Below are 141,098 nucleotides of genomic sequence, written 5' to 3'. Positions count from 1 at the left end.
ATCTGAATGTGATTGCATCCATAACAGAAGAGTATGTTTCCTCATAATCAATCCCCGGTTTCTGCAGGAAACCTTGTGCAACAAGTCGTGCTTTATATCGCACAATTTCATTGTTTTCATTACGTTTACGTATAAATACCCATTTATATCCAACGGGCATTACACTCTTTGGTGTTTGTATAATTGGTCCAAAGACCTCTCGCTTTGCTAGCGAGTTTAATTCAGTTTCAATAGCTGATTTCCATTTTGGCCAGTCATCTCTACGTCGAGATTCTTCGATAGTTCTTGGCTCAATTTCTTCATTACTTCTGGTAATGTCAAGAGCCATTTTATATGAAAATATGTTGTCGACAACAGTTTTATTTCTATTCAAAATTTCTCCTGTACTCATGAAATGTATCGAGATCTCGTTATTTTCAGGTACCTGTCCCTCTTCAGGGGAAGACATTTTCATGAAATACCTCTTCAGGAAGTTCTTTCTCAGGAGATTTACTCTCTTCAAGAGCATCAATTACTCTTATGGCCTGTGTTGGTATGGACTCTTCAGGAGTACCAAATTCATTTTGTATTTTCCTCTTCCGAGGAATTTTGTCCTTAGCACCAATAGGTCGTCCACGCTTCAGGCGTATCTTAGATTCGCCTATTGCTATTTTGGCAACTTGTCCTTCAGGGACTGCAATCCTTGCTGGAACATTAACAGCAGGAATATATGATTTTACCACACTTTTATTGTCAGTAAATACATCCGGTAATTGGTTTGCAACACTTTGCAAATGAATAATCTTTTGAACCTCTAGATTACATTCTTTTGTGCGAGGATCAAATTGGGAAAGAGCTTTATTTTTCCAAGTAATTTCCTATCGTGCTTCAGGCACCGACTTCTCATTACCCAATGTTGGAAAAATGGATTCGTCAAAATGACAATCCTCAAAACATGCCTTAAACATATCCCTTTAAGAGGCTCAAGGTATCTAATAATAGATGGTGAATCAAACCCAACATATATCCCAAATCTACGTTGAGGGCCCATCTTTGTACGTTGTGGAGGTGCAATTGGAACATATACAGTACATCCAAAAATACGAAGATGAGAAATATTTGGTTGCTGACCAAATGCAAGCTGTAATGGTGAATATTTGTGATATGCTGATGGCCTAACTCGAATTAATGATGCTGCATGAATTATAGCATGTCCCCAAGCAGAAATAGGAAGATTTGATTTCATGAGTAAAGGTCTAGCGATTAGCTGAAGCCTTTTAATCAATGATTCAGCTAAACCATTTTGAGTGTGTGTGTGGGCAACTGGATGTTCAACATCTATTCCTATTGACATGCAATAATTATCAAAAGCTTGAGATGTAAATTCTCCTGCATTATCCAATCGAATAGTTTTAATTGGATAGTCAGGGAATTGTGCTCGTAGCTTAATTATTTGTGCAAGAAGTTTAGCAAATGCAGCATTTCTAATGGAAAGTAGACAAACATGTGACCATCGACTTGATGCATCAATTAAAACCATAAAATATCTGAACGGTCCACTTGATGGTTGAATAGGCCCACATATATCTCCATGAATCCTTTGTAAAAAAAATGGAGATTCAAAAACAACCTTTGAGATAGATGGTTTGATAATCAATTTACCTTGAGAACATGCAGAGCATGGATATTCATTGGGTAAGATAATCTTCTGATTCTTTAGGGGATGCCCATACGAATTATCAATTATTCGTCTCATCATTATTGATCCCAGATGTCCAAGGCGATCATGCCAAGTCATAAATATTTTAGGATCAATGCACTTCTGGTGCATTACAACATGTGATTCAATTGTTCTCATTTTTGTATAATACAATCCAGATGAGAGGGCAGGCAGTTTTTCTAATATGAGCTTCTGGCTCGAAATTATTTTAGTAATGAGAAGATGCCCTTTATCGTCTTCGTTAATGGTTTCAATATGACAACCATTACGACGTATATCTTTAAAACTTAATAAATTTCTTCTGGATTGTGAAGAAAATAGAGCATCATTAATACAAAATTTGGTGCCATTAGGCAACACAATATAAGCTCTTCCGGAGCCTTCAATTAAATTTGATGAACCGGAAATGGTATGAACATAGGCTTTACTCAATGTTACATTTTGAAAATATTTTTTATCCTTAAGAATTGTGTGAGTTGTAGCACTGTCAGCCAGACATACATCTTTATTATTCATCTCGGAGATAGAAAGTTCATCAATAAGATTCATGATTCTACAAAATATATAAAACTTTCATTACTAAAAAAAACATTGCAGAATAAAAATATTTTACAATAATATAAAGGAAATACATTAATTAAAAAGGAACACTTCCATGATCAACTCTACCACTAGAATCCTCAAAGAAATCAGAAACATTAAGGCTTGTAATATCTTCTCCATCTATAGAATTTAAAGCATATGATGGTTTAGCAAAATTTGTTTCAAATTTCTTTGTTTTTTCTTTTATAGAAGATTGGTATAAGTCAACCAAGTGCTTAGCTGTACGACAGGTACGAGACCAATGTCTAGTCATACCACATCTATGGCATTCATCTTCATATTTCTTTACAAATTTATTTTGAGGACCTTTGCCCTTTTCTGAGTTGAACCACTTCTGGTGGTACAATGTATATCTATTATTTTCCCTTTTAGTGTGGTCACTTCTAGGACCTCCACTTCTATAGTTTTTCTTACCACGTCCACGCCCTCTTTTTCTTTGAAAAGATGCACCATTCGCTTCTGGGAATGATGTAAATCTAGTACCATTCACTTCAGGGAATGATATAGAACCAGTAGGACGTGACTGGTGATTTCTTAATAAAAGCTCATTATTTTGCTCAGCTAATAGAAGACAAGATATAAGTTCAAAATATTTTTTAAACTTTCGCTCTCGATACTGCTGCTGCAGGAGCACATTCGAGGCATGAAAAGTAATATATGTCTTCTCTAACAAGTCATTATCAGTGACTTTTTCACCACATAATTTCAATAGCGAGCTAATTTTAAAGAGTGCAGAGTTATACTCACTAACACTCTTGAAGTCTTGCAACGTCAGGTGCATCCAATCATGACAAGCTTTTGGGAGGATTACAGTTTTCTGGTGTTCATATCTCTCCCTTAAATCATTCCACAAAATAAGTGGATCTTTCACCGTTAGATACTCAGTTTTTAATTCTTCATGAAGATGGTGCCGAAAGAAAATCATTGCCTTAGCACGGTCCTGCAGGGACCCTTGATTTCCTTCTTTAATTATATCTCCCAGGTTTATTGCATCCAGATGGATCTCAGCATCAAGGATCCAAGATAAATAATTTTTCCCAGAAATGTCAAGAGCAACGAATTCCAATTTTGTAAGATTTGACATTTTCTACATATATAAATCAGGAACATAAGTATGTTTAATATTTCATATTCATTTTGAAAACTATAAAAATATATTGAAAGACTTACTTGAAGTAGAGGACTATTAATTTCAAGATCGTCAGAACTTTCGTGCTGATAACGTGTTATAAAACTATCGAAAAAAGAAAGAGAGAGATAGATTTATTATAAAACTTTATACAAGGAGAGAGAGAGATAGAGCTCAGATAAGTTATGAAACTTATAAATTTCTTAAAGAATTCAACAATATATATAGGCGTACAAAAGAGACTATGTTAGTTTACTATGCAATACTATGCTAGCACTATGCACTGTGCATATATCGGCCATTCATTATGCTAGTTACTATGCAGTACTATGCTAGTACTATACACTGTGCATATGTCGGTTAGTTCAAGGTGGTCATATAATTTATTTTATAATAATATTATTTTACAATATTTTTAATGTTGTATGGTTGAAGGACCTTCTTCTGTCTAGTTAATCAGTGGCTGTGCTTGGTGGAGGATGCTTTAAATTTTCATCAATAGCTTAATACTTTAATCGTCAGATCGTTTCTTTTCTTCTTCTTCAATTATTGCATAGCAAACTATATTTTTATATATACTTTTTGATTTACGTAACACTTACGTTAGTTTCACCTCATAAAATTTGGACGAACACGTGAAAACAAACGAGTCCTTATTTTATTATTAATTTTGTTTAATTTATGAAAAGGAAAATGATATTCTTATCAATAATTTTTACTGTTGGTTTCTACTGCTTTGGCTTTTTTATTTTTATTATTATTATTTTTACTTAATGATTACATAAATATTTTTTAATAATATTCTAAATTTTTTTACTTTTTAAAAAATATTTAAATTTGTTTAAAAAATATATATAAAAAATACAAAACAAATTATCAAAAAAACATAAATGAGAGTCCAGCACGAGCTCCGGCGATGGGAGTACCACCGTCCTAATTTTGAAAAGGGTAATGATACACTTACTATTCTTTTACTATTATTTTATTACTTGTAGTGTATTTATTTTTTTATTATTTTCTTTTAACTATTTTTTTAACATCCTTAGCCATTAAGAAAAAATTTTAAAAATATATAATTTTAGTGATAATCACTTGTTTAATTATTAAGTAAAAGAAATTTTAAAAAAAATTAAAAAATTAAAAAAAAAGTAAAAAAATAATAAAATAGTGATAAGGTTATCGTTATTCTTTTGAAAAATAGTCGATGCTATCAGGCTGCGGATAATATCACTGATCCGCAGGTCCCACTGATAGATGTCGCCAAAGAATTGAAGTAGCTACCCCATCCATCGGTGCTACTATTTATAAACAAATATGCATGTGGATGCACATGTCTGTTTTATTTCAATTACAATTCAGAAACGTCTTTCGAGAACGAAAAAAATTCAAAAAAAAAAAAGTAGTGTTTTATTAAAGAAAAAATATAGTTACAAGCATAATTATATACTAATCTGTACATTAATTTAATATGATTGATCAAAAAGTAAATTTTATTAAAAATAATATTAATTTAAATTTTAAGTATAAATAAATCAGTATTAGTATGTAGATTAGTATGTAATTTTACTTGTATATAATAAAACTCTTTATTAAATATGTTATATTTGTTTAGGATAATGATACACTAACAATCTATTCACAATTTATATACAACTTTAAATATAATAATATTTTTTTATTATATTTAAACCCATCAAATTAAAAGTCAAAGTAAAATTTAAAATAATATTATTTTATTACATAATTATATACCAATTGTTAATTAGAAGTAAGTTTATCATTTTTCTTATTAATAATATACAGATACGAAAAGGCTTTGCCTGGCATGGATATTTTCGTTTGCACTGCAGACCCCATGATCGAACCTCCAGCTTTGGTGATTAACACAGTTCTATACGTCATGGCTTACGCCTATCCACCTCAAAAGCTTACCGTTTACCTCTCCGACGATGGCGGTTCCGATTTGACGTTCTACGCAATGCTCGAGGCCTTGCGTTTCTCAAAGACTTGGCTACCCTTTTGCAAGAAATTCAAAGTAGAACCAAGATCGCCGGAAGTTTATTTCCGAACAGCTGCTGAGCCACATGGGGATCCTGTCATGGCCAACGACTGGTCCTCCGTCAAGGTGATCATATCTCGTCTCCTTTGTTTTTTTAATCAAGGTGCAATTGATATACTAATAATTTAAAAAACAAAAGAAAATAAAACGTGTCAAGATATAAATTCTATAACTCCTTGGATTTTGATCCTCTTTGGAACTACAACTTGCACGTCCTTCTCGTCAATATAATTTGCTCTTTCCTGGTATCGTTTGACTATACAATTTAACTATAAAATATGTTGTAAAGAGCATCGTGTGATATAGTTACTCTTATAAAATATCTTATAAAAAATGTTTTGTGGTAGCTAGCATTACTCATAGTATGAAAAATTACATGGCATAAATATTTTTGTATACTCGTATGCTTTTACATTAAAGTGCATTGAATTAAGTTAAATTGAAAATGAAGTTAAAAATTAAATAAAATATTATTAAAATATTATTTTTTTAATATTATCATTTTGAGATTCTAAAAAAGTAAAAAATTAATTTATTTGTTATACTGTGTGATAATTTTAAAAAAATGTAATGATAAAATAAGATTAAGTTATTGTTTGGATAATAAAAATTTTCGTTTCGTTTCATCTCATCTCATTATTATATATTTTTTAAATTTTTACATAAAATATAATAAATAATTCAACTATTTTAAATTTTAAAATAATAAAATTTTATTTAATTTTTAATTTTCATCTCAACTTACCATTCAAATCTCACCTAAATGAAATGAGATGAAACTCTTTTGTATTCACTAGCTTGTTTAAATTCAAATAATATTTTATCTCATCTCATCTTATCATTATAACTGTTTTAAATTTCTATACAAAATATATAAATAATTCAATTTTTTTTTTAATCTATGTTTAATTTATTTAATTTTTAATTTTTATTTAAAATCAACTCGGATACAAAAGCACCGCAATCTCTGACTCTCTGTTATTTGGATATCTACGGCTTTCTATGAGATTCGGATGTGATAGTTCCAAATTAATCGAGTACATTTATGTATGGCTGGTTCGATACCTGCCAGTCCATACCTAACATTCTTGAGTCTTGTCTCTTTCTTGTTGTTTTATAATTATTTTCGCCTCATTTTATTTAATTTAATTATAATAATTATTTTAAATTTTATAAGAAAGAAAGTAAATAATTTAATTTTTTTTAAATTTAAAATAAAAATTATATTTAATGCCTAGCAATCTAGTATAAAATCTGTGACTCTCTACGATTTGGATATCTAATTTTTTTTACGAGATTCGGATGTGATAGCTCCAATTTGGTGGCCCACCAAATTAATTGATTGTTTATGTATTTATATATTTTAAATGTTTTTATTTAATGATTAAGAAAATTAATTTTAATATATTGATATATTTTTTATTTTTTAAAAATATTTAAATATGTTAAAAAATATTAAAAAAATAAAAATAAAAACCAAAATTTTAGCTAGCGGCACACCAACAAAATAGCATCACTCATAAAATGTATGGCTGGTTTGGTACTTTCCGGTCCATACCTAACATTCTTGACTCTTAACTTCGGTGGTTGGTGAGTTCGTAAATTTGGAAAGCCAGTCAGTGAATGCTGAAAATGCGTTAGCCCTGCTGCTCTCTGGTCTTCTTATATCTATAATGTTCATTCTCCTCTGCTTAGTGTATTTTGTGATTGACAATGGTGATGAGTATCTATATTTATATATATATATATATATATATAAACAATGTTCAATGCTTAGGTATCGTTTGGATAGAGAGATGTTGTCATCTCATTAGCTATCTTGTCTCATCTAATCTCATCTTAATATCTAAAGTTTTAAACATTACAAATAAATAAATATATAATTAATTTTAAATCTTTAATTTTTTTGTCTAATAATTACATAATTATTACAAATTTTTCAAATTTTTAAACAAAATACAATTCAACTTTTTCAAATCTTAAAATAAAAATAATGTTAAAAATTTATATTTTTAAAAATATTTTAACTTTATAATATTTTATTCAATTTTTTTTATTTACTTTTTTAAAATTCTATAAAATATTTTAACTCAATCAATTTTTAACTCATTTAATGTCAAATCAAATATCTTATTATTATTTACAAATCATCTTAACTCATGTCATCTTAACTCATTATCTAAACCAAACCTAAAAAAGAGTATTTAGTATTATGTTTTCAACATTATTATTATTATTTTTAACAAAAGCTTAATAAAATATAGATTTTAAGAAAAAGTACAAAATTCGAGTGATTTCGGGTTTCAAAAATCGTTTTATATATCAATAGCCTTAGTTACTGTAACTTCGTCTCCTTTTATATGTTCTTATTGAAGACTGTTACAAATAGAAAAGTTACAGATTACTTCTATTTTATTAAAGTCCAATTAAAATAAAAACAACAACTTTGCGTTAAAAAAATAATACAAATAATTAAATTTATTTCTTTCTAATAGTTTAAATTCTTGAGACAAGTAATGATTTAATATAACTAGTATCAAAGCAGATATCGTAAGTTCGAACATTAAGTTTATATTTTACTTTATTTAATTAAATATTTTACTTATTGGAGCTCACTCATGGAGTGAGTATTTGGCCCACACATGAGAATGAGTAATAAGAATTTTTTATTTTTACGTACTTCTCGCGCATTCCATAACCTTATTATTAGCAAACTAATTAAAGCACATTTCATTGATAACTAAGGGACAATTTGCATGCCCTCAATCCAAAAGTTCTATTAATTAGAATGAGGCTATTAATCTATTTTCACATGAGCAGCTCTAAGTCGTCTGGCACCAGCAGGGACAGCATTTGACACTCAGATCCCGATATAGAGATCCAGGTCCAAGATAATTTGTAGCAGGATGGTACTAGCGGGTTGCCCATCGTGTACCGTTGGGCATACCACTAGTACAAATTTATACTTATTTTTTTGTTTTTATCATTTTTTGTAAGTATTTTTTTAACATTTTTAATCTTTAAAAAAAATTAAAAGATGATACAATTTCAATTATTTCCTTAACCATCAAGTAAAACAAATTAAAAAAATTAAAATATTCGAATAATAACTTGAAGCAATAACATTGAGGGGAATAAATAGCATTTTCCTTTTCAGAAACCACCAACCCGGCCCTCTGGGTCACCAAACCCTTTCTGGTGGGCGGGTGGTGCGTACCAATTCCGATTTATGAGCACGTACGTACAGGGCTTACATATTTTTTTAGGCTGACAAAAAATGAGAAGCAAGCAGCTTACCATAATCTTATGATTCATTTTAATTTATTTAGTTTATTTGTTGATATCATCCGGCCTCTTTTCACGTAACATGCAGAAAGCATACGAGAGAACATGAAGCAACGGATTGAAAGAGTCACAAAGCTAGGTCAGATTCCAGAGGAAATACGTAAAGAACACAAGGGATTCAGTGAGTGGAATTTGGTTGCAAACCGACGTGATCATCAAACCATTCTCCAAGTACGTACTAATTACAAATCTTCATTCTTCTATACGGTACCGTTTCAGTCTCCGGCAACGACTATTTTCATATGCATAATTTACTCAAAAGTCTTCTGCACCTTACTGCTTATTACAAATAGAGTTATTATTCAAATTTACAGATAATTATTGATGGGAAAGACCCTACGGCTTTGGACATGGAAGGACAATCTTTGCCAACTCTGGTATACTTAGCACGTGAAAAGAGACCCCAATACCACCACAATTTCAAAGCAGGTGCCATGAATGCACTGGTACAACCATTTATATATACTTGATTCGTGTGTTAACAACTATACTTAACAATTATTCGTGTGTTAACATTTTCCTTTTTTTTTTTTTGCGTATATTTTTTGGTCATGATATTAAAAAAACTAGACACGAGTGTCATCGAGGATAAGCAATGGTCCGATTATTCTTAATGTGGATTGCGACATGTATTCAAGCAATTCGGAGTCAGTGAGGGATGCAATGTGTTTTTTTATGGACGAGGAAAAAGGTCACGAAGTTGGCTACGTACAGTACTTTCCACCGTCCTTCGAGAATCTTTCGAAGGATGATCTTTACGGTGGTGCCTTGACCGTATTAAACAAGGTAACTACAAACCAAAAACCCAGTGATTTCAAATGATTAAACTAAACTTGCCCCTGATGGATTATACTTTTACTGAATTTGATAATATTATTATAGGATATTATTTTTTTTTCAATGATATCCTATAATAATAAAATATTATACTTTAAATTTAAATACAATATTTTTATTTTTGAACTTAAATATAATATTATTGTTCTTTTCAAGTTTGGAATTGCAATATCCATCTTAGACAATAAAACTAGCATGTTCTTACCAAAATAATTTTTTAAAGGATAAAATGTGGTATTAATTATTTTAATAATAATTTAAAAATGCATTACAAATATATTCATATGAAATAAGTTACCACAAAAAAAAAATATTAAATATGATAAATTAAAGACTAGTTATAAACTAATACATAAATTGGAATGTAAAAATAATAATTGTATTTTGTAAAATGAAAATATTATCAATCCAATGACTAGGATTTTTTTAATGAATTACTATGAAAAGTAATATGAAGATAATTGTTATTTTTTCAAATAATATTATATATAAAAAATAATATAATTTTTAAATCTAATAAGAAATATTAAAATAATATTCTAAATCGTTAACTTGTTTCACAAAAGTTCAATAAATCAAAATATTCAATTTAGGTTATTTGTAAGTTCATTATTATTATATTCTAATTAATATTAGAATAATAAAAAAACTTTAATGATGAATTGGAAACAAAAATGTAATTATATAAATGAAGGCAAAAATATAATTATGCAAATAGAAATATTGCGGACTCAAACAAAATCCAATGTTGATGAGGCTATAAGCTCTTTTTATTGTAGGGTGTGTATATATATACACATATATGAGAAAAGCCCTTGTGCCGCTTGGGCGGTACCGCCTAAGTGTACAGTTTAAGAATTTATTATTTTATTTTATTTAATAATTAAAAAAATAATTTTAAGTGAATCGGTATATATTTTTATAAATATAAAAATAATAAAAAATAAAAACAACCGACAGCACGCCCAACAATATGATTTAGGAGACATAATAGCCACCTCCATATATATATATATATATATTATGATAAATATAATGAAAGACGCGCGCTAATATTGTATGTGCTACTATGACATGCTAAATAAATATGTGGATGCGCATGTCTGTTTTATTTTTATGTTATTTTTATTTTTTGATAGGCCTGTTTTATTTCAACAAAAATTCTATGACAATTCAGAAACGTCTTTCAAGCCATAAAAAAAATAAAATAAAATAAAAAATTAAAAAAAAAAAAAAATCCCAAAAGATGGGTAAAGTCGTAGTTGACAACTGAATATGATCGCCCGTGCCAATTCATAGTCCACTAGTTTCAAGACATTGATATTTGTGCAACACGTTTAATTTTAATGCAATGAGAATACGCACACGTGTACCTGCAAATTACCATATGCATCAACAACAGCTTGTAATTACATGACTGCATGCAATCTTCAAGTTAACCATTTGTGTTGTCACAGCAAATTTGAAAAGCAGATAATATTTTATTAAATATGCCATATTTTTTTTAATGTCTATAGAGTTCGATCCCAGCAGGATTCCGTATCGTGAAAATAAGTTGTCAGGCCGTACTGGGGTAGTGTGACTGTGTCCTCCCTTTCCTCTGCATCTTCTGGCCACATGCTCCTGGTTTCTAGTGTTTTTGAAACTTTGCCTTGATATAAACAACTAAGCAAGCATCTGCAGTCTGCACTCGAACTCATACGAGAGATCCAGAGAGAGAGAAATGGGAAATAATGATGAGCATCTTCCACTTTTCACAACAACGCCAGCAAAGGCACGTATCCCTTTCAAATTCTATGCACTCTCAACCTTCGTGGGGATATGCTTGATCTTTGTATATAGATTGAGGTATATACCAGCAAAAGAAGAAGCCGGAAGATGGGCTTGGATGGGAATGTTTCTCTCAGAACTTTGGTTTTGTTTATATTGGTTTATCACCATGATTATTCGCTGGAACCCCATCAACCGCTGCGCTTTCAAAGATCGGCTCTCTCTCAGGTCTCCTAGCTAGCTATTTCTCTTTCACTCGATTATGATATCTAACTTTGTATGAATAAAATATATTAATCGAAGCTGTTGATCTTAAGAGTGGTCGTTTATTTGCTTATTTGTACGTGCTTGTGTGCTTGTGGAATACGAGGTTTACTTGCTAATTTTAATTAAGAGTGGTCGTTTATTAATCATGTACAGATACGAAAAGGCTTTGCCGGGCATAGACATTTTCGTATGCACCGCAGACCCCGTGATAGAACCTCCAGCTTTGGTGATTAACACAGTTCTATCTGTCATGGCTTATGACTATCCACCTCAAAAGCTGGCCGTTTATCTCTCCGACGATGGCTGTTCCGATTTGACGTTCTACGCAATGCTCGAGGCCTCGCGTTTCGCAAAGACTTGGCTTCCCTTTTGCAAGAAATTCAAAGTAGAACCAAGATCGCCGGAAGATTATTTCCTAACAGCTGCTGAGCCACAAGGGGATCCTGTCATGGCCAACGACTGGTCCTCCGTCAAGGTAAGCCTATCTTGTCTCCTTTGCTTTTTGAGAAATGATAGTTTCGTAATCAACCTTATCTCGTCTCTTTGCTTTTTGAGGAATGATAGTTTCGTAATTGCACAAACTACACAATTTTTTTTTTTTAAAAGAAAAGTCATATTAAACATGAGAAATTGAGAATCATATAAAAAATTATGAAATTTTTAATAATAAATTTTAGTTTTTTTTTTTAAATAACTCTATATTATTTGTATATTTTATAACTATATATAACATTACTCTTTATACATCTTTCTAAATATTTTTATTTTACAAAATATTTTTATTTTAAAATATAATTACAAAATATGTTGTAATGAAATGTCTGGCCGTAGCATTATTCATAATATAAAAAATTAAATAGCACAAATATTTTTGTATACTTGCATGCTTTCACATTAATTTCTTGCACAAGTATCTGGGATCCCGAGAATATCTGCCCTATTACTTCGGCAAGTAGCATTTGATTAAATATGTGATAATTCTTGTTCTCCTAAGACGAAGGAGTAAGCTATAGTTTATTTTCGTGAATGAGATGAGATTAATTAAAATAAATATTAAAAATTATATTTTAATAATATTTTTAATATAATTTTTATTTTAAAATTTAAAATAATTAAATTATTTATTTTATTTTATATCAGAATTTAAAAAAATTATAATAATAAGATGATAATAATTATAATGATGTCTAATTGTGTGTCTCTTTTTCGCTACTGATGGAGATGGAACAAACTACTACTACTGAGCTACTGTTAGTGTAAAAATATTTTTTTTACTTTTTTATATATACATTTTTTAATACTATAAAATATATTTTTTTTAAAATTACAATATTATTTAAAGATACTTCCTTAATTATAAAATTTAAAAAAAAAAAAATTTGCAGCAGTGCCCGTAATACCTTACGCTTAGCATTTTCCTTTTGAGAACAAACTGAGCCCAAAGCAATATCATCTAAAATCTCTGACTCTCTGCTAAGTGGATATCTAGTGTCTACGGTTTTCTATGAGATTCGGATGTGATAGCTCCAATTTGGTGGCCCACCAAATTAATTGAGGGAGTAGGCTGGTTTGGTACCTTCCGGTCCATACCTAACATTCTTGACTCACTCTTGACTCTTAACATTGACGAGACTCCTGAAAATGCCGTTAGTTCGTTATCTTCTCTTCTCTCTTTTATTTTTTCCTTTTATTTTTTTCTGTATTTTTTAATATTTGTGGATGTTCGGTTAACTTGCACGTAACTCGATTAATTTCACATCACCCTAAAATTAATGACCAATTAAACATCTAATGATCTTGAAGAACTTTGAACTGATAATCATTAGAGAACAAATCTAAAGTCTAAAAATGCATTAATTTTACTCTTCTTTTGTTTATAATGTAAGGGTTGTAGTGTTGAACTCGATATAACATTAAAACCCAAGGCTCCTGCTTTTTGTGGTTGACAATGGAAATAAGTATCTATATATAGGCAATGTTTAATGTTTAGGTCTAGTTTGTATAAGGAGATATTTTTATCACATCTCATCCTAATATCTAAATATCATAAACATAAATATTTTTTAATTTTTAATTTTAATTTTTTCATTCAATCATTATTTAATTATTATAATTTTTCAAACTTTTAAACAAAATACAAAAAATAATTCACCTTTTTCAAATCATAAAACAAAAATTATATTTTTAACAAAATTTTTAACTTTATAATATCTTTATTAAAAATTTTCTCCTTATTCCAAAATCTCATAAAATATTTTAACTCAAATTATTTTTAATTCATCTAATCTCAATTCAAATATCTCACTCGTATTCATAAATCATTTTAACTCATGACTAAATCAAGCCCTAATGTTTAATGTATTTAATATTATGGTTTCAACATTATTATTATTTTTTAAATCTTAATAAAATATAGAGTAAAAAAATAAAGTACAAAATTCGAGCACAATCTGGGTGCCCGTATTTCGGGTTTCAAAAACTCGAATTCGTCTGGGTACTAGCCGAGATCATAATCTGGACACTCTAATCCTAGTCCGGATATACCCAGACCTTGGTGAACAGTCAATGGACTCCCTACCATTCCAGTTTCTTGAATTATTCAATCAACCAAATGGGTGAATTATTTGTTAAACATGCATATCTAGATTAGGTAAATGGATTTGTTCCATGATTAGATAATAGTATCAAGATTAAGAAAATGGTTCCCACCAAACTGAAAAACTGATATTTCATACCCTTTCTTAAAACCAGATAAGTAAAAATAACTAAAACCATGTAAAATAACTCTTGTGAAGAGCTATTTTAAAATCTCTATTGCAAGAGTTGGGAACAAAATTGCATAATTTACCAACAACAAAGAGCTAGTCTACTTGACATGCAGGTCCTCAATGCTTGTGAAAGAGTTTTGCATTTCTCTTATACAATTGAACCAAACTAAAACCTGAATTATACTTGTTAATGTCAAAAATTGCACAATAATCCAAAAGTTGAGAAATAGTAATTTCCGACCTGTTATGACGATCTGGATCTCATTCGGTCTAGTTAGGAGCTCTCGGCATGATCCGATATAGCTAAGCGTTCATTCATGGCAATAAATAAAAAATAAATACTGAACATATAAAAGAGAGATAAAGATACAAATTTACGTGATTCAACATATTACTTATATCCACAAGGATTTTTGAGAAGGGGAGAAGTTTACCATAATATCCTTATTTATGATCTCTCATCTTCTTTCATTTCTCATTATACGGTAGAGATTTTAAATTTATTTGTTAGAAAATCTCTCGTTGCTAAAGCTTCTATCACAAAAGAAGCTGAAAAAGTGATCGAAATCCTCTTTCAAATCGTCTGGCCGTTTACTCTTATACGCCCGTTCTTTTTGCATGACTATAGGAAGTAGTGAAAATTACTGTCTTCCCTTTTCATGTCTAACGTGTCTTTTACTTTCCAATTCTTTGTTTTTCCTTTTATCCTGACACTGTCCTTTTGTTTGTCTACTCATTATTTCATTTCCTTTATGTTCTTTTGTCTTCTAATAGAGGGACTTCTCCTGTGAGCTGAGCTTAGCAGGCTTTTTGGGCTGTGCATATTTTTTATTTAAAAATTCTCAAAGTCCTTTTTGAACAAATTAATTTGATACGCCTTAAGAATGGCAGGCTACAGTTTTTTCTATATATTATGTCTGCCAAAGTCATGTGTATATATAATTACTTCCTATTTTTTTTAGGCTGACAAAAGTCTTATTATGATTCATTTTAATTTATTTAGTTTATTTGGAGTTTATTTATTGATATTATCCGGCCTCTTTCACGTAACATGCAGAAAGCATACGAGAACATGAAGCAACGGATTGAAAGAGTCACAAAGCTAGGTCAGATTCCAGAGGAAATACGTAAAGAACACAAAGGATTCAGTGAGTGGAATTTAGTTGCGAACCGACGTGATCATCAAACCATTCTCCAAGTACGTACTAATTACAAATCTTCCTTCTTCTATACGGTACCGTTTCAGTCTCCGGCAACGAATATTTTCATATGCATAATTATTGTAAATAGAGTTACAGCTTAAAGGTTATTATAAATAGAGTTATTATTCAAATTTACAGATAATTATTGATGGGAAAGACCCTGCGGCTTTGGACATGGAAGGACAATCTTTACCAACTCTGGTATACTTAGCACGTGAAAAGAGACCCCAATACCACCACAATTTCAAAGCAGGTGCCATGAATGCACTGGTAAAGTGTACACCATACTTCATATCCACTTGCAAATTGCGTATACATGATATATATAGCTTCCCATTTAATTTGCGTATTAACATATTTTTGTGATACCTATTTTGGTCATGATAATCGAAAAACAAGATACGGGTGTCGTCGAGGATAAGCAATGGTCCGATCATTCTTAATTTGGATTGTGACATGTATTCAAACGATTCGGGAACGGTGAGGGATGCATTGTGTTTTTTTATGGATGAAGAAAAAGGTCACCAAGTTGGCTACGTACAGTTTCCACATACCTTCGAGAATATTTCGAAGAATGATCTTTATAGTGGTTCCTTGAACGTGATAATGAAGGTAACTACAAACCAATTAACAACCTAGTGATTTCAAACGATTGAACTAAACTTGTCCATGATGGATTATACTTTTACTGAGTTAATTTGTATCGGTGGTATATATGCATGGTGTAAAAGGTGGATCTTCCAGGACAGGATGGGAATGGGGGACCTTACTATATTGGTTCCGCGTGCTTTCACAGAAGAGAGTCACTGTGTGGGAAGAAGTACAGTGAGGAATGCAAGACAGATTTGAAGGTATGGAACGATATAAAGGTAGCAGAGAGTACTGCAAGTGTGCTAGAGGACACATGTAAAATCCTTGCAAGTTGTACCTATGAAGAGAAGACACTGTGGGGAAAGGAGGTCTCTCTCTCTCTCTCTCTCTCTCTCTCTCTCTCTCCCCTAAACTTCATGTAAACCTTCGTATACATTTTATGATTTAATTGCAGGTGGGTCTGAAATATGGCTGTCCGGTGGAAGATATCATAACAGGACTAGCTGTACAATGTCGAGGTTGGAGATCCATCTATTTCAACCCAGAAAGGAAGCCCTTCCTCGGACTTGCGCCGACTACATTATTGCAGACACTGGTACAGCACAAAAGATGGTCTGAAGGTGATTTTCAGGTCTTTCTCTCAAGGAACAATCCCCTTGTGAGTGGGTATAAAAAGATTCCCCTCAAACTTCGACTCTCCTATTGTCCCTATTTGCTATGGGCTCCAAACTGCTTGGCCACACTGTATTATGTTGCAGTACCATCCTTATGCCTGCTTAGGGGCATCCCCTTGTTTCCTAAGGTACGAAAATTTCCTTACTTGAATCAAACCTGTCTATGGTTGTTCCTATATTGTTTTCTAAGAATAGAATCATCTTACACTAACAGATTTCAAGCGCATGGGTGCTACCATTTGTATTCGTCATGATTGTCCACCGGGCATACAGTCTTGGAGAATTTATTTGGTGTGGGGGCACATTCCAAGGTTGGTGGAATGAACAAAGGATATGGCTCTTCAAAAGAACAAGTTCCTACTTCTTTGCCTTCTTTGACAACGTCCTAAAACTTTTGGGACTTACGGACTTAGCCTTCGCCATCACGGAAAAGGTGGCTGAAAGTGATGTGTCGCAGAGATATGAGCAGGAGATCATGGAATTCGGTGCTTCTTCCCCAATGTTTACAATTATAGCAACACTGGCGTTGCTAAACGCATTCTGTTTTGTTGGAGGAATGAAGAGGGTGGTTATGGATATGCAAACTTGGTTTTCAAACCCATTTACGTTGCAGATTCTTCTATGTGCTCTCCTGGTTATTATCAACCTCCCTGTTTATCAAGGTCTCTTCCTCAGGAAAGACAAGGGCAGGATGCCAACTTCAGTGACATATCGGTCACTTATGTTTGCGGGTTTGGCTTGTGCATTAGCCCGTTATTAAGTTCTCTCTAAATGCCGAGCAAAACTTTCTGCTAGCAAAGAAACAAGTTGAAAGAACCGTACTTTTCTACTTACCAGTCTCAAAAGGAACTGTAGTAGTGTTTATGATGGTATGTTATTCCCATCTGGTTTTATTAAGGTTTTGTACGACATAATAAGCTTTAGATGGCAAAACGTCCATTGGCAATCTGAATTAATCTCATTACCTATTTTAATAATGTATGACAGGAAACTTTAATAGCCATGCATACCATCCATTGGCAATCTCATATGCCATGCTTAGATACCGAATTCATGTACTCCGAATTGTCTGAAATGGGAAAAATGAGTTCTTACATGAAGGTGGATTAATTCCTAAGTTTGGCCAACTGAACCGAGATGAGTGTGGTCTGGTCCTTTATTTCCTGCTCTTCTGCTAAAATGGTATCCTTTTACTGTTAGTTTAGATTAACAATCTGATTGATTTTAGCCCACGTTTTTGGTACTTTAGTTTAACAATTTTAACAAAATCAAGAGATATATGCAAAGATTGAATTGTTATAATTGTGGAATCTGGTATGTGACTGGCACTTTTTTTCCTAAGCAAGCTTCGTTGAAGAAAATAAACCAGTACCGATTATGGAAGAAAGTTAATTGAACAATACATATGGGATAATGGGTGGATCTTTCCCACTATGAGAATCTAAAAGACGTTGGGGAATGCAAATAAAGGGATGCTTCCATGTGTTTAGTTGGAAGCTGTCCATTGCAAAATATTATGCGTACATCGATTTTGAGATTAATGGATTTTTTGCACTTTCCATTCGTCAAACACAACAGATATTCTATGTCTTTTCTATAGAGTCATAGACTCCATTGTCCAATATGTTGCATACTTTGGTTGAGCAATTGTCTGTACTACCAACTTTGAGTCTCCTTCAATGAAAATTGTTTTCAAATTTCTATTCATTGTTTCCTAGATTGCCATTGATGTTGCTTAGGCTTCTCAAATGTTTGGATTGATACTGTTATGAAGCTTGTGTGAACAAAAAGAAGTGTGCCAATGTCATAAATGCAAATTACTGCTGCGATTGTGCTTATTTAGCTAAATCCTTAGGCAAAGTTTGGCTAATATGCCACTTTTTGGCTTTTGACTACCCATTTAAATGTTGAACCCTCCTACATTGCATTAGCTATCTTACTCAATATAAGAAATTATTTTTCTCCTTTTTAAATGCATATTTTTGTTATTTGTTTTGGTAAACACTTTTGTATTGTCATTTTTGTTATAATAAAAGATTTAGACGGCCAAGCTACTGTTTACTTACATATAGGGGCAACTAGTGTAACTCATAACTGAGATGACTTATACTTGGCTATTCCAATGTGAACCAATTTTTTCACATCTTAAACAAATTTTAGATAACACGGGCATATAAGCCAATGTCAGTGCTCTAACTGCCACTTCAAATGGAAGTGAAGAAGAACCATTAGAGGAAAGTTGCCATCTAGGCTCTTGCTGGCGTATTTTTGTAATTTATGAACGGTTGTGTACCCTGCGGCAAGGTTATGGAAACTTTTGGCACTAACCAAGCATAGGAATTACAACAAGATCAGAGACACTCTCCGCTCTTAACAGTAGACTCGATGAAAGCTGGAAATCCTAACAAAGTTGAGAATCCATTCTTGACTTGGTAGTTTGAGAGTTGCTTAGGGTACATCTGCGTAAATACCCCTGCTTCGACGTGCTTGATGCAGCGTTGTTATTCTTGGTATGCTTTGTTTTAATTTTGTTTTGCATTCTCGGCGTGCTTGTTATAGCTATTACTGCTTGATTTTGGGACTTTTCAATTTTGCTATTCGTTTTGCATTCTGCTTCATTAATGACTGCTAAGTTTACATAGGATAGAAGGTCCCTGCAGCACCGCTAGTAGGGCAGAAGAAAGATAAAATAAGTGTTGATCCATTGTAATGGTAAGTGAGCAAGCAGCCTTAGAAGAAGATGAAGGTAGTAGTAGGGCTCGGAGAAGTGAACAGATGAATTGAAGACGGTGAAGCAAGCGAGAGAAGTATTCATATGGTGGAGTCAAATGGAAAAACTGGGGAAGCCGGCCCATCATATGAGAGAAACTTGAAGCTCATTATGCACACAGCCAATTTAAACAGTGATAGGAAAGTTAGCAACAGAGAAAACTGATACACACGGCCTGGCTCCACTTCAGCCTAGCTGCTGCTTCCAGAGGTTAGAGGTTCACATAAACCTAACCACAAATGTATATTCACCTCTTCCCCCTGTATTGTTAAAGATCTAAGCATATGCAAACCGTAGAATCTGCACTACCCTGAGGCAGCAGCAGGAGTAGTATCAATTAACTTGATGCTCAGTTCAATCTCCCCAGACTCAACACCGCAAAGCCTTAACCAAACACTCTGCACCACCTCTCCATTTACACAACTGATAGAGCTCTCCCCAGCAAGACAGTTGTCACTGCCCGGGACTATCTTCCTCAATGTTGTCTCACCAGAAGAAAATCCAAGAATTTGTCTCAATCTAGCGGCGGAGACAATTGGTTGAAGGCTAAGGTGAGCATGTCCCATCTTGTCATCTGCTTTGAAACGGTCTTTATCATACACTTCCTGCAAAAAAAATGTACTTTGGTCAGATGTCACAAATCTGAATTCTAAAGGTTACAATGTCATTGACATCGCTAAGATTGCTTAGCAAGCTATGGGAACAAACCACAATCACAAAGCAAGAAACGGGAAAGATAACTGCAGAAACACATATAAAATGATCAGATCATTAAAATGGGGCGGAGGTGAAATCATGTTGAAAAATGGCTAGGCAGTAAATGCTAAACTCCTGATAATACTTCAAAAGAACCTCTCCCTACTGAAGTTTCCAAATCTTTTCTCTCCACATATACTCCTTAATTTTCAGACAAATATGAACCCATTTCTCTCATTTTCTGCCTCGTTTCAATACCAAGAATAAAAAATGGAGGAAAAATATAAAAAACAAGCAAAGACCACATGTTTTAGACAAGAGTCTATGTCCCTAACAACAGATTAGGGATTTATCCCACTTCTTCCACAAGGGTATACGCTTTTACAGAAGACGACCGAGCAAAAAAATGCCACTCCGCCAAAACACAAGACCACAGTTCTGAAGGAAGAATAATAAATTAAATAAATACTGAGCAAGAATAACTTTGGGTGACAATGTAGCCAGCAGTTTATACAATCTTAGACCATAAATGTCTGGGGACCTTAGTGAAATGCTTTATTCCAAGAAACTCAAAAAGGTGTCAAATTTCCATTTAGCAAACTCCATTGTAAAGTTTTGACACAAGAAGCTCAATTACGTCCCCCCTGTAAGAATGGAGAATTTTGAATATGAGGGTATATTGCACGCCTGCAACTTAAGGGACTAAGTTTTTAAAGCATGTCACTTTTTTTGCTCAATATGATTGATCTAGGCACCGCTTAAAAAGATATCATACCAAATTTAGAACTCCAACCGGCTCTGTGAAAGAGAAACTTAGCTCTTCATTCCAAACAGGATTAAGGCAACTTTTGATAACCTTGGTCTTCGCCATCTAATACAGATAACACATATAAGTTCAAAATCATATTAACCAAAAACAGCTTAACAGATTCCAACATGGTTTCAATAAGAAGAAAATTCTTAAGTGGTCTTGGCTATTCATATTCTATAAATTTGTTAAACATTTAGCATATAAATATAAAATTTCATGACCGGCTCCTCATTCTTTCCTTGATGCCTCTTTCCTTCATTCTTTTCATTCATACCATTAACTCATAACTCAATAGTTTCAATGATTCAGTTTCTTTCTTTGTAATTTTCTTAAGAAACCATAAATTTTAACTGTGAAATCACACTGTTTTTTCACTCTACAATATGCGACGGCATAGAATGTGTATTTACCATTAGAGGATAATGAATTAAGTGAAAAGATAGAATAATATAGTAATAAGGGAGCTCACAAGATAAGCGACAAGGTTCGCTCGAGTAAAGTGAGATACCAAAGTGTTATCAGAAGAATATATTCAATTCACCACAGTTCAGATCTTCAGGATGCATATGTACCAGAAATGCAAAAAGTAAAGAAAAGGTGTTCCATAAACATCGTAGGAACTAGTCCAATTTTGGATCCCAGAATCACCTGACTGCCTAGTTTGACTATCACATAAGGATCGCTGCTCTTAAAATCTCGGATTACCAATCTTTTCCCTCGCACAACCATCACTTTTAGCAGCCCCAGCGGCTCTCCCATGATTCGCTCCTATGAATGTGTAAATTTCGCAAAAGACGCCCAACCACTGCAAAGCATCATGCCAAAATGTGCCTTTAACTCAAAAATGCAACAACCATATAATTCAAATCTGGATCAAAGCATTATGAGAATCAGAAACTAAAAAAATTAATAAATTTAAACTTAAAACTTCAGAGGAGCTTAAAAGGTGCCTTGAATCTAAAAATACCATTCTCGATACAACTCCCGACCAAAACCCACTCACCCTAAGTAAATCGTCATTTAGCCGGTGCTCATATATGTATATCTACCCAGATGCAAATTTTCCAACATACTCCCAGACATACACCGTAAAACATGCATACATATACGAGAGAGAGAGAGAGAGAGAGAGAGAGAGAGAGTGGGACAGAGGCGCGAGAGTACCTTGTATAGCTTTATTTGATAGCTAACGTGAAGGAAGAGCTTAAATCAGGGGAAATGGTTGAAATTTTCAATAAATGAAAAGAAAATAAGAGGCTCTGCATGAAAACAAATATATTAGGAAACCAGAAACCCCAAGCTTTCTTGGTTCATGTTCCGTACAAGCTTCAAAACTCTGAAGAAAACAACAGCACCCAGAATACAACACCCGGTAACTAGAACCGAATACAAGCCAATAGCTAACTGAAATAACTTCTACAACAGAGCGATAAATCCCGCTTTCCGCAAACACCAAAATAAGCAGCCTGTTCGAGAAGCCAACAAACCCAAAATGAAAACAGCAACAGCTGAAACAAACGACTTGCAGAAAACCAAAAAAGATTTTGGGGGCCTAATGGAGGTTTTGCCGTGCCGCTGGTGATCTATTTATTGTGATTAGAAAACAATAGGTAGTCCAATGAAAAACGTAAACAACATTGACCAGATCGAACGTGTCTTATCAAAGCAGTGCACTGTGCACGTAAGCTGACTGTGGACGGATTGAAATCTGACTGTAACACCATTTTAAGTTAACGAATATAAAACTTGGATTGAAATTCCATTTCAATAAATAGAATTTGAAATCAAATTAAAGATTTTGGGCAACTTAAATGCTCAATAATTTTACGTCCAGTTATTTTTATATATTTTTTAAATATTTTATTTATGTAATTAATTGTATTATCTTTTTAATTTATAAATAATTATTTTAATCGACTTTTTTTTTTTAAAACAAAGAATAGTACCTCTATATTTTATACAAATATAAAATAACTATTTTGATCGATTTTATCATAAAAATATGCAATAAGTACATAAAGATAATTATATATAGCAGAATTCTTAAATCCTACTTGACTTAATTCAAGTTCAAATGTCATTTTCAGTTTATGTTCCAAACAAGATATTTGAACTTGACCAGAGCTCTATTCCAAACCCATATATCTAAGTAACGATAAGATTTATTAGAAAATCTTGTTTTGAAGAAATTAATTGTTCAGTCAAAAGCCTAAACGTTAAAGTAAACACCAATCTCAAAACATCCTTAATGTTTGGTAAAACATCCTTACATTAGTGTTAGGTAGATATTGAGTTGGAAAATACAGTCTTACCGCTAGTTTCTGCCAGCTACCGCTATGTTTTTTTTATTTTTTTATTATTATTTTGTTTAACTTAATGATTAAGTAAGAGTATTTTAATAATATTGTGATTTTTTTATTTTTTTAAAAATATTTAAATGTACTAAAAAAATACATATAAATAAATATAAAAAAAATATAAAAAATTTTAAACCATTAGCGGGAGCCCCAGCGGGAGCTCCCAGCGGTTTGTGTAGCACCAGTTTGCATTCTATAGAAAGATATTTGAATTTTAATAGACAGTCAATACAGCAGCCTTTTCTGACCCTCTTCAATTGACCTGAAGAGAGTATATTTTTCGAACAAGAGGATCCGCCATGGTAATCAGAACATGCCATTCGCTGCGACGAAAAACGTGAAAATAAACGAGAAAGAAGCCTGAAAATGGGAGTAACAGTATGATTATAACGCAATATACCGACATACATCTATTCCCAAGTGTAAACTGTACATGTGGCCCATCAAATTCATCAATCAGGATAAGGAACGATCAAAAAGAGATGAACCACACCTCATAAAATTACATGCCAAAACCTACCCATCTATCTACCACTAGCACGGTCATTTGTTGAAATCATCACCCCCACTTTCTAACTAATACCGGTTACCTAAGCGTGACAAGTCTGATGCTATTTTACATTCTACACATGGCTGCCAGGAAACTACTTTCTACGTTTATTAGTCTGTTTACACAATTGAATGGCATTAATCTTCTTTACCCTTGGCGCCTATAAACTAAACAGAAGGTACTGGAACCCACCATGGCACTGCCGCTCGGTGAATTCTTGGAAAGCTCACTGCTAGCTATTATGGCCACACTACTTAGCCAAGCCGTCTCGAGCCTCTCTTCCCTGCTCGATGCTTCCACTTCATCTGCATTTGATAAGAGCCGAAATTTTGTAATGCACGCTGATATAGCTGAATAAAATTTTTATACTAGAAAGTACAGGGTAGAGATATATACAAGAGGCTCATCATCAGAAACTTCATGCCGAACACGGGAAGGATTTGAAGACTTCATCTGGGGTTTCCCCTGCTTTGTGGGAATGCTTCTATTGGTCTCTTGACTTCCTTCTGAATCTGATTTTCCATCTTCATTAGCTCCCTCTCCCTCTTTTTCGGCACTGCTTGACTCATCTGCTTCTTTATCTTCTGAACAAGAATTCTCTTCATCGCCAGTTTTACTATCTTGGGGCACACTCCCAATATCTTCAGCACTTCTCCCCTCAAAATCAGGAATTTCTTCTCCATCAGATTCATCTGTATGATGTGGGCTCTCTGCATCTTCCAATCGTTTTGTCTTTGAAACTGACTTCACTTCCTTCCCAGATTCCTCCTTATCTGTTAGGTTTTCATCCAATCTTTCAGTGTGTTCCCCTTCCGAATCACCTAGAACAAATACATTTGAATTTAAAATACCTTGAACCTGCTCAAGTTTCATAAATCTGGGATGCAAAACAAAGAACTTGAATGAAATAACATAAATAAATAAAATCCAGAGTGATGTGCCCACTTTCTCATGCTTATTTCAAACATAAACTTGGTTAAATGAAAATATGTTACGCATCATATGTGGGAAAGCATTTGCCCCAATAGCTTAGTGTAATATACATCATTAGACATATGGGTTGGGTTTGAAGCTAAAGTAAGCCATTAAAGTAAGCCATTCCACAGAGCTCAAAATCCATTTCACTATTATCCAGCATGTGCGCCATATTAAAGTAAATTAAAGAATTACACCAGACAATCTCAATGCCCACCATCTGTGATGTGATGTTTTTCTTTTAATTGCCTAAGAATGCGTCCATATTTACTCAAAGAGCATATGTTTGCAGCCAAGTTTGTAAATAAATAATGAACTTGTGCACCTTTGTGTTCCATCAGATGTCTAAGTCTTTTTCTACCCAGTTCCAGTACCAGTATTCTACATGTAATGAACCATTCAGTGAAAATAATCCGCTTGATACATCACCAAAAATGCAATAAAGCTCATTCATTTTCCAACCCTCCTCCCCCCACAAAAAAAAAAAAAACTTTAGAAGGCTTTCTAGTGCATTATACACAAGCGAACAAGAATGAATTTTTTATTTTTTATTTTTTTATTTTTTTATTCTTTTAATTTTTTTTTTGTCGATAGCTTAAGTACCCACACTAGATTGAACCCAAAACATTACCCTCCACCCCTTCTGTCCAAACTTCATATTTGGATACTAGAATCAGATGAGATACATCACCTGAGTTCATTTCATCAGCTTTGGACGTCGTGGTGGGTTCAGGATTTAATATATCAGAATGACCTTTGTCCTCAGCTTCACCCAAGTCACTTTTTGATATATCCTTCTGCCCACGCTTCAAATTTCTCTTTGGAGTTCTTTTCCCTTTAACACTGAAGAGAAAGATAACCGAATTCATATCCTAGATATGTAACCTTAACTTGAAAAAATGCACCTGGACTGCAAGGTTTTCACTCACGTCTTAATTGATCCCTTCGTCAAATGCAAACCACCTGAATTTTTACTCTTCTTCCTTGGTGACCTGTCAAGGAATGAAAAGAAATGATGATATGAAGATAGCATACAAATGCTGGAACCATGTTGATGCTGGTAGAGAGAAATATTGCAGTGAAACCAAACAGATACAGGTTCTCCTCTCGAAACAATTAATTTTATGATCGGAGAAAGAAGATACTTTATACAATGTATCACAAAGGCAACACTTACACTTCTTTTGAAGGGGGGCCATTTGATGAATTTATCTTCTGTTTATTGTAAAATAAAATGGGTCAGAAATCATTCTTTGCTGAGAAAAATAAACGAATAGCTAGAGGAAAGAATGTTAAAGAATATCGACCTTTGAAGACTTGCGACCATGGTCAATCAGCTCCCAGCGCTCCTTTTCTAAACGGAGAACTTCCACGTCTCCATCATCGTATAATACCTTACATATGACATTAGTGTATGAAACTTGTGTGACAGGATTCTTGTGAAGTAAATAAGAGTGAACGTATTGGACAACAATTACAGTAAAAAAAATGTTGGTGTAAACTAATCCCAAGAATCTGAGAGGAAGAGGGAAAGGTGCAGCTTACCACATGCTTCCTTTTTGAAGGATCATAAGACTTAACTGTGCCTTGATAGAACCTGGAAATTTTGACAATGAAACATCAGGATGAATATGTGAGCAAAAATCAAAAGGAGAAGAGTTTGGCCGTCAACAAGAGGTGCAGAAAGGAGAAATGAGCAAAACGATGTCCTCAATAAAAAGGTTTGGCCCTCGAATGACAATTACAGATGGATATGTGAGCTAAAATTAAAAGATTCGCATGGTTCCCGATCTGATGGCAAGTACCAGTGATCATGTGTTCTCTGGGTGTGAGGCATAATAGGCATGGCCTCAAGCTCTTTTGCTTTTCTTGTTTTGTAGCATAAATATCAAAAGAAGACTCACCGCTTATCCATAGGCCACCAAACTTTTATTCTGCAACCAATCAAGTCTTCAATATCCCATCCACCAGCCTTCGATGTGCACTGTGGAGGAAATTTATATCAGGTTAAATAATGAATGCTACTAGGGAAGCTGTCCAATACTTATACACTGTAAACAGTTAAGCCTTAAATACAGAAGAACAAAAGTATAATATAACATGAAATATCACTTGAGGGAATGAAAAAGAAACATAAATTATAGTTTCTGAGATATGGTGGCAGGACCATGATTTAAGAGCGTACAAAATCCATTCACCTGGTAGTAGTTTGATATCTGAGCAACCATGGAGAGAGAGAGAGAGAGAGAGAGAGAGAGATGTGAAATTTCTGAGTACTCCAACACAAGTCCATTTGGAAAAGTGTTCATTATAAGATGCTAAAAATAGAAGATAGAAGTAGGATATATTTTTTTTATAGGCAATCAAGAATTTTTATTCATAAAGGAAATAGGCATAGTCCATGTACACAGGACGTATACAAGAGAAATACCTAGCTAGGACGGATATCTAAAACAGTATAATGAGACCCATACAATAACTATACTAGTTCGTGCCTTTTGTTTCATTTCATTCTTGACGGTCACAATCACTTTTATTATGGACAAATATTGATAATCACACCTTTTTGGAAACTGGGAGTGATGAAAAGTAAAAGAAAGATAAAAGAGAATTGATGAACAGAGAAAAATGCATATCATGGGCAACCAATATAAACACACACTTCATAACTGCATCCTACAAGGCTCTAGGATGACATCACCCCTTTGCAGGGTAGTATGAAAGGACAAATAGAAGCAGACTCATATATAGCATATAGATTTGAATTAACAAGACAACGATAAAGAATACCGATAGGGAAGGAAGTAGAAATATTAATGACCTTTGCCAATCCTGCAATGCTTCTCCTTTTCCGCTTCCTGCTAGACCCGGTAGGAGACTTGACATTACTAGTGTCAATTTTATCAGTCTCCATCAGCACCATAGGCTTCTGCAATTGAGGGAAGAAAAACAGTGGATATCTTCACTATTAGACTACCAGGATATTAGGTTTAGAAACTCTTAAAGCAGATTAAACAGTAGTAGAGCTCACCTCCATGTCACTCTCATTGGCTTCTCCCAATTCATTTAACTCATCATCATGATCACGGTCAGGGAATTTTCCTTTAAGTTTTGCTGAGAAGCTCAGTTTCTTTCGAATGGAAGATACCAAGTCTGACTCAGTACCTTTAGCCATTTTCTTCAGTGAAGAAATTTTTCCTTTCGTATCAGGGCTAATGTCTGGATCTGTCTCAATGGATTGAAATGAGTAAATTTCTGCTTTGTGAGAAGCATCCCCTGAATCTCTTAAAGGAGTTTTTGAAGTACTTGCTGGAGATCTGAAACCCCCGTGAGCTGATGATGACCTCGGACGTTTCGGTACCTTTATAGATGTTGTGTCACTAGCTTTTCTTTTTTTACCTTTTTCATGCTTCAGATCTGTTTTGGTTTTCTTACCAGGAGAATATTCATGACCATTGCTTGATTCAAATTTACTTGACATACCCAAGTTATCATAGTTTATTTCCCTCACCATCTTCAAGATATCAACATCATTTTCAGCATTTTTTGCTTCAGCTGGTGAAGACTTGTTCTTTTTCACCTTTTTAGCCTTGGTCCCTTGAGATTTTATGCGTTTTATCATTTTCCCCAGAGGTAATTCATTTCCATCTATTTCACTATGCTTCAGTTCTTCATCCTGAGCTACTTCAGAAAACACCTGATGTGATCAAAACAATATTTTAATAAAAGATGCTAGATGCACAACATACAACCAAAGATTGCCAAAGTGTTAATGATTGACAAAGCATACCTCTTCATCGGCTTCCAACTTAAGTGACTCAAAGTGAGTCAAGATGTTTTCATCAGCCAACCATGTTTGCCCCACACTGGCCTATTGAATACAAGAAATGGCATTAATGGACATTATATTAAACAAAAACAAAAACAAAAAAAGAAAGGTAAGCTTCCCATTTTTTATAAAGATAATTAATGTAAGTAAATTTAAGAATCTAAGGACTGCATTTAGTATAAATGAGGCAGATTTTACAAAGGTTAGAACTCAGAAGGGGTTGACTTCATGTACATATGGTACAAATGCTTTTTTCCTTCAAAGCATCCAGATAATTCTGTTTTGCCTAAATAAAACTAAAATAAGTTGCTTATACCCACAAAGCCAACTCCATGCCACAAACTAAGCAAGGCTACATCTACGCCCAAATCCAGCCATTAAATGGCACACTTAACCATGCACACACATCCATACATGGATAGATCTGCCATCATAACCTAATTACAGCGCTACAGGGGATAGCAAAATCAACATCAAGTGACATCAAGGATTCAAGTATTGCAGGATTTGGAAGTCAAAATTTTTTTATAAGATTTGCTAGTCAAAATTGCAACATGAAAAAAAAATTCCAAAAATTTTCATAATAATTAGGAAAAATATGAGGCAATGTCAAGCCAGGCATGAGTACCACAACAAAATGCACTCAGTAACCAAATATATATATGACAAGGAACAAGTAAGTTTATCCTCATCAAGCACCCTATACGCATTAGATCAAATGAGAAAAATGAACTCTTTGCAGAATTTACCACAGAGTCATCCCCTTCTTTCTTTTCATACAATTTGTACAGCATGGAGGGCATAGGGATCAACATATTCAACCCTTGCTGCAAGTCATCCTCCTTCGGGGCTAGGCGCTTGGCAATTAAAATCCCAAGATCACAGATAGCATGTGAATCCTGACAATTTCATATAAAATACAGGTAAGCTAGGAGTTATGTTTCCTTTTGTTGTTCTGAAAATTTTTTTACTTCCATCTTAATTTTGATGAAATAACTGAATAATGGTAAAGAGTTAAGACCTTTGATTTTGCTGCATCAACTATATCCGCAGAGCACTTGATACTTTGGAAGATAGAGACAATAACAGAAATACTTTCAATTTCCTTCTCCTTGTTGGTACTAGCTTCTGCTTTAGCATCTTCATCACCATGCAACAGCATGGAAATAATTAAGTGCAATTGCCTGAAGAATATAGAATAGTGTAAAAATGAACATTTATAATACATACAAGAATAGTTCACACTGATTTGCATTGTAACAATCAGTCAATGTTAAGAAGATGCCACTCACATATATTGATGAAAATGGACGAATTGGTGATAAAAATGCACATTAACGTTGCATAAGTGCAAGGCAAGAAGCGTATTAAAGTTTTTGCTCAATGAAATTAATAAACAGATAATTGGCAAGAACATACAATTCTTATTAGTGTACAGAAAATGCACATATACAGCATACAAAGGTGACCACATGAAAGAACAGACCTACCAAAAAGAACCATCTAATTCCATAGCATAAAGAATCAAGAGATTACAATGTCTTGGGGTTCAGTATTCTTCCTTCTGATTCTCCCTTAATTCTAACACACATGAAATACATAACTCTGTCACAAGACCCATGAGGTTTATTTAAAATGGCACATCCTCCTACAAGAACAGGGCGGAGGGTGTGTATCACAAGGTAGAATAAAATAAATGCAAAATAAATATACCTGTATATTAGTTCAAATGCTTTGACATCCTTGCATTCATCAATATCAGGACATGAATGATGAGCAAGAGCATGAACAAAGTATGGGAGGATGTATTCAGGATATGCTGTTAAGGAATTTCCATCACTTTGCATAGAGCTTTGTCGAGATTTTGTTTGGTGATACATTTGAATAATGTCAGCAAGGTTTTGTTTCTCCTGCATAGTAAACAAAATAAAAATCCTGCCAACTAAATCACACAAATCAAGCCATTATGACATGCATAACATGAACTTGAATGAAACATGGCAACTACAAATCAATCCACTCTAGCCAATATACCTCTTCTAACTCTGGTGGCTTGGATCCAATGATGTTAAATAAGAATGCACAAGCATATTTTGCATCCAAATGCCGATCCTTTATATACTGATGGACCTTGCCCAGGAATAGTTTTTTAGCTTGAGGGAAACTAATCTACAAGATCAGTAGCAGGCAAAATAAGTCCATTACTTTTACACCATTCTGAAAACTGATAAACTTTTATTGCCATTATAATTTTGAAAAAGAGTAGACTATCCCAGAGAAACTTTAAAGTAAAGGAGTTCACCTCTGATGTCATCAAAGTTAAGTGGAAGATATCAACAGGTATCCTCTCGTCCCAGTACTTTGACAGACGAAGTACCGCTTTTGCAGAAGCAAGCCTCAGATGGGCCTTATCAACTAAACTGTAAGATAGAAAAACTTAAACATGAAATTTCAAGTTTCATAAAACAACTAGACTTTTAAGAAAAAAAGAAGAAGCTAAACTTAAGTAAATGGCAGAAAGAACGTGATGTTATTTGAGAAATGCTCCCCACGTGCTAATATTACCTAGATTCTACATCTTTTGATATCTCCCCAAGAGAGAGTATGTTTCTGAGAATATTCAGAAGACCATCAATGCCAGGACGAACATGGGCATCTTTAACAGGTAAATAGCTCTTAACCAGTGTCTTGATTCCAAATATCTGCAGCAGCCAAAAAAGAGCAGAAAGGGGCGGGGGTGAGAGGGGCTAAGCAAATCTTGAGGATACTGAATGATGAAAATGGTAGAAAATTATAATCCTGGACATACTATCAAGCAAAACATTTTATCCATGCTACTTTACTATTTTGAAACAAATAAAAGAACTGAAATACAATTCTCCCCAAAATGGCCAACCTTCAACAAACAAAGTTCACTTCTGTCATCCCAAGATGCTTTTGTATCATCTGCTTCTTTCTGAAACAGTAAATTATGCATATACACTTAAAAAAAAGGTGAGGCAAATACAAATGAAAACTAATTATAAGAAATTCCAAACAACAAAAGTTCAGTGGATCCTGCAAGACATACATTACTGCACTGAAGAATTTTTTTTATTATAAAATCTTCAATTTCACTATCTCTAGTTTCAAAAACTGGCATCGCAGTCTCTGCTATACACCCTAGAGATTGTAGAACAGCAGGCAAGTGCGTCTTCTCCTCCAACATATCCACAAGTCTCTGCAAATTGAAGAAGAAACATCAGCTTTTGCAAATATCAAGTACACATTAAAATTGCTGAGCCGAGGAGATCTGCTGGTGATACATTAAAGATTAGGCATATCCCTATCAAGAATTAATCAGTCAGTGTTTACTCAGTCAAATACAAAACAAACCTTGTATAAAACAGAAAGCGACTTGAGTCCATCATCCTTTGTTATGGCTGCCAGCGCATGTACAGCATACTTGGCCTGTCTTCGACTGCCTTCTAAACAAAGCCTCTCCAATATAAGATCTATGGAACTGCATGTAAACAACAAAAACATAACGAGTGTGATAGATGTAGAACTTGGTATAACAAGTCAAAAATTTCAAAAGTTGCACCTTGATGAACTTGCTAGTTGTTCTCGGATGGTACCACCAGCTTTAGCTAGAACATGCAAAACACCTTCTTTGATTATTTCATCATCATCTTTAAGAAAATTTACCAATTCCCCTTCAGCCCCACCAAGAAGCAATGGACTAAAGCGTGCAAGAATCTGGAATTGTTCAAAAAAGTATTATCACTAACTCCATAAAAATTTCTCCACATAAGACAAGAAATGTAGGAATGGTGCTTCTCTACCACTAGTATGTTCATGCAAGATTGAGTATTTCGTGTATTTCCAGATGATTTTTGTGTGGCGGCCTCCAGGAGTATTTCTTTCACATGCTCCTTGTTGAAAAGCAAATAAGAACACTTAACAGAGAGAGTGCTCAAAAAATCATATAGTCGATGTTTCTCGCCAAGTATCCTCAGCAAATCATCCTACAAGGAAATGAAAATATAATATTGAAACCATTATTTTTTTTTTTATCTGCAACATTGAAACCATTAAATAAAAAGCAACATGTAGCTTCCCAATGTTTTAATCATAGTGAACATCAGCGAGGTTTATGAGATTGAAATTAGTCCTCAACAGAGTTCGAAGTAGCATATTCACTTCTTATACCTCTTAGCTGCTATAATATTAGGGAATTTCAAATCATTACGGACTTCCATTCGCATATTTTAAGTGGTAGATGAAGTCCAATAAAAATCAAGAACAGGAGATTAAACCAAGGGCCTCCAATTCCCTGCCTGCCCATTTCCTCCCAACCATGTGGCCTGAACAAAACCAGTTCTAGAATCCAAGGTATTACTCAGTAACGTAACTCATACCCGGGAAGTACAAGCTTGATTGAAGCTAGTGTTTGGATCAACTAGATTTGTTAAAATCTTCCATATATTAGCATCTTTCAATTGATCAAGAATCTGGTAATTCTCTTCCGCCTTTGCAGGATCAGCAAACGAGCGAGACATAATTCGGAAGCAGAAAATGACTTTTTTTTGGATCTCAGGAACATCACCATCCTGTATTTGAATGACAATTAATCACTTTGATTTGATAGTGCTCATAAAAGTTCAATAATTTCAAACTTTTAATGTATACGAACCTGATTCATTTGCCTAAGAGACAGATACCTCTGCATCTCTTGTTGTACCCTGCAATGGAAGAGAAAATCCCCCAAATCAGTCCACAATGCATCAAAATCAAAACTGAAATATTTGGAGATCTATCAAAAGTCACATTGAATTGCCCAATGTTAAACAAAGGTTACCTTTGTTTCTGCTCCAGTATCTTCTCAAGGGCCTTCACCTCCACTTTATCAAATCCCGAGAAAACTCTTACCCAATGTTGAACTTTATCTTTGATGGAGGACTCAGTTGGGAATAGAGACCCACACAGAACAGACTCAATTATATCTGATCTGAACAATTTAAGTAATTAAGAACATGAACACTCACCAAAAAAGAAACAAATTTTGCATTAATAATGACACTCATGGAGCAAACCATCTTCTCAGCACCAAATCATATAAAGAGATAGCTACTACTACCATTTCAATTAGTTAATATACATCTTTACTACTTGTAGTTCACAAGAAGAGAAAATACAAGCAACCTGCCTACCAATGACAACAACAGAAAACTTTTATGCCCTTTTCAAAAAGCCAAATATAGGATGACAAAATAGACGCAATAGTTAAAGAATGACCAGTCCATAGAGTGTATACACACACATCCCTGCCCCCTTATAGCTAAAAACATTTTCAAATTAGCAGGCACAATATTTTCATGCAACTACAAGCACAAATGGATCTCTTTACAGGATTCACATTAGCCTAGGAAATTAACATCACTATGAATTCTTATGGTACAACCTTCTTGTTAAATCATTTTTTTCATATCAGAATATTAGGAAAATCAACATACAAGATTCTGTCACTATGATGCTTCGTATTCTAAAAGCCAAAGAAAATTTACATTATTCCGACCTTTTCATTGACAGAAACCAAGGCAGTTAATTTCATGCTTGAATAAAAATGGAAATTTCGCTTTTGCCAAAAGGTGAATCTCCAAATGAATCCTAGAATGAGGGAAATTAACAAAGGCAAGTCCCAGCATGTAAGTTGAACCAGACTGTCTAATATATGACAACTTTCACACCAGGATTAACTAATGGGCCAACCTTGATTTAGTACCTTTATGCAATACTCATGGATGTACTGAACGGACTACTAAAAGGAGGTCTCCGGGTGTCTATTACTGGTATATGTAACTGTCTAAACAGGTGAAACCAAAAGAGTAGATGAAACTTTGTTCCTGTAATTACTTATATGTTACTTGGGATTTACTAGTTGTTCCTAGAGGCTCACAAGATGATATTATCATAATCCACTAGTGAAGTTCACAGCAGATAAATACTTCATTCATATCAAATAAAAAATGGAAACCAAATGGCTTCCCCTTGCTTGATGTTAAATACCATTAAAAAGCAGACGACAAAAAAAAGACCTGTGCAGCATCGGAAATTAATATTTTACCTGAAATCTTTGTCATAAAAACATCTCAAAATCTTCCCAGGAATCCAATCGAAATCATCAGGATTGATTGACCTATCAGAGAACTTCACAGAATAGACCTTGTATATCTCAGCCAACCTCTCCATGGTATACTTTTTAACAAGCAGCTGGAAATTCAGAGTAAGAAAATATTGGAATAACAACAACAATTTCTAGGTAGTTTGAAAAGAAAGGGAAAAAAAAATAAGCACAAAGAGAGATAAGGGAGAGAATTTGTACAGATTTGTCCCGAAGGCGCTCGGCAACAAGTTTTACAGTTTCAAGCGGAATTGCATTTAGAGTATGGCATGCCACATCACATATTACAGCTACAACTTGTTGTCGAACATTTTCATCGAAGTCCAACAGCCTGTCACAAAGTGCAGCTACAAAATGTAGACCAAGATCAAAGTCAGTGGATGTTCTCTGATAGATCAAAGTCAGTGGATAGATTGGAGTTCGTGGATGTTCTCTGATAAGTACATGTTAGACGAATGTATATTGGTAAATCAATTAAATTTACTTACAAATGACTTGTGGAGCTTCAGCCCTTAATGGATCAGACAGAAGACAGCTCTTAACATGTTCAAGGACACACACTCGAACCTCAACAACTCTGTCAGTCAACCTCTTCAAAAACTCTGAAAAGATTGGCTGAAAGGCTTCAGAGATAGCAGCACTTGGCAGAGCAAACAGGTCTCCAACTAACTTTACAGCTTTTAAACGTGTATCTAGCTGATCAGTCTGCAGATGTTGAAATTATAACAGAGAAGCATTTGTCATCATTCAATAACATTAAATAGAGTAAGCACAGAAACATAGGCTGCTGAATCAGTAATTACCAGTAGCTCTCCTGTAAGGTATGGGACAACTCCGAATAGGATCTGCGGAGCACAACGATATATATCATAAATAACTTCATGGTAGTCAATATGACTGTTCACCAACTGACTATCTCCTGATATTGATGATATAAGGAACTGTTTTATGCCAGCTTCGAGTTTTACTGCACATTGCTCAATAATATTCATTGCAAGCCTCCTAGCAGCAGTGGTAACATCCTGGAATTCAAGTTCAAGAAACATCAACTCCCTTTTAAAGTAGTACTGCAAGAGATAATTACATTATAGCAGCACCATGCATCTTACATATAATAAAAAAAAATCAAACAAATGCAATATATTAGCATAGAGAAAGTGGTACTTACACTTCTATTCCGACCCAATATAGACAATATAACAAATAAGAGATCCTCCCTGACATCCTCACTCTCTTCTAAGAGGACGACCATGATTGTTTGCATTGATGACAGAATACTTTCTGGATGATCATCACTGCACATGAGACAAAATTTTAGCAAAGCAGTAACTAAATTAGGAGAAGAAATTCTAACTCCTTTAAAAAAGAACAGTAGTAAAAAGCTAAGAGCAAGCGCACATCTACCTACGAACTCTCATTGCAAAACATAGCCACTATTGCAGAAAAAATTAACCATTTGAGAGTTTATAATGGAATTTAAAAGTCTAAACGAATCTAAGAGTCATATTCCAACATATTACTGACAAATGACTAACGTGAGCTGGTGACAAATCCGTATTTTAGGCTTTTAGCTCAGCAACAAGTTAAAAATCCATCATTCAATTCAAACGTACAACTCCTTTACTCTATTAACACATACACATGTAAAATGTGTCAAGTCTAGCACAAAAAGAAAGAGATGGCTGTTTCGGGGTTTTCTCATGACTTCTCCAAAGTTCACACATCCATGCCCCCATTCCCACAGATATATACAGTTTCGGAAGTTAATTTTCATTAATCAGCATAGACATATACAGCCACCAAATAATTGAAACAGAAATCACTATCTTTATAAAGTAGAACTTCCATCAAAAAAAAGATTTTGATAAGTAAACGGTAGTATTAATAATAATAGGCATAGCCCAAGTACACAAGAAGGTATACACTTCCATCAAAATTGATCCAAAATTATTAACAATAATGGAGAAAGATTAACCTGGCAACAGAAAAAAATGTAGTGAACATTTCATTCACCAGATCATCACATTCGAGATCCAACATTACAACACACGACCTATATTTTGCAAGAGTCTCCAAGATGACCACTCTCCTACTGAACGATGGACCACTTGTATCACTTAACCCACTAAAAGTGCTTACAATCAAGTGAAAGATATCCTGCAAACAGACCCAACACCAATTAGGTGGGAGTATAATTTCAAATATAGGGGTCAAATGGACATGCATGACCAACTTCATCACTTGCCAAGTATAAAATAAATGCACCTTCAGAACATCATCTCCGTATGGGGCTTCCGGTGCAGTAATGCGGGTTATCTCACAAATACAGGTTGCAACTAGAAGCTTGACATCCCTATCTTGATGCTTCAGCATTTCTGGCTTGACAATTGAATTAAGAAATGGTTGCATTGACTCCAAGATTGAAGCTGATGGTGATTGATCAAATTCGGCAAGACATGTTGCAGCTTGCTGCAAGTTGACATAAAAAGTTGCATGATATATGTTAGCCTAATGAGAAACCTACCTCACATATGACATTTCACAAGTTTCATACTTATCTAAAATCTCACAATTTTCAGCAGCTAACAGAGTTAATTGAATATTGTGTAAGATCTAATGGATTGAATTGAAGACAATGGAAGAATTATGTCTTTCATTGTCCTATGATAAAAAAAATTTAGAAAGTGTTTTAAGTACTAAAGTTTGACAAGAAATATTTACAGCGACCTAGAGAATGATATAGGACAGCTAATAATGACAAAAAGATGACTAAATTTTTCTACACACACAAATAAGGAAAAAAAAAAAAAGAACAAATAAAACAGTTAGACCTGAACAAACAGGACGTCGTAGAAAAACATGCTTTACATGCAAGCAGTAGGTTTCGGTTCAACAAGCTCAATCAACAAAATTTCAGACGGGAAAGTTATTTGATAAAAAGATTTGGTTGTTCAAGTTACAAAATCAGAAGTTTATTTCATAAGAGAAATAAAAGCTAATGAAATTCCAGTTTCATTGATATCTTGTGACTGTCTGATTACTATGCATCGGTAAAGCACCAAGAGGAAATTTGAAAATATGACGGTTTAAGAGAAATAAAAGCTAATGAAATTCCAGTTTCATTGATATCTTGTGACTGTCTGATTACTATGCATCGGTAAAGCACCAAGAGGAAATTTGAAAATATGACGGTTTTACACTATCATTATATCTATCCTAATTGTTATCTACTTTCCCCTCAGTTATCACATCATGTCTTTCAATATAATGACCACAATAGTGAAATGCAACTTGTGGCATCTTCCTTCTCATATTTTCTCAAAAAAAAAAAAAGCATCTTCCTTCTCATAGCACTTTGTTATATCTTATAACGGTCTTACTAGAACTGGGAAAAAATGATTACCTCAACCAGAAATATATCCTCAAGAACAAAGATTAGTTATCCTTCCAGTCCAATGACAGCCAAATTCAAACAAAAACAGCATTCTCAGCTGTTAGCGGCAACCATAGAATGAAGAGCCAACAAACTATCATGGCCAAATATTTACTTATTGTACAATGACCACTGAGCTCCTTAAGTTTCAGTCTAATGAGATCAGTATGATACATGGAAGCACCAGTGCAACTCTCAAACACTAAATGAAAACTGGGCCCTATTCATTGTGTCAGACAAAAAATTGCTTGACCAATAGATTTTCATGTCAAGATAATCCTAAGCACATATGCTCATTGAGCTTGCAGCACTAAGATTTTAATACAGTATTACAGCTCATTGATCTTGAAGCAGAGAACAGTATAAAGCATAAATTGACTTCTATGCTCTTGCTAGATAAAATATCTACAAGCTCAAGCGCTCTAATGAGCATAATTAGAAGTAGAAATCAAACCTAAACCACCGGGGTGGGGAGTGTCACTAATCTTTTTTCCAAATTAATTCATACCATATATCTCTTTGCACATCACAAACAGGGGTAGCCTGACTCCAGAACAATTGGCATAAACAATCTTATTTGGATCAGACACGCTCAAGATTCAGTTAAAATCATGAGTTTATACCTCAACAAATCCACCTTTCATAGTGGTTTACCATCACTTAACGATCTTAACCACAAATAACTGCTTAATTTGAGTTGAGAAATTTGGTCCTCAGAAACCTAAAAAATAAGATTCAGAGTCTCCATTTCTTTTGTTTTCCTTGGCTAGCTACAGAATTAATACCCATTACCAAAACAAAAAAACTCCACCATAAATACCAACTATTTAATTTATCAAAGGGATTCAGAACAATGTGCAAAACCCCCAATTAAACGAATTCTCTCCCCACTTCCATCAAAGAGATTAATTTCTACATTATGAAGTCTAAATTCAATAAAGTCTTATGTTTAACGTAGAAAATAAAAAGAATAAATATGAACTTAAATTTGTAAACTTTTACACAGTTTAGCTCATATAACATTACAAACTCTTGTTGAATTAACAATATAATAATATTTGGATTAATTTAGCTTCCTAATTCCGTTTCAGAGAAGAGAGGAGAAAATACAAAACAGTTTCACGTAAGAGTCAAATTCGCGCTTTCTTAGTGTCTTTTCCTCGCGTTTCTCGGAAACCAAACAGACGGGAACCGGACTAACGAGCGGAGCAAGGGAATTGGAAGAATCGAAGCAGGAGAGAAAAGAGAGGAATGCATACCTTCAAGAGCCTGACGAGAGCGTCTTTAGTAGAGGGAGGAGTCTCGAGCTTGGATCCGACCTCCTTAAGCTGCTGCTGAATTTTTTGAGCCATTTCTTTGGGATTAGCAGACGGTGTCGTTCAAGGGTTTTACGAGCTCTTCGGTCATGGCCTGGAAGGAGGGTTTCGTTCTCTCTGTTTCTCTCGGTCTCTCTCTGTGTCTGGGCTTTCGTGTTTCGAATAACTAGTAAGCGTGCGAAACGACCTCCCAAATATAAACGAAATTTCACGAGATGCTGACTTCACAAATTACAAGTGGATATCATCTATCCGATATTTCGTATTTCGGCTTCTACCTCTTTCAGTTGGGTTTTTTGCCCCGATGCGCCTCTAACTTATCTTATTTTCTCTTACGCCCCCGCCCATAGTTATTCGACGTTAATGAGTTAGAACTAGGCCTCTTTGGATACAAACGTTCGTTCAACTAATCTCATTTATCATTATAATTTTCTTAAATTCTTACATAAAATATAATAAATAATTTAATTTTTATAAATCTCAAAATAATAACTTTCTTTTCACGTAGGGGCACCAAAAAAGTTTGTATTCACCTCTCCTCATATGGATTGAATAGATTAGGGTATAAAATTCAGAAATTACGTCAACTTTCCAATCATAAACAACTTTAAGGAATGTGGCATTCCATTGAGAGGTGTCATTAGAATAGTGAAAGAGGTCTGCAATCGAGACTTATTTCATACTTGTTATGTCAAAGAAGTTTGGATAATATTCGTCAAGTGCTCTATCACCACACCATATGTCATTTCAAAATTTGATATAGGACCCATCACCTATTTTGAAATGGGTAAAACTAGAAAATATATTCCATCCACATCTTTTGTGCTTCTAGAGCCCCATCACATATGATCCACTCACTTCATTCGAGTACCAACCTCCCATGATTTACCATACTTTGAATCTAAAACCGATCTCCACAAAGCTCCATCTCGTAGGAGATATCGCCATAGCCATCTACCCAACAATGCCTTGTTAAAAACCTAAAAATTTCAGATACTCAAGCCTCCTTGATAAGTTAAGGAACAAACAGTGGCCCATTTTACCAAATGAAATTTAAACTCATCATTCATCCCTCTTTATAGGAAATCCTACTGTATTTTCTCCATCCGATAAGCTACATGTGATGGAAGTGGAAATAAAGAGAGGAAATAAGTCAGTAGATTGGATAGGGTACTATTAATTAGTGTGACTCTCTCACTTTTATATAAAATACATCCACTTCCAACTAACAAGTTTCCACTCCATCTTTTCTAGGACATCATTCATCATTCCAAATGGGTATCGATTTGTAATGAGCACCTAACGGGAGGCCAAGATATTTTATGGATATATGAGATATCTTACAACCCAAGATAGAAGCCATATTGTCCACATTTTGCACTTTCCTCACTAGAATTACATCTGATTTGCTCAAGTTTACCTTCAATCTGGAAACAACTTCAAAGCATAGAAAGAAAGCACTCAACGCACGAATATGATCATGGTTGGCCTCACAAAATACCAAGGTATCATCGACAAATAAGAGATAAGAAATATTAAGAGAGCCAATATTGGCTTCCCCTATTGAGAAATTGGATATAAAGCCACCCTCTACCACATTGTCAATCATTTTGCTTAGTGCTTTCATTATGAAAACAAAAAATAATGGAGATAAATGATCCATTCTCAATCCTCACGAGCTTTGAAAGAAACTACTTGTGCCATTAATCAAAATAGAGAAGCGTGCAATAGAGATGCAATGTTTGATCCATGAGCACCACTTCACCCCGAACCCATACCCCCCAAGCATATAGAGTAAGGCCTCGTTTGGTTTCATAAATAGTCTCAATCCATCTCATCTCATCTTATCTTATATCATCTCAAAATCTAAACACCATTCAACTACAAACACTGTACAATTTCAATTTTTCAACTTTTTTTTAATTATTACCTAATAATTACAATTTTTCCAAACTTTCAAACAAAACATAAAAAACAATTCAACATTTTCAAATTTCAAAACAAAAGTTATATTCTAACAATAATTTAACTTTATAATATTTTTATCTAACTTTTTCTCTCTCATTTTCCAAAACCTCATAAAATATCTTAACTTAAACTATTTCACTATCATTTATAAACTATCTTACTACTATTCACATATTTCTCATCTTATCTGTGTAACCAAATGAAACCTAAGAAGCTCCAATTGACTCAATCACAGGCTTTTTCCATATCTGGTTTGCAAAGAAGCCCTGCCTCTTCTGACTCAAGTTTACTATCCAAACATTCATTGGTAACAAGCACCACATCAAGTATTTGCCTCCCCTTCATAAAGGCATTTTGGGATTTTATATTACTTTCTCCACCACCATGTTTAATTTGTTCGCCAAGACTTTTGAGGTGATTTTGTACATCTCACTCATCAAACTTATGGGGGCGATAATCTCTCTCCTCAACCACCCCTAGTTTTTTAGGAATAAAAGCAATGAATGTGATATTTAGGCTTTTTTCGAATTTTTCATTTTCACGGAATTCTTGAAAGATCCCATATAATCACTCTTGATCACTTCCCAACAGAATTGAAAGAACACCATAGTGAAGCCGTCTGGACCTAAAACTTTGTCACCTGCCATACTTTTAACCGAACCTTCATTTCTTCAAAAGGCCTCTCAAGCCATCATTGTTGATCGATAGTATCAAAAGTAAGTCCGTCTATTCTTGGTCGCCAAGAGAATTATTCCAAAAGTAAGTTCTCATAGTAGTCGACAATGTGATCATAGACTTCGGTTCAGCTAGAGATAGTCACCCCATCCGCGAACAACGTATCAATGGTGTTGTTTTTCTAATGTGAGTTATTCACTCGAAGAAAGAACTTGGTACATTTATCATCCTCCTTTAACTAGAAGACTCTTGATTTTTGTCTCCAATATATCTCTTCCATGAGAGAGACTGACGCTGGATAGAATATAAATTATTCTGCAAGCTAGTTTCAATAGATAATTCACAGGAAATGAAGACAAGAGAATCACTCAAAACATAGAAAAAACAACTTTGATGTTCAATTTAAAATGATCAAAATCCAAGAATGTCGAAATCAACCTATAAGCCAGGTTGTAATAGCTGAAAATCGAAAATATCAAAATTTTACTAAAAATAGCAAAATCTCAATAATCACACCAAAAGTAATCTAGCAAAAATCTTACCCAAATTGGGTTAAGAATCACTTCCTAAATGATAAATGAAATATTATCATAAAAAGAAAAAAAAAAACTAAAAATGGGGATACAGAGGGGAAAACAGTAGATCTTGACTTTGAAAAAGATGCATACCGAGCATAGCTTGGTGACCACGACATGTGGGTTGAAAAGAGCTTTCTAGATTGGGGTCATATGTGCGATTTTGATACCCATAGCTAAAGTTATAGCCAAAATACCGAAACACGCCCAAAACTCCCCCAATCAAGAAAAGATTATTATTTCTTGCCATCTTTTGTGTGCTGGTCTACCGCCTCAAGGTATTTTAATGCCATCAATGTGCAATTTGACAACTCAACATCATTTTACTCGAATCCTCTTGCATCAGAGACCCTCTCAATTTCTACATACACTTGAGTTTTGTGAACCCTTTCCACTTCTGACATTTCCCTTTTCTCCAATATATTCTCTAAACCTCCAAGTTCCTCCAAAAGTGTCTTCTTCTAGCCTTCTACATTACCAAACACTTGTTCTGTTCATTTCAGCTCTTCATATCTTTTTTTCAATGCCTTCAATTTACATGCCAGAATATAGCTTGGGGTTTCGTGGAAATGATAAGAAAGCCACCATTATTTTACTTGGTCAATAAAATCGAATTTTAGCCGCATATTCCCGAATTAAGTACCTTGGACTTTTATGTATTCCACCACAATCAAGAAGGATGGGAAAGTGGCCTGAACATAGTTGGGGAATACGCTTTTGGATGAGATTTGGAAAATGGGTTTTCCAATCCGAGGAGACCAAGAATCTATCGACCATTGACTAGTAATGAAGTTCACGATCGCTCGACAAAGTGAAAAAACACCTGCAAGAGGGATATCTAATAGATCTTGGTAAAAAATGAAGTTAGAAAAATCTAATATTGCTGAGTTGTAGTTGGAACCACAAAATCTTTCACTTGAGAACTGACATTACAATCACCCCCAATGTACCAAGGCATATCCCAAATGCTACGTTGCTCGGCCAACTCATCCCATAATAAACTTCTTGCTTGATTTAGATTAGGACCATAACTCCTGCAAAGATCCATTGAAATCCATCCTCAACATTCCTGAACAAGCAAGCCACCGAATTTTTGCTTAATTCAGGTTATGACCATAAACTTCTGTAAAGGCCTATTGGGATCAATCCTCAACATTCTTGAACGAGCACACTACCGTAAAATCCCCCATACCATCCTCCACCTCTTCCATCACTCGTTTATCCAACATCACTAGAATGCCCCTTGATGTTCCATTGGAGGGTAGATAGTGCCAACCCACCTGATTACATGCCCACAAACTCCTAATGATGCTTAAAGAGATAAACTCCAATTTCGTTTCTTGTAAACATATGATGTCACATCGCCATATTCATAGTTGATTTTTTATTGGGAGGCGCTTCTCCTTCTCCTTCTCCTTCGACCCCTCACATTTCAAGAAATGATTTTTTACTTCATTGTACAACCTCGTTTGCCTTTCCATTCGCTCTCTCACGATTCAAGTTCCTTTCACTTTTCCCATCAATAACTGTTCAGTTAAATTGTTTCAGCCCCATAACTTTTTTCTTAGCTAAGTTGAGCTTGCCATCCGGGCAAGACTGTCCTTGTCCAGCCTCTACAACTGCAAGTAAAGCAATAAATAGGTTTTCGAAACCGTTACATACAACCACATAGTGTTGGATCTCCTTAACTTTATGGAAGACCCATTCTGAAACCTAGGTATCATTCGGATGTATATAGTTCAATGAGGTAGGTGCCTCCGAGGAACTACCTTCATTATTACCCAAAGGAACTACCTTCCCTATCTCAAAATGCGATTCCAGCCAGTGCTCTCTCTCATCCCCATCGAATTCATACAAAACCATAGCAACTGTAGAAGATTCCGCCCTTGTAGTCACCATTTCACGGTCCTTGACATATACAAACGATTAAGGACATATTTGGATATCAATAATATCTAGAAATTTTTTAGAAGAGTGCCAGATACTGTTTTGAAATATGTAAGTATCGCTCACTTACTTTGGGAAAAGTGAGACCACTACTAAAAAATGAATTTTTTCTTGTGAGTTTCAGATTTATTCACTTTTTTCAAAATGAATGCAAGAAACTTGCACACTCTAGGATTGTAAATATCATTTTTCATTTGAAAATTTGTTTGAAATTATGTTTTGAGAAATGAGGAATAAAAAGTTGAATAAAAATATTTTTTAAAATAAGTCTTGTACTGGAATTTGTGAAAGTGAAAAGATAAAATTGCAATGTTATTTAAATATAGTTTTTAAGATAATTTTTGTTTTGATAATAGTAAAACTTGTATTAATTTTTGTGTTTGAGTAATTATTAGATGAAAAGTTAAAAATTCAAAATAGAAAAATATTTTGTATTTAAGTGATGTTTTTATGATAAAAGAGGTTGGGGGCTTCAAACCCATTTGGAGAACTAAATCATATGTCATCAGGCCATTAGGCTCTTGACATATTTAAGTAATATTTGAGAATAAAATTATGAAAAATTTTGAGAATTTTAGTACTACCCAACCAAACATGCGTACTTTCTTTTGCCTTTTCTTTCCTAATATAATAAACTTCCTCAATATACAAAATTGTAAACTAATGCATTGCAATTAGTTAAATAAAATAATCTCTAAGAGTTGGCTCAAGTAGTAAAGGTCTTGAATTTGGGGATATGTTTCCTCAATGTCTAAGATTCAAATCCTTTGGGTGTAAATAATCTCTAGAAGTTATCGGAATAGAGGATTTTTTTCTTAAGTTATCGGAGGTGCACTTGTGAAAAACTGAATTTTGAGGGCGTATACACCCTCCGAAATTAGTTGGGACGTTGTTTATAAATACCTGATGCTAATAAAAAAAAATTGTTAAATAAAATGAAATAAATTTTAGAAAGGAGATAATCAACTAGCCACGATGACAAGTTTATTTTTTTAAAACTTTTGTAATGAAACTAAATAATTGTTTACAAACAAATATATAATTAATCATATATTAAAATAATTGTAGCAACTTAAAAGGACCATTCGAGATCCCGAGGTTGAACCAAGTAGTGCGATAGTGATACTCTAGTTTAAAATAAGTGAGTGGCAGGAAAGACATGAAACTCATTAAGGATGATTAGAGAAAATGACTTTCAAACAAAAGGCTTCCATAGCATAGTGGTAGTGCGTTCGCTTCGTAAGCGAAAGGTCGCGAGTTCGATCCTCGCTGGGAGCTTTACTCTTTTTTTAAATTGCATTTGCCATTTCGGTCGAAGACTTTCAAATTTCAACGGCGTCATCTTTGGCTAACCGACAGATACCACTCGTCGATTCATGGCTTTAGGCTAGACATCTCTAGTGAGCAGTACTTCCAATGGAGACACAACAAATAGAATTCAGGATTTTTTTGGATTAAAATTAAAAATAAAATAAAATATTATTAAAATATATTTTTTAATATTATTTTAATTTTAAAATTTGAAAATAATGAATTATTTATTTTATTTTATATAAGATTTAAAAAAATTACAATGATGAGATGTGATGAGTTGAATTACGATAATTTATGAAAATAAACAAATAATTCAATAGCATTGGCCAACTCATCGAGCATTATTAGAGCATTCAAATTGTTAAAATCAAACCCCAAATTTTAGTTAATATAAGATAAATTTAATTTTACTTATTTTATTAACATCAAATCCCCACATTCACATCAAGAAGAGAGAGTGTTCCAAAAAAATAATAAAATAAACATTTACTCCATATACAACTATAAGCAAATTTGTCTTTATTTTTAGAAGGTATTTTTTTATGTTCTAATAAGCAATTTTTTTACTTTGAGCTATGATGCCTAATCCAATGAGAGTACTCTTAGGAGTGTAGCCGTACGAGCCCTCTAGTTTTATACATTTTTTAAGAATCGAATCCATATATATATATCAATTTTAAAAATTTAAAAATTGATTGACTATTAAAATTGGAATTTTTAGGATATGTTTGAAATTTGGAAGATACTAAGATCAACTCAGTTCAATCTAATTTTAAACTGAGTTTAACATCAAAACACTTAACTTCCAAATCACTAAACATCACTCAACTCAAAATTTCTTTACACGAAAGATCCACAACTTTTTTCAACTAAATACCTCTTTACACGCGGGACTCACAATCTTTTTCAACTTTCCATAAATACATCTAAACTCAACTTAATATTTAAATATATCTAAACTCATCTTAACATCCAAACATATCTAAAATTATCTTAGGTGGGTCTCACAAAACTCAATTCATCATCTCAACTTACTTCTATTCATAAAAAATTTAACTCATCTTATCTCAGCACAACATGTAAATGTGGTTTAATTTTTTCGATTTGGTCCGATCCGATTTAATGGATTATCAATGTTAGTAATAATATGATGTTTACATATACTAAACTATTAGTTTATTTATATTATAATATAAGCATATTATTTTATAATAATTAACACATACTAGTATAATGTCGAATTTAACTATAGGCTATATAAGTTCTATACTTTTTATATGAATATATATCATCAAATATGTAAAAATGTATATATAAAAAAATATATATTATAATTTATTCTGCCAAAAATATATTTATCATTGATATATATATAATAAAAGTAAGTTTATATTAATAATTTAATATTAATGTTTATATTTAAAATTTAAAATTTATGTTGTTTAATTTTACACTACGAATTTCAAAATATAAAAATCGTACTGGTTTAGAACCGATTTCGATTCTTAAGAACCGGTATCACACCGGACTGCTTACAAATTGAGCCAAACCCATTGATTCGGACGGACCAATCCTGTCTTGTTCAATCAATTTTTTCGTTTTTTTTTTAACATTTCTATCAAGCATTATTGGCATTGTTTAAAAGAGTAATGCATAATTATGTAAGTGTCGGGTATTTTTTTTATTATTAACAAATTAATATTTTGATGTGGGTATTATATTTCATATTTACTCATTTTTTTAAAAAAGAGTGTGCAACGTTTATGTATCCTATTACTATAAATATTATTTCTCTTATTTTTTATTCTTATAAAAACTATAAATGAAAATACCTTGTATTACTTATTGGTGTACAATACGAAATCCCATGGCGATGACAAGGATTATGATTCACAACCCAAGTCGGTTACACTCCTTTTTAAAAAAATATATATATATATATATATACTTTACAATTTTGCTATTCTCACTCATGGATTCCTCCTCTCAATTAAGAATTGGTTCATAGTTCAGACTAAAGATGGATGAAATCATGAAAAGTTAGTTCCTTAAATGAAAGGGTTCGATGTCTTTGTTTTCCTCCAATTTTGACAGAGATCAAACGTTCCAAAACCGCTTGGAATTAAGCATTTTACCGTCGCAATGGTTTGCAGCACTTAACACCGAAACGGTGGGTTTCTTCGCACAACGTGGAATTAACATAAGGCCCATAAATTAGCCAACCGAGGGGTGACGCCTCCAAACCGACGCCATGCACAACGCTATTTATATGCCGCGATTGTGCGTGCGATCTTTCACATATTTGTGTAACACAAAAGTGATCTACTTTTTAAATCAAAGATTAAAAGTTTCTACTGCGAATTAACAACGGATCGTTAGGTTCAGGAGAAGATCAGGCTTTGATCGAAGATGAAAGAGTTGTATGGGAGCGGTACTGGTGGTTCGATTAAGGTGACGATAATGATGGTTGTGGTGGTGGCGGCCATGCTCCTGTTTCTTCCATTGGTGATGGGTCCATTGCAACCTCCCACTGCTTCTCTACTCCTTATCCTTCCTCTGGTTCTGGTCGCCATTCTCTTTTTCCTCATCTGTCAAAGCATCTAATTGATACATTTTGTACACTTTCCTTTCGATCAGTGTGTAAGGGAAACTCATCGTCTGTAAATTGTAATGCATTACGTATTATCATATTTCTATTTCTTTAATTTGCTCAAATATTCTACTTCGTGGAGTTTCTGGTTTAAAAAATGATATTTGCAGTCAAAGAATGTGTAAATATCGCGTATTCCTTTTAAAAAGGATAAATAAATATGAGATCCACATAAAAAATAATTTTTTAATGATTGACTCAATTCTTTTATAAAAGGAGTGTGCGGCCCTTGTACATCCTATTTAGCATTGTTAACTCTTCTGGTTTTGAGTTTTTTTCATCTGCTATTTTTCCAAATTTCTAATTTAACGCTATATATATGTTTAAACTATTAAATTATTAAAATGAGAAAGTTGAAATCCATGAGTTTGGTAAGGTTATAGGAAGTAAAACGCGGGCAGGTAATTGAGTTCCAGCGACTTCTTCGTATCGTATGTTTGGAGGTTATAGTCAGTCATATTATTACCGTATACGTACGCAAAGTAGAACTAACGTGCTCGTCTTTTTTAGGGAGAAGACTAATTACGTGCAAATGGTGGTTTAGTTCGATGGCTTTGCCATCTCTGTATTCATGAATTCTCTGACATCTTCAATTTTGAGAGGATTTATGGACCGACTCCCTCTCTCCTCTCTCTTTTGTTTTTTTCCTAAAAATACAATAATTTCAAAATGACTGTTTGAAATTATGTTATGTGTATGGTATGTGGTGTAAAAGTTTTTAAATAAAATTATTCTAAAATCAATTAATTAGAACTAGGTTGCCAAATCATACTGCAAATTGCCAAAAAAGAACTAGAATGAAATAGTATGGGGTCAAGCATAAAAAGAATACCGACTCCAGTCTAGCACTCGAATTTGTGAAAGAGTTTTGCTACATACAAGCAAAATTACGTACTAATCTGCGTACCAATACTGATTCATTCATACTTAAAATTTAAATTAATACTGTTTTCAATAAAATTTATTTTTTAACCAATCACATCAAATTAGTGCTCAGATTAGTGCACAATTGTGCTTGCAACTATATTTTTCCTTTGTAAAATAATTGCAAGCTTCATCTGTTTCACTTGGACAAAAAACACAGCATAAAGCACTCCCCTTAGCCAGTCAAATAAGAAACAATATTATTGGTGTATACGATATAAATGTTCCAAACTAATAAGATAGGAGTTCCATTGAGCTACTGACCAAAGATGATATCATAGTCGGGGGGGAAATCATATAGATGTCAAGGACCCATGATGTTTAGCTCTGAACCACTTCCTAAGTATAAGGGAATCCACATAAATCACGCTCATACGTGATTTCCTCCTCGTCAATATTTCTATATGGCAACTCTGTTTCTTGCACTCTGTTTCTTGCTGTATATTCCGTAAATAGCTATTATCTTGTTTATGGTTGTACATTCCTTAATCAGCCACATCCTTGTATTATATAAAGATGTCTTGTAATGCAAAATATATGTTGAGAGATCTTTACCAAATTACTTACGTAATCCTTATATGGTATCAGTAGGTTCCTCTCCCACGAGAATAGAAACGTCCTCCAACTCCATGTCGTCAAATGATAATTCTTCGGTGCCCAATGGCTCCAACTCTGCGTCTACACTACCTTTTGTTACTATCAACACTTCCAGCCAATTGCCTTACAAACTCACATCCTCAAATTATCCTTCCTGGCGTGCAACTTTTCTCACCATTCTCATTGGATATGATCTGATGAAATACTTGGACGGCACTTTTCCGTGTCCTCCTACACCTGATGCGAATTCTTCTACATCTGCTGTAGCACTCTATGCGCACTGGTGCCGACAGGACCAGTTATTGCTGAATGATATTTTTGCTTCCGTTTCTGAAGCAGTTATGCCTCTCATTGCTACGACTATTACAAGTCGTGATGCCTGGCAGCATCTAGCTCGCTTGTTTGCTAGCAAATCACGAGCAAGGATTATGCAGTTGAAGGAAGATCTCACCCTTATTCAACGGGGTGCCCGCACGGTGTCTGAGTTTCTTCATGCAGTTAAGGTAATTGCTGATGAACTTTCTTTAATTGATGCCCCAGTTTCGGATGATGATTTGACGTTATATGTACTTAATGGCCTTGGTTCTGAGTTTCGAGATATGGTAGCTCCTATACGCACGAGAGAAACTGCCTTGTCTTTTGCAGAATTGCATGACCTGTTAATTGGTCATGAACACTATCTCAAACGCATGGATGGAAATACTTCAACCCTGGTTGTCAGTGCCAATTCCACTCAACGGAAGCCGTCTAACTCTCGGTTCAAAAATCACAAGAATCGTTCCAAACAAAATTCCTACAACAAAGCTCCTTCTAAGAAGCCCTCTGTTGTGTGCCAAATATGTGATCAACCTGGACACACCGCCAAGAATTGTGCAAAAATGCAATCTCGTCCTGCTGTCAACTGCACTACTTCTTCGGCTCCATCGAATGGCAAATGGCTTCTTGATTCCGCTGCTTCACATAATATTACGTCTGATTTGGCTAATCTCTCCATTCACTCTGAATATGATGGACAAGATGAGGTTGTTCTTGGAGATGGTACAGGTTTGCAAGTTGCCAATATCGGTTCCACCACTATTTCCTCCCCTTCACGTTCTCTCACTTTAAAAGAAACTCTGCATGTGCCCCTTATTCATAAAAATCTGATATCCGTTCACAAGTTTACTCATGATCACAATGTTATTGTTGAATTTCACCCTTTCTTTTACCTTGTGAAGGATCGGATGACGGGAACGGTGCTCATGCGCGGTAGGTGTGAAGATGGAGTTTATCCCGTGGAACTATGTGCTTCCTTATCCCAGGCTCATGTTGTCACATTAGCTGGAACCCGAGCTTCATTTGATCGTTGGCATCATCGACTGGGTCATCCCACTCCAAAAATTTTATCTCTCTCGTCATGTTACCTTTGATGAAAATATTTTTCCCTTTACAAAGGCAACTTCTTCGGCTCCTATGGCTGCTGCTCCACCATGCCCTGTTTCTTCCTCTCCTTCTTCAGTTCCTCCAGTTTGCATAGTTCCTTCGGATAATATTCCCAACACACCTACTGCACCTGATGCTACGGCAACTGTCACTCCGTCTCCTACACCAGGTATGACTTCCTCTTCTCATGCTAGTACTCCTTCGGCCTCTGAGTCTCCTCTGCCTATTGAACCTGCACCTCCTACACGAACTCATCCCATGGTTACTCGAGCTAGAAATAATATTTTCTGTCCTAAGCAACTCTCAGTTACTACCAAGCATCCTCTTGCACCCCCTTTGGAACCAACCTGTGTCTCTCAAGCACTCAAGGACTCTCGCTGGCGTAAGGCCATGGCAGATGAATTTACTGCCTTAGTTTCACACGGCACTTGGAAGCTGGTCCCTCATTCCTCTGCTTCCAATTTAATTGGCTGTAAATGGGTGTTTCGGATTAAGCGTCATCCTGATGGTTCAGTGGATCGGTTTAAGGCACGCCTTGTCGCTAAAGGGTTCAATCAGCGTCCGGGTGTCGATTACACGGAGACCTTCAGTCCCGTTATAAAACCGACTACCATTCGACTTATTATATCACTGGCGTTGTCCAACAATTGGCTACTCAAGCAAATTGACGTCAATAACGCGTTCCTTCATGGTCAGTTAACTGAGCAAGTGTTTATGCAGCAACCTGCAGGCTTCATTGATCAAACTCATCCAAATCATGTTTGCTCTCTTCAGAAATCCATTTACGGTCTCAAGCAGGCACCTAGGGCCTGGTATAATGCACTGCACTCTGGTCTTCTTGAGCTTGGTTTCTTTAATTCGAAGTCTGATAGCTCCTTGTTTATTTTCAATCGGGATGGGATTTTGTTCTACGTGTTGGTGTATGTTGATGATTTAATCCTAACCGGAAATAACAATCAGTTCTTGCAACATGTTGTCAAGTCTTTAGGCGCTAAGTTTTCACTGAAGGAACTAAGTGATCTGCATTACTTTCTCGGGGTGGAAGTCATTCCAGTTCGGCAAGGTTTATTTCTTTCTCAAAACCGTTATGTTCATGATCTTCTTACCAGATTGAAGATGGCTGGAGCTAAGGAAGTTCAAACACCTATGTCTGTGTCTGCTAAGCTCATGCTTGATGATGGTTCCGCTGCTTGTGATGCCACTGAATATCGACGAACTATTGGCTCTCTTCAATACCTCTCACTCACTCGTCCAGATCTCGGTTTCGCAGTAAATCGTCTTGCCCAGTTCATGCACAAACCGACCGTCACGCACTGGCAACATGTTAAACGGCTCTTACGTTATATCAAACAGACCATTCACTTTGGTCTCTTACTGCGTCGTCAAACAAACCCAGTGCTTAGAGGCTTCTCAGATGCTGATTGGGGTGGTGATCTTGATGATCGAAAGTCTACTACGGCTTATATAATTTTTCTGGGCAATAATCCTATCAGTTGGCACACTCGAAAACAAAAAGCAGTGGCTCGCTCCTCCACGGAGGCTGAATATCGAGCACTGGCCACTGCAGCATCAGATATTGCTTGGATACAGTCCCTTCTTGATGAACTTGGTCTCACTTTACTTGAACCACCACTTCTACTCTGTGATAATGTTGGTGCAACCCAGCTCAGTCTCAATCCTGTTATGCATTCCAGGATGAAACACATTGCCATCGATCTCCACTTTGTCCGTGACTTTGTTCGTCGTGGAAAATTACGTGTTGCTCATGTTCACACGGATGACCAGCTCGCCGATTTACTTACAAAGCCTCTCGCTCGATCTCGCTTCAACTTGTTGCATGGCAAAATCAACGTTGCTGATGGAACGTCCATTTTGAGGGGCCGTATAAGGGAATCCACATAAATCACGCTCATACGTGATTTCCTCCTCGTCAATATTTCTATATGGCAACTCTGTTTCTTGCACTCTGTTTCTTGCTGTATATTCCGTAAATAGCTATTATCTTGTTTATGGTTGTACATTCCTTAATCAGCCACATCCTTGTATTATATAAAGATGTCTTGTAATGCAAAATATATGTTGAGAGATCTTTACCAAATTACTTACGTAATCCTTATACTAAGATCAGTGATAACATCAGAGAAACTGGTGAGAAAGTTTTTCACCATTTACTTAGGCTCCATTTGAATGTTAAGCTAAACTGAGATAAGTTGAGATAGTGAAGTGAGTTTTGTGAAGCCTACCTAAGATAAGTTTATATATGTTTGGATATTAAAATGAGTTTAGATTTATTTATAAAAAATTGAAAAAGGTTGTGGGTCCTGCATGTAAAGAGATATTTAGTTGAAAAAAGTTATAGGTCTTATGTGTAAAGAGGTTTTAAGTTGAAATAAATTTAGTAATTTAAGACTTAAGAGTTTGGATGTTAGACTCAATTTAAAACTAGATAGAACTCAGCTTAAAATCAAGTTCCAAACAAGTCCTTAAGGTCACTCTTGGCCTCAATCTCACGATTTGTTCTTTTGTCAAGAAACCCTAGGTCCAAGAGTCCATTAATTTAATGTTGTGTTGCATACCAATATTAGTTCAATCTTCTCCCTTGCATTGGGTGATTGTTGGTTGAGGAACTTTAATTTCCTCTGCCAACAGATTCTGGAGAAAGGAAATGAAGGCCAAGCTCTGGGATGTCTCCAGGACTCTAATCTCCTCTTCCAGTTTCATCCCTTCCATCTCTTGTAGCTTCCAAGCTTCTTCTCTTATTATTATCTTCCTCTTCCTTTTCTCTATCATCTCTGTCAACGATTATGCATTTGCTCTTGCTTTTGCATCATCTTATTCTCTTGATTTTCTCTCTTCTTGAACATCCATTCTCTAATGTTTATTGTCGAATCATCATCAGCATCATCTGCCAATGTGCTGAAAGCAAAAATAGTAGGTTAAGTTGGTTTTAGAAATGATTTGGGGTTTGGTATAAAGTAATGTCCTGAACAAGGGATGTTACCTGAAATAGAAAACTTCAATAAAATTCTTAGGGAAAAGCTTCTATGCTACCCATGCTTGACTGCCCTAGTTAACCGTTGGTCAATTTTTTTTTACTTAGTGATTAAGGAATTGATTTTAAGTGTATTGGTGTTTTTTTTTAAATATTAAAATATATTAAAAAATGTGAAAAGAAAAAAGAAAAAAAATGCCAAGGCGGCATGCCCAGCGTCTACATAGTAGCCCAATTCAAATTCTTAAGCAAACAATACGATACTCCATATAGATGTTGAATAGCAAAGAAATAGAAGCCTAGAAGTTCCTACATCACCAGCCTTACCACAAGTTCCTTTAGCAGCTTTTCAATCCCTTACCCAACAATACTCCCAACATTCCAAAGCACCACCATCCCCACCACCAGCTTACAAATCTCATGTCAACATAAACCTCCGTTATGCACATGCACCGTGATTTGATTCGATATGGTATTTAAAATAACAGCATATATGACTCGTTATAATGACCCGGCTCAATAATTCTAAGATTAGAATATTGATAATTTTTATTGGGCCTAAATTATATTTAATTGGCCATAATGGATAAGCCTACAATCGTTAAATTATTGAGACTAATTAGGAGTTTTAATTAGTCTCAATAACTAGGTTAAATCTCATTTATTATTTATTAAATGAGTTAGAGTCCTTTTAGAATTTAAATATTTGCTATTAGATATTTATTTCAAATTAAACTCATTATTGATTGAAGTTCCTTACACAACCTTAGTCACTGCCAACCCTACATTAAAGAAACTACTAGATCATGTTTTTAAATTCAGACTCTTTTCTTGAATGATCGTGATTGAGTCCAACTCAAACTCAAACTGGTTATCTACAAGGTTTATGATTGTATCCTATTCTAACAAGGATACAACTCTACAAGTTATCTTCACGTTAAAACTCTTTAACTTAGTCCAACTCAAATTGGTTGTCACTTTCTCCCAAATTTCTCTATAAATATCTCCCTACCCCATGTTATTTGAAAAGAAAAAAAAAAAAAAACACATAAACCTCCCATTTTAGCACCATGCTCGATTTTGTATCGGAAATTTTAGGAAGCAACAATACAAGATAAGTAGCTTGATCATAAATTATGATTAGCATACATTAGCTAGTTATATATATATTGTTATTAAAGCTAGTTCTTTTGAAACCAGTATTTACAGACCACGCGTGTCATGATATTTGCAAGTATGCAATTCATTACGTTTCATTCTGCATATTATAGTTATGTATATATTATACATCTCACGTTACATAAGACACATAAGCTATTTTAAGTCCAAGTGTAAGATAAGCTCAAAGTAGTTAATAAGATGACTTTTCAGATGCATGGTACTAATACTATTTATGGGTAGATGTGCAAGCCAAGGAGCTAAGCATGGTCCACCATAATATGTTAGAATACTATTAGCGGCTCCCATCGTGGTCGCGGGGACGTGGGGTCGATGTACAACCTTGTACACATGATTAAGTGTGTAGGCCAATAAGATAGATATGATAAGTAAGATAAATATGATAAGTAAGATAATTCAAGATAAGTCATGTATAGCATAAGCATACGTATGAATGATAATGATTTTAAATTCTCAGCATTATATGTTTTATGAAAAATTTTATGCTAAGTACATTTATGTTATGATGGGTTTTTTACTCAGTCATTGACTCATTTTAGTTTGATTTTATATTTTTAAACTACATCAAGTTAGAATATTTATGAATGTAGAGTTGTAAGACGAGACATAGTCTAGGGAGATGTGACAATTGCCTAGATTATCTACAGAGATTTTAAGTTATGATTTTGATGGCATGGGCTTTGAGAAGTTTTAATAAATGCTTCATTGCACTCTCTTTTATAGTTTTAGTATTTTAATAAAAAATTATTTTATTTATAAAATTTTTATACTTGGTGCTTCCTTTAGAATGAAAGAAAATATTTTTAAGTCAAGATTCAGTAGTAGCACTCTGACTCCAGAAAATTTCTAAGAGTGACTGTATTATTAACTGTGGGAGCGGGGTGTTACACTCGTACTTTCAAAATCTACATGACCATTGACCACATAGAACCCCACACTAGGGGTGAAAACCGATGGATTCTGTGACGCCCCCAAATTCCGTTTGGGATCGGACGGACATTTGAAGCGTTGAGACATGCAACACAAGGTTACCTGCTCCCGTTCATGACATATAAGATGCAATGTTTCTAACATGCATATAACAATATGCAATATTCGCAGCGGATAAATTTTTTCTTTAGCAATACTATACATCAAATTGAAAATATCCTAAATACTTAAAACATACTTCATACATAAAAACCCATTGAACAACTAAGATCACAACACTAGTCCAAAATGGTTATGATCCAAAAAGTACTAGAGATGCAACTCAATCGTACAAGTAGTAATTTACGTTAATTACTATATTAACATTGATGTCGCACCATCGCTTAGTCAACTGTGTCTAGTTGATCAGCTCCTGATTCTCCTTCGGTCCTGTAACAAGATCTACCATTCGGGGGGAATGGTAGTTGGGACTACCAAAGTGAGATTTGATTACAAATCTTAGTAAGTTAACAAAAAAACTTCCACACAAGCTAATGATGCATGGATGACAGTAAAAGTATAAATGCATAATCAAATTCATAAGTAATTAAAACATAACTTGGCGTACAACATAGCATAATTGACATAACTTAAATTGAAACATGAATTGAACTTGACTTGACATGAACTTGATCTGAAACTTGACTTAGCATGAACTTGCTCTGAAACTTGAATTAACATGAACATGATATGAAACTTAATTTATCATGAACTTGTTCTGAAACTTGACTTAACATGAAAAATACATACTCCATAGTTGTTGTGGCCCATGTATTCTACGTGTAAATACATACTTCACAATTATTGTGGCCCCATGTATTCTACACAAACTTGACTTAACATGAAAAATACATACTCCACAGTTGTTGTAGCCCCATGTATTCTACGTGTCACAATTACTGTGTCTCACGTAGTGTATGCATCACAATTGTTGTGAACCCATACATAAGTAATCAAGATGAAACGTGACTGGAATACGAAAAGACTGAAACCCTGATGTAACATAACGTGACTTGAACATAACTTGAAATATATGACCAACTTGAGATAGAAATATTTCGTAACACGGCATAACATATAATAGACAACATATTTAACATGACATACTTGTAACAGTGAATATTACATGACTTGACATACATGTAATAGATGACATACTTAGCATGATGTACTTGTAATGTACAGCAATACATGACAGAATATATTATGTAACAGATAAAAATTGATGACATAATAAATTCTGTATAATAAACAATTAAGTGATGACTTGGTATGGCATGACATATATTATAATACACATACATACATTGTAGTTCATTTACTTAGCACACATACACAGTAGACTGATAGTAAGTTAAAAGCTAACTTACCTCGATCTCCGCATTTCTTATAAAACCTCAAACGCGATCATGAGAAACTGTAATTAGTGATTCTAAAAATTAGCACTAAATCACTAATAACTTGAAATATGGAAAATACTAACTTAAAGAGAAAAATTTTCATTTTACTCGCTACATGTAGGAAAATGACCGTTTTACCCATAACTTAAAGATTTTGCATACTAACTCCAAAAGTCACCAAAATTTACATGCCTCATGTAAATTTTATCCTCAACTCAAATATCAATTTAGAAAAATTTAAAACTAATCACAACTATTAAAACTCCATAGGGCCGAAATTCCCATATGCTATTTTCATTGATTTTTGTTTCCAACTTATTTTGATCAAGCTTTTGATCTATGACTTAGAAATATGTGATCTTCAAACCAAACCATCACATGGTTTAAAAAGATGTCCTAAAACATATATAAGCTTCTAATTCAAGATCACATGGTTAAAAATTAACCAAAACAGAAATTTAGCCAAGAACAACCACACTTTGGCTTATTTGAATATCTCTTTACATAAAATTTCATATATTTGAAACTAACATCAAATATTTTCAAAATAATAATATAATATGTATATAAGATGCTTAGAATCCTCCAATAAAATTATCAAAGTCATTGGAATAGGTTTAGACCACCAAAGAGTTAAACTTTCTCAAAACAGAAACTGTTTTTCCTCTTCCAGTTTCTAAGTTTCTAAATCTAAGAAAATCTTTCATCAAAACCTTTAATCATGCAAAAATCCTCAACCAATAATTATATACACATGTTAACAATATTTTATAAAAATTTCGGACCCATATCTATCCATTAGCTTGGTCAAAAACTCCAAACTATAACATATTCTCCAGTTTATCTCTCAGAATGACCTTTTTATAGTTTACATAATATTTAACTGACCAAATGATCTTCAAATGAGACAAATAAGATATTCACATAAACTAGACTAAAAAATGAACAACTTATATGAAGGAGACTTTATGATAAAACACTTACAAAAACTTCGAAATGGGCATGCAAAAGAACTCCTAAAAACTGTCCGAGAGAGAGTGTTTGATATTTTTTTAATGGAAAGTGTAAATGAAGATAATTTCGTGGGGAGGGGTGGCTAGAGATACTTATGGATGAGATATGGAAGAGATGAGGCTGGAGTGAGTGTTAAGTGTAGGACTCTCTTACCCGAAATGAGAGTTAAGTGTAGGACTCTCTTACCTGGAGTGAGAGTGGAGTGTAGGACTTTCTTACCTAATAATATCTACAAAAATCAACTCAAGATATTTTTACCCAATAATATCCACGAAATTAGTTTAAAATATTTTTATCCAATAATATACACAAAATTAGTTTAAGATATTTTTATCCAATAATATCTACAGTTTTGAACAGACGTTTCGCCTGAAATTATGAAAAAAATGTTATTGTGTCATAAGACATTTAATAACCCTCCGAGTCTAATGGTACAAACCATAATACATTTTGACACTTCTGACTATCTCCAATAATTAAAAACACATTTCGGATACCATAGTAAATAATAACACTAACTATGTAGTTAGACTAAAACCTATACGATTAATGGATTCGTGAAAACTTATGGGGTCTTCACGAGGTTCCTAAAGCTAATAGAAATTTCACAATTAAATTTCTAGCGGACTGTTACAGATTCCTCGCAGTTTTGGTGGCAAATCGACATCGCACCGACGTTGGAAAATGGTGTTTAGAACTAGCCTAAACTGGTCGATTGGGGGAGAGAAATCTAATAGTCTCGGTCTCAACGTGCATCGATGCAGTCTTCGGTCTGCCGTCAGTGTCTCTGTGACGAAAGAGGGTAGCCTGCCATCATTTGCCATGAGTCTGGGAAGAGAGTTGCAGAGGAGAAAACCTAGGATTGAGAAAGAAGGAGATGGGAAAGAAGAAGGAAGGTGGGGGGGGGGGGGGGACGATTTATTAATCGCATTTTGAAATGGTGTCATTTGCCAAACGGCGCCGTTTGTTTATATATATATTTTTTTCTGTTTCCAAAATCTAAAACGATGCCGTTTTACTCATTTAAATGAAACGGTGTCGTTTCTATATGTATAAAAGAAAAAAAATATATATAAGAACTGGTCGGCCTGTTCAGCGATTTTTCGCACAAGAGAACCAAAACCGAACCAGCAGACGTCGATTTTTATATATTTAACTTGCCCGCCAAGTGGTTCTTATCTAGTTTCGGCCGGTTTCCATGTCCGGCAGCCGGTTTCAGTCGGTGGAGGTTGGTTTCTCGGTTTGGTTTACAACCCCTGCATGTTGCATATTCATATACATACACATATATAAACGTCGCGCACACATAAATGGATAGCAGCGACTCTTTATTTTTCTTAAGAAAATTGCATATCCAAAATCCAAAAAGCCTACCTTAGCTTCCTTGATTACTACGTGCATAATAACAGCACTGGAAGTACTACAATTGTCAAGGCACAATTTTTCTTTTGTTTGCATCCTACGTCTTTACTAAGAACAAAGTTTTATAGTGAGACAGAAGAAACAAACAAAAGCACGAACCTTTATGGAAGTCACTTTGCTGAAGTGGTTAAATTTTTTTGGTCTTTCCATTAAAAATGAAAAATATATACATAATAAAGCAATCTCCTGAAAAAGGAAAAACGCTCCAAATAAAAGTAGACACAGGAAAGAAAAGGCTTAGGAAAAGAAAAAAGAAAAAAGAACAAAAAGACATGGAAGACAGATCCAAATAAAATTAAATCCAATTAAAATTAGATTAAGGGATATTATATATACATAAATAAACACTTGTATGGTGAAGATAGATTTGGAAAATAAGATGCGATGAGATGAAAATAGTAATAAGATAATTTGTGAATAATAGTGACATACTTTGAATTGAATTTTTTTTTTAATTTTGAGAAAGGAAAGATAAAAAGTTTATTAAAAAATATTATAAAATTAAAATATTGTAAGAATATTATTTTATAATATTATTTTTGTTTAGAGATTTGTACAAGTACTTGGAATTATATTTTATTTTTTATTTGAAAATTTGAAAAAGTTGTAATGATTAATTTGAAAAAATTGTAATAATTAGTTTAAAATTTGTATATATAAATTATGTTTAAGAATAAGATGAAATGACATAAAATGAGATTATATGAAAATTTTGTGTCTCATTTCATACCCCAACCCTATCCTCAGAGGCAAAAACTCACCTAAAGGTTCTGGACATGGGCTCCTAGTCTTTGTCCTCACAGTTTGGACCTTACTCGTCCCCATCAGCACCCGACCCGAACAGGTCTTGATTATTCACCACCAAACCACCACCGGCTCAATGATATCAACCTTCATCGCATCCTCAAAGCACTCACCAGGCACACCAAACTGGAACGTTCATGAATCCCAAATCCACCTACTCCCTTGATCACCTCCACTGAGCATGTCGGGAGATTGGATGTTGACGTACCTACTCGGTCCTAACTTCGGTAGTGGCTTCTTTTGGTGGTGCGCCACATACTCAAGCAAGTGAATTGCAACATTTGGAAAAGCATAGATAAGGTTCATAGTCTAGGAAAATGGAGCCACGTGGTCGGGAAAGGCTTCCTGGTTAGGAATCTCTTGGTTGCCGACGTACACCTCCATTTTTAAGGGTTCCAAAGTTTCGGTGAAATGAGGTTAGTGGTAAAAATAAAGAAAAATGCTTCTTGCAAGCACTTGCTGCAAATGGCAAACAAACGACGTGCTATTTAATAATTTTTTTTTATCTCTCTCTCTCTCTCACTCTCTCTCTCTCTCTCCCCCACAACATCTCCCTCCCTTCGTCTTCCCACGACACTCTTGGAATGAGGCATTCCCTTCATCAGGTATGTAACAGTCCGCTAGAAATTTAATTGTGGAATTTCTATTGACTTTAGGAACCTCGTGAAGACTCTATAAACTTTCACGAATCCATTAATCATATAGGTTTTACTCTAACTACATAGTTAGTGTTATTACTCATTATGGTATCAGAAGTGTGTTTTTGATTATTGGAGATAGTTGGAAGTGTCTAAATGTATTATGGTTGTGCCATTAGACTCGGAGGGTTATTTAAGGTTTTATGGCGCAATAACACTTTTTCATATTTTCGGACGAAACGTCTATTCAAAATTGTGGATATTATTGGATAAAAATATCTTGAACTAATTTTTGTAGATATTATTAGGTAAGAGAGTCCTACACTCCACTCTCATTTCGGGTAAGAGAGTCCTACACTTAACTCTCACTCCAGCCTCATCTCTTCCATATCTCATCCATAAGTATCTCCAACCACCCCTCCCCACGAAATTATCTTCATTTACACTTTCCATTGAAAGAATACCAAACACTCTTTCTCGGATAGCTTTTAGGTGTTCTTTTGCACGCCCATTTCGAAGCTTTTGTAAGTATTTTATCATAAAGTCCCATTCATATAAGTTGTTTCTTTTTTAATCTAGTTTACGTGGATATCTTATTTGTCCCATTTGAAAATCATTTTATCAGTCAAATATTGTGTAAACTATAAAAAGGTCATTCTGGGAGATAAACTGGAGAATATGTTATAGTGTGAAATTTTTTACCAAGCTAATGGATAGATTTTTTGTCCAAAATTTTTATGGAGTATTGTTAACATGTGTATATGATTATTGGTTGAGGATTTTTGCATGATTAAAGGTTTTGATGAAAGATTTTCTTAGATTTAGAAACTTAGAAACTGGAAGAGGAAAAACAGTTTCTGTTTTAAGAAAGTTTAACTCTTTGGTGGTCTAAACCTATTCCAATGACTTTGATAATTTTATTGGAGGATCCTAAGCATCTTATATACATGTTATATTATCTTATATTAGTTTCAAAGATATGAAATTTTATATAAAGAGATATTCAAATAAGCCAAAGTGTGGATGTTCTTGGCTTAATTTATGTTTTGGTTAATTTTTAACCATGTGATCTTGAATTAGAAACTTATATATGTTTTAGCACATCTTTTTAAACCATGTGATGGTTTGGTTTGAAGATCACATCTTTATAAGTCATAAATCAAAAGGTTAATCAAAACAAGTTAGAAACAAAAATCAATGGAAATAGCATATGGGAATTTCGGCCCTATGGAGTTTTAATAGTTGTGATTAGTTTTAAATTTTTCTAAATTGATATTTGAGTTGAGGATAAAATTTACATGAGGCATGTAAATTTTGGTGACTTTTGGAGTTAGTATGCAAAATCCTTAAGCTATGGGTAAAATGGTCATTTTCCTATATGTAGGGAGTAAAATTTCCATTTTACTCTCTAAGTTAGTATTTTTAATATTTCAAGTTATTAGTGATTTAGTGCTAACTTTTAGAATCACTAATTACAGTTCCTCGTGATCGCGCTTGAGGTTTTATAAGAAACGCGGAGATCGAGGTAAGTTAGCTTTTAACTTACTAGCAATCTACTGTGTATGTATGCTAAGTAAAGAAACTACAGTGTATGTATGTGTATTATCATATATGTCATGTCATGCCAAGTTATCACGTAATTGTCTATTACATAGAATTTATTTTGTCATCAATTTTTATCTATTACATAATATATTCTGTCATGTATTACTGTACATTACAAGTACGTCATGCTAAGTATGCCATCTATTACATGTATGTCAAGTCATGTAATATTCACTGTTGCAAATATGTCATGTTAAATATGTTGTCTATTATATGTTATGCTACGTTACGAAATGTTTCTATCTCAAGTTGGTCATGTATTTCAAGTTATGTTCAAGTCACGTTATGTTACATCAGGGCTTCAATCCTTTCGTATTCCAGTCACGTTTCATATTGAGTGTGTAGAATACATGGGGCCACAACAACTGTGGAGTATGTATTTACACGTAGAATACATGGGGCCACAACAACTGTGGAGTATGTATTTTTTATGTTAAGTCAAGTTTGTGTAGAATACATGGGGCCACAACAACTGTGGAGTATGTATTTACACGTAGAATATATGGGACTACAACAACTGTGGAGTATGTATTTTTCATGTTAAGTCAAGTTTCAGAACAAGTTCATGATAAGTCAAGTTTCATATCATGTTCATGTTAAGTCAAGTTTCAGAGCAAGTTTATGCTAAGTCAAGTTTCATATCAAGTTCATGTCAATTCAAGTTCAGTTCATGTTTCAATTTAAATTATGTCAATTATGATATGTTGTACGCCAAGTTATACTTTAATTATTTATGAATTTGATTATGCAATTATGTTTTTACTGTCATCCATGCATCATTAGCTTAAGTGGAAGTTTTTTGTTAACTTGCTGAGATTTGTAATCAAATCTCACTGTGGTAGTCCCAACTACCATTCCTCCCGAATGGTAGATCTTGTTACAGGACCTGAAGGAGAATCAGGAGCTGACCAACTAGACACAGTTGACTGAGCGACGATGCGACTCAATGTTAATATAGTAGTTAACGTAAATTACTACTTGTACGATGGAGTTGTATCTCCATTACTTTTTGGATCATAAGCATTTTAGACTAGTGTTATGATCTTAGTTGTTCAATGGGTCTTTATATATGAAGTATGTTTTAAGCATTTGGGATATTTTCAATTTGGTGCATAGTATTGCTAAAGAAAAATTTATCCGCTGCGAATATTGCATAATGTTAGATGCATGTTAGGAATATTGCATCTTATATGTCATGAACGGGGGCATGTAATTTTGTGTTGCATGTCTCGACACTTCAAATGTCCGTCCAATCCCAAACGGAATTTGGGGTCGTCACAAGGTATATTTGTATAGGTTTTTCTTTTACCTTAAATCTTCATGATCTTTCATGACCAGATCTAGTTTCATGCAAACCATATTCTCCCATTTTCTCTCGCAAGCTCCTTATTTTCTTGTTTGTTTTTTCCTTTCTTTTCAAGGACTTTAGTAAAAGATTATATTACTTTTTTTTTTCTCTTTTATGTTTAATTTCTTTAACAACTAACTTTTAGTAAATATTTTCCATCAATCTTTTCTCTTGTTCATACCCAAATCCTTACTTAAATCAGCCACTGACTCACTAAAAAATTAGAGTACAAAGGTTATCTCAAATGTATGAGAGTGTCACGTAATAATTAGAAATAAAATTTTTAAATCGTCTCCACAATGATAGTTTGCTTAAAATCAAACTCGTATAAAATTGTGAAAACATTCATAAAGAGAAAATAAAAATTGTGATATGTATAATAAATAGAAGAGTGCAATCAAAATGAAAAGGTACTGGTCGTGAGCCAGATTCATATTATTGGATCTGATTGAGTGTAAAGAAAAAGTAAATGACATGAAATTAAATAAGCAGGAATTTAAATGCAAGAAAAGTAAATAAGCAGAAATTTAAATGCAAGAAAAGTAAATGACATCAATTTAAATTAATTGGAATTAAAATAAACTGAAAAAAAAAAGATACAGGCGGAGGAGGAAGGATGGACAACAACAGTTGGGCCAGGGGGCTCTACAACTATGTTGCCATCTATTTCTCACAAAATAAACTGGAGAAAAAACTATAGGTAGATAAGGAAGGATGGGCATCAACAGTTGGGCCAAGGGGCTCAACAACTACGTTGCCATCTCCCTCTCCCCACCTGAGTTCTTTAAAAAAATTTTTGTAAAACTCCTTCTCTACTCTAACTCTACTGGACTAAAAAAAATAAAAACAAGACTCTCCTTACACTACTCCTATTCCTCTCCTTTATAGCCATTTCATGTGTCCAAAAGAAAGGAAGAAACAAAATAAATTGCCTAGCCACGTGTGTGTCGCTGCATTGCTTCCGTCTAATGTGTTTTGCGTCTGTCCAAAGCTGATGCATGTTCAGCGTGCTCAGCATGTGTGTCAAAAGCTTTTTTTTTTTTTCGTTTCCTGTCCAGGAAGCCACTCGGTCTTCTAGCAGCTAAGGTGCAGCGTTTCATCTGTGATGCCTTTTGCTCTGCTTAAGCCATGCCTTCCCAAAATGTCTTCCGCATGCCCTTGTCCATGTGTCACTTTCTGCTCCTTTCAGTCCTGTAGGAGCTGCAGCTCTCTACTAAGTGCATGTGACTTTCTAGACCATAAATCCCGCAGGTAACAGTAGGTTTCCAAAACCACAAGTCAAAAAGCCTACTGTGCAAGTTTGCACGTTTCATTCCCAAATAGCTTGTGTAGAAAGTTTGAAAAGAGTCGAAGTCTATGCTACTCATTAAAGCCATTCTTTGCATGTTCCGTGAGTCTTTATCTTCACCATGTGCGTCCAAAGCAAAGAAAGGAGGACTTTTCTTTTCTTTATTCCATGCATGGATCCCGTATAAAATTTGCCATTCGAATTTACTGCATGCCAAAACATGTAAAAACAAAAAAGAAAAAGTGCCGTTAATGTGCAAAAGTAGTGCTTTTTTTCTTGTCTACATGTGTCCCATTGAAAAGTCAAAGGCCACAAAGTTTTTAAAACAACACTTTGAGCTTGGTTGAGGTTACGGTAGAAAGTTTAAAAAGTGATTTAAAATGATTTAAAGTACTTAAATGATAAATTTTACCTGTTTGGTAATTTTATATTAAAGTACTTTTAAATAAAAAAAAAGCTAAAAAATTACGTTTCAACAAAAGCATCACTTTGATACTTTTTATCAGAAGTACTATATAAAAAGTAACTCCTATTTTTCTGTGGTATGCATATTACGAAATCATCCTCACTATTTTACCACAATCCCAAATTCGCCCTCCCCTTCTGCCCTCTCTCTCTCTCTCTCTCTCTCTCTCTCTCGGCCTCCGAAGACCTTCACTTTCAGAAGCTTCACGCACCTTCAAGTCTTCAGCCACCGTACCTTCAAGGTCCTACGATTTTCCTCTAGGAGTTTCTCATGGTATATAGCATATCAGTTTACTAAATAGGTTGCAGTTGATGTTTTCTGGAAAGAAGCCTTGAGAATTGGTATTGGGGTTTTTGACTATGAGATAGAATTTCTCCAGCTGCATCGGATGGAACTAAAGCTTCCAATTTTTATTTTTTTTTAAACACAGAATAGGATGGCGCTGAATTGGTAGTCTTGTTTTTTCATACGATTTGCTCTCCAGCTGAATCGGTACTCTTCGGTTGGAGATTTCTTGCATTTTTCATACGTTTGCTCTCTATCAATTTTGAATGGAGCTAAAACAGATTTATCGGAGCTAAAACAGAGCTTTTGGAGTTTGGGGGGAGAAATCTTTATTGGTACTCCTCGGGATGTTATCTTTACTTTTCAAAAATCCGAGAAAAATGGAACCGACTGCGCAAGATGATTGTATTGGATAAGTGTCTAGATTTATTGGGTTAGCTATACTCAAAGATTGGATTTTAGAAACAAAAAAAATCTCCAGATTTTTTGGTTAGCTACCTACTCAAAGATTGGATTTTATCATCACCAAAAATTTGGGAATATTTCCGTTAATTTCCATTCCAAAAATGATTCTCACGTATTTAACATCTCTACTCTATTTATACAGCACCCATGAGTATGCTGTTCGGTAGTGTGTAAAAAAAAAAAAACTTATCTTCAATTCGGTTGTATTGCAAATTGTGTGGAGTGTGCATGCGGTGGTATTGTCATTTCTGCACAGTGAGTAGAAAGGCATCCATTCATGGTCGGCTGTAATCTAGGTACGTTGTAATTGGTCTTATTTCCTCATTTTATTTTCTTAAAATTTGTCATTTGATATGTTGACTCTGGTTTGTAAAATATTTTGCTCTGTTGCTAGCCCCATTGTTTGTGGCCAGAATTGCATGACCATGACTCCTGCAACTTGAGAACTGGGGGCCACTTTGGCTTCTACTTAATCAAGAAAAGCTGCTGTGATTAGAAAATTTCAGTTTAAAAATTTCAAAAGTTCAAGGAAGTTGGCAATTTGACAGGAAAGTCTGTAGATAGAGCATGTATAGACAGGCACATTACTACGACATGTAGATAGATAGGAAAATCTGTAGATAGAGCATGTATAGATAGGAAAATCTGTAGATAGAGCATGTAGATAGAACAATATATGCAATTACTACGGCAAAAACAATATGGTTATAGACAAGTTTATATTCAGAACACATTTTATTTTGCAAAAAGTACTGCAGTTCTCTATAGATCTTGTATGCTTGTTTAGACAGTTCAGTGTTTTAATCTTTTTTCATATACTATTTATCATTTCCTGAAACTGAAGTTCATTGTTTCAGCCATTCTACTCCTACTTCCCTCTTAATAACTGCCCTTTGATCTGAGCTATCATGCTTTCCATGTTTTCAATTTAAAAAATGTCCTTAAACTTAGAAATCTGTGTCTTTACTAGATTATCCGTTGCATATGAATGACTGTTGTTGTTTGCCATCACTGATACTGTAATTGAGCCGTTTTAGAAGTTGGTAAAAACTTCTTGTTGATAAATTTTACTATTGGACAATAGTCTTTGTTTTTGATCGTTAGTATTGGATAATAAGAATGACCCCGAGTTTTGGTAGTATAAGGCTGGGTTAAGCCATAGGGAAATGCTGAATATCGTAATGTTTGGTAATGCAGTGTCTGATATGGCCCATTTGTCTCTGTAATAATGATAATGGAGCAAACCGAGTTTTGGTTTTGGAGACTATCAATTTGAATGTTAAATCCTACATATATATAGTCCTAGCTATATATATAGGAGCTAGGAATTTGGATCCAGATTTACACCTAACTAGCTAGGACGTTCTAATAGTTACAAATAGTTACAAATAGGACGTTCTCGAATTTTCACACGTGAATGCAAATTGTTACAAAATATTCTAAGCAATGAAAAAAGAAAAGATGGACACATGAAGTGGGTCATGTGTATAGACTGATTTAAAAAGAAAAGCAGATTTTATTTTTCCATTATTAGAGTACCATTTTCAGGTCATATATCACCTAACAGCCTGCATCCTAGATTTGCTAAAGCTAAAATTCAGTCGATTCAGGAAGTTGTCATTTACATATGAAGAAAAGAGTCAAGGGACCTGGGATTAACTTATAACACAAGATATACAAGATCACCTCTTCCCTGATTCCATTTCATCCAGTGTGGAGCTAAGATCGCTGTTCAAAAAGAATGCCGCATTATCATGTTGCCCTGCTTGTTGATTCACAACCCCAATCCCTGCAGCCTGCACATTTTGTGCATTTGTTTCATGGAACGTGTCTGTATTGGCAGATGACTCCTTCAAAGCTTGGAAATATGCATAAGGGCCCCATCCTGGAACCAGAATATCATTAAGGAAAACTTAATTAACCTAATTGATTTTCTGGAAGTAACAATAGTACTTCACTTTTAGAAATAACAGATCATAATAAACAAGAGAGGAAGCAATTCACCAGGTCATATGTTGATATTTTCAGGTCACAAACACCAGTGACTAGGTAGCTAGAGTTACTTGGTTTTCTAATTCTACTTATTTTCAAAGATTCCAAGTTCTACCCAACTTCTGATTGAAGCATTGTTAGTATAGTAGATACTTAAAACACTAGCAATCATATTATATGATTCCAAACTCTCTCCCCTTTCGGTTACTACATGGCAATCAGTGGAGCATTAGCATACTCAAAATTGCAATTCTAAGATATAACAATCCACTCACTATTCAGGATGCATGAGTTCCAATACATTCATTCTTTATTGTCATTGCCAACACAAAGCAGATTTTTTCTCCATACATCGATTCCTCATTTTCTAATATTTTATTATTTTACACAAGCATGCATGCATTTATTTTTCACATTGTGAAATGGCATTAAGAATCTAACTGATCGCCTGGGTCATAAATTCTAATTACAATTTGGGTTGGCTTCTCAATAATTTGAATAAAACATTTACAGGTACAAAGCCTTTTCTAGTTTCTAACAAGAGCACATACAACCAATGGATATTTGCATATTTAGCAACTTTACTCTTGTTCTAATTACTTCTGTAGCTCTGCTACTTAAAGTTACCATCACCATAATTCTTGATAGACCTGAAAGCTATAAAGATTGCTTCTTTTAACTTACTTCCTTCTATACTTTTCAGCATATAACAAACATATCTAAGAGAAATCAAAACCATGTTGTTGCGGCTACACAAACGCAAGATAGTCAGACAACGAGAGTAATTTGGATAGATAAAATGCTAGAGGATTATGTAGACATATGTGTTAATGAGATTTATGCTGGTAATCGTCCGGGAACCCATTTTAATAAGATAGGGTGGAAAAATGTGGTTAATAAGTTTAGCGAGAAAATTGGTAAAAAAATTTTGCTATAAACAACTAATAAGTGGGATAGTTTAAAAAAGGATTGGAACATTTGGACGAAATTAGTAGGAAAGGAAACTGGCCTTGGATGGGATCCGGTGAAGAAGACAATTGACGCTACGAATGAGTGGTGGGATAAAAAGTTACAGGTACTATGTTTTTACCTATTTATTTACTTCTTTATAATCAGTTAATATTTACCATTATTGATTACATTGCACCCATATATAGGAAATTCCAGAAGCGACTAAGTTTCAAAATGCAGGTTTAGCTCATATTTCCAAGTTGGATATAATGTTTAGGGGTATAACTGCCACTGGTGAGGGAGCTTGGGCCCCATCCTTTGGATTGGATTTTGAAGATGCAGTAAGATTTGATCAGGATAACGATGTGATGTTAGACGTAGAAGAGATTGATGACTCCGATGATGAACCTGGTGATATTCATGCAGATTTAGACACTCAAATGAAAGAATCTAAACGGGCTACACCTGCAATCCAAGATAGGAAAAGGAAAAAAGGAATTCAAATATTTGATCAACATTTCACACGTCTTTGTGATGTTCTTGAAAAGCAAGTTACAACATCATCCTCTGATAAACCTGGTCGTCGCATTGATGAGGTTATGGTTGTTGTACGAGAGTTAGCTGAGATAGAAAATGACTATGAGTTTTTTAGGGATGCAAGTGAGGTACTTCTTACGAAATCACATAGAGAAATGTTTATTGCCCTAAATGATCCAACATTTCAGATTGATTTTATTAAACGAATGAAAAATAAATAAATCAATAATGACAATCATGATCTTATTTTGGGGATTCGTTATTATTTTCTTTTCTAAATGCTTTGTTCGTAACTATTTTAGAGGTTGTTGAGAATAAATTTGTATTATTATATATTTTGTTCGAATTTTTACAACATTTTCTCTCTTTTTTTATTGATGCTTGTTCTTAAGCATTGAGATTTTATTATTTATTTATTTTTAATATTTTTGTGAATTTAACAGACATGGAGAATAATAGTTACGATACTGAAGAGTATACAAGCGATATCGATAATGGTGAAAAAGAAGAAAAAGAGGATGATATTGACTTTATGATAGCATTACAATTAATGATGGCTTCTAAATATTACACAACATATATGGTCAAGGAACCTTGTAGGACCTCTCCACATATAGGTCATAAGTTTGTTATGAAGATTCTAAATGGTCATCATGATAGATGTCATCAGCAATTTAGGATGGAAAAAGATGTATTTCATACTTTATGCAAAGAGTTGAATGGAAGATATAACTTAACTAGTACTCGAAACATAACTATCGAAGAAATGGTTGGAATTTTCTTGATTACATTAGGTCATGGGTTCGGGAATAGAATGGCGCAAGAAAGATTTCAACATTCGGGAGAGACTATTAGTAGGCATTTTAACAGTGTATTAATGGCTGTTTCACGAATGGCGGTCGACATTATCAGCCTCACTGATAGGGAATTTAAGGATGTTCCAAAAAAAATTCGTGAAGATGAGCGATATTGGCAATACTTTAAAGATTGTATTGAAGCTATTGATGGAACCTATGTGCCAGTTACTATATCTCCAACTAAAAGAATTCCATTTATTGGTAGAAAAGGTATACCTACTCAAAATATCATGGCAGTTTGTGATTTTCATATGCGCTTCACTTTTGTTTGGGCTGGGTGGGAAGGTACTGCACATGATACACGTATTTTTATAGAAGCTATTCGGAAGAATGAATTGCACTTTCCACATCCATCTAGAGGTTTGAATTTGATAAGAATGACATTAATGAAGTTCAATAAGAATATAAATGATTTTTATATTACTTTTGATTTATTATCCTAAATTGTATGCATGTAAATATTACTTGGTAGATGCTGGATATCCTCATATGAACAGACACATGGGGCCATACAGAAGGGAACGATATCATCTACCAGATTTTCGTCGTGGTCCTTGACCAATGGGTATGCGTGAAATATTTAATCATGCACATTTGTCACTCAGATGCACTATTGAGAGAACATTTGGAGTTTGGAAAAACAGATGGAAGATATTAGATCATATGCCAAATTTTCCTTATCATAAGCAAGTTAAAATTGTCGTAGCGTCTATGGCTATTCATAATTTTATTAGAACTCATGCATTAAAAGATATTGAGTTCAAGCCATACGATGATGACGAGGATTATCTACCTCCTGGAAGCATGGAGGACGAAGAAGCAGAAGATTACTCAAGCATGCAATAATCAAAGATATCTAATGAAAATGTTATTAATATTGAACGTGATTATATTGCTGTTTCACTTATGCATGGTTGAAGTTATTTTCATTCCATTATAATTACTGAAAAATATATTAGACTATTTTCATTGTTATTTTATTATAATATTTTATTTATATCAAGCATATGCCCTTTTTTGTCATTTTTACCTCAAAAAGTGTTTTTCAATTTCGTTTCCAAACAAATCTAATATATTTGAAAGTGCTTTAGACATACGGATCCCAAACAGTACATAGCTTTTTAATAGTAGAGCTTATTACGTTAAGCTCTAAGCTATAAGCCTTAAGCTAAAAGCAATATTTTCTACCACAACCCCAAACAAACACTTTGTCTTCTTTAACCGAGAGACAGTATATAATTGATCACAAAGCTAGCTTGCTAGCTAGTGTTGCATGAGTAACGAGATGACAATTAGAAGTAGGAATCATTATTTAAAAGCATTAAAAAGAAGAAAAAGAAATAACATAGATACAAAATCAAAAATAGTTTAAAGAAAAAAATAGAATATATAAAAAATATATTGTATATTTGAGAAAATATTGCCTAATCAGATCACATGTTATAAAATTGATCATAAATTATGATATTAATCAATTTAAATCACAATTCAGAATTATGCTTATTAACTATTTTTTCATCTAAAGCAATTAATAATATAATAAAATAATTAAAAATATATTGATTTTTAAATGTATAAAATATATAATAGTGCAGCTCAATCAACCACCTTTCCACGAGTCATGCATTTCGTGTACGTTCTTCAGATTTGCTTCTTGATAAAAAATCAATCTCTTTCATTTGTTCTCACTTCCAATTAAATTTTACAGATCAAAACTCTAAATTGTGCTGGGCAGAGACTCGATCATTCCTCCGAGGCATTGACGTGAACCTCTGCCTTCCTCTGACGATTGCGAAGAAGAAGCGAGCCTTTCATCCCTTAATAGCACCATATCTAGCTTGAGCCTTTAAAAAAAAAAAAAAAAAAAAAAAAAAAAACCTTGGTTGGTGAAGAAGGAGATTGAAGATTGTTGTTGGGTTGGTGAAATGAGGATTATTGTTGGGTTGATCGAAGATGACCACAGGACCAGGTGAAGACTTTCTCTTTCAACTTACTCCCACACAAAGACTGATGAAGAACAAAAATAGATGGGCTTTCGGTGTTTTTATCTGCTTTCTCAACTGTTGTGTTTTTTAATTTATTTTTTTATATATGGGCTAAAGGGGCCCCATGCCACATCATCCGATTACGCAACGATTCTATCCAGCACTTGTACATAGAAGAACAAAAAAATAAATGGAGAGTAAGCGATCGAAGGTGAAAAAAAAAATCACTCCAAAGAAATATCTGTAGCACTTTGAACCGTACGTGTGTGCAATTCAAGCTATAAAATCCTGCTAATCACCTTTTGTTTGAAAGTATTCTCGGCGGGAGTAACTTTAATTTTTTACTAATTTAGGTCGGTTAGGATGCCGAAAGCATCTGCTCTGTATCTTATTTGGGCTGTATGGTTTCGAGTTTTGCATATCCAAAGGTTATATTTCATTTCTAAATTTTGAAAATATCTTTGTAAATAAACAGTATAAAATTAACAGTAAACAATACAACAGTAAATAAATAATACAAAATTGACATAAATAATAAGTAAACAGTATAAAATAATAAAAGAACAGTGAAATTTTTTGGTAAACAGTGTAAATAGTACATAAACAGTATAAAATCTCAAAGATTCGGGTACTTTTTAAATAGTGAGACCCATACTTTTTTTTAAATCTTAAAAAGTAAAAATTATCTCATCTTATTTCACTATTCAAATATATATTTTTTTACAAATTATTTCATCTCATTTTAATTTAAAAATTTTACTATTATTTAAAATATCTCTTTTCATTTTATCTAAACTTCATAATCAAATAATGTGTTATACCATCGTGCCATTACAAGGTATTGTGACAACTTATCAAAAAAGGATAAAAAAAATATATATTTAAAATGAAATAAAAATGACTGATATAAATAAACGGCATAATAACATTAGTTTACGGTTATGTCTTGATGAGCTGACGTGTCGTCATTTGCCAAGGCCCGCACTAAAGTTTGGAGCGGGGTTTCGTTTTTTAAATAGTCAAAATGCGGTAGGAAAATGCATTTTGACTATTTAAAAAACGGTTATCTTCTCAATTTTTATTTTTTATTTTTTATTGTTATTAAGGAATGTGGTAGGTAAATGCGGGGTTTCGTTTAATGTACGAAATTATCAATGGTCAAAATTAAGGCCACTTCCCGCTTGTACAGTTACACATTCTATGACCTTTTTTTAAAATTTTTTTTTTCTTGGAACATATTTCAGTCGTGTATGACGTTGCATGGTATTTTCTCGGAAAATCACAAGGAATCGATTTGAAGAATAGACGGAAAAATAAAAACAGAAAAGATCAAATCAACTAGAGATGATTTACTTATTCAATTATGAGAAATGATATTTGCAGTTGTGGTTGTGTAAGTGGCGTGCAATCGCTTTGAAAAATAAATTAATATGGAATCCATATGAAAAAATTAACTTTTTAATCGTGGACCTCACTCTTTTTTAAAGCGATTGCGCGGCGTTTACAATTTCACGACTGTATATAACATTACTCTTCAATTATATGTAGCGTTCGTACGAATATTCCATGGTTTATATTTTTATTTATTTTTAATGTGCAATTATTTAATGACATATATGTCATATATAAATATTTATGAAAAATTATGGTCAATAAGATTATGATCAATAAAATCTTTTATATATTCTTAACATCATCGATGCACACATATAAGAATGGATTTACCTTTATTAATATTCTCTCTTTTTATTTAGTTAAAAAGGCAACAGAGATGAGAATATATATATATATTGGAATATTAATTCATGAAGTGAAAAAACGAGGTGGGCGCGCATGTACATACAGTGCACACGACTTACTGAAAAATATGTCGGGAGATTCTGGGAACGTACACGTGAATTCGATCGCCTGTCCTTGACTTCAAAGGGATGGTAAGTGAAGAATCAAAGTCCAGGGCCCTGAAAGCACGGTACTTCATATATGTAGACTTAAAATAATTAAAGAAAAGATACGGCAGCTGAGATGGAAAGTGATCGTGAATGGTGTGGATTCACGTTCGAATAAACCGATCGATCGACCATGTATATATATTATTAGAGAAATGCTATTTGCACATGGCGTCGCGTACCCTTTGCGTACACGCCGTCCATGTGGCACGATAATAAAACGGTGCGTTGCGCACTGCATCGAGGATTCCCCCGAGCTTTATCGTTCTGCCTCCCCTCTTCCTTCACGTACAGAGTGAGGATGAAGCAGGGCTAGACGACGGCTGCCTCCACACTTATCTCGTTGTCGATTCTAGAAATTTCCAGGTAAACGATTGTTCAGCGAAACCCATTTGAAAACCAAGTCGTGCGAAACCCATTTCAAAACCAAAAATTTCCTGCACCTTCACGCTGCAGAAAAACCCATTTCGTAACCCAAATTGGTAGAAAACGATTTCGACCGCACAAACCAGTTCTCCTGCCCAGCAACCACACTCCTGTCGTCGTCGAATCCGAAGCCACTACATTGTGCAGGTAGTGTTTATTCTTCCTCTTCTTATTTCTTTCTTCAAATTCCAGATGAAATGTGTGTATTATTTCCAAATTGAAAAATACAGTCACATTCCAAGAAATCAGGAAAAATGCCTCTGTTTGTGATGTTTTCGCTGGTGCTAGAAGGTCAAGTCATTATAGCAGGAATTTATTGGTGTATATTGACATTCAGAATGTATTGCTGGACATTTGTCTTGTGGGAAATGACGAATTTTTTTATCTTTTTGTGTCTTTATGCAGGCATGTGCACACTGCAATTTCTTGAGTTTGTGAAGTTTTTTTTACCTCTAGGCTATCAGCTGCATGTCCATAATTTTGCCGATCTGGTTGAGACATGACTCTGATCTCTAGCTGCAGGATTGTGCGAACGAAATGCTTGCGCATGTATACGAAACATGAAGCCGGTTTTAGAAGAGAGAAGGAGGAGATGATTTCGTTCTTACCTGCAGTGTTCAATCGGCACCGATTTTACGAAGGTCTATTGAAGGGTACAAGAAAATTGCTGCGCACCGTTTCATTAATGTCCACGTGGGACCCGTGTACGCGCCGTGTCCCCTTTAGCGTGTGCAACCAGCATTTCTCATATTATTATAAGCTGTGTTTCCTCGCAAAACTAGCCCTAGTCACAACAAAAACGTTGGGATTGATAGACCATGGTCGACTTACGTAGTGTAGGAGCCATGTTGGCGTCTGGGACGCAGCAGGTGTTTGGTGAAACGGAAAGTTCCGTACTAACTGCGGTGAATGATGAGTTTGGAGGGATCATTGTGGAAATGGCGCCCCAGCAACACCCCATGGACGCTGCTGCCTTCGGCTCTATGCTTAGATCTTCCATTTCTCATTGGAGAGAGCAAGTGATTTTTCATTTTCTCGGGGGCTTTGCTACATACAGTCGGCAAATGCAGTCGGTGTGCAGTCGGCTGTACGGAATGAATAAAAAAAATTTTTTATATTCAGGGGGACCTACATGAATAAAAAAATAATTTTTTTTTTCATATAGGTCCCGTATTAATTCACTTTTTTACAGCCGACTGCACACCGACTGTATCTGCTGACTATAAAAAGTATTTCTCTTTTCTCGAACTTTGTCTATCATGGACGCACGTACGTTAATTGTTCAAAGAAAGAAAATAAATGATATGCAAGTACGTATCATATACGTACAGTACTAACAGGGATTATTATCTGTCTATGATGTAAGGAAGGCACGTACGTACGTACTCAAATATCCTAACAATGGCGGTTGTGTTTGTTTAATATTTTTGGGATACATATATGATTGTTATAATTTATGTTAAGAGTTTTACTACATACAAGTACAGTCGTATACTAATTTGTGTATTAATATTGATTTATTCATACTTAAAATTTAAATTAACACTGTTTTCAATAAAATCTACTTTTTGACCAATCACATCACATTGGTGCACAGATTAGTGCACAATTGTGCTTGCAACTATATTTTTCCTTATGTTAATGGGTTTTCAGCTGTTTTCGGAAGGTGAATATATATATATTGTGACGCCCCCAAATTTCGTTTGGGATCGGACGGACATTTGAAGCGTCGAGACATGCAACACAAGGTTACATGCCCCCGTTCATGACATATAAGATGCAATAATCCTAACATGCATATAACATTATGCAATATTCGCAGCGGATAATTTTTTTCTTTAGCAATACTATGCACCAAATTGAAAATATCCCAATACTGAAAACATACTTCATACATAAAGATCCATTGAATAACTAAGATCACAGCACTATTCCAAAATAGTTATGATCCAATAGTACTGGAGATGCAACTCCATCGTACAAGTAGTAATTTAACTACTATATTAACATTAACGACGCACCGTCGTTCAGTCGACTGTGTCTAGTTGGTCAGCCCTTGATCCTCCTTCAGGTCCTGTAACAAGATCTACCATTCAGGGGGAATGGTAGTTGGGACTACCACAGTGAGATTTGATTACAAATCTCAGCAAGTTAACAAAAAACTTCCATACAGACTAATGATGCATGTACGACAGTAAAAGCATAAATGCATAATCAAATTCATAAATAATTAAAGCATAACTTAGCGTACAACATAGCATAATTGACATAGCTTAAATTAAATCATGAACTGAACTTGACTTGACATGAACTTGATCTGAAACTTGACTTAGCATGAACTTGCTCTGAAACTTGAATTAACATGAAAAATACATACTCCACAGTTGTTGTGGCCCAATGTATTCTACGTGTAAATACATACTCCACAGTTGTTGTGGCCCCATGTATTCTACACAAACTTGACTTAACATTAAAAATACATACTCCACAGTTGTTGTGGCCCCATGTATTCTACACAAACTTGACTTAACATAAAAAATACATACTCCACAGTTGTTGTGGCCCCATGTATTTTACGCATCACAATTGTAGTTAAATACATACTCCACAGTTGTTGTGGCCCAATGTATTCTACACAAACTTGACTTAACATTTAAAAATACATACTTCACAGTTGTTGTGGCCCCATGTATTCTACACAAACTTGACTTAACATGAAAAATACATACTCCACAGTTGTTGTGGCCCCATGTATTCTACGTGTAAATACATACTCCACAGTTGTTGTGGCCCCATGTATTCTACACAAACTTGACTTAACATGAAAAATACATACTCCACAGTTGTTGTGGCCCCATGTATTCTACGTGTAAATACATACTCCACAGTTGTTGTGGCTCCATGTATTCTACGTGTAAATACATACTCCACAGTTGTTGTGGCCCCATGTATTCTACGTGTAAATACATACTCCACAGTTGTTGTGGCCCCATGTATTTTACACAAACTTGACTTAACATGAAAAATACATACTCCACAGTTGTTGTGGCCCCATGTATTCTACGTGTAAATACATACTCCACAGTTGTTGTGGCCCCATGTATTTTACGCATCACAATTGTAGTTAAATACATACTCCACAGTTGTTGTGGCCCCATGTATTCTACACATCATAATGTACTCAAGATGAAATGTGACTGGAATACGAAAGGACTGAAGTCCTGACGTAACATAACGTGACTTGAACATAACTTAGAATACATGACCAACTTGAGATAGAAACATTTCGTAACATGGCATAACATATAATAGACAACATATTTAACATGACATACTTGCAACAGTGAATATTACATGACTTGACTTACATGTAATAGATGATATACTTAGCATGACGTACTTGTAATGTACAGTAATACATAACAGAATATATTATGTAACAGATAAAAATTGATGACAGAATAAATTCTGTATAATAGACAATTACATGATAACTTGGCATGGCATGACATATATGATAACATACATACATACACTGTAATTCTTTTACTTAGCACACATACACAGTAGACTGCTAGTAAGTTAAAAGCTAACTTACCTCGATCTCCGCGTTTCTTATAAAACTTCAAGTGCGATCACGAGAAACTGTAATTAGTGATTCTAAAAGTTAGAACTAAATCACTAATAATTTGAAATATGGAAAATACTAACTTAAAGAGTAAAATTTTTATTTTACTCTCTACATGTGGGAAAATGACCGTTTTACCCATAACTTAAGGATTTTGCATACTAACTCCAAAAGTTTCCAAAATTTACATTTCTCATGTAAATTTTGTCCTAAATTTAAATATCAACTCAGAAAAATTTAAAACTAATCACAACTATTAAAACTCCATAGGGCCGAAATTCTCATATGCTATTTCTATTGATTTTTGTTTCCAACTTGTTTTGATCAACCTTTTGATCTATGACTTATAAATATGTGATCTTCAAACCAAACCATCACATGGTTTAAAAAGATGTCTTAAAACATATATAAGCTTCTAATTTAAGATCACATGGTTAAAAATTAACCAAAACATAAATTTAGCCAAGAACATTCACACTTTGACTTATCTGAATATCTCTTTACATAAAATTTCATATCTTTGAAACTAACATCAAATATCTTCAAAATAATAATATAACATGTATATAAGATGCTTAGGATCCTCCAATAAAATTATCATAGTCATTAGAATAGGTTTAGACCACCAAAGAGTTAAACTTTCTCAAAACAGAAACTGTTTTTCCTCTTCCAGTTTCTAAGTTTCTAAATCTAAGAAAATCTTTCATCAAAACCTTTAATCATGCAAAAATCCTCAACCAATAGTCATATATACATGTTAACAATACTCCATAAAAATTTCGGACCAATATCTATCCATTAGCTTGGTCAAAAACTCCAAACTATAACATACTCTCCAGATTCACGCCCAGAATGACCTTTCCATGGTTAAAAATACTTTTGACCGACCAAATGACCATGGAATGATACGAAAAATACATCTACGGAAACTAGACTCAAAGAAGAACAACTTATATGAAGGAGACTTTATGATAAAATACTTACAAAAGCTTCGAAATGGGTGTGCAAAAGAATTCCTAAAAGCTGTTCGAGAGAGAGTGTTTGGTATTCTTTCAATGGAAAGCATAAATGAAGATAATTTCGTGGGGAGGGGTGGCTGGAGATACTTGTGGATAAGATATAGAAGAGATGAGGCTGGAGTGAGAGTTAAGTGTAGGACTCTCTTACCCGAAGTGAGAGTTAAGCGTAGGACTCTCTTACCGGAGTGAGAGTGGAGTGTAGGACTCTCTTACCTAATAATATCTACAAAAATTAACTCAAGATATTTTTACCCAATAATATCTACGAAATTAGCTTAAAATATTTTCTAAATGTGGAGTAGACTTGGAAGAGTAAGGTGGTTAAAATCTTTCCATGTGTATTTTAAATCTATGTTCTTAAGATATTTTCCAAATGTGTATTTTGCTTAGGTGTCATGATCTCACACCTTGATTTCCTTCACAATTCCATCTAATGGTTTCTCTTTGTACTAAGTATCTAATACTATTCATTATGTGTGGTTAAGATCTTGCCAAGTATCCAAATAAAATTTCGCTAACCTAATTTGGACATTTCACACTGTGATTTTGAAAACACTGCGTTTAGTACGTTTACCGAGATTACTATTCACTCCAAAAATAAACGTAATAAATTTAGTACTGAAAAATCTTAAATATTCAATTAAGCCTAGTGGTGTAGACTATAATGTATTCTGACACTTCTAACTATCTCAAATAATTAAAATTGCATTTCTGGCACCATAGTGAGTGATAACACTAACTATGTTGACAGGCTAAAACCTATGCGATTAGTCGATTCGTGTAAACTTACGAAATTTTCACGAGGTTCTTAAGGTCAAAAGAAATTCCACAATTGAATTTCTAGCGGGTTGTTACATATATACTAGATCGGAGCAATGTGTAAAGTACGTTTGTCTAGTTAAAATTCGTAATATTTCAAAAACCTTATTTGTTGAACAAAAAATATTAAAGATTTATATTTAAGGGGAAGGATGTGATATCTCGTATTTACGTGTATTTTAATTAAAAGATTATTTAAATGATTATAATTAGTAATTATCTTATTTTAAATTTAACGTGCTTTTCATCATATTATTTTGTGATTTCAAGTTGTAAAATTTAAATAATGTGTTTTCTTGATATTAATTATTGTTTTGCATTTAAATTGCTCTTTGCTTTAATTATTCTATTGTTGGGCTTTAATTATTTTATTTTATTAATATTGAGTTGTAGTTTTTTATTTGGCTTTTATCTATTTTTATTATGCCATTTTTATTTTATTAGACATTTATTTTCGGATTGGCCTTGTTTTTAGATCGTTATTTTCTATTTTTGGCCCAAGCCTAGTTTGTTTTTAGGCCCAGCCCGTGGGCTTTTTCCAGCTCTTGCACCATATGGTGCGTTTTGGCCTCAATGCCCTTAGGGCTTTATTTCTTTTCTCTTCTTCTTTCTCCAGCCGCAGGCTGCTTCTTCCTTCTCTTCTTCAGTTTTCGTTTCTTCCTTCCTTCTCTTGAGCCGATTACTTCATCTTCTCATTTCTTTTATTTTTCATTTGGTTTTATTTTCGGTTCTTCACTGATGTGTCGTCTGCGCGTGGAGCTGGATGTTGGTGTTGCTGAAGTTGCTCAACGTTGTGGGTAGTTTGCTTGTTGACACAGTGGCTTGGCTTCTCATATGGTGGCTCCTTATGGTGCTCTTCCTTTTGTTTCAGCCATGGTGGGATTTTGAACGTGGGGCAGTGACTACTCTGTTTTGGATGAAGGAAAACAAAGTTGTTGCCATTTGACGTGTCTATGGATGGTGTTTTGTGTCTTTTGGTTTGCGTGGGTGGTACAGTAGTTATTGAGTGAGTAATGATTCATGCGCGCTTACCAAAATAAAAGGTAGTGGCTGAAATCACAGAGGAAAGCAACAAACGTTAACTTTACTATGATTCATAAAACAAACGGCGTTAACTTTAATGGGAAAACAACAAAAATTATTAAAACAAAATTTTTCATTTGATAGCCACTTTATATATATATACTAGGTAGAAGTAACGTGCAATGCACGTTTATCTAATTTAATGAAATAATTATTTTAAAAAAAAGGTATATATTTCATAAAAAAATTGATTTCAATCAATAATTTAAAACATATGGAAAAAAATGTGAAATCTAGCAAATATTTAGGGTAATGATAGTTAAATATAGAATAATAATTACATACTTGTATAGATTAAAATATAAAAATATTAGTTCAAAATAAGACATAATCTAATACATATCTATAATATTGATAGTTTTAGCAAAGTTTCATGTGATGAGTTTAATACAAGCCTAACAAAAACATTAATTCAAAACATAACATAGTCCAACACATGTGATAAGTTTAATACAAGCCCAACAAAAACATCAGTTCAAAATATGAGTCTTTTGATGTTTTTACGCTGATCCATCATTCTGTGTCATCCTGTACAACATCAATAGAGACGACATCGACATTCTTGTACTGCTTTTGGTTGAGTCGATCGAGGTCTACTAGAAGTTCAATCTTCCATTCTTTCTGTGAAACTTGTGCCACAAGATTTTCTATATATGACAAATGTTCCTGCAAAGGAAATTTTTAATTATAATTGCATAATTAATAAAAATTTGAATACCTTATATGCTAAAAATTTATGTCTTCTAAATTAACACAAATTTTTGAATGCAATGTTTTTAATTAAATTACTAAGCATGTTATAAATAAAAATAAAACTGACATAATAGACAAGTATATAAAAATCAATTTCAACGATTTTTGTTATAATTTACTTTTAAAAGTTTTTTTAATATAAACCTCAATGTATTTATAGATAATGTATTAAATATGTTAAAAATTTTGAGATAGACTTTTCTACTCACAACAATAAAGCAAATAGAAAATAAGAAGACGTACATCTCCAGTATGTTTCATAAGATTAACTGCTGAACAACAAAATGATTCTTCTACAATTTCACCAAACATAATAGCAGATAATCTTCCTGTACCATCGTCGAGTTCAACATATGCTCGGCAACTATAAATTTGTTGGAAATATCATTTTAAGTTAAAATCAATAAAAACTATACATTAAATCTATTACATAAATTATCAAACAAAAAAATTGAAAGATACATACCGTGGTTGGAAAATGCTTTGGTATTTGCAATGGTAACAAAGGAATATATCATTGTAATCATATCCAGTTCCTTTATTACAGCCAATACATGACATGTAAAAAAATATCTGGCGCAAATCAACCACAATTATTTTCGCCTTTATCCAAAACTTTGTTTTCTGCATCACATTAGAAATAATTTTTTAGAAGAATTGATTGTATAAATATTTGAATTTGTTACTGAGAATAGGATTTTACTGCCATGGGTTGCAAACTTTTGATGAACTCAGCAACATCACAATTCTTGATTATTTTTTTAAAATTTTTTAATAGTAAATAAAGTAATTACTAATGACTTTGTTTTTTTTTTAATATTTAAAGATGTTTAAAAAGATATAATTGCATACAAGAGAAAAACCACGAAGGATATATTTAAAGATGTTTACTAACAAGGGGTTTGTTGGTGATTTTAAATAAAAAATTACAAAATATAAGGAAAAAAAAAACTAATTGTTTGTTGGTGGTTTTAAATAAATACATCTTCTACTTTTAGAAACTTTATTTATTTATTTGGGTCTATTATATGCTATTATTTTGCCAGAAATTAAGTACTCTTGTTATTTTATAAAGTACCAATTTCATTTTTTGTTTTAATGGGTTTTGTTATTATACAGAGAAACATATGGGTTGTTATTTCGAGCGTGTGTAGTGATGGATGTAATCAGAAATCTATTTTTCTTTTTCTTGGAGTTTATGTAACTGTTTTAATTGTGGAGGTTTGTTATTTTTATTAAGTGGGTTCAAGATTTTCATACACTTCTTTTCCTATGTTTAGCTCTGGTTTTATCATTTTAGTATGTATCTGTATCTATAGCTATATATATATATATTATACTTTTATTATCTATATTTTCTATCTCTGTTGTATTTTCTTTATTCTGAAAAAGAGATCCATTTATTCTCAGTAATTCTCTTGTGACTGCTCTCTATATATTTTACTCATCATCCATACACTATATATTAAATAAAGAAAAAAATAAAATAAAAAATTATATATAATATGTGGTGTAAAAATAATGAATAAAATTTTTATTTGAACTATGCGCCAAGTAGTTCATGTCCACACCAACTGAAATTTGTGTTTTTAGGCGGTAACGAACTGAATTATTATATATTATATATATATTTAGAATAAATATATTTGAATTATTTCATTTTATTATTATTATTTTAAATGAAAAAATAGTTAAAATGTATAAATTTGAATTGTGATTTAAATTATTTAATAGTATAGTTTATACTTAATTTTAAAAATTTTAATTTAATTAAATAATATTTTTTAATATGCACAATATATTATTTATATTTTTTATTTTTTAATTTTTTTTATTTCTCTTTTTTTATTTTTTATTTTAGATTAAGAAAGGCAAAGCATGAGAGAGAAGAGATAAAGTGAAAAGCGTAGTAAGCTTTGACATTTCAAAAGCAGTACATTTTTTCTTTGATTTCTCTAAGATTCTCTCTGGCTTGATGAAAGATATGCATTTGGGTCAGTTTCTTTCCTTTCAGTTTTCATGCATGGGTTAAAGACAACAAGCCCCTTTTTTTTTTTTTTTCATTTTAGATTTTACGGAAGCAACGCTGTAAGTTTAATTATTTTTTTGGAGTCTTTTGTTTTGGATGGACATGCAGCGTGAGGGGTTCTTTGGTCTTTTATGGTCATAGACACATGCACGTGGGTTGTTTTTAGAACCCTAGCTAACTTTTTGAGCTTTCGTCCCTTCCCAGCCCCCTTTCATTCGTCCCCCAACGTGATTCCAACAAGATCAACTCATCTCTCACAGCCGATTTCCCCATCCCTCCCACTTGCAGTGCCGATTTCACTACGCCCTCCCTCTCACGCAGTCTTCTCTTTAAATGGGTAAATTTTTGATTTATGCATTTCACATACGAGTTTCTGTTGGATTTTAGGGTTTGATTTATGGGTTTATTTTTGCATTTAATGTGATTCTTAGGATTCTCTCTTCCTTTAATGGTCTAGGGGTTTGTTTTTTTCTTCATACACTTTGATAGGTTGTGCCGTTGAAGTAACGGGCCGGAAACTCCACTAAAGATTTTTATGGTGTGAGTGGTCTCTATCTTTCTTTCAGTGTTCTATTTGCTCCCAGTTTTCTATTGTCTCCGCATTTGGGTTTCTTTGGGTTTTCCTATGAAAAGATAATATCTTGAATTTCTGATTTCTTTGTCTAACGTTCATGGGAGATATCTTATGAGGTTTCAGCACATGGCTTTTTGATTTTGGACAAAGGCTTTGGAGATAATGGGGTAATGAAGTTGGGTTAGTGTTTTGGTCAACTTTGGTTGACTCTTGTTTGGTCTTTGCTATCTAATGTATTGATCTTGCGATTCTCAAGCTAAGTTTCTTTACATGGGTATTCGATTTTAAATGTTAGTTTTGGGATATTACAAAGTAACTTTACTGAATAATCAGATTAACTTCGTGTTTTATGTTTTGAAGGTAGTTAAATAGCATACAGTCCAAAACGGTAAGAAGAATTGATAAGGAGTTGGCCAATGATGCTCGAATTGTTTTTCTGTCGATGGGATCTTTTGGTGTAAGGTTATATGTGTGACCCAAAGTAATATGGCAAATTTGTGAAGCTTTTAGGGGTGACTAATCAGAAGGTGCTTGGTTTAATATGCGATTATCGGGGGTTCATGAATTCTTTTTTTGAAAATTTATTCTTGTAATCTCTAGCCTTTAGTTTTACATCTTTTTTGTTAGTTATTTATAGTCTTTCAGGATTTTGGAACTTGTGTGCAAAGCACAAAAATTGCTTAAATGTTTATGATAGTTTTATGGTATAAAACTAAAAGTAAAAAATCTATATATCGACTGAATGAGCTAAAAGTAAAAAAATCTGTGTGTGTATTTTTTTTTTTTTTTTTTGTAGTGTTTTAGTTCTGTGAGCATGTGGGAAAGGATTAGGGTCTGTTTTGGGTTTTTTTAAAACATGGGGTTTTATTTATTTATTTGGATCTATTATATGCTGTTATTTTGCCAAAAAATAAGTAGTCTTGTTATTTTATAAAGTACCAATTTCATTTTTTGTTATTCCAACCAAAAAACCAGATTTATTTCTTCTGTTTTTTTTTCCTTATTTTTACATGCATATGGTTCTAAGATGGCTTGTTAGTATTTTTTCGTTTTGAAACTTGTTAGTTTTTTTTTTTTTTTTTGTAGGGCTAGGGTTTCTCACCCAAGAAATCAGCAATCCTGGAATTAGCCATGGATATGTATCAGAGGGTCGAAAAATACAAGCCCGAGTCTCAGATATGTTTTGCTTCTTCTTATTATTGTTTGGCTCTTGGAATTATATAAATATTTATTTAATTTCTAGAGTTGTGGGTTTATGGGTGACTCCTATAAATTGAGCATGTTGTTCGATCTGGTTTGACTGTGATTACTTTATCTAGTTTGACTGTGATTAGTTCATCTGGTTTTTTTTAATTGTGGGGTTTTATTTATTTATTTGGGTATGTTATATGTTGTTGGCTCTTGGAATTATATGGCTTCTTGGGTTAAATGGATTAGGGTCTGTCTTGGGTTTTGGGTCTGTGATTAGTTCATCTGGTTTAACTGCTGTTCCATTTTTTTTTTGTAGTTTTTTTTTTAATTTTTTTAATTTCCAATGACACAACATCACACTACTTCACAATACTTTTCTTTTCTTAACCTATTCACTATCATCTCTAGTCTTTAGTTTTACATCTTTTTTGTTAGTTATTTATAGTCTTTCAGGATTTTGAAACTTGTGTACAAAGCACAAAAATTGCCTGAATGTTTATGATAGTTTTATGGTATAAAACTAAAAGCAAAAAAATCTATATATCGACTGAATGAGCTAAAAGTAAAAAATCTGTGTGTGTGTGTGTGTTTTTTTTTTTTTGTAGTGTTTTAGTTCTGTGAGCATGTGGGAAAGGATTAGGGTCTATTTTGGGTTTTTTAAAACACGGGGTTTTATTTATTTATTTGGATCTATTATATGCTGTTATTTTGCCATAAATTAAGTAGTCTTGTTATTTTATAAAGTACCAATTTCATTTTTTGTTATTCCAACCAAAAAACCAGATTTATTTCTTCTGTTTTGTTCTCCTTATTTTTACATGTATATGGTTCTAAGATGGCTTGTTAGTATTTTTTCGTTTTGAAACTTGTTAGTATTTTTTTTTTTTTTTGTAGGGCTAGGGTTTCTCAGCTAAGAAATCAGCAATCCTGGAATTAGCCATGGATATGTATTAGAGGGTCGTAAAATACAAGCCCGAGTCTCAGATATGTTTTGCTTCTTCTTATTACTGTTTGGCTCTTGGAATTATATAAATATTTATTTAATTTCTAGAGTTGTGGGTTTATGAGTGACTCCTATAAATTGAGCATGTTGTTTGATCTGGTTTGACTGTGATTACTTCATCTAGTTTAACTGTGATTAGTTCATCTGGTTTTTTTTAATTATGGGGTTTTATTTATTTATTTGGGTATGTTATATGCTGTTGGCTCTTGGAATTATATGGCTTCTTGGGTTAAATGGATTAGGGTCTGTCTTGGGTTTTGGGTCTGTGATTAGTTCATCTGGTTTAACTGCTGTTCCATTTTTTTTTTGTAGTTTTTTTTAATTTTTTTAATTTCCAATGACACAACATCACACTACTTCACACTACTTTTCTTTCCTTAACCTATTCACTATCAAGATAGCCAACAAAAACATAATACATTATTATTGGAGCACATTTTTATTTTTAGATCCTCACCCTAGGATGTTTATCTAATTCTATTTTTGCTCCTAGCTTTAGATATATCACTGACAAAACATCACATTTTTATTTTCTTAACTTATTCGCTGTCAAGATAGCTCACAAAAGAAAGAGTACACTTTTATTTTTAAATCTTTGATAAATACATTATTATTGGAACACATTTTTATTTTTAGATCCTCACCCTAGGATGTTTATCTAATTCTGTTTTTGCTCCTAGCTTTAGATATATCACTGACAAAACATCACATTTTTCTTTTCTTAACCTATTCACTGTCAAGATAGCTCACAAAAGAAAGAGTACACTTTTATTTTTAGATCTTTGATAAATCTAACAATAGCAAATGAAAGGGATCGAAAAGTGGAAGATAACAAAATAAATAAACCACAAGATAGACTTACAAAGATAAAAATCAGAAATGTAAAACTCTGAAAGTCCCCAACCAAGAAAACCTGAAAAGAAATCACCATTAGAAACGAACAGAAAACATTAAGCACTGCAGGAAACAATGAAAAAGAAGAAGAAGAAAGAAATGCTAGTAGGGTAAGGTAACAATGAAAGAAAGAAGAAAGCAAAGCTAGTAGGGTAAAGAAAATAACCCAAGAACTAAATGTGCAGCTCTGAAAAAAAGCACCAAACGACATAAGCAGGGTGAACAAAAATGATCTTCATAGACCCTTTTAAGGTGCAATGGCTTCCTGAAATATCCTCCTAGGAACTCCCATCGCATGCAGCAGACCACTGCAAAACCAATCAATCCACTGGAAAACCACTGCATATGCAGCATCAGACCACTCCATATGCATTTTTTATTTCTTGCGTTTTATTTGTAGAAAACTGGCAGCATCAGACCACTGTATATGCATTTTTTATTTCTTGCATTTTATTTATCAGGATTAACTATATATTTTTTTTTAAAAATTTCCTGCAGTAATGAATGCAATTTTATTTATTCACTTATATGTAGATGTAGAACTGACCTCCTAGGGCATGTCATCATATGGATCTTTATCCTGATTAACTATACTTTTTAATGTTTTTATGATTCTTTATTTCTTGCATTTTTATTTATCAGGATTAAATATTTGTGATTTTTTCATATGGCACTTGTTTTTTCTTCTTAGGTAGTGAGCACTGTTTTCTTTGTCGTGATTAATCATATGAGATTTGTTTTTCTTTTACACACTAAGCAATTTTTTCTTCTTTATCCTGAACGGACATGATTTTTTTTATTTGTTTTTAAGATTTTAATTATTTTTTTTTATCCAGATTAAGAATATTTTTTTTAATGATTTTTGTGATTCCATATGTTACAGATGTAAAAGTCACAATTACCTATACGCATGCAAAACTCACAATTAACTACAGCCATGCACTGACCAACTGAAGGAGGTTCTATACGCATGCACTGATAACTGACAAGAGGGGACAAGAGCAGGCCTTGGTACCAATGCAACTGGCGTATTTAGACTGCACAACCAATGAATTTAAGACTTTTGCACGGATGAAATGTACAAATTGAAGCAAAGAGTGAAGACATAAAACACGAAAACGGAATGGGATTGCACTGTTCATTACTGTAGCAGAAGCATAGATGCTTTTTATTATAGATAGATATAAAGATATATATAAAATATTTATTGTTCTTCCTTTTACATGTGCACATGGTTAGACTTTCTTATCCGTTGTAGTAGTCCTAACCCTTGCTTAGAATATTTAATATAAATTAATGAAATGAAATATTATAGAATTTTTTATTTTTTTTTAACACAAGATTGCTTTATTAATCAATTCCTTCTCAATAAGGATCGAATACGTACAATGAGGACCAACCTCCATATCAACAATTACATTAGGAATTTTCAAGACATCTCTTGCCAAGACATGAGCTATCTCATTAGCGGCCTCTCTTTTTACATGATTGACTAACCTGTGAGCCAAACTATTAAGTTTACATTTAGTATCACTCACTAACATTCCAGTGCTTTTACAAGAATCTCCCACATATGTTATGGCTTTGATAACTTGAGAGTCTCATTCTAAGATGATGTTTGTCAATCTCAATTTGCTTCAAAGATGGTTGCTTGAAGAGCACCATAAGCTTCTACCAATGCTGGATCAGGGAAAAGATCACTATGTTCATTCTCATAGTAGCTATTACTTTTCCTTTCCAATCTCGAGGCATCACCCAACCTCAATCTTACACGAAGCTTTGTCAATTATAGCATCCCAATTGATCTTTATGACATTCTTTGTAGGAGGTTTCGAGCACTGAGTTGAATTTTGATCTACTTTAATAGAGATTTTCTTGTGAGTCTGCTTCTCTTTGAACTCTTGCAAAACTTGTTTTGTTTGCTTCACAACAGAGTTTGGATGGGTTAAATAAGCATTAAAAACCAAGCCATTTTGTCTCTGCCAAATTCTCCTTGCCACTATTGCTATCTCCTCTATTTCATCTTTTTCAAAAACTTCAAACATGTCCTTGAGCAACTCCTTAAAACACATGAGGAAAGTAGCTTTTCTGTATTTTCATAGAATAGTGACTCCATACATCTCGAGTTGCAGTACATCACTATAAAAGCATGTGCCACTGATTCTTCCTCCACGAGGCAAAGTGGGCAATTGGGACTAAGGGTGTAAAAGAAAAGGGGAAACCGGAAAACAGGACCAGACTGGCCCGAACCAGTCCAGTTTTGGACCGGTCTCGTTCGGAACCGGTTTCCGTAATGATAAAATCGATCGGAACTGGTCCGATTCCTATTCTAGGCTTTTTAGGCCCGGACTAGACTGGACCCATTCTATATAATATATATTTTAAATTATTTTTTTAATATTAGATATAATATTTTTTATATTATATAGAATTTTTTTATATATAATATATATAATAATATAAATTAATTTAAAAATAAACTGAAATTATAAAACTTTAAACTAAAATTAATAAATCACATCAATATTTTTCTTTATCAATTAAAATCAGTTTAAAATTGAAAAGAAAATTCCTAAACATAAAAAGATTTGAATTTATATACCAAAGTTGTAAATAAGATCACTAAAATATTATTTACCAAAAAAGAAACAAAATCACTCAAATATTATTATCAAATTTGAATTTATATACCAAAGTTGAATTTATGTGTATGCATGCATGTACATATATGTGTGTGTGTACGTGTGTGTATATAGATATGTGTGTGTGTGTGTACGTGCATGTATATATGGAAGTAGTAATTGAGCTTCCCATCAACATTGTTATATATGATCATCATCTAATATTATCAACCGTGTATGCATGCATGTATATATATATGTTTTTTTTTTTATAAACAGTTTTTTTTTTTTTGTACAAATTTGCATTTTATTCAAATAGGAAAACTGGATCGAATCGGATGTACCGGTTGAGAGGGGTAATCAGTGCGTAATCAATTTTTGAAAATGCAAAACCGGCACATACTAGTAATTCGGTTATACATTTTATCCAAAATCGGACTGGACCGGACCGGTTATACCCCTAATTGAAACTATCCATTACCTTCTTCTTGAATAAATTCAACTTTGTTGGTAGGGCCTTTAGACATGCTCTTCACTTAAAGACTTTTTCTACATTAGGAATATCTAGCTTCCACAATAATGGCCATATTTTCCTTTGTCTATTACTAATAGATGTCAGACCTACAGATTTGTCTTGCATTTCTTTTTGCATGTGATTAACACTCCTTACCGAGAATTGGCCATTGGTAGTGCATCTCCATATAAACTTGTCTTGACTATTGGTAAACTGAGAGGGATCTTCTTTATAGTTTCAACTTCTATTTTTGAAAAGATTTGGTCAATCAAAATACGATTCCAATGGTGAGTGTCTGGATCAAGTAGTTTTTTGACATTGGAATTTTCATCTAGTATCTTGATAGGGCTATGGATTTTGAAAGAGAGTTGGTGAGGAATCCATCTATCCTTCCAAAATTCAACCTATTCACCATTACCAATCCTCCACATTGTTCCTTCTTGTAGTAGGTGTCTAACTGCATAGATGTTTCTCTATATTTATGAAGGTTTGCTTCCAAGCTTTGCCTGAAAGAAAGAATGTTCAGCAAAATATTTGGACTTCAATACTTTAGATGCTAGGGAATTAGGGTGCTAGAGAAGTCTCCACCATTGCTTAGCAAGAATTGCTAGGTTGAAGCTTTCCAACTCTCTAAAGCCTAGACCTCCTATAGATTTTGCTTTTTCCATTCTACTCCAAGAGATCTAATATATCTTGCTCTCATTTTTTGATATCCCCACTAGTACTACTACATTACTCGATTTATTTTGCTAAGGAGGGACTTTGGAAGTTTAAAAACTCCCATACTATATGTAGGCAATGTTTGGATCACTAATTTGAGCATAACTTCTTCCCTTGCCTATGAAAGAAACTTCATTTTGTAGTTGCTAATACTTTGTCTAACACTGTCTAGTATGCTTCTAAAAGAATTGGCTCGAGATCTGCCATTGAGTGTTGGTAACCATAGATATTTTTCATATGATTGAGTGGATCTAATGCTTGCCATGCTGAGAATTATGTCTTGAGATTCTCTAGAAGTATTCATGCTAAAATAGATGGAGGTCTTCTTTTTGTTCAACCTTTGGCCAAATGCCCTCTCATACATGTCCAGAATGTATATTAATCTGCTCCACTTTAATGAATTTGCTTTGCAAAATAGGAAACTATCATCTACAAAGAAAATGTGGTTGATGTTGAATCTCCCCTTGGGCTATAGGAATGCCTGAGATTGCACCTGAGTTTTCTGTATGGAAGATTACTCAAGGCCTTACCATATAGGATGAATAGGTAAGGTGATAGTGGGTCATATTGCCTAATTCCTCTTGTTGGTTTAAAAGGGGTCATGAGGAGAGTCATTGATGAGAATTGAGTAGGAGATAGTTTCAATGCACCTCATCACTAGATCAGTTCATTTTTGTGCAAAACCCATCTTTATATAAACTACTTTTAGAAAAGCCCATTCTATTTTATCATATGCAACCTTGCTCATGCCTTGTACAGCCTATTGGTCATTGTGTGCGTTGCTTCATATGCCACAATAATATTATTCAAGATTAACCTTCTTGGCACAAAAGCAGATTGAGTGGGGGAGATAATATCATTTATGACAAATTTCAACTTGTTAGCCACAACCTTTGAGACAATTTTATAGATAACATTACAAAAGCTAATTGACCTAAAATCAAATACTTTTTTAGGGGACTTTAGTTTAGGAATAAGAGCTATGTAAGTCTAATTTATTTTATCAATCAAAACAATCAAGTTAAGCACTTGAAAGATAGCAGGACAGACCTCTTTACCAACTGTGCTCCAGTGACTTTCTAGAAAGCTAGTCAGAAACCATTTAGCCTTGGGGAGTTGAGAGCATTCGGCCGCCTCAACTTCTTAGGCAGTGAACTCTCTAAGAAGATAGAAATTAATTTCTGCACTTACTTTTAGAGCCATGGATAGCAGACACTCTTTCAATACCTTTGGTTTTGAAGATGTATAAAGTTCCATAAAGAACTTTAAGAATTGACAGTTAATTATCTCCTCGAATGTTGTGACCATTTTTCAAAACTGAAAAAGAGATAACTCTATTATAGAGTTAATCGCCCTACGTGCGCTTATCTTCAAAACCTAAAAAGAGATAAACTTAGCTATTAATTGATTTATAATATTATTGTATATGACATTCTATATCTCGGTGTCTGTATATTTTTTTTTCCCAACGCTTTCTGATCATCTTCAGATTTTCATACTTGAGTTATTTGCAAAGCCAATTTCATCACGCGTGTGTATTAATGTATTTGCTAAGGAAAATTAAGAAACATTTCAAATTAATTAATTTATTTTTATTTTTTAAATGTAGGGGAAGAAGGGAGTTTGGATGAAATTACCCATTGAGCTAGTCAATCTAGTCGAACCTGCTGTTAAGGTGATTTTCAACCCGATGTTTTTTCCATTAATTACCTTAATTATATTGGTCATTATACTCGCGCTTGTAAATATGTGCAGGAAGGATTCTGGTACCACCACGCAGAGCCGACATACTTGATGCTCGCATATTGGATCCCAGGTGGAGTCCATACTCTTCCTGCGAATGCCAGCCACCGAGTGGGTATTGGTGCATTTATTATGAACGACAAAAGAGAGGTATATATATATTTTTTGATAATTACAAAAGAGAGGTATATATTTCACCATAAATATTACATCTCCATCAATCTTAATTTTTTCTAGCTATAGTCTTGTTGATGCGTTACATATATCGAATTCCAAACCACCTGCATGAATGCATGGTAGATCTTTGCATGTTAAGGACTTAAGTCTCCTTATAGGTCGGAACAGGAGAGAGAGTAATTTCTGGATGCACGGAGATGGTCCAGGTCTTGATAACGTAGTCTAAAGCCCACAGAGGTTGTTCAGAGTGGCAATATGATGTTCGTACGTACATCCGTAGCAATGAATAAAAAATAAATACAGAAAATGTAAATAGAGAGGAAGACATATATATTTACGTAGTTCGGCACAAGATTTATGTCTACCGGTCGTTTAGAGACAAATCCACTATAATGTGAGTATTTTATAGTTATTTATTGTTTCTCGTAACTCACTGTACAAATAGGGTCTGAACCCCTTTAACCTAGGAAGTTAAAGATGGCAGTTTTTCGTTTGGAGGTTGAAGAAGCTCTCTCTCTCTCTCTCTCTCTCTCTCTCTCTCTCTCTCTGTTGGGTCAACTCCCTTCTTTCAGTCGACTTGATCCTTTTTATTAAGCCTTTATCATTGGTAGGCGAATAATCAACTTTACATCACTTCAGTCATCCATCCCCCATTTTTCGTTTGACTTCCTTGAGCTATCTTCCTTTGATACTTTACATTTTCTTTCCCCAGCTTGTCCTCTCCTTGTCTCTTCCTTAACCCTTCTTACTTTTTTATGATAACCCCTCCCTCATGGATTGAGCCTGGGGTATTATATTAGGCTTGGGATATTTATCCCCTTTAGTATGACCATGCTTCTTAAAGCTGACTTGCTCAACAAGAAGGTCTTAAGAATCTTCAAGTCAAGTATTGATAGAGATAGTCCCCCAGAATCCTGCAAGAAAATAAATTATGGGGGTTGGTCCTTGACTTTCTGTTTGTTTGCACAAAGCAATGAAGATCTTCATGCACGGAGGTTGGCTTGGAGAATTTGGTAAGAGATGACTCTATCACGCTTGGTGTGAGCATATAGCTCGGGTTGGAGAACTAGATAGGAGATGACTCAACTGCACAAGATGCGAGCACATAACTCGGCTTAGGTGCAAACTTTTGTTTGATAATCGAACACACGGATGGTTGGGCATGATTGTTTGTTAGCAAAGACTGTGTATTCTTGTGATCGTTTTTGTCATTGATGGCATTAGTGGACTTTTTGCCCCTTTATGTGAGTTGTTATTTGTTGTTTCCATTTTAATGTTGATGTTAAAGTTTATTTGTAGTATAACTCACGTCTAAGTAGTTAGGGAGCCCATCAACCCTCTGGGTCCATTTTAGGCAGTTGTTGAACCCGTCAACTCATTCTTGAAGGTAACCCTAGTGAGACGGTTGTGGAGCTTGGAAGCTCATTCTTGGAGGTAACCCGCTGGAAGCGGCTGCGACATGAATATAACCACTCGACGTTTGCTTGAGAAGTTTCTAGGCGAGACATTTAGGATAGGTTTTTCCTAATTTGTTTGCAAGGTGTGAGAGCAGAGCATCGGCTTAGATAACCAAGTAGGAGATGTGCTCAACTGCGTTGGGTGTCGAGGAGATATGTGACACTTAGGAGAAGTGTTTCCTCCTTTGGGTACGAGCGTGAAGCATTGGCTTAGATAACCAAGCGGGAGATGTGCTCGACCACGCTGGGTGGCAAAGAAAGATTAGACACTTAAGAGAGGTGTTCACTCATTTGTTCACCAGGTGAGAGCGTGGAGCATCAACTTAGATAACCAATTGAGAGATATGCTCGATTGCTATAGGTGGCTAGGAGAGATGTTTCCTCCTTTGTTTGCTGGGTGCGAATGGGAAGCATCGACTTAGCTGCTTTGGCAGGAGATATGCTTGACGGCATTAAGGTGAGAAGGAATGGGACACTTAAGAGACGTGTTCCCTCTGTTGTTCTCTGGTGCGAGCCCCGACCATTGACTTTGCTGTTGTTGTAGGAGATAGAGCTCGACCAACTTTTGTGATGGGAGACAGAGCTCAACCATGTAGCTGCGATGGAAGATAGAGCTTGACCAATTGGGTGGGGTAGGAGACAGAGTTTAACTGCACTATTGGGAAGGGAGAGAGCTCTACCACACGTTGCCCTGCAAGGGAACTGTGGTCAGTGGTGCACATTGTATGGTCTGTGCAAAGTGCACATGACTTTGCTTCTTGTGAGCCTTAACTACATGGCGGTGTAATATGCTAGGCACCATTGTCATGTGAGTGTGTGGGACGGTATTCTTGTGATCGTTTTTGTCATTGATGGCATTAGTGGACTTTTTGCCCCTTTATGTGAGTTGTTATTTGTTGTTTCCATTTTAATGTTGATGTTAAAGTTTATTTGTAGTATAACTCACGCCTAAGTAGTTAGGGAGCCCATCAACCCTCTGGGTCCATTTTAGGCAGTTGTTGAACCCGTCAACTCATTATCGAAGGTAACCCTAGTGAGACGATTGTGGAGCTTGGAAGCTCATTCTTGGAGGTAACCTGTTGGAAGCGGCTGCGACATGAATATAACCACTCAATGTTTGCTGGAGAACTTGCTAGGCGAGACATTTAGGATAGGTTTTCCCTAATTTGTTTGCAAGGTGTGAGCGCGGAGCATCGGCTTAAATAACCAAGTAGGAGATGTGCTCAACTGTGTTGGGTGTCAAGGAGATATGTGACACCTAGGAAAAGTGTTCCTCCTTTGGGTACGAGCGTGAAGCATTGGCTTAGATAACCAAGCGGGAGATGTGCTCGACCACGCTGGGTGGCAAAGAGAGATTAGACACTTAGGAGAGGTATTCACTCATTTGTTCACCGGGTGAGAGCGTGGAGCATCGACTTAGATAACCAATTAAGAGATATGCTCGATTGCTATAGGTGGCTAGGAGAGATGTTTCCTCATTTGTTTGCCAGGTGCGAATGGGAAGCATCGACTTAGCTGCTTTGGCAGGAGATATGCTTGACGGCATTAAGGTGAGAAGGAATGGGACACTTAAGAGACGTGTTCCCTCTGTTGTTCTCTGGTGCGAGCCTCGACCATCAACTTTGTTGTTGTTGTAGGAGATAGAGCTCGACCAACTTTTGTGATGGGAGACAGAGCTCAACCATGTTGCTGCGATGGAAGATAGAGCTTGACCAATTGGGTGGGGTAGGAGACAGAGTTTAACTGCACTATTGGGAAGGGAGAGAGCTCGACCACACGTTGCCCTGCAAGGGAATTGTGGTCAGTGGTGCACATTGTATGGTCTGTGCAAAGTGCACATGACTTTGCTCCTTGTGAGCCTTAACTACATGGCGGTGTAATATGCCAAGCACCATTGTCATGTGGTGGTAAAATGCTTTGGGTGGGTAGGGAAGTTTGCCAGTCATGGTTGGTCAGGTGAGGCAGACCCACCATGGGTGGCCTACGTGGTCAGGGACTACATTGCCGGAGGCAGAAAAGGCTGGCACATTTGGTGGTGGTCGGTGGTTGCTTCACTAGTCCATTGGATTGTACATGCATAGTGAGTACCACTATATGTTCGCCGTGCAACTATGAGGTCAAGCAACTATGGTAAGGCGAGGTTCGTGGCGGGCAAAAGGATGCTTGTTGTGAGGGGTGGCGGGCATTGGCTTGCCACGCATGGCAATTGAGTTCACGGTGACTTGCACCCTTAGCCCTTCGTGTAGGAGTGGGCGCACCCCGTTACCCAGCCCCCGTTCGCCCCGCCCCCTACATATATATTATATATATATATATATATATATAAACATAAATATTTATATATATATATACAAAAGCATAAATATATGTTTATATATATAAATATAAATATATCTTTATATTTTACAAATTGTGTATATATAAATATATATATTTCAATTTGTTAGACTTGTTTACAAAGTACACATTAGCAAATTTAAAAACTACATAGTTTAAAACTACTACACTATAACTTACATAAAATATGCACTAACAAATTTAAAAACTACATAATTTTTAAATTATAGTCATATTTACAAAATTTAAATTTACAATTTGGATCTAAAAATATATTTTTGATAACTTTTGGATCTATAAATAATTTTTAAATATAAAAAAATAGTAATTTTTTAAAGTAAAAATGAGGCAGGACGGGGCGAGTATTCACTCCGCACTGCCCCAGGCATGCAGGGGCGGGGGACAGATGGAAAAAAGCCCACCCTCGCACCATGCGAGGCGGGGTGTGGGGAGGGGGCTACCCCGCACCACTACCCCGCACCAAATGGTGCGGGTAGCACCCCTACCTTCGTGTGCTCTGCCTGGCGTTGAGATATGCCACACGATGGCTGAGGATTTGTGGTCGAGTAACTAGTAGAGAGGAATGAACTGCGGCTTAGTGAATCTTGAGGATGAGTAGCTTGTGATCAAGGGGCTCCCTGGCGAGGAGGCACACTGCTAGCCAGCTTACATTGGCAAGGAAGCCTTTGGCAGTAAGCTTAAGGAACTTCTGTGGTGATGAGTTACATCGGCTGCATGCATGGTGGGCTAGCTGCCATCTTGCGTGTTGGTAAGATCCTTTGGGCGGGCAAGGTAGCTTGCTTGCCGTACATGTGCTGGCGAGATGGTTGCGTGCATGAGCACGTGGCAAGATGGTTGCCCACCCGTGTGCATGGCAGGATGGTTGCTCGCCCGTGTGCATGGCGATAAGGTGGTCGAGCAAATCACTGAGGCCGAGAAAGCTATTGTTGCCCTCTATAGGACTGGGTGAGGACTTTTTGTTAGCGAGGAGGACTCCGTGGGCGAGAAGTTGGTTACTGGGGAAGCCGTGGTTGAGCAACTCATTATGCAAGCTTGGGTGACAGTGGCGAAGAGTGTGGACGAGGGACAACTTGTCAGCGACATAAATCACAGGCGGTCCTAGCAGAGGTTGTGGTGGCCTCACCAACTGATCACAAGTGCCACTAGAAGAGGCCTTCTATGGATGCATGTTGACATGCATCCGTAGTACACATTGTGCACAGCCTTTGTGGTCGGGGACCACTTTGGTGGCAACAAAAGGTGCCGGTGATCTCGGCTGGTGGCCATTTGTACCTTACTGGGCTCATGGTGGCTAGAGATGGTCTTTGTGGGCCTAAGGAGTTAGGACACTGCACGTGTTTTTAGGGGCGATGGTCTCCTTTGGCATTGTTTGTTCGCTCGGAGGGGTGGTCGGAGGATAGATGGAGCTGTAGGCGACAATGGTGGTGAATTCCCGCTATCATGGGGCTCAATTATGTGTTGTACGTGCATGACATTATGCATGCCATGCACTGTCGGGCCATAGTCTATATGTACTGTGCATTTTGAGTGCACAATGCACGTATAGTATAGGTTTTTTGTCTCTTTTGGTTTCCCAACCGCAATATTAATAAAAATAAGATATGGAAAGTTAAGAACATTTATCTTAGAGAAATTTTATCTGCTCATTTGAGAAAGACTTTGTATGCTGAAAAAATCCTTCTCCCACTTTTAGTGCGAAGGATAACCGAATTCTATAGACGACGTCAACTATTAAAGATGTAAATCTCCCCACAGGCTGAAACGGGAGAAATAGTCATTCCCAAGTGCACGGAGATGGTCATGGTCTCGATAAAGCGGTCTAAAACCCACATAGGTGGTCTAGAGTGGTAATACGATTTTAGTACGTATATCCATAACAGTGAATAATAAAAAAGATGTAGGAAATGTAAATAGAGAGTTAGACACATAGATTTATATAGTTTGGCATATAGCCTAAGTCTACGGGTCATTTGAGGGCAAATCCATTATAATGAGATTATTTTATAATCACTCATAGTCTCTCGTAACTCACAGTACATATGAGGTTTGAACCCCTTTAACCCAGAAAAGTTAAAAATGGAGTTTCTCATTTGGAGGTTGAAGAAACTGAAGCCATCTCTCTCATTTCATTGGGTAGCCCCATTCTTTTAGTTGACTTGATCCTTTTTATTGATTCCTGTCAGTGATAGGGGAAGAATTGGTTTTATGTGACTTCCAGTCGCCTATCCCCCCTTTCCATCTAACTTCCCTGACCTGCTTACTTCCCTTCGACACTTTACTTTTTATTTCCTCAGCTTGTCTCCTCCTTGTCTCTTCCTTGTCTCCTCCCTCATGGACTAGGCCAGGAGTATTATATTGGGGTTAGGGTAAATATCTCCTTCATTGCAATTAATACTTTAAATCCTAGTACACATTTTAATTTCTAGGCTTTTTTTTTTTTTTCCCCCAAAGCTTCATCAATTCTTCGATAAGTTGCTTCTCAATTTTCCGGTCACCTTATTTAGAGAATTGAATTTGATCTGAATATTTGGTTGGCCTCCATCTAGTTCTAGCTGTTAACTTTTGACTTTTCTTTTTGATTAATGTTATGGCTATGCCACGAATGAAAGTTAGCACTTGGCATGCCTGGCCTTTCATCCATTAATTCTAGAGCTGACAATCAGCCGGTCCGGATAGGAGAAATCGACCAGATATATCATTTTTGGACTGGACCTAATTCAGTCGAGTCCAGTCCGATCCAATTTTTAAGGGATTGTCCAGTCTGAGATGTTTTTGGACCGAATAGAAATTAAAAAAAATTATTTATATATATTATTGATATAATAATTGTATATAATTAATTATATGATTATATATGGTATAAAAAAATACTAATAGTCCAACATAGACTGTAGTCATAGTTATACTAATATAGTTATACTAAATCACTATAACTAATACTAATATATAGCTGTTGTGGAACGTACAGACATATTTAAAGAAAGTTACAAAAATACCCCAACCTAATCAGCATCCCAGAAAGGCAAATGCCATGTCGCTCTATGACGTTGCGCTCGCTCCGGCTTCTGCCTACTTTCACTGTATAAGCCATATACTTCAACAATAGCTACACTAATAGTCTACTATTAATACTAATATACTATTATATAATTTATATAGTTATACTAATCACTATAATTAATACTATATATAGCTATACAATAGTTATACGATATACCTATCAATATAATTTAATTATCATTATACTCATAGTTAATTAATATAATTATCACTATACTATAATTTATATAGTTATACTAATCACTATAATTAATACTTATATAGTTATACTAAATCACTAATTCATCATAACTAATATTACTAATATATAGCTATATTAATGGTCTAATACTATTATAATTTATATAGTTATACTGATCATAATAAGTTAATAATTAAATTACTATAAATATAATTATATATTTAGTATGAATGTATTATTATATTCTTTAATGTATAACTATAATATATAGTACTAGCATATATTAATATATTAACATATATAAGAGTTATAGTATAAATTATAATATATCATATATGTATAAATTTATAATAGTATTAGTATAGTTAACTCAGTATGTAATATGTTAGTATTAAATCACTATAACTACATAGAGTATTAGTAATAAGAGTATTATTATTATTTAATATAGTATTACATAGAGTATTAATAAATGTGTGGGATTTGAAGAGATATAGTAATACTATTATATTACATATAGTATTACTATTATTACATATAGTATTAGTTATAATATTAGTACTAATGTATTATTAGTTATAGTAAATAAGTTAATAACTATTACTAATTTATTATATACTAATAGACTAATAGTATTAGCGTACTACTAATATATATATAATGGTATACTATATGTATGTATATTAAATATATCACAATATAATTATATAAGTATTAAACAAAATGTTATTCGATAAAAAAAAAAAAAAAATTCTAGGGTGGACTGACCAAACCAGATCGACCGAACTCCCCCTAATTAATTCTAACTTTTCAAATCTAGCAACTTGTTTTTCTCACTTCAAAAATTGTTATCTTTGGCTTCAACTCCAATCATCTTTCATTACACCTAGGGTTGTGCATATGACTTGAAAAACCATTGGACTTGATTAAAATGACTCGACCTGACCAAGCTTTTATTGGGTTGTTATATGTGTTGCCCAGATGACTAACACAAGAGGGGGGTGAATTGAGTTGTATTAAAAAAAATAACAATTATAAATCAAATATATAATATAAAATATAAACAAAATATGAAATAACAATAAATATAAGGAGTAAGGGTAAGAGAGAAGCAAACTCAGTATGTTAACGAGGTTCGGCCCCACTGCCTACGTCCTCGCCTCAAGCTACCCCTTGAGGATTCCCAAATTCACTATTCAACCTCCTTCAGGTGGAGATAGAAACCTATTACACCTTTGAACAACACCGCTACAAAGGATCCGTGTAGAACACCCTCTACACTTGCAATCACCTTACACGTGGTGATTCAACTATTCCCTGTGTAGAATACTTTCTACACACACAAGGGTTATACACACCCTTTTTCTGATACAAAAGCTGATAGTGGGTAGGTTATCAGAAAACACTCCTCAACGAGTGAAATAAGAACAATACAGCGCAAGCTATATCTCTCAAAATGAACAAGGATTAAGGCTCAATGTTTAGAGAAGAGAGAATGAAAGCTTTGAATGAATGTTGTATGCTCTTGGTGTTGTGAATGTGAAGCTCTCAAATGATCTATTTATAGGCATATGAGACTTCATATTCAAATTTAAAAAGATTCACATGTCAAAGACAACATCATTCACTTTTTCAAAAAATTCAAATAAAAGGTTCTTCTTTTTCAATTGTCAAAGACAACATCATTCACTTTTTCAAAGAATTCAAATAAAAGGTTCTTCTTTCTCAATTGTCAAAGACAACATCATTCACTTTTTCAAAAAAATCAAACCTAATCTTTTACTTTTGGCATATGACAAAATGAGCACACTTTCATTTTCAAAAAATTCAAACCTAATCTTTTACTTTTTGTATAAGTCTAAAAAAGCATCAATCACTTTTGAAAATATTCAAATAAAACATGCACATGTGAAAGATGACAATCAATCATCTTTAATATTTTCAAAGTTCAACCCTTTAATCAAGGCATGCACATGCAAAAGATGACAATCAATCATCTTTCAAAATTTTCAAATTTAATTTTCAAAAATATTCATGCACATGTGGAAAATGTATTTTAATGCTTTATGATAAAATATTAATTTTGAGCATTAATCCTAATTTCGAATTTTGAAGAGATTTACAACATTACTCTATAATTTTAATGTGAACTTGTTCCCTTCTTGCTCATGCTTGTTTCCTTGATGTGCTTGACTCCATTGTGTAGACAACTTGAGCTTGAGACTTCTTTATTCTTTGAATTCATTTGTTATCATCAAAATCCATGTGTAGATTTATAATCACATGAAACTTGAAATCTTGAATTCAACAATCTCCCCCTTTTTGATGATGACAAATATTTGATAGAACTTGAAACCTATATTAATACTTAAGCTCCCCCTGAAAATATGCGTTAGTTTTTCAAGCAAAAGTATAAATATAATTCCAAGCATATATAACAAGTTTAGCAATTTAAACAATGTTAATGTTCTAGTCTAACACTTCTCCCCCTTTTGGCATCATTAAAAAGGATCCGCAACAAGAAAATGGACTGAAGAAAACGATGCGTTTAATAGTCACTGTAGATAGTTGAAAAATGGAGCCGTCCGTGACCTGAGTTCTGTTTTTCCACAACGATAGAATGGCTGAGCAATTCTCTTCCACTAATGTTCCAGACTTGAATCAGGAACCCTTGACGCATCAATCATCAATCTTCTCTCCTGAGGCCGTCAATACCATGATAGGAGCAGTGAACCGTTTTTCTAGTAAGGCTGATTCTGAGATTATTGCAGAATCAAGAATGCTCAGTAATCAATATGCTGCCTCTGTTACGATCATGTCTCGAAGGTTAATGGCGAGGGTGAGTGAGATTGATCATCTTAACATGCAAATATCTGAGTTACGACAGAAGCTTGCTAATAAGGATAGTGAGAATAAAAGGCTAAAGCAAGAAAACCAAGAGTTGAAAAAATTTGCAGATTGGTATGCTCATGATCTGCAACCACGAATAGAAGAGCTGGAACGAGAAAGGGTTCAGATACAAGGTCAACATCGGCAGATAACAGCAGAGGTTCATCGTTTACTAGAAAAATAGGGACAATCTACTGTTAATCTCGCTGGCTTAGTAAGAAAGCTTTTGACAATGTGTGTCCAGCATATCTTGTATTTCTTTTGACTAAATAAGATTTGAAGAGAAAATAGTTTGTCTTATTCTTTATGCTATCTCTATAAAATCAGTCCTGAAGTTCATCTAATCCGCATCAAGTTTTCATCTCATCTCTATAACTCATCTGCATTCCTTCAGCATTCTCGTTTTAAGCCTTCTATTCTTTTCTCAATGGCTCATTCTTCTAACATTTCTCTAGATCCATCCATGAGGCATTCTGCATCTCAACCTCCTGTTCTTTCTGCAGCTACCATTGGTGCCATGTTGCAGCAAGAAAATAATAATCTGACTAATAAGTCAGATTCTGATGCTATTTATGACTTGGTGAGTCTTGGGACTCGCTACTCTTCCTCTATTGTGGCTTTTTCTCAGCGGCTACAAGCCAAAAATCACGAAGTTGAAAAGCTCAAAGAACAAATTGTTGTACTTCAACAAATTGTTCAAGAGTCTCACACAAGGGAAGGAATCATTCGGCAGAAGAATAAACAGTTGAAATCTTTATTAGATTCTTCATTCCGCTTGCCGGTTCCCATGAATAAGAATGACATGATATTGTATGAAGAGAATGAGCGTCTCAAACATGAGGCTAAGAATCTCAAATTTATGTAAAAGTATTAAAAAAAATCTATCTCTATTTTTATTGACTCTGGTCTATCTTTTAAGAGATATTCATAGCATGCATCATACCTATTTCTCTTCTGATCATACATAATCTATCTTCTGGTAAAGGTTTTGTGAAAATATCTGCTAACTGATCGTGTGTGTTTGTGAACTCTAACATTATATCACCTTTTTGCACATGATCTCGAAGAAAATGATACCTTATTTCAATATGCTTAGTTCTAGAATGTTGTATTGGGTTCTTTGAAAGATTTATAGCACTTGTATTATCACATTTGATTGGAATGTGATTATACATGAGTTTAAAATCTTCAAGTTGTTGCTTCATGTAGAGAACTTGAGCACAACAACTACCCGCAGCAACATATTCTGCCTCAGCAGTAGATAGTGCAACAGAATTTTGTTTTTTACTAAACCAGGAAACTAATGCATGACCTAAGAAATGGCATGCTCCACTAGTGCTTTTTCGATCTATTTTACAGCCAGCATAATCTGCATCTGTGTAGCTGATTAGATCGAAAGATGTGTGCTTAGGGTACCATAACCCTAGGTTAATTGTACCACTAAGATATCTAAGAATGCGCTTAACTGCAATTAAATGTGATTCTTTTGGAGATGATTGAAAACGTGCACATAAGCACACACTAAACATAATATCTGGTCTACTGGCTGTTAAATATAATAAGCTACCAATCATACCTCGATATATCTTCGAGTCAACTGGCTTACCGGATTCATCTTTATCAAGTTTAGTTGATGGGCTCATTGGTGTTCCAATTTCCTTAGCATTTTCCATCCCAAACTTCTTCAGTAATTCCTTAATATATTTTGATTGATTGATGAATGTCCCACTTTTTGCTTGCTTAATTTGCAATCCGAGAAAGAATGTAAGTTCACCCATCATGCTCATCTCAAATTCTTCCTGCATAGTCTTAGCAAAAACTTGACACATATTTTCATTAGTAGCACCGAATATTATATCATCAACATAAATCTGAATCAAAAGAATATCATCATTTTCATATTTAATGAAAAGAGTTGTGTCGATTTTTCCTCTTGAAAAACCTTTTTCAATCAAGAAACCACTGAGTCTCTCGTACCAAGCTCTAGGAGCTTGTTTAAGTCCATATAGTGCTTTTGTGAGTTTGAAAACATGATTTGGGGAAATATGGTTTTCAAAACCCGGAGGTTGCTCAACATATACCTCTTCATTTATAAAACCATTTAAGAAAGCACTTTTAACATCCATTTGAAAAAGTTTGAAATCTTTATAACAAGCATATGCAAGTAGCATTCGAATAGTTTCTAATCTTGCGACAGGTGCATATGTCTCATCATAATCGATTCCTTCTTCTTGATTAAAACCTTGGGCTACAAGTCGAGCCTTATTTCTAGTAATGACTCCAGACTCATCTTTCTTGTTTCTAAAAACCCATTTTGTTCCAATAATAGTATAATTTTTGGGTCTAGGAACAAGTGTCCAAACATCATTTCTTTCAAATTGATTCAACTCTTCTTGCATAGCTAGAATCCAAGATTCATCAAGAAGTGCGTCATCAATATTTTTGGGTTCAATTTGAGATAGAAAAGCAGTATGATTACAAATATTTCTAAGAGATGATCGAGTACTTACACCTTGTGAAGGTTCTCCCAAAATTTGTTCCACTGGATGATCTTTCACAAATTTCCACTGTTTGGTTGCATCTTGTATTAAATTTTGATGATCTTTCCTGATGGCTCCATGTTGAACTTCCTCTATTGCTTTCTCTTTGTTGAGATTGAGACTTTCTGTGTTATTTATACCTTCTGTTTCTTCATCAATAGATTTCTTGGAGAGTGGAGAATTAGATTCATCAAATACTACATGCATAGATTCTTGTACAGTTAAAGTCTTTTTGTTGAATACTCTATAAGCTTTACTATTAGTAGAATACCCGAGAAAAATACCTTCATCAGATTTTGCATCAAACTTGCCTAAATTATCTCTGTCATTCAAAATAAAACATTTGCATCCAAATACATGAAAGTAACCAATGTTGGGCTTTTTCTCATTCCAAAGCTCATAGGGGGTTTTATCTAATTTAGACCTTAACATAACTCTATTTATAACATAACATGCAGTACTTACCGCTTCGGCCCAAAAATAACTAGGCAAGTTGTTCTCATTGAGCATTGTTCTTGCCATCTCTTGAAGAGATCTATTTTTCCTCTCTACTACCCCATTTTGTTGAGGAGTTCGAGGAGCAGAAAAATTATGAATAAAACCGTTTTCATCACAAAATGTTTCAATATTTTTATTAACAAACTCTTTTCCCCTATCACTTCGGATACTTGAAATAGTATAGCCCTTTTCATTTTGAATTCTCTTGCATAACTTGGTAAAGGCATTATGTGCCTCATCTTTATGAGCAAGAAAGATGACCCAAGTATATCTAGAGAAATCATCAACAATAACAAATGCATAATATTTTCCTCCTAGACTTGCAACTCTATTTGGTCCAAAAAGATCCATGTGTATCAGTTGCAATGGTCTAGTAGTGGAAATATGTTTCTTAGTTTTAAAAGAAGTTTTTGTTTGTTTACCAAATTGACATGCATCACAAATTTTGTCTTTAAGAAAATATGTTTTTGGTAAACCTCTCACAAGATCATTTTTTGAAAGTTTGGAAATAAGTTCCATGTTGGCATGACCTAATCTTCTATGCCATAACCAACTAGTTTCATTTTGAGCTGACAAGCAAATAGCATCTTGTGAGGTAATTTCTTCAAAATCAATTGTATAAACATTATTGTTTCTAAAAGCAATAAAACAAATATTACAATCATGATCATTCAAAATAATGCATTTATCCATTTTAAAAGTAACTGTAAATCCTTTATCACATAATTGACTTATGCTCAAAAGATTATGTTTTAAACCTTCAACAAGTAGAACATCTTCAATTATGAGAGAAGATTCATTACCAATTTTACCTATTCCCACGATCTTCCCTTTCGAGTTGTCTCCAAATGTCACGTGTCCTTCTTCTTTAGATCTAAGATCAAAGAACTTAGTCTTGTCTCCCGTCATGTGTCTTGAACATCCACTATCTAAAAACCACTTATTTTTGCTTGTGGATGACTTCATGCATACCTATAAAAACAATTAAAATGATTTTTCTTGGTACCCAAGTTCTTTGGGTCCTTTATTTATTAGTATTAGAAGAAACAAGATTTTTAGGTACCCATATGGCCCTAATAGTCATTGTATGATTTCTTCTAATAGGACAAGTATGATAATTATGACCATTTCTATTACAAAAATTACAAATAGCATGTGACATATATGAAAAACTTGAATGATTATAATAATATCCTTTTTTGACAAAATTATTTTTATGAAAAGAATTTTGAATATTAGTCTTTGAGGTAGAATGATTATCAAAGAAATTTTTATAAGGTTTGTATTTTTGTTTTGGCATATATCCCAAACCTGCCTTGTCAAAAACACATCTTTGACTACCAAGAAGTTTTTCAAAATTTCTTTTTCCATTCGTAAAGTTTTCAACAATATTTTCTAAATCGGTTTTCTTCTTATTCAATTCAAGATTTTCATCTTTCAAAATGATACTTTCTTTTCTTAAAATTTCAATTTCGTTTGTTAAAGAAGAATTTTTCTTTTTCAAAGCAGTATACTTTATACCCAATTTTTCAAATTCCTCATAAATCTCTTCTAAAACATTTTGCAATTCTTCATATGAAGGATTTTCAATATTATCAAGATTTGTTACCTCAATGTCATCTTTAGCCATAAGACAAAGATTTGCTGATTCTTCATTGCTTGCTTCACTATCTGAGCTACTTGAATCATCATCCCATGTAGCTTTCATTGCTTTCTTGCCCTTGTTTCGATCTTTCTTTAGCAGAGGACAATCTGGCTTGATATGACCAGGTTTATTGCATTTATAACAAATTAAAGTGTCGTTTTTACCTGAATCTTTCTTGGAAAACTTTTTGAAAGATTTCCTCGGAGGAGTTCTATTTTTCTTCAAGAACCTCTGAATTCTTCTTGTTATCATCGCAACTTCTTCATCTTTATCGTCATTTTCCTCATCTTCATCACTTTCACTTTCATGAGGAACAGCTTTAAGTGCTAAGCTCTTCTTTGGCTTTCCTTCTTCTTCTCCTCTTTTCAATGTGTACTCATGGGTGATAAGTGACCCGATGAGTTCATTGACTTCGAGCTTCTTGAGGTCTCTAGCTTTAAGAATCGCTGTAACTTTTGATTCCCAACGTTTTGGTAAAGAGTTGAGAATTTTTCTTACTATCTCCACCTTGGAATAAACTTTGCCAAGAGCTGTCAAGCTGTTTATGATGTTAGTAAAACGAGTGTGCATACTAGAAATAGATTCATCATCATTCATCTTAAACATTTCATATTCATGAGTAAGAATATAAATTTTTGATTCCTTGACTTGCGAAGTTCCTTCATAAGTTACTTCCAAGTTATCCCAAATTTCCTTTGCCGTAGCGCAATTCATTATTCTATTAAACTCATTTCCATTAAGAGCATTATATAATAAATTCATAGCAGTTAAATTTAAAGTATAAAGTCTATCGTCTTCACGATCAAACTCTTCTTCTTCCTTTTTGACCTTTACTCCACCAACCACTTTTGTTGGAATATAAGGTCCATTTACAATACATTTCCATATTTCTCTACCTTGAGCTTGAAGAAATATTCTCATTCTAACTTTCCAGAATGAGTAATTATCTCCACAAAAGAGTGGAGGCCGACTACTAGATTGACCTTCACCAAATGAAGCTGCAATGTTAGCCATAAGATCTTAACTCAAAAGATAGTTAATCTTATAATAGAGCTCTTAGCTCTGATACCAATTGTTGCCCAGATGACTAACACAAGAGGGGGGTGAATTGAGTTGTATTAAAAAAAATAACAATTATAAATCAAATATATAATATAAAATATAAACAAAATATGAAATAACAATAAATATAAGGAGTAAGGGTAAGAGAGAAGCAAACTCAGTATGTTAACGAGGTTCGGCCCCACTGCCTACGTCCTCGCCTCAAGCTACCCCTTGAGGATTCCCAAATTCACTATTCAACCTCCTTCAGGTGGAGATAGAAACCTATTACACCTTTGAACAACACCGCTACAAAGGATCCGTGTAGAACACCCTCTACACTTGCAATCACCTTACACGTGGTGATTCAACTATTCCCTGTGTAGAATACTTTCTACACACACAAGGGTTATACACACCCTTTTTCTGATACAAAAGCTGATAGTGGGTAGGTTATCAGAAAACACTCCTCAACGAGTGAAATAAGAACAATACAGCGCAAGCTATATCTCTCAAAATGAACAAGGATTAAGGCTCAATGTTTAGAGAAGAGAGAATGAAAGCTTTGAATGAATGTTGTATGCTCTTGGTGTTGTGAATGTGAAGCTCTCAAATGATCTATTTATAGGCATATGAGACTTCATATTCAAATTTAAAAAGATTCACATGTCAAAGACAACATCATTCACTTTTTCAAAAAATTCAAATAAAAGGTTCTTCTTTTTCAATTGTCAAAGACAACATCATTCACTTTTTCAAAGAATTCAAATAAAAGATTCTTCTTTCTCAATTGTCAAAGACAACATCATTCACTTTTTCAAAAAAAAATCAAACCTAATCTTTTACTTTTGGCATATGACAAAATGAGCACACTTTCATTTTCAAAAAATTCAAACCTAATCTTTTACTTTTTGTATAAGTCTAAAAAAACATCAATCACTTTTGAAAATATTCAAATAAAACATGCACATGTGAAAGATGACAATCAATCATCTTTAATATTTTCAAAGTTCAACCCTTTAATCAAGGCATGCACATGCAAAAGATGACAATCAATCATCTTTCAAAATTTTCAAATTTAATTTTCAAAAATATTCATGCACATGTGGAAAATGTATTTTAATGCTTTATGATAAAATATTAATTTTGAGCATTAATCCTAATTTCGAATTTTGAAGAGATTTACAACATTACTCTATAATTTTAATGTGAACTTGTTCCCTTCTTGCTCATGCTTGTTTCCTTGATGTGCTTGATGACTCCATTGTGTAGACAACTTGAGCTTGAGACTTCTTTATTCTTTGAATTCATTTGTTATCATCAAAATCCATGTGTAGATTTATAATCACATGAAACTTGAAATCTTGAATTCAACAATATGATCGGGGCTCCAACCCGACTGGTAACGATTTTTTTTTTTTTTTTTTTTTAAATCTTGGGTGTCAAACCGTCCGAGATTAAAAGATTACGCGATTGAACGTGCACGTGAGAAGAGAGAGTATTGAAATTACCAGTTACGTGGATGCTAGGAGACCTTAAGTTATGATTCAATTTGGTCAAGTGTTGGCAACCAACAGAGCCGATTGTATGAGAAGATGTTGCATTTCTGAAGGTGAGAAAAGAGCTGGGTCAATCATAATTTATGCTAGGACCCCAAATGGCTCGATACAGATTAAACCACCTTGAGTTTCATCTCCATGGATGGGCCCACCATTTATAGCCCAATGTACGTCATAGGTAAGAACTCCCTTGATTTATTGAGAAGCAATTACACGATTAGCGAGGACAAGAAACACAACGAAGCAAAATACAATGGTAGTAGAAATTTTGAGAGCCTTATTCTTGAGTTTGATGGGTGGAAGAGGAATCCACACCATCTTCCTCCTCAGGTTGGAGCTCTTCATCTTTGTTCACCTCGTCTACAAGCCCTAGAAAATCGAAGAGCAACCTTTTCATCTCCATGGATACTGCTATCCAAATGACTCTCACCACAACAAAGCCATCATCGACTACATTGAGTTCATAAAGAAGACGACTTCTGCAGATGAGGAGAACTGTGACTCTTCTGCAAAGCTGCTCTTTTCATTTTTTGTTTTTGGGGTCATTTCTTGAGATTGACAATATGAGATTGATATTTTCATATCAGATTTGAGATACAGAGATGATAGAGATATTTTGTAAATTGATGTGCAGAAAGTAGATTTTCTTTTTTGGTAAAGGTTAGGTTATATGGGTTTAACCTGATTTTATTTTGTTCATTAAGTCGATTCGGTTTGTTGCCTTAAATGAGGGCATTTGGGTCAGGTTGGGCACAAACCCAATTGTGCCCGGCTGAGTTGCAGGCCTAATTGCACCTCATTATTTGAAGCCATAAACACTAGTTTGTAGGGCTCTCTCTCTCTGGCATTGGCGCGCATTCTCACTCCTCATGTCCATCCATTCTTTAGTACAGTTTGAGACTCCTATATAGGGGTGACAAATTGTGACACGACCCGTGAAAATGAACACAATACGAAGTTAGCAGGTTTGGATTTGATGTTAACAGGTTTTGATCAAAACGAGCTAACCCATTAAGACACAATTTGTTGAGTCAACTTGCTTAACATGAAGTCAACCCATTTTGACCCTTTTAGATTTTATTTCAAAATTAAAAATTTATTATTATTAAGTTGTAATATCGGTATTTCTCGGTATGCTTATATTTTTATTGTTGGAATTGTAATTTTAGACATTGCTCATATTTGTTATTGTATGGTTTGTAATATTAGTTTTCTTATATGTTAAAATTTGAAAAATATTGAAATATATTTTTTCAATATTGTTACTACTAATAAATATAGATTTTAACTTTCATTTAAAATTATATTTATCAAGTCAAATGGATTATGCGTGTTAGTTCAACCCATTTGCATGAAACGTTTAAATGAGTCAAGTTGTGTTAATTTATTTCTAATTAATTATTAAATGGGTCAAAATAGGTGACATGACATGACCCGTTATCTAAATAGGTTGAGTTACGGTTTGAAAGTTAGACATGTTTAGTTTAATGAGTCGGGCTTAGGTTGACTTATATAGTAGAATATTTATGACTTGGCACGACGTAAAAACGACTCAAAAACACGATTTGCCATCCCTACCCTTGTATACTTTATACCTTTTATACTTCATTAGAGAAAATTACATTGGTAGCGAGTTTGGTCATGTCTCAAATTTCTGGTTTTTAATTGCTACGGCTTGTAGCTGCTAGTGGTCCAAGAAAAGTATGGGACTTACCCGGGGACAGAAGTCTGGAAGTTCCCCACAGGTGCTGTCGATGAGGTGAGTACTCAGGCATCAGGCTAAGCTCTTCATCTTACATGTAAGTTGTAAGCTATGCATTGTGTATAGTCTCCTTGTTCAATTTTATCATCGCCGAAGGGGGAAGATATCTTTGCAACCGCAGTGAGAGAAGTCAAAGAAGAGACTGGAGTAAGTGATCATGAATTTGTTGTGGGCTTATATTTTGATTAAATTTGAGTTATTACTAATGCCAGTTGTTTTAGCCAATATTTCTTTTATTAATGTGATTTTATTTCCAAAATTTGTGGGACTTCTACTCTCGACTTTAGATCGACTCAGAATTTGTTGAAGTACTAGCATTCAGGTATCAAATTTGCTTCAAATTTGAAAAAATACTTTTAATTGTATGCTTCTAGTAGCTTTCTGGAGTTAACTAGAATACTAAGTAGTACTTTTCCTTGAAAAAATTACAGACAAAGCCACAAGCTCTTCTTTGAAAAGTCAGATTTATTCTTTGTTTGCATGATGAGACCCATTTCCTTTGACATCCAGAAACAGGAATCAGAGATACATGCAGCTGAGGTAATTATTTTTTTGAGCATCAGAAAGATATTGATCTATTTTTCAGTACTTGACCTGCATGAGGAAACATCTATTCTGATATGGAAGGAAATGCTTTGGTTGTTGTTTAAATTGTTATTTTACCTGAAAGTCTAAAAAACTAATTATTTTAGACTATCTTGCTATGTATATTTAACAAATAAAAGAGTGAAAATATATGAAACCCAAGCAATAGCATCGTCTACCGTAACCCACAAATTAAATTAAATTGCCTCACACATTGATCATAATTGCTTGCAGTGGATGCCATTTGAGGAGTATGCAGCACAGCCATTTGTCCAAAGAGACGAGCTTATGAAGTATATAAATAGTATATGTTTGGCAAAGATTGATAGCACGTATTCTGGGTTTTCTCCGGTGCCAATAACATCAAGTTTTTCTGATGAAAAGAGCTATTTGTATTATACGGACTACTGATGCATGTCTCCATGCCAACAGCTGGCCGCCCTTGGAATTGCAGTACTTTTACTCGCATATTGATTTTTACAATTTTATAGATATAAGCATTTTTTTATCATAATATTGAAGATTAATGCTACTGTGTAGAGTACTACCAGCTAAATAAGTAGTAAACCTACTGTTTATGATAATATTTCTTTCTGGAATAAGATTAGAAAGCTGAAATGTTTGTTGTTCTATACTAACATATAAACAAAAATGGATTACTCAAACAGAGTCTGTTCAATTAGAGAAGCTTTAATTGTTTTGTTAACTTCTTTATGCTCAATGAGTAAGCCAGCCATGAAATATATGTACCATTTGGATCTCTTTAGATAGGAAAATGGGCTTGACACACATGATGAGTCTGAGCAATCAGATTGGATGCTCTGAGCTGTTGGTAGAGACTAGCAAAGGTTTTTGTGAAATCTCTCCAGCTTGTCATGTGAGAGTGAGCGTATGATATTATTTATAGACTTATGAAATACATTCATACATGAGAATCCCATAATTAGTCTGATTTGATAAGATGCAAAATAATGCTATACAAGGCATGAATATTAACACTAATGAGTATCTAAATGTTTATGGAATGCACAACATCATATGGTAACTAAGGATCTGCAGTATCATTTGATCTTGATTTGGAATGGATGCAGGAGTCTTTCTGATTAGCTGCTGTAATAGAGGAGTCTTCTATGAAGGCACAAACCCCAAACCTCCTTGCACCACCACCACCCACCCACCCCCCCCCCCCCCCCCCCCCCCCCCCCCCACGCAGACCTCTGTAAACCACCTAGGCCCCTATTTTCCCGACATCAAAATAGAGCAAGTAAACTCCTCCCCAAGCTCTCAGTTTTCAAGCACTTGGGCTCCTTCGCATGCTTCCCTTTCCTCTCAGTAAGTCTATGCCGCATAGCCTCTTGTCCTTTTTTCGTAAACAATCCTTGAGACTTTTTTTTAAAAAAAAATTTTTATATGTTATTTACGCCCTTAGCTATAAGTCATTACAGAACATGCCCCCCCTCCCCAGAAATTTGAAAAAAAAATATATATGTTAATTTTTTTGATTTAATAAAATAATATTAATTTATCATGTTTAGCCTTTCCTCTAAAAATTATTTTGACCCTCTATAAAATTTAATCAAATATAAAAATAAAATAAATAAAACACATTTTATATAAAATAAAATACATATTTTTATTATAAATAAAATTAAAAAAATTTAACTATAACTAATAATATTTCAAACTTCTTTCTATTTTTTAAAACATTTCAATTTTCAAATTATGGCTTACAACTATCTGCTATTTACAGACTGACATTTCTTTCGCACACGATACAATATATCATATTTCACATCTCTTTCTTCATATTTTTTTCCTCCATTTTTCAACATCAAAAAGAAAAAAAGAAACAGACGCTTTACCTGCTCAACTGTGAAGCGCGACGGACCCATTTCCAGTTTCTTGATCTCCAAATATCTTCTCGCCTCCTCGCATCATCGCATGGGCCAAGGGCAAAGGGATAACTGCCGAAGTCGAATAGCCTACACAGCCACATTTAAGCATCTCGCATGATCGCATCTCTCTCTCTCTCTCTCTCAAAAGTTTCGGCCCCTTTTGATTTTGTGAAGCTTCCAGAAATGAAAAACGAGCTCGCCACTAGTTACTTATTTAGGCATCACTCACAGATTATTTATTTATTTGTTTAGTAGATTAATGCTTTTAAGGTTTTTTCTACTTAAGACTTTTAGTATACGAAGTTGACTAATGATTTTTTATTTATATTTAGGATACCCAGTTTTTGAAGCTTCTAGAATCGGCTTCATTATTATTATTATTATTTATTTATTTAGTAGATTAATGATTTTTTTCTTATATAATAAACTAATATTTTGTTTTTTAGTAGATTAACAGACGTATTTGATAGTCCCTGCTAGTTCTCATCTCACGATCCTACGGAATATCATTTTCTTACTCTTTTGTCTGTACGCGGGTATGTCTTATTTTTTTATAAAAAATTTATATTGGTATTATATATATATATTACATATATTAATTGTGTATGGTTTTTTTTAATAAATGAGGTCACATGTCTACGAGTGATCCATTCTTAATTTTATTTAAAAACCTCACCTATGACAGAGGAATACAGTGGTAACAGCCAAGCCCCAAGGGATTAACAAATAAACAATAACCAAAACTATCCATATTCTCAACATCAAAAAAAAAAAAAAAGAACAGCACCTATACAAAAATAGGACCCAAAAAGCAGCAGCACTACCAACCAAAATCACTTATTTCTCCTACAAATAAGCCATTTCCAATTTTTCCTATCTATACAAACCTCTTACGTCTTTGGGAAGCTACCCATCCATTCGAAACATCTTATTCTCCCCCTTAGCACCACTTTTTGCCAAATAATCTGTAACATTATTCGCTTTTCTAAAACAATGATGAATAGTAAAATCAAACTCCTCTAAAAGAATCAACAATTTTTTCCAAAAATCTCAAAGACACTAAACTGTACACCTTTTAGACAAAACCCAATTTACTACTACCAAAAAATCATATTCAATATCTAAAACAATGATGAATAGTGAAATCAAACTCCTATAAAAGAATCAACAATTTTTTTCAAAAATCCCAAAGATACCAAACTATACACCTTTTAGACAAAACCCAATTTACTACTACCAAGGAATCACATTCAATATCTACTGCTAAACACTCCATCTACTGGCATAATATCAAACCCTCTAATACCGTCCTCAATTCAGCTTCATTATTAAAACAATAACCAAAGGATTTAGAGAAAGCAAACACCATCTTTCCCGTACTATCTCTTAAAACATCTCCCCCACTACCACTACTTGGATTTTCCAAACTACTTCTATCTATATTTAATTTGAATTTGCCTGGGCTAGGCTTAGACCAACGTACAACTCGAGGGTTAACTCGACGTTTTTCCACAATCCAAATGTCTAAACGATTCAATATAGCGACATTAGAACTAGATAGATGATTGACCTTAGAAACCTTCTCAGCCACTACACGAACCCAATATTTAATTGAGCTCCAAACCACACCCAAACTCTCAAATTTGTCTTCCATCCAGACTACACACTGCCTCCTCCACAACCTCTAAACCACAATAATAGGAATAATGCCAATAATAGTACTAACCTATGACTGCCACGATGCTCTATTGAACCATGCTTGAATTCTTTCATACCATCTTTGCTGGTGCATAAACGGAATGGACATTTTAGCAAAGACTTTGCACCACAAACCTCTTGCAAACTGACCACTACCCATCACATGCTCTAAAAGTCTTCCACCATGCCCCTATCACAACAGTTTCGGCAAGAAACTAAAGGAATGCCAAGTTTTTGTACCTGATCATTAACACTTAAGCAACCAAAAATCGCCTTCCACATGCAAAGAGACATCTTCTTTGGGAGTAACTAATTCCACACCCATGAAGCCCACTCAAACCCCGGCATTCTGATTTGAAGAAGATCCCAGGCCGACTTTGTTGAGAAGACTCCATTTCTATCCGGCAACCATAGCAGCAAATCTTTATTTTCCTTCAAAGACCCCACAGTTACCATCACATTTGTTGCCAACTGATCACCTAGCATATCTTGCAACTTGTCCACATCCCATGCATCTCTAATGACCAACTCTCGTATTTTTACTTTTGGACTTGCAACCTGATCAACCAGGCCATGTAAAGGACCTCCCTCCAAGAATTTATCATACTAAAGCAAAAGATCACCCTCCTTTACTTTCCATATGGAATTTTCCAGGAGATAAGGAATCCCCTCAACAACTTTCTTTCAGAACAAGAACCCTGACAAACCCCCTGAGCACAAACTCAAGTGTTTATTTTTTGCATATTTGGCCTGAAAAATCTTGCCCATAAGGACTCATGAGTCAAAACCTGCCACCCAAATTTAAGAAATAATGAACACTGTACTTCCTCCAATTTTCTAACCCCAATACCTCCCTTCTCCACTAGAACACACGATTTATTCCACGCTCTCCATCTTCTCTTCCCTTTTCCCTCATTTTCACCCTAGAAAAAGGCTAAAAAAAGAAAAAACTCTGTAACTTCTTAATCACTAACTTTGGCATTGGAAGAACTGATAAAAGATGTATTGGCATGCTAGAGAGAACATGCCTCAAAAGGACAAGCCTCCCCCCTTGCGACAATAGACGATTTTTCCATCCTGCCAATTTATTTTCCACTTTCTCCACTAACGGATCAAAATATTTGACTTTAAGTCTTCCATCAACAATCAGAGCCCCCAGATAATAAAACAGAAATTGGCCTTGACAAAAACCAGTCTCCCTCAAAATTTCTCTAGAACAATGAGCAAACAAACTCTTAGAAAAATAAATAGTTGATTTATCAAAATTTACCTTTTGCCCTGTCCACACCTCATATTGCTTCAAAACTTCCATCAAACATGTTATTGTTCCTTTAGAAGCATTTGCAAACAAAATAATATCATCGGCATAAAGAAGATGCGAAACAATGGGAGCATTTACCAGTTGAGAGAACAACTTAACATTTCTTTCAGCCATCTTTAATTTTATCATCTTAGAAAGGACCTCCTTATAATTATAAATAAATAAGGAAAAAGCGGATCCCCTTGTCTAAGCCCCCTCTTCGACTGGAAAAAACCTTTAAACATGTCATTCATCATAATAGAAAACCATGACGTCGTCACACAATTCATTATCAAGGCACAAAAATTCTCCAGTATACCAACACCATGCAAAACATGCAACAAAAACCTTCAATTCACCCTATCATATGCCTTGCTCATATCATTTTTATCAAAAAATTCCCACCTCGAGCTCTTCGATGTAATAATTTAATCATTTCTTGAGTGAGGGAAATATTTTGAAAGATACTTCTACCTTTCACAAATGCTCTCTGTTCCGGGGAAATCAACCATTCAATAACCTTTGACATCTTGTTCACAATCAACTTAAAAAAGACCTTTTAAATCACATTACAAATACTTATGGGTCTAAATTTTTCAAAACTTGTGGAATTCTTCACCTTGGGAATTAAAGCAATGAAAGAGGAAGTGTAAAATCTAGGCAGCTCCATACCTTGGAAGAACTCCTTTACTGCACTGACCACATCCTCTCAAACCAACTCCCAGCAAAATATATGAAAAAGAGACCCAAACCATCTAGACCTGGGCTAGAATCCGTAGGAATTGAAAGCAAGGCATGATGAATTTCCTGATCTGTAGGTTCAGACTGCAGCCACATTTCATCATTTTCACCCACCATTGGCTGAAGCAAATGAGTTAAACTTGGCAACTCCTACTGATCATCTTGTGACAAGAAATTCTAAAAATATATCATAGCTTCTTCATGAATTAACTCTGGCATATCAAGAGTTGTACCATCCTGGAGTTACATTTTTGTCACTGTAGAGCCTCGCCTTCTTTGCGCAATCACCGCTTAAAAATATTTAGAATTTTGATCACCCTCACCCACCCATCTTTGTTTTGCCTGTTGCAATAATCTAGTGTTTTCTCTTTGTATCCACCTGTCTAATTTAACTTTAGTTTCAATAAATTATGACTCCAACTCCATGGAGAACCGATTTTGCATCTCGGAATCCAACACCTTCACTCTTTCCTCTAGTGCTTGAATTTTTCTTTTCACATGACCAAACACTTCTTTATTCCATGAACGCAGGTGTACTTTTAATCTCTTAATTTTCCCGCCAGTATAAATAAGCCATCCCCCTACCGATAGGTTCCTTCCAAGATCTCTCAACAACAGTAAGAAACTCCCCATAGGAAGCCCACATGTTTTGGAATCAAAATGGCGCCGGACCATATCTATTAAATTTGACAACAAACTGCACCAATAGAGGAGCATGATTAGATGTTCGCCTATGAAGAAACCGGGCCATGGCATCCCCAAATTTGACCACAAACTCATTATTAACCAGAAGAAGATCTAGCTTTGCCTAGCTTCTTGCCATTCCTTGCTGCCCATTACACCATGACAATAGCTTCCCTTCAAACTTCCAATCAATCAAACCACAAGAGTTAATACATCAGTTAAACTCATACATTGCACTCCATGATCGAGGATGACCACCAGCTCTCTCATCATTAGAACATATAATATTAAAATCACCAATATCAACCCATGGAACACCAGGGCACCAAAAACTACCAAGATGATCCCAAAGCTGTCTACGTTCCACCATAGAATACTTAGCATACACAAATGTTGCCAACAAAAGACTCCCATTTGTCTAGAATAAACCAGAAAAGGATTGATTAGTAATACTCACCAAATCCATATTTAACTCATCCCTCCAACATAACCAAAATTTTCCCCCCTCAGCAATGTTTGACCCAAATTTATTGAAACAAAGCCTCAACGCCCACCTTTGAATTTTATCAACTGCTAAAAAAGGTTCTAAAATCACAAGAATAGAAACTTTATACTTATGAACCATCTTCCACAAGCGTCTTCTAGAAGTGCCCAAACCTCAGACATTCCATACCAACATATTATCAATCATAAGTTTAATTTTTTTGGTTATGCCTTAGCCCTTCGAGACTTCCTCACAGCCACATCATTCATACCTTTGTTCCTTGAGTCACCCTGTTGAGTTCCAAGATCTGAATAATAATCTTTTTCACAATCGACCTCCTTGGAATTGTCATCTTTTGAAAGGGTTGCGAAACTATTATTACACAACCCATCTCCATCCACCTTCTCAACATCATCCTTGTTCGCATTACATGAATCAACTCTGTTAAGCACAGCCCCTGCATCCCAAACCACTTCGAAAGGCACATCAATCTCCTCAATTCTGATAGGCACTGCAATTTCCACATGTACATTGGCAATTTCCTCAACTCTGTTTACATTATCCCCACCCATCGGCAAACTCACATCCACACCATCATCTTTCAACAAACTTTTAGACCCACCTGCACTACATCCAGAATCAATCATCAGCGTAGTATTTCCTTCCACTACAATCTGTTTGCCTTTATCAATAGCCACATCTAACGCCTGTTCATCCTCCTTATTCACATGGGCATCAACATCCACATTCTCAATCTCCCCCTCCTCTAAGACAATCTGTTTACGCCCCACTTCCTTCCATATTTTATCCTCAACTTTCTTCCTTCCCGCATTCATCCCCTTCTTGTTCTCTGCTTTGGCTTTAGGCCGAATACCCACTTTGCATACCACCTCTGTATGTCCTTGCCTAAAACACTTTTTGCAATAAAACTCTATTTTCTCATATACTGCGCCCTGCCAAATTTGGGATTTTTGGCCAAAAACAATAGGAAATCCCTAAACCAGTTCATCTTGTAAATCCACTTCTGCACAGATTCTCACCCCCGTAGCTCTAGTATGATACAGAGTTGCATTGTCCGTCCCTAGAAAATGCCCAAACCTTGTTGCAAGACTCTGAAGGTAGTCTAGCCGGTATAAGTGTAGCGGCAAACTAGGGAGAAAAATCCATTGCGGTGCAATGGAAGACTCTTTCTTAACATCAAACTCCATCGTCCAGTTAAACAAACGAAATTGACAACTTGCCACAACTCTCCCTTCTCTCGCCCAAGCATGAAGATAATCTTTCTCATTAGCCAAATATAACAATACATGATAATTATCCATAAAACTCACCATCGGCACCTTGCTAAATCCCCATGTTTTGATGATCTTCATTCTCAGCACATTAATGGAGGGCCTCGTCCATAAATTTTAAAATCAGGGCAAATTTCATATCCTCGGCCGCCCGTTCCATCTCAACATCGGAGAACACAAAACCGAATTCCCCATTAATCTTCTCAGGCTTCCTCAAAGGCACACAGAATTTTAGTTATGGCAAAGGCTACTTGAGAGCCTGAGCAAAAGTAACCATCACCCCTGCTTCGTCTCCCCAGACACATCAGTCCCACCCACATGAATCTTAGAACCCATTCCATTGACAACAGAGCTCACAGGATGGCCCGAGGCATAAGGAAATTCTCGCCCACCTCCGTGATTGTAACCGTAGTAGAGAGCTTAAAATTGCCCTGCCATGTTAGCAAAATCTCACAAAAATCACTTTTTTCCCCTCTTGTGTATGGTTGTATGTACTAATTTAGTTTTTTTTATAGCATTATGTGTATTAATAAATTGTTTGACTTTAATTTGAGACCTTATTATTAGAATATCAATAAATTTTATCTAAGTTTCTAACTTTATTTTATATGTTTCAATTTGATTTTAAATTTAGGTTTATGAATGACGTCTACATTAAAAACTATCGACTCATTCTTCAAAAGAAAAGAAGTTGATTTTCTAGGAAATTCTCTTAAAATTTCAAGGATTGAACCTGAGGAAAATCCTGATCTTAACTCTCTAATTTTGGAATATGTAGGAATTCATTTTACATCATCAACACTTAATTCTAAAAAAATTGATATACCTTCTCTTCAACAAGATCTGAGATTGCGTCTTTCTATATGAGATTATCCAGTCAATCGATGTGATGCAATAAGAAGAGCTTATTTAAAAATGGGTCTATATCAAATACGTCTCTCAAATATTCATTTTCTGGTTCTGAAAAGCATCCTCGTCACTTTCAAACTTTAAGGTTCATACAATTTAGATTTTGGTTAGAGTATTTTTCATCAAAGGATGCTACATATTGTTTACCTTGTTATTTTTTTACAATAAAAGCATCTCAACATTCTGGATGGGATGTATTTACTATCATGGGATTTAGAAATTGGAAGAAGATTAATGATGAAAAATATTTTGTCTTTTTTAATCATATTGGGGAGGATTTATTAAAATAATCACAACATATTGATAAAGTAATGAATGCTCAAAGCTCTAAACAAATTCTCAACAATCGACTTCGAGTAAAAACATCTATTGATGTTGTTCGATGGCTTGTATTTCAAGGATGTGCCTTTAGAGGTCATGATGAGACACTTAATTCAAAAAATTGAGGTAATTTCCTAGAGATGTTTATACTCTTGGCTTCGTATGATGACTAGGTTAGAAAACTTGTTTTGGAAAATGCTCCAAAATCCTCAAGGTAATACTTCACCCCAAATTCAAAAAGAGATTTTGAAAGTTCTTGCAAAAAAAGTAATAAATAAAATTCGTGAAGATGTTAAAAAAATTGTTAAAACAAGGCTTTGCAACAAGATTGAAATGAATTCTTAGCAAATAATTTAGTTGTCTATATTGAAAGAGAAATAGTTAAGAATTTTGTTAGCAATACTTGATAATTTTGTTTGTTTAAAAGAATGTAAGTTACAATTTTAGATACTCTATATTTCTTTTATTTAATATATTTATATGAAAGTCTTTATATTATTTTAATGATATATTGTTTTTGACATATTTAATACTTTTTTAATACATAAGTTGTATTAAACATACTTTGTTTTTATTGTAAATCTTTCTATCAGATTAATATTATTATTATATATCATAAAAAAAAAAATTGTATAAAAGAAGAACAAAAAATATTTTATGCATATTGTTCTAGTTTTGTTTAGCCCCCTAAAGTGAATTCGCTCTGCCACTGTTTGGACTTGCATTGTTTTTATGTTGAGCTATATATTGAACTTACTTTAAGTGTCAGAATTTATACAAATATAATATATTTGGGGTCTTTTAAATTATATTACAAAGTGGTATTTTCTTTACGACTAAATTCAATAGAATAAGATTTTAATTTTGCTCTAAATGCTTTAATTTTGATATAAATATATATTACTAAACGAGTTTCCGTTGTTTACGTTAATTGAATTTGATATGATGATTTTATTGAGTTGTAAATTGGAAGTGTAGATAGGTTATTATATAATTTAAATAATATTAGTATCTATTAATTTTGGTATATAACAAAATAATTAATAAAATTATTTCCATAGTATATACCTAATTAAATGGAGAATTTTAGCATGTTTTTTTAGAAATTTAGTAACGTTTAGTACTTCATATAGATAACAATTGATATTTGTTCAGCATGGTTGTGGAAAATTCAGAAAAATTAAAAAGTTGAGGTAAGCGAGGTTCATATGTGAGTCTTTGCATAAAATGTATGGACTGTGGTTGATTTTGTGAAAAATTATGCATGTTTTGTTATGAAATGAGAACTTTGAAAAAACAACCCCAGTCATTTATCTGCACACTATTGTATCATCCAAGTGGAGTAAACATTACGTGACTTCAATATGCTAGGCAGGTGGTGTTGAAGTCACGTTAAATACATATCAAAATAATAAGTTTTAGTAGATTTGCTGGTTATGCTGGGCAGGTGGTGTTAGATTCTTCATACTTCAATAGTAAAGCTTTAAATATTATTTATGATGTTGGTATTGAATTTGAGACTATTAATATTATTATTTGTGGTGGTGGTGTGACCATAATGGTACTTTGATATTGGGTATTGTTTGTTGTGGTCGTGATGTTGTGGAATCATGGTGGTGACTTTGTAGTTTTGTGTATTGTTCATGGTCAAGGATTTGTGGTATTTGTTTTGTCCATGTTTTCTTTTTCTGTTTTTTGTATCATCGTTTGTTTGATGTACATTGCTAATTTGAGCCATCAAAGGATTTGACTAAATACGAATACGTTGTTTGATACCTACATTAAAAGTTCATTAATGCATAATGGAAATAATAAATCCAAAAGAAGATCTTAAAGGAGGTTGTTCCACCATATCAACAAAAATATAAAGAACAAGAAGAGAAGGAGGAGGAGGAGGATGAGAAAGAGGAAGACAACAAGGAAGCAAAGCTAGATGATGAGAAGATGAAGACGAGGAAGAAAGGGAAAAGGGCAAAGAAGCAAGCCATTGTGGGGTTAATAAAAGGTTATAGTCATTTGACATCCTAAGTTGTTTCTATTAAAAGATATGTCTCATATTTATATAAACATTTATAGATAAACTCACCTCAATCATAATATTATATTCAACATGAATGATAATGCAAATTGTGTAATCGAAAATAAATATCTAAACACTAGTAAGAGTCATCATAAGAACTGAGTGATAAAGGAAATAACACGAAAACAACTATCATAGTTTATATGACACCAATATAAGTATATAGAATAAAAAAACCTATCAAAAGAATATTATTAAAACATTGCGTAATAAATAATCTCATACCTTAGTTGCTTTGAAAGATCTTTGACAAGAGTTTTATACTTTTGGCAATCTCTACTCCAAGTATTCATATTTGATAGCGAAGAACCTAATAAAACAACTAATATAATTGACATCAAAATAAGAATATTATTAAAATATAGCTTAATAAAGAATCTTAAACCTTGAATCCATATCGAGAGAATAAACTTTAGTAGATTTGTACCTTACACATGGTATGTAGTGTTGGATTTGTTATACTTCAGTAGTGGTGATTTATAGTTTTAAATATTATTTATGATATTAGTGTTGATTTTGAAGCTATGAATATTATTTGTTGTGCTGGTAGTGTGGTTGTAGTGGTATACTTTGATTTTGGGTATGGTTTGGTGATGATGAAATGGACCTATGGTGGTAGAATATTGTTTATGACTGTGGATTTGTGGCATTGGTTTTATTTTTTTTATACTTTTTGTATCATAGATTGTTAGGTGTACGTTGATAATTTTGGCCATAAAAAGATTTGACTAAAAAACTAAGAATGCTTTGTTTGATACCATTATTAACGGAAGCATAATGGAATAAATAAATCCATACATCTATTTCACTAAAAGAAGATCTTAAACGGGATTGTTCCACCCATTCAACAAAAAAAGAAGTAAAAGTATACAGAAGAAGAAGAAGAGGAAGAAAAAGAGAAAGAAGAATCTCATAAATAACTTGATTGAAACAAAAACAAATTGCATAGTTTATATGACATCAATATAAGAATATAGAATAAAAGAACCTATCAAAATAATATTATTACAACAGAGTAATAAAGAATCTCATAATTGAACCAAAATATAATCAATAAGAAATTTTTCAGACTTTTGGCAATCTCCACTCTTAGTACTCATTTTTTATGGGGAAGATGTAACAGCCCGCTAGAAATTCAATTAAGGAATTTCTATTGACTTTAGGAACCTTGTGAAAACTCTGTAAGTTTACACGAATCGACTAATCGCATAAATTTTAGCCTGTCAACATAGTTAGTGTTATCACTCACTATAGTGCTAGAAATGCGATTTTAATTATTTGAGATAGTTAAAAGTGTCAGAATACATTATAGTCTACACCACTAGGCTTAATTAAATATTTAGAATTTTTCAGTACTAAGTTTATTGCGTTTATTTTTGGAGTGAATAGTAACCTCGGTAAATGTACTGAGCGCAGTGTTTTCAAAATCATAGTGTGAAATGTCCAAATTAGGATAGCGATATTTTATTTGGACACTTGGCAAGATCTTAACCACACATAATGAATAGTATTAGATACTTGGCACAAAGAGAAACCATTAGATGGAATTGTGAAGGAAATCAAGGTGTGAGATCATGACACCTAAGCAAAATACACATTTGGAAAATATCTTAAGAATAGAGATTTAAAATACACATAGAAAGATTTTAGCCACCTTACTCTTCCAAGTCTACTCCACATTTGGAAAATATATTGAGCTGATTTTTATAGATATTATTGGATTAAATATTTTGAGATAATATTTTATAGATATTTTGGGTAGGAGAAAACCACACTCAACTCTCAACTCCAGCCTTATCATCTCCCTTATCTCTTCCATAAGCATCTCCAGCCATCACCCACGAACTTATCTTCATTTACATGTTTCTTTAAAAGAATATCAAACATTTTCTCTCGGACAGCTTTTAGGAGTTTTTTTGCATGCCCATTTCGAAGCTGTTGTAAGTGTTTTATCATAAAGTCTCCTTCATATAAGTTGTTCCTTTTTGAGTCTAGTTTACATGGATATCTTATTTGCCCCATTTGAAGATCATTTGGTTAGTTAAATATTGTGTAAACTATAGAAAGGTCATTCTGGGAGATAAACTGGAGAATATGTTATAGTTTGGAGTTTTTGACCAAGCTAATGGATAGATATTGGTCCGAAATTTTTATGGAGTATTGTTAACATGTATATATGACTATTGGTTGAGGATTTTTGCATGATTGAAGGTTTTGATGAAATATTTGCTTAGATTTAGAAACTTAGAAACTGGAAGAAGAAAAACAGTTTCTATTTTGAGAAAGTTTAACTCTTTGGTGGTCTAAACCTATTCTAATGACTTTGATAATTTTATTGGAGGATCCTAAGCATCTTATATACATGTTATATTATTATTTTGAAGATATTTGATGTTAGTTTCAAAGATATGAAATTTTATACAAAGAGATATTCAGATAAGCCAAAGTGTGGATGTTCTTGGCTAAATTTATGTTTTGGTTAATTTTTAACCATGTGATCTTGAATTAGAAGCTTATATATGTTTTAGGACATCTTTTTAAACCATGTGATGGTTTGGTTTGAAGATCACATATTTATAAGTCATAGATCAAAAGGTTGATCAAAACAAGTTAGAAACAAAAATCAATAGAAATAGCATATGAGAATTTCGGCCCTATGGAGTTTTAATAGTTGTGATTAGTTTTAAATTTTTCTAAATTGATATTTGAGTTGAGGATAAAATTTACATGAGGCATGTAAATTTTGGTGACTTTTGGAGTTAGTATGCAAAATCCTTAAGTTATGGGTAAAACGGTCATTTTCCTACATGTAGGAAGTAAAAATGGAAATTTTACTCTTTAAGTTAGTATTTTTCCATATTTTAAATTATTAGTGATTTAGTACTAACTTTTAGAATCACTAATTACAGTTCCTCGTGATCGCGCTTGAGGTTTTATAAGAAATGCGGAGATCGAGGTAAGTTAGCTTTTAACTTACTAGCAGTCTACTGTGTATGTGTGCTAAGTAAAAGAACTATAGTGTATGTATGTGTGTTATCATATATGTCATGCCACGCCAAGTTATCACGTAATTGTTTATTATACAGAATTTATTCTGTCATCAATTTTTATCTGTTACATAATATATTCTGTTATGTATTACTGTACATTACAAGTACGTCATGCTAAGTATGCCATCTATTACATGTATGTCAAGTCATGTAATATTCACTGTTGCAAGTATGTCATGTTAAATATGTTGTCTATTATATGTTATGCCATGTTACGAAATGTTTCTATCTCAAGTTGGTCATGTATTTCAAGTTATGTTCAAGTCACGTTTCATCTTGAGTACATTATGTTTGTGTAGAATACATGGGGCCACAACAACTGTGGAGTATGTATTTACACGTAGAATACATGGGGCCACAACAACTGTGGAGTATGTATTTACACGTAGAATACATGGGGCCACAACAACTGTGGAGTATATATTTTTTATGTTAAGTCAAGTTTATGTCGAATACATGGGGCCACAACAACTGTGGAGTATGTATTTTTAATGTTAAGTCAAGTTTGTGTAGAATACATGGCGCCACAACAACTGTGGAGTATGTATTTTTCATGTTAATTCAAGTTTCAGAGCAAGTTCATGCTAAGTCAAGTTTCAGATCAAGTTCATGTCAAGTCAAGTTCAGTTCATGATTCAATTTAAGCTATGTCAATTATGCTATGTTGTACGCTAAGTTATGCTTTAATTACTTATGAATTCGATTATGCATTTATGCTTTTACTGTCATACATGTATCATTAGTCTGTATGGAAGTTTTTTGTTAACTTGCTGAGATTTGTAATCAAATCTCACTTTGGTAGTCCCAACTACCATTCCCCCCGAATGGTAGATCTTGTTACAGGACCTGAAGGAGAATCAGGAGCTGATCAACTAGACACAGTTGACTAAGTGACGGTGCGACATAAATGTTGATATAGTAATTAACGTAAATTACTACTTGTACGATTGAGTTGCATCTCTACTATTTTTTGGATCATAACCATTTTGGACTAGTGTTGTGATCTTAGTTGTTCAATGGATTTTTATGTATGAAGTATGTTTTAAGCATTTGGGATATTTTCAATTTGGTGCATAGTATTGCTAAAGAAAAAATTTATCCGCTGCGAATATTGCATATTGTTAGATGCATGTTAGGAATATTGCATCTTATATGTCATGAACGGGGGCAGGTAACCTTGTGTTGCATGTCTCGATGCTTCAAATGTCCGTCCGATCCCAAACGGAATTTGGGGGCGTCACAGAAGACCAACTAAAACAACTAATTTATGACATCAATATAAGATTCTTATTAAAATATAATGTAATAAAAACATATCATACCTTGATTGCGCTGTCAGATCTTCAATGAGAGAGTTTCATATTTTTGGCAATCTCCACTTTAGGTATTCTTTTCTGATAGTAAATAATCCACTAAATCCATAACCTACTCCATAAGTATTACATTGTAACAGCCTCTAATCAATTGTGTATATAAAAAGGAAGAGGAAGTGGAAGCAGAAGCAGAAAAGAAGAGAAAGAGGAAGAAGACGAGGGAGAAAAGATAATGAGAACACAGAGGAGAAGAAGAAGAAGCAAAAGGGGGAAGAAGAGGAAAGGGTAAAATGGGCGAAGAGAAAGAGAGGTAAAAAGTGAGTCGTGAAGAGAATGAGAAAAAAAGAAAATAGAGAAAAAATTGACGATAAATATGTTCTATAAAACAAAATTAGAAGGGGCATGTGAATCAAAAGTATTAAATGCTCAAAGTTGTACATTTAAAAGCAATGTGAATTTGCCAGCCTTTGCAGGTCAATAAAAGGCTATAGCCATTTGACCTCCTAAGTCATGCCTATTTACAAATATGTACTATATTTGTAGAAAAGTTATAAAATAACTCACCTTAATCATAATATTATATTCTGCATGAGCGATAATGTAAATTGCATACTCTGAAATAAATATCTAAGCACTAGTGAAAACAACTAGTATAATCTATATGACAACAATATAGAAAAAAAAAAACTATCAAAAGAATATTAAAACATAGCTTAATAAAGAATCTCATTTCTTGATGTTGCACTGGTAGATCTTCAATGAGAGAAGTTTAGACTTTTGGAAATCTTCACTCGAAGTACTATTTTCCAACGGTGAAGAACTCACTAAAATAACTAGCATAGTCTATATGACATCAATGTATTATTAAAACATAGTAGCGAAATAAATAATTTCATAGTTTGATTACACTTAAGGATCTTCAACGAGAGACTTTCACACTTTTGGCAATCTCCACTAAATATTATTTTCCAACAATGGTGAACCCACTAAATTTATTGGTCATTCTATAAGTATTACATTACACGACCTCTAATTTATTGTACATTCAAGTGAAGCCAAAATTATGTGAATCCGATTATTAGGCAAGTGGTATTAAGGTCATGTTAAATACATATCGAAAGAAGAAAGCTTTAGTAGAATTGTACCTTTATGCGGGACATATGTTGTTGGATTCGATGTATTTCAGTAGTGGAGTTTTAAATAGATTTGTAGTTTTAAATATTATTTGTGATGTTAGTGTTTTTTTTTATTGGCACCGGATGTCCAGAAACAACGTCCCGATTAATCCCGGGGGTGCACAGGCCTTCGGCAAAGTGTTTTCCGCAATCAAGGAGATGACCACTAGAGATTATTTGCACTTAAGGAGATTTGAACCGTAAACCTGAGAGAGAGTATACCCCAAAATCCAATGCCTTTACCACTTGAGCCAGCTCCTAGGAGTTAATGTTGGTGTTCATTTTGAAGTTATGAATATTATTTGTTTTGGTGGTGGTATGGCCATAGTAGTATAATTCGATTTTGAATATTGTTTGTGGTGGTGGTAATTCCATGAGTCCACGTGGTGGAATTTGCTATTTTCATAGTTGTGGATTGTATGGTATTTGTTTTGTCTACATTTTTTTTCTTTTTTATTTTCCTATTTTATGTATCTTATTTTGATTGGTGTACGTTGTCAATTTGTGTCATCATAAGATTTGACAAAAGAATGCATTATTTGATAACATAAGAAATAAATAAATACCTACCTCTATTGCATAAGATCTTTGATGGAGGCACCCTTTTAAAGAAGAAAGTCACTTCCTAGCTATTTTAAACACATAATAAGGAAAAAATTTCTTTTTTCAAAAAACTAGAACGTAGAGTATGAACTCAAAGCATCAAATAAATTATACTAAATGGAGTTTTATCCTAAATAAAGCTTTCATAGATATAAACTCTTACACAATTTTATTTATTTTTTGACTAAATAGTCATATACAATATTTATTAGAGAGGGTATCCAGCATAATTTCAAATTAAAGATGAAGTTCAACCAGTTTATGAGATTTTACCTCATCTAGCTGCATAAACAGTAGAGAGAAAGAGAGTCTATCTCGCCCCTCTCAACTAGGCCTGCAACCCGTAAGCAAAAGTTGGTTATGTGCATGGTCGGATCCGACCTAGTTGCCCAGCTTGCCAACCCGACCCGACCTGTCCGTACATGCCGGGGTGTACGGTCGAATCGGGTTTTTTTTTTTTTTCCTGGTTCTTGTTTTGGTTATGTTTTGATGAAATTGTGCAATGGTTTCTTTTCCATACAAATAAATATCATTTCATTACTAAAGAGTAAGCAAAACGCTAGTACAAAACTATCAAGAGAAAAACTACAAAATAAACGTCTTTTTCTATACAATTGCTGTTAAAACCATCAAAACCTCTACCAAACTATTAAAACCAATTTCATAATTTGTTGAGAAGGCAGCAACAAAATTCCCTTGCATCACATATAATTCAAAAACCTTCACTCATCCTTGGGTTGCCAAAGCTACTACCTACATTCCATTTTAATCCACCATTTTGCAAGTGAATCTACAAATCCAATATCAAAGGTTTAGAAACTAACATTAGGGAAAATCAAATTAGAATTTTTAATTCATGCAAATCATATAAAAATGAGTGAAAATGAAAATCATACCATTCATGCATACCATAAGCTTTGAGTTACTCCTTAATCTCATCATCATAAGCAAAGCTTGATTTTGGACCAAACTCTAAAAAAACACATGATGATTATTAAAATGATATAAAAATAAACATTATGAAAAAGTTTAATAAATATGTAAATAAGAAATAAATTCATTATCAAATTCCGCCTCAAAACTTTCAATATTATCCAAGGAGGCACGAAGATCAATGGGTATTGGATCCTTCAACCAATTTTGTGTACAAACAAGTGTCTCGACTGTTCTTGGAGATAGTGAACTACGAAATGGGTCAAGCACACGACCCCCTGCACTGAAGGCTGACTCAGAAGAAACTGTAGAAATGGGAATGACCATTACATCCTGTGCAACTTTTGCCAAAATAGGATATTTTATTTCATTGATCTTCCACCAATCCAAAATATCAAAATTTAGAGCTCGTGCCTCACATCCATGTTCTAAGTACTGATCAATCTTTGATTTGTTCATCAAATTAGACTCAATAATTTCTTGCTCATACTCAATCCAAAAACTCTGTTGAGAATTAGAATCAATCATAGTAGGATCAACTGAGGAAGGAGGTTCAGAATAGGAAACTCCACTTGAACTCCCATACGCAATACTATACTCCCAATAAATGTCCATCATCAAGTGTTTCACTATTGCAATCATTTCTTCGACTAAATTACCATCATATATCTTTTTGAACCAAAAATGCAAAAGACTAAATTTGCATCTTGGATTAAGAACAACATCAATAAATATCATCAAGTTAGTCTTTTCAATTGATCCCCAATATTTGTCATACTTAGTCTTCATATTTTCTGCCATACATTTCAACACTGCATCATTACTTTGACTCATTTTTGACAAATGTGATTGTATGTCACAAAACTCCTGAAAATATGTATTAGATGTGACATACAAAGAGCCAGAAAGTCTCACAGTAGCATCATAAAAAATCTTCAAAAACTTTATCAATACTTTAACTCTCTCCCAATCATTAGAGTTAGGGGGGCCCAAGTTCACACTACGATAATAACGAACAAAAGAATCATCATCCTTCTCCAATTACAAAAAAAGGTTTTTTATATGTTTCTGCAACTTCTAGCATTAGATAAGTCGAATTCCATCTCGTAGAAATATCAAGACATACCAATTTTGTACAATCAATTTTTTCTTTCTCTATACACTTTTTTGAATTTCTCCATTCTTGCGGGAGATGATCTAACATACCTAACTGCATTGCGCACTCTTGTGATTGAATCATCACAATCTCTTAGCCCATCATTCACAATGAGGTTCATTATATGGGCGCAACACCTGATGTGAATATACTTCCCTTCAAACAAATGACCTCCTACAAACTTTCTCAAATATTCAATGGCAACATCATTTGAGGAAGCATTATCAACTGTAACAATAAAGATTTTGTCAATTCCCCAATCTTGTAGACATGAATTTACACACTTTCCAATAGTTTCTCATTTGTCATTAGGGATCATACAAAAGTTTAGAATTCTTCTGTGTAGTTTCGAGTTAGAATCGATAAAGTGTGTAGTAAGAAACATATAATTTAAGTTTTGAATTGAAGTCCATGTGTCAGTGGTTAAACTAACTCTCCCAACCGTTTTAAAAATTTTCCTTAACTTCTCCTTCTCTATTTTAAACAGTTTAATACAGTCTCTCGCTGCAGTGGTTCGAGATGCACTTGAAACCTTGGTTCAAGAGATCTACATACCTTCCTAAATCCCTGGGCTTCTACTATCCTAAATGGAAGCTCATCACAAATGATCATTTCAGCAATTGCCATTCGTACAGTTTCCGAATCAAACTTATGTGCATTTGCCGAGTTATTAACATCACTATCTTCAATTTCCTCAAGAGGCCCATCACGACTCTTATTCTGTTGATCCATAAGTCTAATTCTATGAGGATGTTGCTTACAAGTACCAAGATGCTGCAGCATACTTGATGTACCATGTCTTTTGGAATGACAAGAGTAAATCTTGTGACAATAATTACATTCCGCTTTTGGGTCATTTCAAGGGTATCCATCTATTTTAGTAAAATGGTCTTACACTTCACACTACTGAGGGGTCCTTATTTTTCCTCCTTTTACGAGAAGGGAGACTTGTGTCATTAGATAAATTAATATTTGATGCCTTTTGTGATCGGTTATCTAAATGAGTAGCCGTCTTATTATCTCTTAAATTGATATGAGTGTCACTTTCGAAGCAATCCATATATGAACTGACATATAATATTAGATACAAAAATCAAGATATTAGTAAAAAGAAAAAAAAGATGCATGCACTTTTCAAGACACAAATAAGTAAAAAGATACAAAAAACGATATTCGTAAAAAATCAAGACACAAATAAGGGACATAGCTTGTACCTAAATCACTAAATGCAGCCCATGCTCTGTTTCCAATAGTTACATTAAGCCAGCATTTCAACCCAAAAACAGAAGGTCACTAAAAAAGTAATCATCAATGAAGATAGTCACTATCATCACAAACTCATGCAAACTCTCCTTGATATCATATATTATGTATAATAGTTTAAAATATTGGTCAACAGAATCATTCATTTGGATACCAAATAATTAGTTATAAATGACTAGGATTCTCTTTCGTTTGAAGAAGTTGGGGATGAAAAACTATAAAAATTTTTCTTTTTTTAAAACTGAATAGGACTTAGGAGTTGAAAAATATCCTATAAAGATAGGTCATAAATGATCAAAATAGATAAAGTTGTGTTATATGATACACTCCTATCCTATTTATCACATTACTTGGACTGAATTGGTGATTAGGCCATAAATGATCAAAATAGATTCTTTATGATTTTGAACCCTTCTGAACACCACATTATGGGACTTATTCGTCAAAACAATCAATAGACAATTTGATGGTTGGTTAAGCATACGAAAACTTGATATAATGGACTGCAATTTGTCAAAAGGGGGAAGAAACTAAAGCAAAGTGGGAAATGATATAACCATATCCAGACTTGATTCAGCAAAGCTTTAAATCCGAAATATAAAAGTATTTGGATTATTAAAAAACCATATCTAGAAGCCCAATGCAGTATTAATCAACTTCTAAAAACATCAAAATATCCCAACACCATCACAAAACAGAAGAACAAAAAACCTTCTTCTTATGTTCTTTTCTGTGGTAAATTAAGAACACGGCAATTGTTGGCAGGTAGGAAATGGGTGAAAAAAAGCTCATCTTACATCTTTACATAAGCTTCCCACATAAAACTAAATTGCTTAACATCTAACCAATTAAAGTTTCAAAGGTTTGAGATCTTTAACACCTCGTCTATCCCTAATAAAGATCTGGTTTTTAAGGTGACTCAGAAAGAGAGGGATAACCAACAGAATCATCGACGTTTTAACATCTATCTTAGAACAAATTAGCTAAGCAGGCAAGATAAGAACTCAAGATAATCATCGACGTTTTAACGACTTTCATGTAAAAGTATTAGAAACTAAATGTCAAGTTCATCAATTTCAACAGCTCTCTTATACTCACATTCCAAACATTATGCAAACCTGATTTTAAAACATCTTGAAAAAACAAAAGTATATCACACGACACACGAGAGGGAAACTTCAACACAACCATCCCCACTTGGGCACCAACTTATTTCTCAAAAATGAGCCGACCACTAAGAACCGACACTAGTTCTCTACTTATGGACCACTGTATTAAAAGAAAAAAAAAACCGTAAAAAGTAAAATTTTCAACATCACAATCACAACAACCACGAAATGCTTTTCATTGCCCAAACTGCACTCATCTATATATATATATATATATATATATATATATCGAAAGTGCTAGTAGTACTCAAATGTCTTTAATTTGCTCTGATGAACATTTGAATTGGATACATACATCATGAATGATATCATCTAAACATGAAACCCAGTTTTTAACACTAGGCCAGGTTAATATATTTAGAAGGTCGATCTGTTTCTGTCAAAGCAATTTTACATGCAGATTTGGAAGAGTAGCAATATTGATCATTCAGGCATTTATGTTAAAGGAAAATATATAAATTAATTATAGCTTCCTTTAATATTCAGTTGTTCTTTTCTGATAAATTCCACTGACTAATCATAGAAAAAGAGATCGCTAGGCCGGTCACTGACCAAATGATTGTCGCAAAGAGAAACTATATCTTATCGTTTCAACCAAAACCCAACACAAAATCAAAACTCACTTCAACCAAACCCTCATCTTGAAGAGAAATACAAGCATCGTTCATCCTCTAAGCAAAACTCAGCACAAAATCACAAAGATTTGGGGGAGATACGGTAAATAGAGGGACTCACTGGCTTGAACGGTGAAGACGACGGCGAAGACGAATAGCGACAATGAACGGCGATTCCCAACAGTGACGGCGAACGGCGACAACGAACGGAGTGGTGCATTGGCTAGGGTTTGTGAAACGAAGGGAAGAGGGAGAGGGAGTCGGGACTCTGCCTTGGTTCAATAATCAAAACACACGGACGGTATCGGTTTCGACTGATAATCAACTTGGTTCAACCCGCAAATGACGTGGATCCAAATAACCCGACTTTTGTCGGTTGGGCTCAAGCCGGTTATTGCGGACGGATCGGCCCATTGCTTTTTATGCATAGGCCTACTCTCAACTACTGTTGAATACTTGAGAATTATTTTATTTTTGCATCAACAGGCAGTGTGAGTTTAATTTATACTAAATAAAGAAAAGGAATAATATCGAAAATCATCTAGTAGAAAGGTTACCATAAAAAAAAAAAAAAAAAAAAAAAAAAAAAAAAAAAAAATTAGTGGCACATTTACCCTCCTCTTCATCAGAGTTAATCACCTTAACTCCTTGGGGTTGGGTCTCTTCAGTACACTCTTTGGAGGAACCACCAATATCGTTGCAGAACGACCTTTTTCTTCGCACAGCCCTTTTCGCACTGCAACTCAAGAATTAAGCAAAACCAAATCGTTTAAAAGAGATTAGTTTTGAGATACCACCCTCTTTTATCTTGCTCTTGTGCATGAGCCGGTTTCTTGTAAGGCAAGAATATTGTTAGAAGACTTTGCCACAAAGAGAGAGCTTGGAAAAAACATGTTCAATTAAAGTATTTAAATTATCAAAGAACTCACCCTGATATCAGCTTCAGTCAAGAAACAAAAGGTAATGAAGCTACCATCCATTCTTACAGTGCAGGAAGCATTAGGTTTCTAGATTTGACTTCTAGACCACTGCAAGCATGAGGGGAGGAGTCACAAAGAGATGTTATGGTAGGCATTTAGTTGGTAAGCAGATAAGTAAATAAGATAATTATTGAATTGCAGTTTCAATAAGAGAATTACATAAGAACAGAAAGATTGACCCTAAAAAAGCTTTAAAAATTTGAAGGGATGATAAAATTGAAAACCAAATCTGGAATTCTCCACAACTTTTTGCTATACTCCAGAAACTATGTACTTTGCAACATCAGCATGACAAGTAAGCTTACATGCTTTCTCATCAGGGATCTCAATGGAGAATTCTTGCTCAAAAGCCATAGCAAGCTATACCAGCAGTACATGTCAAGTCTTTTTGAAAATCAGCTATATCAGTAACCTATTAAAGTATTTGAGTGAAAAAAACATTAATTTTCTTTGATCATGGGTTAAGTTTTGTGAAAACATTTGTCTCAAGATACAACATTATCCAACAAGCAGGTATGTTCAATATACAAAAGATAATAGCATTACAATAGAATTTGTGATTTGTTGTTTCCGCAAAAATTTAGGAGGGACACATAACACAGTCTATAATAACTTTGGAAGACAACTATCAACTACCTTAGAGGCATCGATTTTATCAAATTTCTTAACCAGTTCAAGCACTCGGTCCATTATTTGATCAGAGCTGGTTGTAGTTGATGAGCACACCTTGCGACTCAATTGCTTGAGCACAATACCAATTATCAGCTAATAACCAGCTTTCAGCTGATACCCCCCACTCTCACATGCCTCAAGATGGAATATCTTATACTTCGCATTTTAAGAAGAGCTGAGAAAGCAGAAAACAATTAAATAATACAACTCTGTTCCAATATGAAGCACGCATTATACGACAGAAAGGATATGGGTAACTGAACAGCAACTAGTTAATAACAAGATTGGAGTGACGAAAGGAACTCATAAGTTTGAACCAGTTAGGAAGGTTCTCAACATCCAAATGCTCACTTTATTCTTTGCAAGTACATCTACAATACTCATATTATGTAAGCAAATGATGTTTATAGTTACGACAAACTTGACTTAGCTCGGACTTATACAAACTGCAACACTTTGGCCCAGAGATTCAACTTCACCTAAATATGTAGCCTACACTCATATGCGGCAAGTAAGGTCTAGCAATATGTGAAAACTACTAGATCCATCACAAAATACAAGTCTATACCAGAATAGAAAAATACCAAGAACCTACAGAAGAATTTTAACCTCTAGTGGTTTTTAAGCATTGCTTGCCTGTTAGTGATCGGGGGACCACAAACAGTATCTTATGACACCAAGGAACATAGGATCATGTATTCTGTTTAGCACGTTGTTGCTGCCATTGTTGCCATTATGGGGACTGAAGTGGGTGAACAGGACATGATGGGTAAGATGCAGTTTAAATAATCAAATGAGCAAGTTAAAGATAATGATAGTATATTTGTAGATGAAAGCAGCTTTAGATTTGGGTCTAATATGTTGTCTTTTATGTTCTTTTTTTATACTCTAATTTTGGTGAACTGCAAGTCTGCATGGCAAGTTTAATACCAAATAGTGGTAAAACATGCCTGGGTTTTGCTTGCTGGTTACAGAATGTGTAGGCTAATAGTGGTGGCGGCGGCCGTGGACGAGATGATTTTTATGAAGATGATAGTATAGATAGCAGTGTCAAATGCAAAATGGCTCGTGGCTAAAAGAATCTCTAAGAATATCGTTTCTTTCATACTGTAGATAATCAAGTGGGCCGGGCTAAATAAACCTCGGTGAAATCCAGCCTTTTATTAGATACCATTTTATCTGTAAAATAGTCTAAAGCCAAGAACTCCAACTCGATCAAAGCATGAAAGGGCAATGGTGACGGAAAGCGGCACAGAAATTGCAAAATTTACAAACAAACCTATAAAAAAATACATACTGCTAAGCAATAATCCCAATTAATTATAAAGCTTTTGTATGCTCTCTTTAATGGCAGATCCTGGACGTTCGATCAAGGAAATCAAAATGCAGATGCTACAAACGGATTCGGCTTGCCTCCAGTGGCATATGGTTGCCCTTTTAAAATAAAGGGCTGAGATTAAAAATCCATAGCCTCCTCTCAAATTTAAACACAAAGCAAATCATTTCTTTTAGGTACTAATCTGCCATCTGCTTTGGTCTTACAGAACATTGTACAAAAACTTGTCTTTCTTCACTACTAGAATCACAATTGTAATGGAACTGATTAAAAGCATACTGTTAGATTACAACCAACACAGTACTAATTACACATAAATTCGAGTCCATCACAAAGCTCAAGGATTCCACTAGCAAGTTTATTTAAAATTGATCTCTAATGTTCCGAACACATAGCTTCCTCTATATTTTCTTTGAACGAAATACTTTTTCTATAAGTATTGTTCAAACGAAATACTAACAGGAATAGCTAGTTCCGAACCCATTTCCTTGCTGCTATCGGTGAAAAAAATGACTGGCTTTGTGATCAAATTTGGGAGGACGCTATGGATTTTTAGTCTCAGCCCACTTTATTTTAAAAGCAAGTAACGTTGGCAACCATAA

General features: G+C 34.1%; 4 protein-coding genes, 2 long non-coding RNA genes, 1 other non-coding gene and 1 pseudogene across 10 annotated transcripts; 5 read left to right on the top strand and 3 right to left on the bottom strand.

The window, feature by feature from the left end:
• The first annotated feature begins 5,319 nt into the window (after positions 1–5,319).
• Positions 5,320–9,305, top strand: LOC122275245. The gene is made up of 3 exons (XR_006228513.1): positions 5,320–5,556; positions 8,864–9,006; positions 9,150–9,305. It is a non-coding gene; the product is annotated as an uncharacterized LOC122275245 (long non-coding RNA).
• A 1,858-nt stretch (positions 9,306–11,163) lies between these two features.
• Positions 11,164–17,947, top strand: LOC122276152 (cellulose synthase-like protein E6). Its single transcript, XM_043085674.1, has 8 exons — positions 11,164–11,670; positions 11,863–12,184; positions 15,535–15,675; positions 15,818–15,949; positions 16,079–16,291; positions 16,411–16,638; positions 16,725–17,072; positions 17,159–17,947. The coding sequence occupies exons 1-8, from the start codon at positions 11,396–11,398 to the stop codon at positions 17,702–17,704; spliced, it is 2,205 nt and encodes a 734-aa protein (XP_042941608.1). The 5' UTR covers positions 11,164–11,395; the 3' UTR covers positions 17,705–17,947.
• Positions 17,948–19,803: 1,856 nt separating this feature from the next.
• On the bottom strand, positions 19,804–22,843 carry LOC122276153 (protein C2-DOMAIN ABA-RELATED 11-like). 2 transcript variants are annotated; one of them, XM_043085675.1, is made up of 4 exons: positions 22,386–22,832; positions 21,870–22,026; positions 21,186–21,281; positions 19,804–20,319 (listed from the first exon to the last, which is right to left on the bottom strand). In XM_043085675.1, exons 2-4 carry the CDS (start codon positions 21,978–21,980, stop codon positions 20,020–20,022), a joined length of 507 nt encoding a protein of 168 aa, XP_042941609.1. In that variant the 5' UTR covers positions 21,981–22,026; positions 22,386–22,832; the 3' UTR covers positions 19,804–20,019. The 2 variants fall into 2 exon arrangements, with proteins under 2 accessions (XP_042941609.1, XP_042941610.1); XM_043085676.1 differs by lacking the exon at positions 21,186–21,281 and having other exon boundaries at positions 22,386–22,843.
• Positions 22,844–23,945: 1,102 nt separating this feature from the next.
• On the bottom strand, positions 23,946–40,021 carry LOC122275689 (sister chromatid cohesion protein PDS5 homolog B-like). Its single transcript, XM_043084844.1, has 33 exons — positions 39,788–40,021; positions 37,361–37,564; positions 37,071–37,252; positions 36,264–36,390; positions 35,899–36,117; positions 35,584–35,800; positions 35,297–35,442; positions 35,039–35,184; positions 33,773–33,922; positions 33,608–33,656; positions 33,333–33,524; positions 32,757–32,939; positions 32,516–32,670; positions 32,308–32,434; positions 32,003–32,152; positions 31,829–31,888; positions 31,498–31,634; positions 31,235–31,352; positions 30,967–31,101; positions 30,646–30,842; positions 29,954–30,116; positions 29,682–29,831; positions 28,894–28,974; positions 28,135–28,800; positions 27,925–28,032; positions 27,008–27,087; positions 26,649–26,700; positions 26,411–26,497; positions 26,281–26,318; positions 26,033–26,095; positions 25,795–25,946; positions 24,525–24,949; positions 23,946–24,433 (listed from the first exon to the last, which is right to left on the bottom strand). The coding sequence occupies exons 1-33, from the start codon at positions 39,878–39,880 to the stop codon at positions 24,383–24,385; spliced, it is 5,103 nt and encodes a 1,700-aa protein (XP_042940778.1). The 5' UTR covers positions 39,881–40,021; the 3' UTR covers positions 23,946–24,382.
• Positions 40,022–46,215: 6,194 nt separating this feature from the next.
• TRNAT-CGU lies at positions 46,216–46,287 on the top strand. Its single transcript has one exon. It is a non-coding gene; the product is annotated as a tRNA-Thr (tRNA).
• A 31,016-nt stretch (positions 46,288–77,303) lies between these two features.
• LOC122276809 (nudix hydrolase 2-like) lies at positions 77,304–115,289 on the top strand. Its single transcript, XM_043086712.1, has 8 exons — positions 77,304–77,504; positions 94,943–95,008; positions 95,089–95,226; positions 114,163–114,240; positions 114,340–114,390; positions 114,531–114,565; positions 114,675–114,783; positions 115,063–115,289. Exons 1-8 carry the CDS (start codon positions 77,304–77,306, stop codon positions 115,237–115,239), a joined length of 855 nt encoding a protein of 284 aa, XP_042942646.1. The 3' UTR covers positions 115,240–115,289.
• On the top strand, positions 85,817–90,795 carry LOC122276554. Of its 3 annotated transcripts, none has more exons than XR_006228886.1 (3): positions 85,846–86,153; positions 86,274–86,356; positions 90,362–90,795. It is a non-coding gene; the product is annotated as an uncharacterized LOC122276554 (long non-coding RNA). The 3 variants fall into 3 exon arrangements; XR_006228885.1 differs by having other exon boundaries at positions 85,861–86,153; positions 86,306–86,356; XR_006228884.1 differs by lacking the exon at positions 86,274–86,356 and having other exon boundaries at positions 85,817–86,153.
• Positions 115,290–138,740: 23,451 nt separating the features above from the next.
• LOC122276808 lies at positions 138,741–139,324 on the bottom strand (annotated as a pseudogene).
• Between the last annotated feature and the right edge of the window lie 1,774 nt (positions 139,325–141,098).

This window comes from Carya illinoinensis, chromosome 9 (genome assembly GCF_018687715.1).
Source record: "Carya illinoinensis cultivar Pawnee chromosome 9, C.illinoinensisPawnee_v1, whole genome shotgun sequence".
NCBI lineage: Eukaryota > Viridiplantae > Streptophyta > Magnoliopsida > Fagales > Juglandaceae > Carya > Carya illinoinensis.
Note: the sequence above shows the minus strand (reverse complement) of the source record. Positions and strands in the feature narration are given on the sequence as shown.

Coding starts and splice junctions, on each gene's coding strand:
- LOC122276152 (XM_043085674.1), top strand. CDS start 11,396: ATGGGAAATAATGATGAGCATCTTCCACTTTTCACAACAACGCCAGCA. Junction 11,671..11,862: donor AAAGATCGGCTCTCTCTCAG/GTCTCCTAGCTA, acceptor AATCATGTACAG/ATACGAAAAGGCTTTGCCGG. Junction 16,292..16,410: donor CCTTGAACGTGATAATGAAG/GTAACTACAAAC, acceptor ATGGTGTAAAAG/GTGGATCTTCCAGGACAGGA.
- LOC122276153 (XM_043085675.1), bottom strand. CDS start 21,980: ATGGGAGAGCCGCTGGGGCTGCTAAAAGTGATGGTTGTGCGAGGGAAA. Junction 21,282..21,869: donor TAGTCAAACTAGGCAGTCAG/GTGATTCTGGGA, acceptor TATCTGTATTAG/ATGGCGAAGACCAAGGTTAT. Junction 20,320..21,185: donor CGGTTGGAGTTCTAAATTTG/GTATGATATCTT, acceptor TTTTTTTTGCAG/GAAGTGTATGATAAAGACCG.
- LOC122275689 (XM_043084844.1), bottom strand. CDS start 39,880: ATGGCTCAAAAAATTCAGCAGCAGCTTAAGGAGGTCGGATCCAAGCTC. Junction 32,671..32,756: donor CTTGCATGAACATACTAGTG/GTAGAGAAGCAC, acceptor GAACAATTCCAG/ATTCTTGCACGCTTTAGTCC. Junction 30,843..30,966: donor AGCCACCAGAGTTAGAAGAG/GTATATTGGCTA, acceptor TTTACTATGCAG/GAGAAACAAAACCTTGCTGA.
- LOC122276809 (XM_043086712.1), top strand. CDS start 77,304: ATGGTCGACTTACGTAGTGTAGGAGCCATGTTGGCGTCTGGGACGCAG. Junction 95,227..114,162: donor TTATGAACGACAAAAGAGAG/GTATATATATAT, acceptor TACGGCTTGTAG/CTGCTAGTGGTCCAAGAAAA. Junction 114,241..114,339: donor CCACAGGTGCTGTCGATGAG/GTGAGTACTCAG, acceptor TCATCGCCGAAG/GGGGAAGATATCTTTGCAAC.